The 134,549-nt window shown below is 38.7% G+C and overlaps 1 protein-coding gene across 2 annotated transcripts; it reads right to left on the minus strand.

The window, feature by feature from the left end:
* Positions 1 to 26,790: 26,790 nt before the first annotated feature.
* On the minus strand, positions 26,791 to 120,477 carry mtg (mind the gap). 2 transcript variants are annotated; one of them, XM_083124707.1, is made up of 5 exons: positions 120,277 to 120,475; positions 68,579 to 68,713; positions 42,262 to 42,377; positions 38,461 to 39,456; positions 26,791 to 27,579 (listed from the first exon to the last, which is right to left on the minus strand). In XM_083124707.1, the coding sequence occupies exons 1-5, from the start codon at positions 120,311 to 120,313 to the stop codon at positions 27,364 to 27,366; spliced, it is 1,500 nt and encodes a 499-aa protein (XP_082980833.1). In that variant the 5' UTR covers positions 120,314 to 120,475; the 3' UTR covers positions 26,791 to 27,363. The 2 variants fall into 2 exon arrangements, with proteins under 2 accessions (XP_082980833.1, XP_082980834.1); XM_083124708.1 differs by lacking the exon at positions 68,579 to 68,713 and having other exon boundaries at positions 120,277 to 120,477.
* Positions 120,478 to 134,549: the final 14,072 nt, after the last annotated feature.

A 134,549-nucleotide genomic window follows, 5' to 3' on the forward strand; every position in this document is an offset into this window, starting at 1 on the left:
CTGGTAAGATTATAGCTAGATTGGCAATCGACGCCAAGTACGCCAGGAGAGAGGGTGATATGTGTGACTGGCAAGAGGAGGCTGGAGGACCTCGTACCTCAGTGTCCCTATCCTGTATGTATATAACTACATGAATGCATTATCATAACACAACATTTTGAATAGTTCTTACATAGGCGCGTGCAGAAGAAAATCCAAGAAGAGTCAAAATCCTGTTTAGATGGGGATAATAAGAAAGAAGTGTGTTGATGGAGATAGAGAAATAAGAGAGACAAGAGATAGTTAAAGAGAAAGAGAGAGATAGGGGGAGAAATAGGAAAGCGAGAGAGAAAGAAAGAATCAGAAAAGAAAGAGACAATGATATAGAAAAGCGAAAGAGATCAAGAAATAGAGAATGAAGAAGCTAGATCTAGAAATAAATAGAGAAGGAAGAACGAGATAGATAAATAAATAGAGAAGGAAGAGCGAGATAGAGAAATAAATAGGGAAGGAAAAGCCAGATAGAGAAATAAATAGAGAAGGAAGACCGAGACAGAGAAAGCGATAGAGAAGCCAGAAAGATAGATAGAAAGAGAAAAATAAAAAAGTGTGTGCATGTGTGTGATTGTGAGAGAAAGAAAGACAAAAAATAAGTAAAAGCGAGAGAGATAAAGAAAAAAGAGAAGAATAGAGAAATACAAAAACCAAAAAAGAGAGAAAAAAGAAGCAGGAGAGAGAAAGAGGAAGAAAGGAAATATAAAAATGAGAGAGAAAGAAAAGAGAAATACAAAAGAAAAGGACACAAAGATAGAGAGGGAGAAGGGAGAAGAGAAAGACGAAAATGACAGAGAAAGGGAGTGAACAGCGTAGAAAAATAAATGGTCAAGAAGAGAGGAAGTAAACTCCAACGAAGCAGCACTAAAACAGAGAAAAGGTCGAAAGCTAGAAAGAAAATAAAAGAAAACAAAGAGACAAAGCAGATACAAGTAAAAATAGGGGAGGGAGGAGAAGTAGGCAATTTTCCTTATTCCAGGGAGGGTCAATCGACTCACCTTTACCCTCCCTGCGGACGCCTGTAAGTTCTTATGATGAACACAATAAGAAACCAAGGATAGGAGTACTGATACTTTACATTCCCATAAAAAAAACTGGATATATCTATGTATTGGAAACAATTTTGTATAACTACAATTCACCCAGTTTTTCTCGAATGAACGTATTAATCCCTTTTAAGAATTATTACAAAAAGGAGTCTTTAAGAATCTTACCTCTTTGCCAACTGATTCGGCAGCATTTGCTTTCAGTGAAAGAAGAATTACAATAAAACATGAAACTGCTAAAACATACCATGCTCCGACATTTATCCCAATAAGGGTGATTCCAAAATATATCAAGAATATAAGTGAGCCCAACTCTATGAGATTACTATGAATGAACCTAAACAAGTAAACGCTGTCTGCAGTGTGTATGATATAGTTTAGTTTTAGGATTAGGAAACGAATATTCTGAAGATATTGGGATGATAGTGATATTCTGCTTGTAGAGGTGCACTGCATGAGATCGTCAGTCAATTGGTTTATTGTTTTCTGCAACGATAAACATATCAAGCGAAATATGGAATCCGTAAAGAAATCATTGCATAATGTCAGAAGATCAATAGTAAAAGAAATTATTCTCGATGCAAAAATTCCGTAAAGAAAGAACTAAATTGAGAAACAAAAGAACAAATATAATGTAAGAATTGCCGCTACAGACACACTTTGTCTCCTAATGTTTAACTTGAAAGGAACATTCAATGTTCTTTGATACATAAGTTGAAATGCCAACCAATCAGCAGCGAAAGCTGTAAACGTTTTGCAGCCATGCCACCATCCAGGTATTCCAGCAATCTGAAGCACGGCGTAACTAAATTTAAAATACTTGTCTAATCCTATTTTGTTGTACACCCGTGCAACAAGTAAGAAACCAATTAGGAGAGCCATAGAACAGCTGTGAAGCATCGCAGGGGATAACCAATCGTAAGTAAGTGCACCATCAGTGATGGTTGAGAAAGGACAATACCCAAGAAAACGACCAACTTTTAGAAGAGGTTTTATGCTTTGAAGAAACAGATTTTCCGTCCCATTACCGTCCTTGTCACCCACTGGTGAAACAGTCAAATGGTGAATATTAATATTAGCATTGTTTCGACGCTGATGTTTTCTGCTGTAACGATACATTGATACTACTAATTTTCAGTAGAGGATTTATGCCATGAAGAAACAGATTCTTTGTTTCGCTGTCATCCTGGTCACCGCTGGTAAAATAGCCTGGTTGCGCACATGAATCTTAGCATTGGAATGCATTGTCCAAGCGTCCCTGTTTTCACATACACCGATACATTGATAGTAAGTAATGAATTTGACTTGTAATGATCAATATGCATTTCATCTAATTGTTCCGAAGATTGCTAAATGAATGTTTCCCTTCCTTCAGAATAAGAAATTAAAAATCTAAGAGTGGAATTTTTGAATGCATTCAAAAGATGGAAGAAACAATTGTTAGACAGCTATTTTCTCTTTTACACAGCATTAAAATATATATATTTGGCTGGCTTGTAGATCTTAATTTATATTATCTGTGCTTTCTTGTTCTACCGCTACCTCTAAAGATATTACCTCTTTTATACCTTTCTGATATGTTTATGTATAGCCATGGAAGTTTAAAAGATGTTGTGAGGTTAGGCTTGGGTCTAGCTGGGGAATGCTCCTGTGGTAAAAATGAAACAGCTGTGGCGGGGGTGTTTTGCGAAAATGTTGTTAGTTGAAGGATACCATTCCCTCTGCAGTCCCCCCTAACTTTGAGCATTGGTAATCCTGAATGGAATCAGTACATTAGCAAGTACAGAGGAAGGTATAGCAACAAGGTGGAGTTTTACTAATTTGTAAACGTAATTGCCTATTATATTCTTTGATGAGGTGTTTTCTGCAGCAATACATTTTCTATTGCATTTGAAATTTTAAGGATAAAGAAATATTTTTTTAAAAAAAATTCCTCTCGTTCGACATATTTGATTCCAGTTTCAACTATTCCAAAAATGTTGAAGCAAAAACATATAACAAATAATGCACGTAATATATGTACTAAGTATATAAAACATACATCTTCTAAAAGAAAACAAGGAAAGAATTGAATTGTTGTTTTAAGTACACTTTATGCGCAGATAGGCTAATCATGACTTGACCTGCAGTTTAAAGTGGGATCCGAACCACTGTCCACCGGGTATCGAACCCAGGACCGAAGAAGAAAGTATATACATATGAATAATAAAGTAGGAAAAGTAATGGACTTGTCACCTTTCCACACCAAACGAATGGATTACCAATGTAATTTCTTGAATAAGCAAAACGTGAAAACTGGCGAACACCAGTTTCCTTTAAAAAAAAGAAAATTAAAGAAGAAAAGTTGACTCACAACTTTGTCTTTTTATCAACATTCAAACTCTCAATACAATTACAAACAAGCACTAATCAAACGCTAAAGTTTAGAATATAGAACATAGTGTACAGCGTGGCAGTAATTGCAAGAAATCAAGAATCTAAGTTTTAAACTTTCAATAGGAATAACTTTTAATAACAACTAACCAGCGAAAGCAAACTGATATTATTAAGTAATTGTACCTAATCCTTGATTGTATTTTAAAATCAAGTATGGCGTTACTGAAACTTATTCCATGTTATTACTATGTAATAACTTGATTGATTGATTGATTTAGTTTATTTTACTTCGCGTTTTGTGCCTCTTGGCTAATTTGCAAAGATGGGGATGAGTGATGAAATTGATGAATGGACATTCACAAACAACCAAGCCCGAGCGGGATTCGAACCCGGGACCCTTAGCATCGCACTATGTAATAACTATGTGACGTCATACAGTATCGTGCAATCAGCTGTATCAAGTTTATAACTAAAGGTCGAAAACTCTTAACGTTAACTAAAATCTGATTACAGATTTTGCCAGGTTGTGTCGATTTAAGTGTTCTATCTTTAATACCGGATGGCCATAAAGTTTCTCCCTCATTACAAAAATGTATTTAAAACAAACTATTACTGATATTTATTAAGTAATTGTACCTAATCCTTGATTGTATTTTAATATCAAGTATAGTTTGCTGCAAACGAAAGAGAAGCTCATTAAGTTTTATTGAAAATGTCAAAACACTTTCACATGAGCACCGTTTGTTGCCCGCAGAACATCTAATCGATATTCGATTTCTCGCCATGTATTCTCCAACTATTGTTGGGGGAAACCTCTTTACTTTCTCGGACACGTGGAAAGTAGCCTCGTCTGAGAAACACACACGCTGCAGGTAAATATTGTCGTCATCGATCCTTTGCAAAATCCCGCTCGCAAAATCAGCTCGACGGGGACGGTCATCCGGCTGCAAAGCGTTCACTAACCGGACATAACCGCACAAAACGCCACTGGATTTTATTATGTAGGGTTATGTGAAGGACAGAGGGTATACAAAACCTGTACATGATCTGTCTGAACACACTCAGAGGAAGGATAACTGAGTTGGCTGGTGTCACCCAAGAAATGTTGGACAATACATGGCGACAATACATCACCAAATATCAATTAGATGTTCTGCGGGCAACAAACGGTGCGGTGCACATGTGGAAGTGTTTTGACAATGTCAAAAAAAATTCAGTGAGTATTGTAAACCGGTCATAAAAATCTCTTATATAGGCTGAGGGTTCGGCATGCTGACCCCACGTCACCCCACTACCGGTTCAAGAACTCCACACCTCTAGGTAGGGGGACTGGCAGTCGGGAGATCAGCCTAGGCCCTTACAGGGCTGTCCCGCGACAAGTTTAAACATGTGTTTATATATCGCACCACTTATATGTCTTACCTTATTTATTAGCGTCTAAAATTGTTTACTTTGGTGTTTTAAGTACACTTTATGAAGAGTAAGGCTAATCGGGACTGAACCTACCTTTTAAAGTGAGATCCGAACCACTATATGCCTCCACCGGGTATCGAACCCGGGACTCCTTGATTACAGGGCGACGACGCTACCACTGCCCATCGGGGAGGCCTAAAAATGTTGCCACTTCGAATAATGTAGACCATTTACTCTTGTGTACCTCTAGTAAATAGACATTAATTGCGTCAAAACTAATTAGCTATTTTAATATTAACCGCTTATTGGGCCCCATTACAGAATGCAAATAATAGTGGGATCGGATTGTCGGAAAATATTTCACTTCCGGCGAAGAACGTGTCCTCTGGGGGTCAAAAGGGCACGTTCTTCGCAGGAAGTGAAATATACTTCCACTTTTTCTTGCATTCCAAACGCACTAATACATCGTCATACAGAACAAACTATTTAAAATTAGCTTCTTTCATATGCACGTTTCACACTAGCAGAAACAATAACATTTCTCTTTGACAAATTACAACAAATAACACAGGAGTTTAGTAACTTACCTCTTTGCCAACTGATTCAGCAACATTTGTTTTCAGAAACAGAACAATTGCAATGAAACAAGACATTATTAGAGCATATGATCCTCCGAAAACTATCTTAATAATAAAAGTAATACCGAAATACAACATAAATACAAACGAACTCAACTCCATTAGATTGCTTTGAAGAAATCTGAATAAAAAAATGCTGCCAGCATTCTGTGCAATGTAGTTTAGTTTTATGATAAGTAAACGAATTTCCTGAAGATCGTGGGATAGCAATGGTATTTTATGTTTGCGGGTGTATTGCATGAGATCTTCACCTAACTCCTTTATTCCTTTCTGCAACGATAAGCATATCAAGCAAAATATAGAATCAGTAAACAAATCATTGAACAAAGTCAGAAGGACAAGCATGAAGGACAACACTCTCTTCGCAAGAACTCCATTACAAAGGAATAAAAGTACGATAGGAAAAGTCAAATACAGTATGAGAAGAGCCACCACAAAGATGCTTTGTCTCTTGATGTTTAGCTTGAAAGGAACATTCAAGGTTTTTTGATACATACGCTGAAACGCCAACCAATCAGTAACGAATGCTGTAAACGTCTTGCAACCAAGCCACCAGCCAGGTATTCCTGTAATTTGAAGCACTGTGTAACAAACTTTGAAATACTCTTTGATACTCATTTCATAGTACACTCGGACAACAAGCAAGGAACCCACTAGAACTGCCATGAAACAACTGTAAATCATCGCAGGAGAAAACCAATCGAAAGTAAGTGCACGATCAGTGATGGTTGAGAAAGGACAATAGCCAAGAAGACGGCCAATTTTTAGAAGAGGTTTCATGCCTTGAAGAAACCGGTTTTCCGTCTGATTGGCATCTTGCTCACTCACTGATGAAACAGTGAAATGGTGGATTTTGATGTTAGCATTGTTACGACGCTGATGTTTTCTGCTATAACGATACATTGTTACTGAGCAAAATTATCAATAAAATGATTCTTAATTGCAGCAATGATTGTCGTGGGCGTATCCAATTAAGAAGAGTGTTTGCACTGAATATTGGACACGACCTTAATATGTATAGTTTATATGCATTACGTGATGAATTCTGGTTCATAAATCTAAAGAGAATAATTCATATCTACTCCTTTCATTTTCAAGTACATAATATCCTGTCAAATAAGTTATTTTAACATAAAATTATGATTCTTGGTAAGTTCAACTTCCGAAATTATTCAAAGAACGATGAAAAATTATATATCTTCGTTACAGCAGGCACATTATAGGCATGGGGGAGGCCAGGCAAAACCGAATAAGGTAACGGAAAACAATAGACACAAGTTATATTTTGGTGGCTCCAAAAATAAATACATGGAATTAGTAGAGTCAACTCTTGTCCGCATAAAAAAAATAAGTTTCCCGTAACTCCTGGCAGCGTTATGGTTTAATAAAGAAAAATATGCTATTTACCTGCTTTGCACAAGTACCTGAGCAAAGCGAATAGCGTTACACAACTTTCACAATTCTATTTACTTTTTATTTTTAATTGTAATGAACATAAAACATCAAGCAAATTATATTAATGGTCAATGTGAGAAGGTAATTAGTGAAATTATGGTAACTTTAAGCACGTTAGATCAGTACAGATCCATTATATTTTAAGCCACTTAATTTATAGGTACTGGAAGATTTTCTTTCTCCCATGCTCTTTTCAAGGCTTCTTCAGACTATTTTGCTTGTGCACACTCTCTCTCTCTCTCTCTCTCTCTCTCTCTCTCTCTCTCTCTTTTGCCTTCTATTCAAAACGTCCCGAGTTCGATACACGGTGGAGACACATAGTGGCTCGGATCCCACTTTAAACTGTAGGGCCAGTCCCTTAGGCTTCCTGGCATAAAGTGGACTTAATACACCAACTCAATCAATCAATCTCATAAAAATAGCACCCAGGATTAGTTCCTATTTATCTGGTACATTTGCAAAATCATAAAATTACCCATTATTTCTTTGCTCCTCAGGTCCCTCCAAGTTACACCAATTCGAGTATACAACAGTCAATAGGTGCAGATTATGATAATCGACAATCAAAGTATCTGTTAGAGTTGCGTTGATTCTTGTAAGAAAACACAATCACAAATGCACACGCTGATTCTTTTGAGACATCTATTTTCTACCTGTAATGCACTAACTACCATGAAGTATCACTGAAAGGCAATTCTAATCACTTTAGACGACGTATGTGCTTAGTAATGTCCAGCTGTGGTTATCGCGATTCGCGCCATGTTGCTTCTCTCACACTAACCGTTTTCTTTGCTTGGCGCCCACGCAAACAGCTGATACATGGACTCCATACGCCATCTCTTGAGAACAAAAGTAATTTAACCCACATCATCAAAACCAAATAATGAAAACAAGAACACATTCCTATACATATTCCCCCCTCTTGATTGGATAACTTCCAATCAACAGATTTGCTAATTCAATTGTCATTAGGTAAGGGAATCAATTTGTTCACTGGTCTTTTAGTAAAACCAGTTGTTGATCTAATTTTTGCCACACGCACTACACCGTCTTTACCAGGAAACGTCTCTTCCACTACTGCTATTTTCCATGTAAGTGGAGGTGCGTTGTCTTCTTTGACCAGAACCACCATGCCTGGTTGAAGATTTTCTGTTGAAGCCGTCCATTTACGACGCTGTTGTAGTTCGTGGAGATAATCCTTCAACCATCTTTTCCAAAAATGTTGTTGTAATTGCTGAATGTGTTGCCATCTAGAAAGACTGTTTTGGGGCAAGTTAGTTAAATCAGGCTCAGGTATGGACATGAGAGGTGACCCTATAAGAAAGTGACCAGGTGTTAAGTAAAAGGTGTCACTGGGAATATCAGATATTGAGGTCAGGGGTCGGGAATTGAGGCATGCTTCAATTTGCGATAATAATGTTGCAAGCTCTTCGTATGTCAAAGTAGCATTTCCCACTATCCTCTTAAAGTGATATTTCATAGACTTTACAGCGGCTTCGCACAATCCTGCAAAGTGGGGCGCGTTAGCTGGAATGAAGTGCCAGTTGATTCCATTTTTATTGCAAAATCTTCAAGTCCACCTTTTAGCTGTTCTGCTTTGAAGAGTTGACTGAGTTCTCTCAGTTCTCTATTAGCTCCAACAAAATTAGTCCCGTTGTCACTGTATATGTTTTGACATTTTCCTCTTCTAGAAACAAATCTGCGTAGAGCAGCGATAAATGCGTCTGACGTTAAGGAAATAACTGCTTCAATATGCACTGCTTTAGTAGCCATGCACACAAATATAGCTACATATCCCTTGGTAGTGATTCTGCTTCTTCTGTTTGTTCTTATGATGCAAGGACCAGCATAATCTACTGCTGTATTTAAAAATGGACGTGATGGTGTGACTCTTGGGCTTGGTAATTGTCCCATGAGTTGATGTGACGCCTTGGCTTGCAACTTAAAACATATTAAGCATTTATGCAAGACAGATATTACTGTTTGTCTGATATGTGGAATCCAGTATTCCTGTCTTAAAGAGCTTATCAACAATTGAGGCCCTGCATGTAATAAACGACGATGTTCTGATTCAATTATGAGTTGCGTCAGATGATGTTTGGTAGGCAAAATTAATTGATATTTGCTCTCATATGGCAATTCTGAATTTTCGAGTCTTCCACAAACTCGTAACAGCTGTCTGTCATCAATAAATGGATGAAGATCCTTGATAGGACTATTTTTTGATACTTGTTGTCCTTCTTCTAAGTCATGAATTTCTTGTGGAAATGAAATGCGTTGCACAATTAAGATACATTTCATCAGTACTGCACGTAATTCAACATAAGAAAAGTTTCCTGTTCTCTTCGAAACAGGATTCTTAACATTGTAAATGAATCTGTAGCATGTTGCTACTACACGAAGCAATCTCTGTAATGTGGAAAATCTCAGCATGAAATCTGCTTCTGTTCCATGTATCTTGCTAAACATTGATGTAACTATCTTCCTTTGTTCTGTTATGCATTCTTCAAGTTCGCTATTTTCCATAACATGTAATGGCCAAGTATCTTCTTTTAACCACGTAGGTCCATTCCACCAAATTTCCGAATCCTTGAGGGCTCTTGGTTCTACTCCCCTTGTTATCAAATCTGCTGGATTACACTTAGATGTGACATGATGCCATTGTTTAATAACAGAAAGTTCCTGGATCTGTGCAACACGGTTACCTACGAAGGTTTTCCATCGAGTGGGAGACGCTGCTAGCCACCCAAGTACGATTTTTGAATCTGTCCAAAAATATGTACTGTCAATTGGAATTCTCAAAATTGGTGTTGTTTTCTTAACTAGTTTAGCTAATAGAAGAGCACCGCACAATTCTAGTCGTGGCAAAGTAACTTTTTTTATTGGCGCTACTCTTGACTTTGCGCACAGTAATTTAACATTGATTCTTCCTAACTCATCTCTTGATCTAATATAAATGCAACAACCATAAACTCCTTCTGCTGCGTCGCAGAATCCATGTATCTGAATGTCATTTGTCTTTTCTGTTGTCAGTACAAATCTCTCTATTTGGATGTGAACTATATCTGGCAGTTGTTGATACAAATTCGTCCATTGGTTTCTTAAATCTGAATCTAATTGTTCATCCCACTCCAATTTACAACTCCAAAGTTTCTGCAAAAACATCTTGTATAAAATGACAGTTGGACTGATAAGTCCCAGTGGATCAAATATGGAGCTAACAATTGACACAACTTGTCGTTTGGTTATGTTCGTTAATGGTGAACAAAAGTCTCCATCTTTCGCTACTTTGCACGAAATTAAAAATTTGTCTGTTGATGGTTGCCAGATGAGGCCTAATGTGTTTATTTCTGCTTCATTATTGAACTGAAATGGTAAATGAACTTCTCTGTGTTCTTCTGGTACTGCTTGCACCAATTCCTCACAATTGGAGCACCATTTGCGTAAAATGAATCCACCTCGTTTCAAGAGTTCATTCAGTTCAGACTGTAAGTTGAGCATAGTTTCAATGTTATCACCTCCTGATGCTACATTGTCACAATAAAAATCCCTTAATAATATGCTGGATGCATTGGGAAAGTTTTCGTTTTCCTGTCTTGCAAGCATTTGTAATGCTGCAACAGCTTGGTACGGCGATGAGGTTAAGCCATAAGTTACAGTTAATAATTCATAAGTTTGTATTTCTTCGTTTGGTGATTTTCTCCACACTATTCTTTGATATTTAGTGTCATAAGGATGGACTCTAATGTTGCGAAACATCTGGGCTATATCTGCTGTAAAAACTATCTTGTGCGTTCTGAACCTCAGTACAATAGAGTATAGATCTTCTTGGACTGTAGGCCCTGTCATTAGAACATCGTTAAGGGATAGTCCACTGTCTGTTTTCGATGATCCATCAAATACAACTCTCACAGGTGTTGTAGTACTTTCTCTAATAATAGCATGATGCGGTAGGTAATATGACTCCTTGTTCTCTTCATCAGTAGTTTTAATTTGCTTCATGTGGCCTAATGATTCATAATTGTCCATGAATTCACAATAGTTCTGCCTGAGTGTTGGCTGTGTTGTTAATCTTCTTTCCAACTGATGAAATCTTTTGTCTGCTTGTTGAAACGAATTCCCTAATTCAGTATGATTTGGTTTGAATGGTAGCCTAACCATAAATCTACCATCCTTCTGCCTGATGGTTGTTTCTTGAAAATGCCTTTCACAATCCATTTCTTCTTTGCTCTTGGTCTTTGTGAATACTTCCTCTAACTCAAAAAACCTCTGTAATTGTAATTGAAGGCTATCTTCAGTACGTACAAAACATGAAGTAACTGTTGTAGGTGCTTCACATTGTTGAGGCATAGCTCCTGCTAAAATGTATCCTAACTCTGTATCTTGAAGTACAGGTTAATTTCCTATTCTTGTTCTTCTATCTGAACGTAGTAGCAAGAAAAATAGTTCAGATCCAATCAACAAATCTATGCTGCCTGGCTGATGAAATGAAGGATCAGCAAACTGAATATCCTTTGGGAGATTCCAAGTACTGCAATCGATTACCTGTGTGGGCAAGTCGCCTGTGATTTTTGGTAACACAAGACACTTCACTGTTGTTGTATAATTAGACGTTCTAGACTGGATTACAACATCTACACAATGTTTAGTTTCAAGACACGAATTGTTTATTCCCTGAACTGGAACAACATAGTTTTCTTTCGTCAGTCGTAGTTTTTGCACTAATGATGTGGTTACAAAATTAGACTGACTCCCACTGTCTAAGAGAACTCTGCAATAATGAAATTGTCCATTGTTGCCCTTTACCTTCACTAAGGCAGTTGATAATAAAACTTGTGAAGTGTGTCTTTCTTTGACTGTACAATATGAAGATTGAGGTGCTTCATCTCTTGCCACATTGTTGCTTTCTTGAGGAGACACCCTGGAATTCAATAGTTGTCTATTGCTTGTATTGTTACTGACACTCGCCGATCTTGGTCTTTCAGGTGTATCCCTGTGGAAGAGAGTATTATGTTTCAAATTACAAATTTTACAATTTCCAGATTTACAAAATTTCACTGAATGTTTTGAAGATAAACAATTAAAACAAAGACCTTTCTTCTTCACAAATTCTTGTTTCTGTTTATAACTTGCCTGTAAGAAAGTCTCACATTGGTACAAAGTATGATTTGCGGAACAGTACATGCACTGCATGTTAGTGGATGTTGCTAAATACGTGTTGCTTTGTTTCATGAATTTACCTTGTTTATCATGTGATTGAAACTGCTTAGCATTGGTGTCACTATGTGTCGGTTTCATGTTTTCTAAAGCTTGACACCTGCGCTCTACAAATGCAAATAATTCTGACAAGGTAGGAAAGTAATCATGCTCTTGTGATAATTCAAATTCCTTACGAGTATTGTGATCCAAATGAGATACAAAATGTTGTGATAAAATGACTTCATCCAAAGGCACCTCAAGTTTAAGAGCCTTTAAAGCATTCAGATTTGAGGTTGCTGTATTTACAAACTGTCTCAATTCATTTGCATCTTCTTTACGCACCGACTCTATGTGTAATAGTTCACTAACGTAATGTGATGCAATAAGCCTGCTATTATCATATCTTTCAGTGAGCAAGTTCCATGCTACTGTATAATTTGCCTCACTAACTTGCAAGTTTGAAATGAGCTTACTGGCTTGTCCCTTTAAAGAGGACCGCAAATAATGAAATTTTTGTATTGCTGGTAATGTATTGTTATCATGGACCAACACTTTAAAATTGTCCTTGAATGGAAGCCAGTTTTCATAATTTCCATCAAAAGAGGGTATGGAAATCTTTGGAAGTCTAAGTTGAGACTGAACTGACGTAACAGAACTAGTACTAACACTGGGCTGATTCATTTGATCATGCCGCATCACTATTGTCTCCATTTGAGACCTAATGCTGTAGTACTTTTCTTCAAATTCTATTCTGTGAACTTCCTCTTCGGTTGCTTCCGATTGAAGTTCCAAACTGGTTTGAACGTCATTGAATTTGTCCCACATCTCTGTCAAGTGACTTAATCTCAGTTTAATTTCCTGAACACTCTGTATATTAATGTCAAATGCATCGACGAATGCTTTCATACGTGTCAATTGCCCTTTGTAGCTTCCTCGCACAACTTTTAAACGTTTAATCTCTGCCTCTGTCATGGTGAAAGGATAACTGATAAGGTTTCACAATAATGCAATTAATGAACGTAATGTAATGTAAAGAAAGGAAAAGGAAATGGTACTAAATGAGCCTGATTACCTGCAAACTTCAGCGCTGCCGATGTTGGACACACAATCGTCTCGCCGGTTGGAAACACTGCTGCACTGCTCGCACGAAGAATCAGCTGATTTCCTTCCCCGCCTTCTGAATATGCTTGCTACGCAATAAATTTAGTATCGAGATTCCGGAATGTCCCTTCTGCCACCCGCACGAAACGTTCAGTTCTTGAGACACGAATCCACACAACTGGACCACGCTATGTCAATGCAAAACTAGAACACACCGTTCACCACAAAGTTTACAGTTCACAGTCAGGTAGAGGTAAGACATCCAAGGCTTGGAGGACCATAAAAATGTTAGAGTTGCGTTGATTCTTGTAAGAAAACACAATCACAAATGCACACGCTGATTCTTTTGAGACATCTATTTTCTACCTGTAATGCACTAACTACCATGAAGTATCACTGAAAGGCAATTCTAATCACTTTAGACGACGTATGTGCTTAGTAATGTCCAGCTGTGGTTATCGCGATTCGCGCCATGTTGCTTCTCTCTCACTAACCGTTTTCTTTGCTTGGCGCCCACGCAAACAGCTGATACATGGACTCCATACGCCATCTCTTGAGAACAAAAGTAATTTAACCCACATCATCAAAACCAAATAATGAAAACAAGAACACATTCCTATACAGTATCTAATCATTCAAATAATTGCTAATAACCGAAAAATCTGATTATCAGAATCTTACATACGTAAATTATTCATATTTCTCAAATGAAGTAGGGGAATGTGTCAGCTGGATATACGTAACTATCTGTTTTAAATATAATATTTACTCTTGTTTAAATTATGAAAATGTTTGCGCTCTTATACGTTAAAAAAGGTTGCATAACATAAGTGGAAAGATGAAAGCTGGTGGTTCGTTCTGTCGCCTTACATAACGATAATACGCAAGATAAGATGATTCCTTCGTTTCAATGAAGGGAAAGTAAAGAAAAATAAAGATTTCATCTTCGGCCTTTACAATCGGTCTTTCGTCATGCTGTGTCCTAACTTTCAACTCTGAAAGGTCGTTAGTCTGTGGTCTGGTATGAGGGGTATAAGACGAAAAGGAGATGGCGCATTGATAAACTGTGTGCCACATGAATCAAATAGGTGTCAAATAGGTTATTTCGGCCGTGTCAATCCCGATGCGTCGTCTTATCGGTTCAAACCCAACGTGATATATGCCAGGGTTTACTTCACTGGTGTCCTGATTGAAACTGAAATGTTACCTCCAAACCAGAGTGTCAAACCGGGGCCTCCGAGATACTTATACAGGCCACACACCAGCTTCCGTGACGTCACAGGACTAGTCAACTATAGTCAATTCATAGCATTTAACAAAGTGCATTATAAGAGTATAATATTTATTTTTCTGACTGAATCGTCCTTTCTTATTCATTCAGAACGTTGCTTTCACATCAAGAACATTTCAAATGTTATACGGCATTACAAAATACGTGAATAATGTTGACAAAAGTAAAATCCAATCTTTACCGTTCTGCATAATGTACCTTCATTTTTCAAATTACCAAGGGCAAAAAATTCGATAGAGATAAAATTTGATCCTACATTGATACCTACTCTAAATTCGTAAAGAATTATCGTCGTTAATATATAATTGCTATTGAATTGCTGTGGAATAAATTCAACTTATGAATGCAAGATAATTTTGTAAAAGTTAGGTTGAGAAAGTAGCTTGTAAGATTGGAATTTGGTATTAAATAAGCTTTCCAACTTTGGAAACCGAATTCCCGTGTGTAACTTGAATACATTTTTAATTTTCTAGAAATGCAGTAAATATTTGGCTGCACAAGTTTGACTGGTTTGGTTGACGGTTAAGCTTACATTTTTTTTAAAATCATGTTTCGTATTAAAAATTTTACATCAAGCAAAAAGAGAAAGTGTACACATGCAGCAAACGTACTATCCTAACCTATTCGAAATACCTGGATGCTAAGAACACTAACCTTAAATGATCTAACAGTAATTAAAGCCTATGAAAATGGACTTACGATCACTCGTAAATACTTCGTTTTTAATTTCATAAAAAGCGTAAGTTTCGTAGCACGTAGATCTAAAAAATTACTTTCCGCGCTATTTAGAAACATCGTTTATTATGAAGAACTAATTTTTGTAACGAGAATATTTGAAATGTGCGAAAAATCGAGGGTGTAGAAAAGGGTACCGGAGCCTGTAATTTGTGTGATATATTGGCGGATTGGACATTTCGGACATTCGATTTCATTTATGCGACTTCAGAAATTGGAAATAATATTTTTTTTTGTCAACTGCATGCCGAAAAGGGGAGGGTTGTTTTTTCTAAATGACTTGTGGGATGGGATAATTTGCGACTTCTAATTTTTATAATGGGAAGGGAGTGGAGGTTGGTATTCTGTGGAAAAGAACAACAAGGACTTTCAACGCAGGAGTTACTTCATTTTTGGACTTACAAATTGAACTTCGACCCACAATTTAATACCTGGCCTTGGTAAAAAGAGGTAAGTTACCTTCTTTGGTTTAATTTTAGCCTTCATTTTTTGTATCTTCATGTGTCAATGCGGAAAACAGTGAGAAATAGTGTTGTGGGCAGGTGACTTCGGCCAATTGCTAGCATGCCTTTAAAAGGGACTCTATAGATGAAGGCGGATAGCCGGAGCGTAGCGTAGCGGAGCGGAGGCGGGGCCGCGGTAGCGGTAGGGGGCGGTAAGTGAATTACCCCAGGGGCGGAGCCGGGAACCGGTGGGAAATTTTGACTCAACAATTGCAAACGACAAAATCGCAACTTTAAACGGCTGTACAGTCGTAAATACTTCGTTCCGCGCTCAAATGTTTTTTTTTTATTCACAAATAGGATCACGTAACCTTCATAATGAAAGGAAAAAAAAATCAAAATTCGAGGGTGTAGAATAGGGTACCCGACCCATTATCTCTCATGAGAATATTGTTAGAAGAAATTCGTATTCCAAAATCCTTATAATTATATCTCTTTTCGGTAGACAAGCTAGATATGGGAAACATCAAGAGACAAGTTGTTTTTTAGGATACAGCGTTAAGTTTTAGGAATATCAGCGTGTATTTCATTCATCCCTAAAAAGGACAATTTACTTGTAACTGTACCTGGACATGTATTGAAATCGTATCATGCTGACATATAAGTTCATATTTATATTGCCCCTTGTACTTGGGATAATTAGAACAGGTTGATATAAAATCTCGCTCTCCTACTTTTATAAATTTTATAAATTTAAATAAAGCAAAGAGGTTACATGAAATCACAATGACTGACTGTGCAAGTGTACGAAATAAATCGTTATTCAGATTCTTTATAAACTAGTAAATTTTCACTTTAGCAACTTGTCTAGATTTTCGTTCTACATTTCCAATTACCTTAAATGATGGTGACGCAAATACATATTTTTTAATAGTTCACAAACTACATCGCAATAATCATAAAGATTTATTCTTGCCTTGGACAGAAATAACCGACGAAGAGAAAATATATCATCCATTACTGAGTACAAAGGTATAAAATTATCCACAAGGTATTTGTGAAATAGGTTATTAGAATTGAACGAAGTCGTAAAATTCCATCGATGTACGTACATTATATTTCTTTCACGTGATGTATATAATCAAGATCATAATTCTTGTAAACCGGAACATAGCTTGGGTAAATTTCTTATATCCGCAAGATGGATTTCTTCAAATTTACAGGAGAAATTACTTACCGAATGCAGTTGCTTTATAGTTGTGGAAGTTCGAGGAAGTGTTTTCTCGCATCGTTCATTGAATTTTGCCGGTAAATCATCTATTTTTCGATATAAATGTGTGACCGATGCACGAAAGCTGTTGCATCTATTTCCTTCCAGCCGGATGTTGTCTGTGTGTGATGACGTAATCACGGTCAATGCCGGTCACGTTGGCTGCTGTTTTAAGTCCACTTTATGCACAGTAAGGCTAATCGGGACTGGACCTACAGTTTAAAGTGGAATCCGAACCACTTGTGCCTCCACCGGGTATCGAACCCGGGACCCCTTGATTACAAGGCAATGACGCTACCACTGCGCCATGGTGGAGGCCCATTTCCAAACACGTGTTTTTGTAACTGAAGAAGGTACGTTTCCGCACATGGTTTGTGGGGCTGTGTGTCAATGGTTTGTGGGGCTATGTGTCAATAGTTTGTGGGGCTATGTGTCAATGGTTCGTGGGGCTATGTATCAATTGTTCGTGGGGCTATGCGAGAATGGTTTGTTGGGCTACGCATTTTTTTTCTAAATAAATTTTTATCTATTCTAACCTAAACGTGACCCAACCTAACCTTACCGGAAATGGTTCGTGGGGCTATGTATGAATGGTTCGTGGGGCTACGTAGGTATTTTTGGCTGGAGTGGGATGGAAACACTGCATACTGAGTACGGTAGTGAAAAAGAAACGAAGAAAACTTACTCGATATGTCGCAAATAGAGCTTATTTCCGTGAAATAAGCGAAATGCCACCTTCAACAATGTTTCTCAATGCAGAATACGTAAGTACGAATATTCAAATTAAATGAACTAGCAAATTTCAGCAGTCTTGCGGATATAAGAAATTTACCAATTAGGTGTTAAGACGTGACTTTTGAACTTTGAACTACACAATTTTGGACAACTTATGAGCAATAATACGGACATATGAATAACTATCAACATTTTTTCATGTTAATTAAAATAATATAATTAGTAGTTACAAGTTTGGCATCTGTGTAATTAATATTACATACACAAATTCTTAAATGTATTTCGCGCTGGTTGAACACACTTTTTTTACTAACGTGTAATTAAATGTTGTATTACATATTAACGCATACATTTACTTGTAACTGATCAGGACATAACTATGTTTAATTTTCGATAATAATTATTATTCTTACTGTGAAATAAATACATTTACAGGAACTCTTTTTAGAACAACTAGTTCATTCAAATACATGTATTTCGCCCAAACACACGACTAATCTTTTGACGTCATCAGTCCTTTGATCAATTACAAGCACAGGATTACATGTATCAATTTTAATTCTTCAGAAAAACAAAGTTCAATACGTTTATACACTACATAAAATCGTTAAAAGTACAGTGTTATTAAAGCCATGCAAACTTTCTGTAAGTACTAAACATCTATACAAATCCGGAAGGGAAAGGGGGGCAAGGGGGGCCTGGAAAATGAATGTCACCTAAAAAGTATATACACTGGCTGACAAAGAAAGTGAAGCACCCAGAAGGAGTGGTCGAAGGTTACCCCATTTCGGTATACATGCATACCATTGATGTGTGAGTAAATGATTAGATGTACAAGGATCTGTAATGTGTAGAACGCCCACCAGAGTGCATTTGTGACGTCACCTCCTGTTGCTGATAAGGTGGGACCAGTCACCTGCTGTGAGTCAGACAGTGCAGCACGAAGTTCAGACAGGAAAACTAAGCACCGGCGATGCCTCGCAGACGCGTTAGACAGCCGATCCAGCAATTGACAGCATTTGACAGAGGCCGCATTGTGGGACTGCATGAGGCGGGTTGTTCGTATCGGGCAATTGCCAGGCATGTGGGCCATTCAGATGTCACAGTGGCCCGATGTTGGAATCAATGGGTACATGAGGGCAGCCATGCACGTCGTGTAGGTTCAGGTCGACCAAGAAACACCACTCCGAGGGAGGATCGTCGTATGGCGCTCCAAGCAGTGCGGGATCCCACAACTTCGGCACCCGTCATCCGAGAACATGTACTGGACACTCTACAACATCCTGTGAGTTCCGGCACAGTATCTCGACGACTCGCATCCGCCGGATTCGGGTCCTACCGCCCCATGCGCCGGTTGCCGTTGACACCACAACACCGACGCCTACGGTTGGTGTGGTGCCGTGCTGGGGAGGCATGGACATAGGACGAATGGCGTCGCATTATGTTCAGTGATGAGTCCCACTTCTCCATGACCTCCGATGACCATCGTGTGCGGGTGTGGCGGCGTCGAGGGCAGAGGGCACATCCTGCGTACATTGTGGAGAGACACACAGGTGTGACCCCTGCCATCATGGTGTGGGGAGCCATTGGATATGCGTTCAGGTCACCTCTAATAGTGCTTCGGCAGACTTTGATGGCACAGCGATACGTCACAGACATTCTGCGTCCACACGTCCTACCCCTTATGGCACAGCACCCTGGGACAGTGTTCCAACAAGATAATGCACGCCCACACACAGCTCATGTGTCTATGGACTGCGTAGAGCATGTTGAGGTCCTCCCGTGGCCAGCACGATCCCCGGACCTCTCCATCATTGAACATGTGTGGGATGACATTGGACGGGGACTACGTCCTAGTGCCAACCTGCGGGATCTGGAGGGACAGCTGCAACACCTGTGGACGAACGTGCCTCAGGAGAGGATCCAAAGGCTGTTTGACACTATTCCGATCCGCATAAGGACATGTTTTGAGGCCAGAGGGGGTGCGACACCCTACTGACCTGGCGCCACCATTCCACCTGTAACTGCCAACGGCCTTGACTCTTGCATCCTATATTGTAATCAGTTCAATAAAGGTACATGGACATTCAGCATATGTAGTTTCATTCACGTCCAACCACTCCTTCTGGGTGCTTAACTTTTTTTGTCAGCCAGTGTATTTCACACATAATTTCATTTGTCAGAGTAATTTATTTTAATTATTATAAGTGCGTTGAAGGAAAATTATAATTTCAGACTGAAACAGTGTTTTTTTCAGGGGACATTCTGACTAGGACCAAACGAACGAGTGGTTTGTACACATTATGTTAAGCAGTAGCGTAACACGCTCTGCGCCCCCCCTCCCCCCCGCAACTTTCAGTTGTGCGCCCCTACTCGCTTTTTTTATATATGCGCTCCTTTCTAAAATAATAATTCACACATACATTTATATTAGGTAGTTCTTACAAATATGAAAATACATACATGTAATTTGAATCAATGCAGAAACTTGTAAGAAAGGTTAAGACAACAGACAAACTGTAAATAATTATATATGAAAATACATGAGTTTTAAGAAATGAGTCATACCTCGCTAACAAGTCTATGAATTCGATGTCCCTTGAGAGCCAAACTACAGGTGGATTATGTTATTATTACATCTAAAATTATCTTAATGATTTCGCTCCACTTATCCAGACCTTGTTGAATATCTTTATGATTCCGGCACTATATGCCACACATACTACATGTATTCAAGTGAATTTAGCATATTTCGTGTTCTTTGATATTTTTTTTTACTTAATAAACCTATCCAATCTTTAATTTTCCATTTACACCATGCGTCATTAAAGTGTTTATCGAACCTATCGGCAAATAACCAGCACGATTCACAATAAACAGAGTCTAAAATAGATGAGTAGCATATCCAAAATCTCTCTATTTTCTGTCCGATTTTAGTGCTAACGTATCTGAGTTTGAAACATCAGCTAATGAACGTTTTCTTCTAATCTGGTAATTCACTTTCTACTTTTCTAGTGGTTAACATTTTATGTTTGTAGTTGTAGGGGCATATTGGTTGAACATATATTTTGACGCCGAAAATAAACTTTGCGAATTATCGGTCTTTCTTAATCTATCATTCTTAATGAGCCTCCGAATCTCGTTCGCACCCCCTCCCCCCTGCACGGTGGGGGTTGCGGGGGTGTTATTTACGCTACTGTTGTTAAGTAAACGAATAACTGTTCCTTAGCCAGGGGTCCCGTGTTCGAATCCAGGCCTGAGCATGGATGTTTGTGAATGTCCATTCATCACTTTCATCATGTTATCAATCATCCCCATCTTCGCAAATTAGCCAAAAGTGGCACAAAAAGCGAAGTAAAATAAAGCAAATCAATCAATGAAACTGTTGCTTAATATGATGACTCTTATATCCTACATTACGATCACTCATTACTGCATGGCTTTAAGAATGTTAGACGCTATGTAATGAAATATTGGCATTGAAATAATTTTAGTTTTATTCTACTCCTACCTTTCTACGAGAGAAATCAATATGTATAAGCAGACACACAAGGTTGCAAATGTCCACCCGAAAACAAAAGAAAACTTGAATAAAAAAAATAAAATGTAACGATCGCTATGGAGCCAGTGCCCAATGGATCATTTCCTTCTTTCTTTTGCTCTTATAACTTATTACGTTTCAGTGGCAGCAACAGTTGCGCTCCCCCCCCCCCCCCCCCGCAGTTTTTGCACCCTATCGCCGCTACTGTTCCGAATAATTTGCACGGACTTACGGACACTTCAGTCCCATAAAGGTACTTTTTTTCAGAATTTGTTCATTAGTGCCCTAAAATAAGTTGAAAGGCAAGGGAGGTTACAGGTGCATTTTCTATGGTTTTGTCACATCTGATATACAGTCACATCCGGATGAGAAATAAAGCGGCAAACTCACGAACTAAAGTAGACAGTCATTAGCACCCTTAAGTGGGTGTTTCGATTTTATAAATTGAGTTACAAGCGGATTACCCGAGCTGTGTTCGGGGTTGTAATGTGTAACGTTAAGCGGGTTGCCCGAGCTAGGTTCGGGCAGGAAAGTACATTCCAACTTCAGATCGGGTAACGCGAATTGTTCTTGGGTTTTGTTGTGTACACTATGCGAAATCCGATGCGCAGTTGTTTTTGAGATAGAGAGAGAGTGAGAGTGTGTGTGTGTGTGTCTTTAACCTAAATGGGAATTGAAACTACTGCACACATAATTTAAAGTAAACCGTCTCACTAAATTGTCAAGGAGAGAGATAGAGAGAGAGATAGGGAAAGATAGAGAGAGAGAGATAGGGAGAGAGTAAGAGAGAGTGAGAGTGTGTGTGTAACTCAAACCTAAATTTGTATTGAAACTACTGCACACATAATTTAAAGTAAATCGTATGTTGAATCTTATTACCCCAGTTCAGCGAGTCCCCAGTCCGCCCCTGTCCCAGATGGCATATGGCTCTGGACAACATTATAACATTACATGTCTTGTAAATGAGAGAAAGGTGAATGAACATACAAACATTCAAGCAAACTACAAAACTGTACAAAACGAAATGTATCTATGTATGTATCTATCTATGTATATCCATTCAAATAAAATAATTCCCCGCAACGGGAACATTGACTGGATCTGAAATGCACAAAAAGCCGCCAAATTCAAATGCCCGAGCACAACTGGGGCTCCCCGCTTAAGGGGTTAAGATTTGGTGCACATAGGAGATGCACTACGTAGAAATATCAGCGAAAAATACAAGCTCGAACAGGACTCGGATTCGGTTGTCTGGCACACCGTATTTTTGCTCTACCATTTTATTTTATTTTTTAAAAGAAAGGAAAACCCCTAAATGCACGTCAATGAAATTACGCGAGTGGCAGAAATTCGGGAGCGAATTTACAATACCGGACCCCTCCCCCATTTTTGTAATATTTCGCATACTCACTAATTGAAGCCTCCTAATCACGAATTTCAAGTTAAAATTTGGGGGTCACGTGTAGAAATTGCAAAATAAGCGAAATTGAGTGGTCCGCGATCGGAACAGAAACCCGGTATTTATCCACGAAAACAATGGTTATTGCAATATTTTACGTTTTACAACGAAATTTATATATTCCTGATATTACTACGACCCCAAGTTTTAACTATGCTTCCCTAACCTAACCTTATCGTGAATGGTTTGGGGCTATCCGTGAATGGTTTGTGGGGCTACCCGTGCATAGTTCTATCACCCCAAATTTTAACTATGTTTGCCTAACCTAACCTTACGGAGAATGGTTCTTGGGGCTATCCGTGAATAGTTTGTGGGCCAATTGCGGTCACGGACCGATAGTCTCATTGAGGACAAACGCAAACATCCAGGATTCGAACTCGGAACCCCTGGCGTAGACTCGCCACGGAGGATGCGCCAAAGGAGGATGCTTTCTCTTCTTGATAGAAAATACAGAAATAGATGTTTGAGCTCGTTACTACATCCAGTTGGTGATAGTGTTAAACTAGGTACTTACGTATAGCTGGAGAATATATAGATGAATGTCAGTCGAAGTACAGGAGTCCCATGAAACTCAGGCCGGTGGGTTAAAGAGGTCTTGAGCACATATCTGTTTCACCTCACACAACATACACACACGCGCGTAGGCCCACTTGACACAAGGCGAATCGCAAACATAGGATACTGAATGTCTTCCTTAGATTAATTGGACCTCACAGCCTTAATTATTGGCAGTTTTTGACCATAGATCCTAATTGAATAACTTCGGTAATTACAAGTACAAAGCCGTCGCACGGTTAAACAGGTTTCTATCACAAGATCAGATTCAGCTCGCAACACATACCCCCACCCTCTACCACGGCACAAGGGGAACTTCGTGCTGCTGAATGCACAAGAGATAGTGTCTCACTCATCGCACACCAAATTGAGCTCCTAATCCTACGTCTGTCTGACGTAAGCGTGATTGCTTTCGTTGTTGGTCAGGCGTGTTAGTTTTATGGCTCTTAGCATACATACACGATAAATGCCCTGCAATATTTCTGGGCTTGGTCAGAAATGTATTATTTATGCTAAAAGCCCTAAACCTAGCATTTATCCTGATGTCATACAGACGAAAGGCAGGGCGGGCTCAATTCGGTGTGCAATAAGTGAGACCTGCACAGGATATCCACGCACAACCATACGATTGTTTTCGTCACCGTCTTTAGATAAAGCAATTGCCAATCTTTAGGTCAATTAAGATTACAGAACTGCATAACCATCAGATTACATGTGTTTATGGAAATGTACTTAACTTTTTATTACTAGCACAGGAAGCATGCATCAATAGATGTTCTTAGGTAGCATGTTCTAGCATGAGTCAGACTACCCAGCAGCTTCATCAGTAACGTTTTGGTGTTCATGATTCGCAAACTCCCTCACCCAACCGCTAACTCATAGCAGTCGTTAACATGGCCATGAACGGCGTTGTGTTGTTTACTAGTAACTATTCTATGTCGTCTTTAGAAGTTTTTTTTTAGTCTTAAGTTTATTTTTAATTTAATAATTATTATTAATTATAGAGTAACGTGCCCAGTAACGGGGAGGGAGTCGAGGGGCTGATTTGTGTTATGACCCCTTCCTTTGACCTAAGAAAGAAACAGAAGATCGGTGGATAAATTATTCTCGCATTCGCTAGTGAAACAGAAGTTTAAGAAAAAACTCTTAAAATTCCTGGCCGCGCCATCACCTTTATATTAATTAATTAATTAATTGTATTTGATGAAGCACTAGATAGTTCTATAACGAGCCGCCAGGGTTCAGAGTAACCAGTGGACAGCCCATGGAGTGGGTGTTACCTGGTGAGTGTCATATTCCTTTTAGCACATGATCATCATCATCATCCTTTGCCGTTTCCTGCCTCTGGCTGGGTCGGCATAGAAGCCAAGCTTCTACATTTTTTTCTGGTCTTCCACCACTCCTCTCTTTCCACGGTGTTCCAATCTTGTCCTCTTCTCCAAACACTCTCCACTATCTGCTCTTTCCACCGACATCTTGCTCTCTCCTTGGCCTTATTCCCACTCCTTGTCCATGGTAAGTTCTTACTGGTAGTCTTTCTGCATCCATCCTCTTCAGGTGTCCGAACCACCTCATCTGTGCCTGATCTATCCTGTCCTGAAGCTTCACCACACCCACTGTCTGTCGGATCTCCTCATTCCTTATTCTATCCCTTCTAGTCTTCCCCAATATACTCCTTGGGCCTCCCAGATGGCGCAGTGGTAGCGTCGTCGCCTTGTAATCAAGGGGTCCCGGGTTCAATACCCGGTGGAGGCACAAGTGGTTCGGATCCCACTTTAAACTGTAGGTCCAGTCCCGATTAGCCTTACTGTGCATAAAGTGGACTTAAAACACCAACTCAACTCAACTCAACCCAATATACTCCTTAAAAATTTCATCTCCACTGCCTGGCACATGATGTGAACAATAAATATCTTAAAATGCCAAAGAAATACTCAAAATAATGCACGTGCTGATGACCAAAAATATTTCTCCACATTAAATTTCACGTTGGCGCTACTGTAAGTCTTTACAAGTCGTTAATTTTTTAAGATTAAAATATAATAACTCTTGAAAAGTAACTCAACCGTATCTGGTTTCTTCAAGTAGCCTATAACTACAAATACGTTTCAAATTACAACATGCAAGAGAACAATAACAATGTAATATTATGTTGATTGATTTTGTGTTTTAAGTCCACTTTATGCACAGTAAGGCTAATCGGGACTGGACCTACATTTTGAAGTGGGATCCGAATCACTATGTGCCTCCACCGGGAATCGAACCTGGGACCCCACAAGGCGACGACGCTACCATATATTATTATGTAATAATAATGTAATAAATTCCACGCTCGTTTAAGGATGATGATGTTCGTGAAGTGGTGGGTACAGGGGAAGGTAAAAAGAACCCATTTTGCCACATATTTTTCTTTTTTAATGACTAAAATCTTGGTCCTCTCATGAATGAGTGTAGATAAAAAAAACAAGATAACAGCATTAGTCATCTCCAGCAGCACACGTGCATGGATGAATGCAGGCCAAATCAAAGAGTTGTTTACCTTTGACATATGGGTTTTGTTCATTTTCAGTAATGGGTGTATATCCTATTTCTGTGGAACTCCCGTCGTTTTCCATAAAAATACAATTTTCCGATTTTTTCAGGGATTTTTAAAAAATACTCATTTACAAAACATGGTTCTTCTTTTTCAAATAGATATATTTTGGGAAGGAATCAAGAGAAGAAAATGAAATTAGTCCCATTTTTAATATAAAGAGTAAACATTATATATTATCTGATTAAATGATTATTTAGAACGTTTGTTCGACGTGTTTTATTTTCAAAGTTGAGTAAAAAAAATCCTTAATCGATCTTCCTCATTTTCAATGATTTGAGCATCCACGTGTCTTGTACGGTACAGTGACATCGTGCTTCAACGCCCGGGTTCGAATCCTGGCCTGGGCATGGATGTTCTTCGTGACTGTCCTCTCATCAATTTCATCATATCATCACTTATCCTCATCATCGCGATTAGCCAGAAGTAGAAGAAAAGCGACGCCAATCAAAAGAAATCAAAACTAATCGAATGAAATCAAAATTTGGTAATGTTTTTTTTTCATGTAAGGGAGAAAACATATTTTGAAAATTACATGTGCATTTACTTGCTGAACGGTTTGGAATTTTTTTCTCGTGTTATATGCAGCCATTCATTCTGAAATGCGATTATGTGTTGCATAAATATTTACAAATAACTTCTTGAGTGAATGGTCACAATCCAGGATAGTTTAATATGACGTGGAATCACCCACACGTACTTCATATTTGCATATTAAGATATAATACAACGGCATTATTCATATTTAGAATACTCGGGTTGGAATGAGTAAATCACGGCGCTGAAAATTACTGTCTCACGTATCAACTTAAACCCACAAGTATATTCCGATAAGTAATTATTAATTAATTAAACTTATATTATATACAAATCTATATTCCTAAACAAAAATTACATCAATTAAATTTACTAAGTTTATTTAATAAATAAGAAGTACCGTATTATACATTGTCTTTTTTTACTGTATTTACAACAAATTCATCAGTCCAGTAGTTGCTCTTGCAGAAAAGATCATTTTCGCTAATAAAATGCTCCTTCTAAAGAAATCATTATATTGTTTGTTGTATTCCGTTAAGAATTATAAATATTTATGTTTACAAACAAAATGTTATATCTTTTCTTATAACTGCTGGCATGTATGCGAGAATAAACTGTATTAAACCCAAGAAAAGAATCTAAACATAGAATTGTTTTCATAGCATCAATAAGTTAAAATTTAATAGCAACAATGGATTTCTATCCAGACATCATTGTCCTTTTCTAAAAGCATTGACTTCCATAATGCAGTTTGCTTCACCTGACCACTCACTCACCAGCCAAATCCTTGAAGAAATACGGACCAATCAATGACTATCATGTCACCCTTGCCCTACTGGACAGCTCTTCAACAACACCAACTACTGCCCTGAGTCGCCTTTACATTTAACGTTCCGTTAAACAATTACACCTTGTTTCAAGTTCATTGGATCCTAGACGATCACTAGCTCTTGTAAGCCGAGAAGAAAGCCAGTGCTTTCATGAGCTGGTAGCTCTTGGAAATCGGAATATTGCTATCGTAGAGCTTCGTGGAGGCCTTGCAGTCGACATAGAACCACCAGTTGCATTTCAGGATAGTCTGGTCGAACAGCGTAGACTCGGGACAGAGGAAACTTTTCATGATAAGACCTTCGTCGGTGAAGGCACAGACGTGGAACACCTGGAACAAAAAAAAAAGTTGAAAGAAATCAGAGCGGTGACTCGCTCTAAGTTATTTTACAAGTCTCAATTAGTCAGTTTTTGCTCGTTTATAAACTTGGCTGCAAAAACTGCATATCCATTAGAGCATATCAGAGGATAAATGTACAAGAACTAGATGTAATGACAGGATGACAATTTCGTAGAAGGTCGACATGAACACTCATCGGGTGAAAGGTATAAAGCAGAAAATGTAACGAAATGTCTACTTAATGTTGCTAATCATGGGCGGCCGCAGAACATTTAGGGTCCGAAACTAGATCATGAACTAAAACTACATATAAGTTTGCGTGTCACCTTGTTAATGAATGATAATGAGTTCTGGGTATGATACATGTACGGATTGAGGGAAACAATGAAAACCACAAGTTTTTCTTTACTTTTCTTATCTTTACAAATTCCTTCAGAGAGTTCTGGTAAATCAAGCAGGAACAATGACATCAAATTCATCTTAGGAAGGTTTCACTCTGAAGTGACAAGCTACAAACCACGAGTGAGACGGAACACGAGCTTAAGATTATTACCCCAAGGGGCCTTGCAAGATTACATATATTTCAAAATGTCTTCTCTTAGTTATTTGGTCAAAGAGCATGCGTGAATGCAAATGTGTTACAGTAAACACCGGTTTTCGAAGGAAAACTGCCGAGGCTCTCTCCGCACAAGAACACCCACATTTTGTTGGCCTAGTTTAGAAGATCAACCCAGTTTCCTTTTCCTAAAAGCAACTCCGATGGGAAGTTGTCTTACTGGTCCGTGCATTAGGGTAACGTATAGGAACGTGTAGGATGGTCGGTTCAGAAAAGAATCAAGAGTGAATTGAATTTTAATTATTTAATTTACGTCGCTTTTCTGTCACTCTTGGCTAATCGCGACGATGAAGATGCATGGTTACAACATGAAATGGATGATTGAGTTTAGTTTAGTTTAGTCCACTTTTATGCACACATAGGCTAATCGGGACTGAACATACAGTTTAAATTGGGATTCGTTCCACTATGTACCTTCGCCGGAATGAAATGGATAAAGGGACTAATATGGACGACATAACACCAAACCCCCACAGAGGATTATACTGACTCTGCAGAATGCAGAGTCTGCAGTTACAGGGGTGTATTACGTTTGTATGATTTACTATCGGATTATAAACAATAGATACTCGAGTTTAGACTCCAATTAAAAATTAAACAGTAGACCTACAAACAAACGAGTTATATCAAAATTTACCTTATTCAATTCTGCGTTAATGTATGGTAACAGTTTGCTTCATACTTTTTATCGTCGTGAGAACAAAAAAGAGCCGGTTTTTTGGAGTTTTTCAAACGATCGCTCTCTTTGAAATTCTATAAATAGGAAGCGGTTGTTTGATCGTGATGAAATTTTAGTATGGTTCAGGCAGAAAGGTTTTAAACACAATTCATAATTTTGATATTTCAAAAATTTGTCAAAAAACCGTTCTCGTCTATTTTGTGAGACAACGTTTTCTTAGTAAGTCAACGGAGTAAAGATTTTACGTGGAACGTGGCAACACCGCAATCATGGACTCGCAGTCACATCTCACAGTTTCGCTGTGTGCCGTGTTGCCACGTTTCGCGTGCAGCTTTACTCCGTTGAAAAAAAAAATCTGTATAAAATCGGTTCCCCAATGTGAATTGACAATGACAATGGATTTTAAAAGCAGATGCAATGAGCTTCAAAACAAGACCAATATTGTACTTGTAGGACTACCCAATACTAAGGAAACTTTGTTTTGCAAAATTGACGAGAACAGTTGTTTGACAAATTTCTAAAATCCGAAAATTAAGAATTGTGTTTAAAACCTTTCTGCCTGCACCATACTAAAATTTCATCACGATCAAACAACCGTTTCCTATTTATAGAATTTCAAAGACAGCGAAAAAAGCTCTTTTTTGTTCTCACAACGATAAAAAATATGAAGGAAACCCGAAAAAGAAATTGGTTAGCATAGATTAACGCAGAATTAAACAAGCTAAATTTTGATGTAACTCATGTTTATGTAGGTTTACTGGTTATTTTTTAATTGCAGTCTAAACTCGAGTATCTATAATATTTTAATCCGACAGTGTTTATTTTACTTCGCTTGTCTGCCACTTTTGGCTAATTGTGAAGATGAGGATGAATTGTGAGAATATGAGATGGATGAAGGGATAATCACAAATGACACAATACGAACTTCACAGAGGATTATACTGACTGAGTCTAGACGCCAGAGCCTCGCTAGTCTGCAAAATGCAGTTCAGGGTGTACTACGTGAAAGGGAGACTGGTATTTGGGTGTCTTTGGAAAAGGATTACCCCTTACACCCCAATAGTAATTTCATCAAAAGAATATGCATTTTAACATGGTTCACTCTCAAAATACCTTCACCATATGATGCTAAATTATATTTAATATTACGATTTAGTTAATTAATTTAATAATAATTAAATTCAATACATCTTATTCTGACTGAGGTTTTTCACACTTTTCAGAAGTCCCGTCAACCGAATCAGTGGGGGTACTTACTGTTATTGAACGTAACATGCTGACAATATATATTTAATTACTAAAGTTGCATCTCGATTCTTTATTCTTAGTCCGAATTTTCAAACAAGCCTTTATTCTTTTTCAAAGAATGGGAGGAAATAAGTGATTCATTTAAATAAAATAGATATGAGGTGAGATACGATAAATTCCTAGTCGTTCTGAAGTTGAAGCCAATCACGAATTCGTTCTCGGCCACTAGTGACTGTAAGACTAGGCTAGACCTCCCCCTGGAGGGGAGGAGACAGTAGAAGGGACAAGTGACAAGAATATACATGTACAGTCATGGAAAGTAGTTCTTGGGCCACGAGACCTACGATATCGTAACATCTTAAAGCCTGTTGTCTATGCAACCCAAATAAAAAAATTGTCGCTTGGATTTGCCTGGCGAACCTGGATTATCGGGAATGATTGAGTATTGACAGCAGCGTGAGTCATACCCCCAAGCCCAGCCATAACAAACAACAGCTGGGTGCCGTGTGAATGTAAAAAAATGTTCTCTTTACTGATATTAGAGTCATTGTCAAGAAAGTTCACTGAAATGTTGGTTTTCGTCGAATCATCATCGCGCAACACACATGCTGTCAACCCAGAACTCCTTGAAAAAGATTCGAGTTAAAAACAACTACTTGACAAATGATAAGACGAATCGATATTCTTTAGTCCCAACTTAGAATTTTGTGTAAGACATGGATCATCATGACAAATCATCCATTTCATAGCTTCATTAATCATCCTCATCGCCTTTGTTGACGGAAGTGCTAGAAAAGCAATATAAAATAAGCAAAATTAAGAAATTAATAAATGACATTTTCAGCGATTTCACGCAGCGACTCAGTTGCATGTTAATCGGGAACCAAGGGCCCCCTCGTTGTGCTTCATTGTCATTTTCCCTCCACTTTGCCTGCCGCGATTAACCTGATGTTGATTAATGCACAATCCACAAAGTGCACCAAAGCGGCGCATATTATGAATAGGTAAACTATGTGATATTATGCTAATTTAGAATTTAGAAATAAAATGTGAATTTTGGGGGGTTCAGTTAAGTGGCTGCACATCCATTACGTAATCGCGATATCATCAAATTGTACGAAGCGTGTCTACACCTACGTAAAGTGTCAGTCCCCGTCATAGGCGTGCGCAGACCCTCTGATTAGGGGGGGGATAGCCTTGATGATAGTTCAGGCCGGAAAGAATAACGTAATTTCATCTCACTTGTTTAAATTTTATTGCATTGATGGGTGTGTTTATATATACATCCCTCCCCCCGCCCCACACACACATATAAATACATACATACATACATACATACATACATATATATATATATATATATATATATATATATATATATATATACAACACACACACACACACACACACACACATATATATATATATATATATATATACATATATACCAACAGTAAAAATCATATAAATTGTCTCTCAAATCTGCGCGTTCCTTTTCCTCCAAACAATTGTTCATGCACTTAAGAGAAAACCTTTTAGCAGCAGTACTTCTCTCCTCGGTAATTTAAAATGCATTACAGAAAACAAATTGCGAGCGAAACGACCAATAAATTTTCAGATCCAAATTTTTGCAAAATGAAAACAATGTCGATTTAATATGGGGGGAAAAAATCATGGAGCGCCATATTATTCTCTTTTACAATTTTTTTCATTTAGATCGTTTGGCGTCCAGGGTTAACTCCCGTCGACCCCTAGCTACTGCTCTGAACTTGACTAGACTGCAAGAAAAGCAGACATTGCGAGCGAAGCGAGCAAGAACATTTTACAAAAGGTATTTATATTTGTATAAAATTTGAAATCAAGGGGGCAATTTCAGCTCTGTCCCCCCCCCCCCCCCCGCAGGTGGTCTTGGCAGTCTGACAGAAATAATGCAAGAAAGACGTGAAAACAAAATCCATCTTGAGTATCCTTTTGTCCTGCTACTCTTAGATTCTGCTACTCTTGCTTTCCTTTACTTCCATGTTTTCCCCCTAAAATTGATTTCCGTTCAAGGTTGTGGGGGGCTGTGTTTTCGCCACTGCACCCCCTTCTCCCGTAGTTGCTTTGAACTTTCATCGGCTTGAAAATACTTAATTTTCTTTAAGAGTATAATATAGTTTAATAACGGCGATAGGATTCATCTATCCTAAATTTCTAAGTGAAAATATAATAATATAGGGGCATATATGTCTGGAAAGGGGGCAAGGATTGCCACATCTTCCCCTTAGAAAACGAATGTCAACCAAAAAGTACGGTTTCACATGTATAATTTGATTTCAGTCATAATAATTTACATTAATTATTATAATGAGGATGCAGGATGCAGGAATGCGATAATGCAACACTATTATCGGGGTAATATGCCCCATGGAAAAATACCTTGCTTGTCTCTTCGTGGAAAAATCTGCAGACGTCCATGATTAGGGGGGCATTTGCTCTCCCCCTAGCCCCCTGGGCGCACGCCTATGATCCCCGTGATGGAATATGTAGCGCAAAGCCAGGGCTTTAAGATCAAATTTGTTTTGTTATTGTTTTTATTAGTAATTACCTCAGTTTTCTTCCTCTGAAGTTAAATTATTCATGACGACGATTTATGATTACATTTAAGACATGAATGAACATACACAATGAACCCATTTTGGTCGGAACTCGAACTCGAACTCGGAACCTTGTTCGGCAAGAAATACAAATATCCATAAGGCATGAGTGTCCCATTGGAGATGTTCCTCTACTTCCGTCATTTTATCACTAATATATTTCTTTAATATACAATAATAAATCACAACTACCTAAAAATAAATATTATTTTGCATTTTCACATGCATATGTTTTTTACGGTTAGAGTGTGAACTGGCACCTGTTTATTTAGATTGTTCTTTATGTTTCGTGTGTAGTTAAAGATAGGAAAAATGCTTGAGGAACGATTAGGGCTATAAGAATTCCGTCCGTGACAGAGTGGTTAGCACAGTGCGCTACGATGTCTGATGTCCTGGGTTCGAATCCCGCCGTGCGTATGGGTGTTCTTTGTGAGTGCCCCTTCATCAATTTTATCATATCACTCATCCTCGTCGTCGCGATTAGCAAGAGGTGAAAGAAAAACCACGCTAAATAAGAAAATAAAAAGACTTATAAGAATCATTCTTATTTCCGGACGTGTCCTACATTTTATAGTTGTGTCTGGCCTCCGGAAGGAATTTGAAAGAAATCGCAAAGGTCTTATACGTATTTTGAGTATCACGTAACTTCAAATTAGATGGAGAAACAGAAAATTGAGGGGAGTCTGAGATAACGTGGTTCCTTGGAGAAGTATGCTTAAATCAAAGAGTGTGCATGGTTGCTACTGGATGTTCGGAATAGCAATTACAATCCCAGCTCAGAAATTAATTCACGATTTTCTAGATCCGGAAAAGTCCGGATATATGTATAAAAATTCTTACTTTGTGAAGTTTTATCGATATAAGTGTCGGAAATTTGTTCGAAGTAACAAGTAATTATTCTCCTTATTGGAGAAATAAGGCACACAATTCTGTTTTTTCCCAGTGTATAGTAGTTTTTTACATATTAATAAACAAAAACTTCCAGACTTTGTTTACGAAATTGTGATTTTTTTCCATCCCGAATTCATGGATTGTTTTCACTTCCTGGCCCCACATCGACGAAAACCTTTCTGTCTTACATACACAAGTTGAAATCACATACAGCAGTGCTATTAATTAGCAGTTGAGGAATTTTGAACTCAACCGTTCACTTCAACATTAATTTTTCAGCTGAAGATGTGTCATATTCTCGTTATATGCTAAAATGTCTTATAGTAACCTATTATATTTACTGCAAATGTGTTCGTGTCTAACATTTTAAGACAATTCGTCCTACTTTCGGCTGAAGAGTGACCTGATAGCCCTATGTGTCATGAGAACTGGTTTTACTCAATTTCTGATATAATTTATTGCAGCATTTCCTTCAACTTCTATACCTTGTTATTACCTTCAATGTTTACAAAACTTTCCCTTCGTACTCGACCTTTGAGTTCAGAAATGTTTACAATACCCCCATCTCCTGCGTGTAAATAGCAGGCAACAACACTCTGGAAGACCATAATGTATAATACACCTTGCTTACTACATATTTTACGAAAATATTAGAATGTTAGCTTAATATAACTGTGGATTGGAACGAACGAAATAAAATACCTGTTTTACACGCACACTGGAACGAGGGAAGGCCTGCTGTGAGTCACTCTGGCAGTGAAGGTCACTGATCGAAGCAGTTGGTGCTTTCTTACTACAAGCAGGCGTCTTATCTTTCCTCAAGGAAACACGGAAATCTTCGTTACTTTTTTCGTCAGACTAATGGTGAACATTTACAGGAACGTAAGGAGTGGTATCGTATTCTATTGGAATTAGATTTCGTGCTGTTTAAAAGATATCATAACAATATGTAAATTTCTTTTGTGACCTACACTGAACATATTTTAAAGTTTCATTGACATTTGAAAGCGGAAATTTGGAGATCCTTCTTCCTTACGATTTCTAAACAACCGAAGAGTGTGGTGAACGTGAAACTACTTATTGTTCGCATCAACGATATGTATTATACAAATGGTCTCTAATCAAAAACCCTATTACATCACAGGAAGTGATATTTAAAACAATTCTACCCCGTATCCAACGTAACCAATATTCAGATTGATTCCAAGCTTCTGTTTGGGTTATTTTGTGTCGCATTTTCACCTTTTGCGATAATCGCGACGATGAAGATGATGGGTAATGATACGAATGCAATGCTACATCTAAGCCTCAACAGGTTTCAAAAATGGATCCTCTGGCTTAGTAGAGAGTTACGGTGATTTAGATTCTTCATTTGGTAATTTGAAGTCCACTTTATGCACACAAAGGCTAATCGCGACTGCATCTACAGTTTAAAGTGGGATCCTAACCACTGTGTCTCCACCGGGTATCGAACCGGGGACTCCTTGATTACAAGGCGACTCCTCTACTACAGCGCCATCGGGAAGGATGAGAGAGAGATAGAGAAAGAGAGAGAGAGAGAGAGAGAGAGAGAGAGAGAGAGAATTACGGTGACTACGATAATGAAGAATTGAAAGTAGCAGAACGACTAAGCTATTCTTTTGTCAATATTGGGATTGTTAATGAATGTCATGAATGTCAGTTCAAATTGAAAAAAATAAACTAAAAAAATTCCAGAGTGCCGTTACAAATCGTTAATTTTTCTCTTTCCACACATTACCTTGCTACTATATAGATATTTGCATGCTAAGATGTAGAAAGTTCTGCATTTTCAGTGTGTGGAATTGCGATTTATTTCTGAGAATGGAGTGAGTAGTGGGAAAAGGATCACCTCACATGTTTGGATTATAATTGTGTCAAGAAATATTGGAGCCTATTCACATCCCTACGGAACTTGAAAGAAAGCCCACGTAGAGATTGGGAAGTTTTGTTCCGACAAAATTGGGATGTAGAGTAAATAAAAAAGCAAAGTCCTACCTTGTGCTTTGCACCAAGCCATGAAGGCGTGTAGGGGGTGTGGAGTTAGTGGATTTAGGGCCCCACGCTTTCTTCATCAGGCCGAAGGTGGGAATGATGTGATCAGCACCACGCCCCTGGCCGCCTTACCCTCCTTCCCCAGAGTTTACTCCAGGTACCCACTTTATACGACGCTGGGTGGGCACCGAAGCAGCTTGAACAGGTGGACAAAATCCCGATTTTCCCCCGTCGGGGTTCGAACCCAGATCTCTCTCATGGTAATAAAACGCCCTAACGACTGTGCTACTGCGGCACATACAGTAATTAAGGCAAGAATTGTTTTAGCGTTTCGTTCAACGTTTTTAGGGGAATCATTTTCGGAGATATAACGTGTAGCTCTTGTCGGTTCTGCGACCTGGCTTGAGAAAAGGCGATTTTCTGACGAACAACATTCCACCTGACAAGTCACGTGACTTTCCTACATTTCCTGTGCCTGTTAGCTTTTGCATGAAAGACGAGTTGCTCTTGAGACAGACAGAATCACCCGATCACCTAATGGTGCAATGTGTGTTGCCTACCCTTCCGGCATTATTTACTGCCATTAAAGTCTTATGGGGAAGAACTTTTTTCCACCACTGTACTCCAGTGCATACTCGCCAACTGGGGGCGAAACGAATGAGTTGGCTATATTGCACTTGGTAGCATATTGTTTGATGTCCACTGTGACTCGAAGAAAGAAAAATGTGTGCAATCAATATTGTCTTATATTCTGTGAGTATATTACTCTTAATTAACATTAGTAACAGTGTTATATTGTTAAAAATAATATGATTTTCTGCCTAGCTTGCAGTGATCAAATTATAAATACTATAAAATAAATGCTTAATGAAGAGCGTTTCAAGTAATAAAATGGGGTATAAATTCGCTCCTTGCAAGCAGATTTTAGTTTACGACATAAAAATTATATTAGATTGCACCACGTAACTAATCTGTGACGTAACGGTTGTGTTTGGAAGGAAAATCCGGTGATTCCATACAAGGTGGTGCTTTAGGTTATGTAAAAGTAGGCCATTGGTTTGGAATTCCCGTCCATAAACATGGGTGAGCTGTTCGAAGATTTGTGACACATGCTTCCTACAAAGGTAAGTATGTGAAAGAAAACTTTCTGAGAAATTCCCACTGTGACAAAGCATTGTTATGTAAACATGTGGTGTTGTGTGATATTTAACATTGTTTATTATCTGGTCGAGACTCCAAACTACAATTTTCGGTAACGAAAATGTAAAGCGATCTGTCATGAAAGTGGCTACAAAAATAGTTTAAAGTTTAAAGAGAAGATTGTTAAAATATATTTATTTTCTTTCTATACTGCTGGACAATGAAAACCGGACACTTTAATATTTGACATCTGAATTGCAATAACAGCTCGCAGGTATATTACAGAATGTTCGGCAGATCATGTAGTACCATATGCACCATTCATAGGCTCGGACTTTGTTTATGCATTCGTACTTAATTCAGTTTCTGCAACATTTAGTTAGCCCTTGTACCAGAGCTTTTAACGACCCATTGCGTTATCACAAAAAATGCAAGTGTCCGGTTTTTCAGTTATATCAGTTTGATATCCGGTGGTTCGGATCCCACTTCAAACTGTAGGTCCAGTCCCGATTAGCCTCACTGTGCATAAAGTAGACTTAAAACTCCAAATCAATCAATCTTTCTATATCAGTAGAAATGTAACGTTTCTCGAGAGAATGTTCGTGAGTTTGGGGAGATCGTGAGCATGCAAGTGCAATATTCACAGTACCGACTTCTACTATATTTAAATGTTGGGGTTAGATTTCACAAGTTATTCAAAATAACTGTACACGTACTATACAGTTTTGTTAGATTCCTACCTGATATCATTACTTAACATATGAGCAAAACAGTGCAAATTAAACTTGAGTTACTATGAGAGGCTAGAGGCTATAGCGTGAGCTACAGAGGAGGTATAAGAATAAAAGAGAGATGTAATGTACGTGAGCAATCAATTCAAAAATTAAGCACTGGTTTATATACTGAATAATGAAACAAGTCTTGCAGCAGTTGCTAGATTTTATATAATGTTTGTAATGTATTTGCGCAATAAAACTTATCTGAATACAGACAGATCACTAGAGCTTTAATCATTGTACTGCACTGGCATCACTGCAAAGATAGAGGAAATAGGGAGAGAAGCTAGGGTGGAGAGCCGAAAGCGTGATCTTGAACCACAAATTCTGGCGTAAAAGACTCTAGAGGACATTGACTATAAAAATGCTGTAAGGTAAAGACTGCGAGATAATCATAAAGAATTCTGAATCTTATTCCTTGGACAAGTTCTCTTTGACGTTTAATTCTTTACAAAAGTAGACCTAATCTTAAATGATTTTTAAAATGTTGTTACAGTCACTGTATAGCATTGTATAGTAGGAATAACTGCCCATCGACTTTCCATAACAAACCTGTCAATACAGTTGAAGGGAAAAGAAGGCTGCTTCATGTATGGATCTGGTAAGGAGATTGATGTTCTCGGATAAATATAAGATTTTATGTTTTGTGTTAACAATTTCCTTATATCTGTAGATATATACTCGTATTTCATTCATGCGTATTATTGAGCATTGTACAAGATATTTCACTGAAAAAATAGGGGAGTTATATAATTAGTTGATGTCTAATTAACCACATCTCTCAATGGAGACTTGTGCTGTCAAACTTGAGATGAATTTTTAATTGTGATCAAGCTATTGTGTAGACAGAAAGTTACCATGTACGTGACTCACCATGCAACCAAGATCCTCATCAGCGTAGAGACCTGGAAAGTGCTTCTGTTGTCCACACGTGAAGGAGGTATCCGGAAGCTCAACTCTGGATGCGAAGTTGTCGTCGAAATTCTTGTCGTATCCCACCGGGTAGTACTCCTTCGGTGCGTTCATAACCTTGGAAAGACTCGCCAGGGCATATTTCCTTGGAGGAACGACGGGGGAAGGAGTGGTGGTAGTTGCAGTTGTAGTGGTAGACGGGGTGGTAGTGGTAGTAGCGGCGGTAGGAGCTTGAACTACCATCGGTAGAGACGCTGCAGCTACTTTGCCTGACGTCAGCGCTGCACTGATAGCTTCCACGCTCAGGTTAGAGGCCTTAGCCATGGCTTTGATGGTGTGTCCCAAGATGGCGCTTGCAAGAGGCACATCCTCGGGACTGATTGCGATGTTCTCCAGCGTTGGTGCTGCACCCTGGGAGATCTTCTGGATGTGCGATCCCGAAGGAAGAGTCCTGAGGGAGAGGGTGTTGCTGGACAATGTCGGCTGCTTGTAAACCGGTGACACCTGAGTCGCTTTGATGAAGTGAGCCATGGAGTTCTGAAGAGCGTTCCTGAAAGCTAGTGGTGCCTGCACCGGTTGCGCCTGCGAGGTCGGCAAGGGCTTGAAGTTCGCAGAGGCCATCCTGGATATTGGCGACGGTAGCCCTTGGTACGCAGGCACCGCCATCGAAGCCATCGCATGCTGAGGCTTCATGAAGATGACTTGAGGATTGACGGGGTTCATGGCTTGCATTGCGGCCTGGTGAGCGACCAAGTGGCTGGCGTTGCGAATGGGACCGACCGCTACGTACTGAGGATTGGATACGGTTTCCGACCGGCGTACTTGAGTAGGGTACTGGCTGTCTTGAGGGATTGGCCTGAAGGGCGGGAGCTGGGTCACCGGCCTCATGAGTGATCCTACCGGGTTTCGAACAGCGATCGCATGGTTATTGGCTCTACCTTGAGCTGCCGTAGCGACCTGTAAAACAAGAGGAAAGGAAACTGTCAAACATATATATTCAGCAATGAGGTTCAACTAATTTAAACAAAATATCGTATTTGTCAACAACCCTGACATAATCGAACGAATACTCTATATGATTATGCCATAATTTATTTATCAATATTAAATTTCAAGGATACCGTCCCTACCGAGACAAAGAGGCGTATCTCAGTTTTCTTGATTTTTCAGGAGAGCATTGTAAAGTTTGATTTCATACATTATGATTGATTGTACTTTTGTTTTCAGGGGTATTGAAATGTGTCGAAGCATACAGATAGCTAAAAGGCCTTGCTTTTTTGTTAGTGTGTTTGCATTTTTGCAAATCAGTAATAATGGCTTTGTTGGCCGTTGGATTTTTCTTTTTAGATACGCCCCTTTGTCTCGGTAGGGACGATACATATGAATTAATGTGTAAAGTTTAAAAATTAGAAACCTATTTACAAGTGAACCTTCAGAAAACAAATTTACCTTACCGTAGGCTCACGAAGGTTGAGAACCACTGTTCTAGAGAGAGCAGTGTTATTGAGAAGGGCACCACGTAGGCGATATCAGTTCGGATAGTTTTCAATATTCGACTTGGCGCAAACGGATAGAAAAACATTTGAAAGGCTTCTGGACATAAAATCTAGAATTCTCGCACGGAAACAGGACGTTACGGAAACGATAGTCTTTGTTATGAGGCTAACATGAAAAAAATGGTAAAACCAGGTATAGCCTACCTTTATAAACAAACAAAAATATTGCAAGACATCAAGCAATAAATAAATTCAAAAGTATGCAGTAAAGAAAAGATTATGTTTCGGTACTGTATTGGAGGACAGAGAAAAAATTCAGAGTCACAACATAGGAAGTTGCGTGCCGCAGGTTCAAAACCACTAACCAGAACTACAAGGAACCTGTAAGCCCATGACTGAGGATATAAGTTAATATTATGTAACTAACATGACCAGTGCTATAGTCCCAAAATTTCCACAGGGTATAAGCTAAGAGCTTTCGATTGTGTTTTCATAAATATGGATGAAATTATTTAAAGGGCTCGGGTGTAAAACATGGTAAGTGATATTTTGGTCATTTTTTAATTACAAAGTAAAATGTGCCATCCTTCAGTTTTCAAGTGAAATTGCCATGTTATACAATTTGCATTGGACTCAGTGAAGCCTTCTGAAATTCTTAAACACAATACGAAAACAATTTATCTACAGTATAGCTTCTAATAACCTTTTTTTCTTAATGAACTCAGAAATGACCAAAATGTCACTTACTATGTTATAGACCCAAACCCTTCATTGCTTCCTACAAAAAAGTCATTATAAATGATGATGATGATGATGATGAGAAGATATACCCATTATTGACATAAAAGGTCTTAATAGTCCGTCGCAAATTGTTGAGGAAAAAGAAAAACAAGAAGATTGTTGAGACATTCACATGCGGTTGATTGGATATATTGAAATCTCAAGTCACGTTAAGTCAAACTTCTACGTTGGTTCTGATATTAAAAAGGCAGATTTCATATTATTCAAGATGTGCACAAAGAGACAGACCAACCGTGAAAAAGTTGTGTACACATTGTGCGCATTTGTACAAAATTATTAATAAATTGTTGACGGGCATCTCTCCCTTTCTCAACATGATGTTTATTATCACGTGAAGCAAGAAGTATTTGACCGTAATGAGCATTGGAGTAGTGGCCAAATTACATAAATAAATATAAACAAAACGAAACTAGAAGGTATGGCATTGTAACAGAAATTATACGCTATCGAGTAAGGTTAACCAGAGGTGTACACGCTCGAGAACATCCATTAATATGACCTTCTTAGACACCTTTCTGAGCCAGGGACTTCATGTCCTATAAAACTGTAAAATATGTATGTAATTGTGTCATAAAAATGGAAAAATATGTCATGAAAAATTAACAATATATCCGAAAAAGGCAGAAATATTCCCAGTAAAGCCAAAAATTTGCACAAAAGTACTTTCGGATTTCTCATCATATATTCCAGGGAAGATACACTAGGGTGAAGAGGGGGGGTGAGGTTTTAAATTAAGTCAGAATCCCTTTAACCGAAGAATGTAGTGGGGAAAATACTGAAAATATCGTGAGGTTCACTGCAATTATCTCAGCTTTGCACCTTTGTGGAAACTAAATCATAATTGGCAGCTTGCTACAGCCTTGGTAAATCTACATAATCAATTCAAAAACACAACTTTTTTAGGCAGATTTTGATGTTTCGCCGTGTCTAAATACTGCAATACTGAAGATCTCTTCGAATATCCTTCCCCGGTTTCACACAACTTGCAAAAAAGGTAAAGAAATGAGAACAACTGAAACTTATTTACTTCCTGCCAATTTTCCCTCAATAATGTTTGCACGGCTATCAATTGTCGGCAGGATAAAAAAGGAGGTATTATTGTTCTGTAGTAGTTGGTAAAAAGAAACACCATCTGCTTTTAATTTCTTCGTTCGTAATTTCCTTATCCTGCCATCGATATTATTAACTATAACTTGCGTTATACGAAGAATAAATTATAAAATTACCGATTATATGCAAGACAATTACAAAATTATACAGAAATATGACTTATTACGAGAAACCTGAAGACATATGCTGTAAAAACGTAAAATTGATAAAATATGTGTTATCAAGTTCTTCTATTTCGGTTGATTTTCATCATATATGTAAAGGTCTCACCCCAGTATTCGATCTGATGCCAAATAAAAAATATGTTATAACATAAAGTACCGGTCCCTTATCAGATAGAGAATTGGTAGCCTACCTGAGTTGCTTCCTTCTGTGCTATTTGCTGCGTGGGAACGCCAACCACTGAGCGTCTTCTTCCTTCCACTTGAGACAGAGCTTCTTTGAAGCCCAGGGAATCTCCAACGCTGAATCCTAAGTAACAAAAGAAATTATTTTTTAGAATAAATCTCTACGTAGTCCATTCGTTTAAAGTCATTTTGACAACTTAAATTTTACAGGAATGTGCACGGGTAAAAATTGAACTGCACAGAGAGAAAAAAAAAAACAATAATCGAAAAATGGTAGCCAAACATTTCTTTAAATGGGCGGCAAAGAAATGATTGTTCACCACAATCAAATTATTTGAGTAATTCTTTACCAGCACCGAATACCTACTTTTGGTAATTGTTCACCAAAACTTCGGTCGAATAATCTGTCACTCTTATATAAAATAGTTTAAATATCACTGTCCCCCCTCAGAAAATATTTCCGCCTCACCAAATAGTAATCGTTCATATTTGTTTACAGTTGCCAAAATTGTTGGCCAAAATTACCAAATATAGTTAATGCTACTATTTTCTTTTTTTTGTTTATCTCGTAGTTACCAAAAATCTGAATCAAAAGTGTTTTGTTAATTTAAAGAAATCAGTTACTTTGATTGATTGAATTGAATTAGGTTATTCTACGTTGCTTTTCTGCGACATTTGGCTAATCGCCACGATGAGGATGACTGATGATATGCTGTAATTCATGAAGGTACACTCACAAAGAACAGCCTTGCCTAGGCTGGGACTTGAACCCGAGAACCCTGGTGTCGTAGCGGGCGGTGATCACCACTCCGTCAGCTGAGTAACTTTGATCCGTGCGCTTTTGGAAACTGCAAGTTGTAATCGGAGAGGGGGGAAATATAATTTCGTTCCTTTTCAATAGTGACGCCAGAAAATTTTGTAATATGGTTTCATTTTTTTTAAAGGGTATATCAAACTGGAATAGCTATATGTATTGGAAACATTGTCACTTCATGTTTATGGGTCATCGTAAATTATAAATAGTTTAAAAGGGAGACAGGGGGAGCAACAGAGGAAATATGAATAGGAGAGAGAGAGAGCGAAGAACAGAAAAAGTAAGTTTGTGACTGGAAAGACAGAGAGAAAAATAAAGAAAACGCAATAGAAATGGAGAATAGGAAACAATGTCGGCGCTTGAAAAGAATGTTTGTTGAGGCGGAAATATTTTACGGGGGAAAGTGGCATTTAATATGAGAGAGACAGATTAGTAAACCAAAGGGGGCGTGAACCTTCTTCCTCTCTCATCTGTCGCTCTCACTGATAGTGGAGGAGTAAGTGAATAAGAGAAGGTAGCAGGAGAAATAATCAACAAGAGAGACAATAGGATTAGGATTACCAGACGTCCGGATTTTCCCGGACATGTCCTACATTTTAGCCTTATGTACGGCGTCCTGGAGGAATTTGAAAAATATCATAAATGTCCTACATTTTGAGCGTCACATAATATTAATTAGGAAAATAAGTAACAGAAAAAAATCATACTAGTTTCAAGTCTATGGACTGCGCTTCCAAACTCAATAGTGAAATTTATTTTGATTCAGTCATTGCCCAAAAAGATAGAAAAAGTTTGTCCTGCTATTAAACAAAAGGAAAACGGAAGCAATTAATGAACAAAGTTTTGGGACCACTTTCTGATAACATCACTGTTCAATGCCTGAGCAGAATTTCTTGCATTAGGGTTTATACTGATGGAACAAGGTCTTGCCCATTCTGATTCAATATTCAATACAATTTGATTGTAAAGCAGGGGTATAGATAACAAAATTATTCATGGTGTCTGCCAGTCAAGAAAGTCATGGTAGTCAAGCAAAAGTAAATATATTAACAAGTAGGTCAAGAAGTCAATAAAAAGGCAATAAATTATTCTTGTGGTCAAGAATTTTTGCTATTCATTGTTTGCTTTAGTTTATTTTACTTCACTTTCTTCTGTCCCATTGTCTAATCGCGAAGATGAGGATGAATGATGGTAAGATAAGATGGATGAATGGTTTGATTGATTCATTGATTCGTTTTATTTTACTTCGCGTTTTGTGCCTCTTGGCTAAGTTGCGAATATGGGCATGAGGGATGAAATGATTAAATTGATGAATGGACATTTACGAACAACCATGCCCGAGCGGAATTCGAACCCGGGACCCCTAGCGTCGCAGCGCGATGTGCTAACTACTCGGCCACGGGGTCCGGCAGATGGATGAATGGATAGTCATAAACATATAGGGACAACCGACACAAACCCCACATAAGATTATACTGGCTGTGAATCAGGACGCCAAAGCCTCGCTTGTCTGCCAAACACAGTTCAGGATGCATTAATACGAAATAGCAGATCTAATTCTCTTCTTAAATTCAGCTTCAGTTTTCATCTTAACCAGTGGCGGCTCGTGACTTTTCAAAGATGCGTGCTACAACTGATGCTGTTTTTCATGTACTTATAATGACCCCTACCCCCCCCCCACCCCCACCCACACACGTGGCTCTGCGGCCACGAACGTTAAGTGGTCGACTTTCAATCTCGACATCGAAGTTCCGGGTTGGAGTCTCGGCCCGGGTATGGGTATTCTTTGTGAATGCCCCTTCATTAATTTCATTATTACAAAGTATTACAAAGAATACCCATACCCGGGCCGAGACTCCAACCCGGAACTTGGATGGCAAGATCGAGTGCCTTTAAATACAGTGCTGTTGTCAAGATGTTCTTTAACAGCATTGTCTAAACTGCTGACAAAATCAAGGAGCCCTAAAAATACCCCAGGGTTTGCGGAGGAATCTGCTTCATCGTGGCCGGCCAGGCAGGGCCAACGCAAAAGCTCCACAGAACTTGATGCAGTCTATGATTTTTGACAAGACGTGGCGATTTTTTTCAACTTGCTCGTTATGCGATTCTAGATAAGGGTGGCTTAACTGCGTTGCTATGTTGACAGTTCCGAGAGAGAGAAAATTTAACTCATTATTCATGTGCTTTTTGCTTTCACTATGCTTTCTCATATATTTACATAAATTTCCTAGATCTTTTACCCCTCCTTTAGACCACGAATCGTTACTTCCAAAAAGTATGCAAGGAAAACAGAATAATGCATTTCGAATTTGACACCCACAAAGCCATGGTTCACTATCGTACAGTTTTCTATTAAATCGCCTTTTATACATAGCGTTCTTACCTCCCTTTGCATTTTGCGATAGATCCAAATCTGGCAACGGCCGTCTTAGCGCTTTTATTTCCAACTTTTCTTCAAGTGTTCTTCAAGAGAAAGGTCGCTGCAACAAATAATCCACCGAATTCATCGTACACTAACAAACAATCACTTTCACTTCTAACAACAACAAAAAGCTAATCCTTCACAACAATGACCACCACTTCACGCGCCACGCGATTTTAACAAAAGAACCGCGCGGAAAATTTTCGGGTCTGGAAGGCGGGGAAAAAACGGTACTCTGTAAGCTCTGTAAGTTTGTTTCTCGACTATTGAAGTGCTACATAAACACAAGGAAATATATTTCTAGCATTTAAAAACAGGTAATTTAGATAAAATATAAAATTAAAATTTCCTAAACATAAATTACATAGCAGAATCCACTTTCGGAATCAAAAAGGAACGGACTATAGTTTCAGAGTTGCAATCTTTACAACTTACCATCGAAATAGATAAAAGGCTAAGGGGTAGTGTCAATTCGTGTTCCAACTTTTTGCAGGTGCTGCTATTGTATACGACATGTTACAAACATTACATAAATCTACACTGATAACGTACAGAACATTTGAAAATGACATTAAAAAACGTTGTTCTGACAGAGGCAATATAGGTTGTCGTAGACTTTCTTCTTATCCTGAGATGGCACACTTACCGTGCTGAGTCTTCCTGTAGCACGCTAGCAGACGATTTTTCTCGAGCCGAGACCCTATCCCCCGTACAAATTGAGGAGTGGGGGTGTACAGTATTCATGCGCGGAGTGATGAAAAAGGGGCGAAAACGTGCTGTTGAGATTTTAGCACGGTACGCTATTCCTTATAGCCCCAACAGCGTGAGGGAAATACGTAGCCCCGCTGGTAAATGTTGAGGTTCTTAACATGAGAAGTTTCATTTCACTTTGGGGCTTCATTAAACTTCTTGCATCTGTGAGATTTGCTTTTTTCTTCTTTTCATTTTAACAAATTTAGCAACGTGCTATAGCACGGTAGCACGTATTAAGCATCCGCCACTCATCCTAACTAGCCCCTTTGTAGGGATTTTCATTAAATAAATATTTATTTTCTTAATTACTAATTTCCAACTTTACCTAAGTAGGATCTAGAAAAGTCCAGAAAAAGTCAAGATTTCTGGATGTATTATTTTGGTAGACACCCTGTTATTGAACTAAAAACTACCCATGATGAAACCATTTTAAATTACAGTAATTGCTGAATATTTGTTTGCCATTACAGGTCATAATTCAAATGTTGAGAGTACTTTCATTACCATCAGCACAAAAAACTCACGAGAGAATTATTTTTTCATAAAGTCTGTAAAATATCCCTATAATTTCAACGAGTTTGACTGTCCATTCTAACATCAATACATAGTTTGACTGAACCTGAAATTTTGATAAAAATTGTCTCCTCTGAGATGTACCACTTAAATCAAGTAGTAAAAGGTGCATTGATTAGTATGATTGCAAGTTTTGAAATTTTGCATTTAAACATTCGTTGGGAAATAATTTTCAAAAACTGAAAAGCGTCATTTTTCAACTACTTCCTAACATGTTCTATAGAAATATGTATTATTCATTGAGAATGTGTTGCGTCCTACATTTTGACTTAATGTCCTACATTTTGGGACAGCATGTCCTACATTTCCCTTACAGCGATCTGGTAATCCTAAATAGGATAAAATAAGAAATAAGACTCAGGAAGGAAGACAAAATCTAGAAAGAAAAAATCAGGAATGGGGACAAGGAATACAAATAAAAAATAGAATAGGCATTACATAATTCTACATAGTAGAGTGAGTATTAATTATACAATGTAAATAATTATTTTGAAGGTAGGTAAATACTGTTGTTTCAATCAATAATTATCATCTTGTCGTACTTTCAATTATTCAACATATTAGCCTGTAATAAAATCTGTAACTTCTGTTTGCTAAGAAACCAAGCAATTTATAAGTAACTTTAACGAAAGATTTTTACGTATCAATCGTAATATTCTACGGTTCTCTGACGTAGTGCGAAGTCCAGCTTCTGAGAACTTGGAGGAATTTGCCATTGTCTCCAAGTGTGCCTCTACACCTGGCGGACAAGAAATGACGTCCATACTAATCCAATTTTACATAACATCGGCCAACAAGATCCATTTTGCTAAGTTCATTGTCTACTTCGACTAGCAGATTAATTTCACATCAGAAAACCGACCATTGAAACCATTATAAAAATAATAAACAGTTTAACTTCACATCGGCTGAGCTTGACATCTGCTCTTGCTCACGGCTACCAGCTGACTTGCTCCATTCATCACACTCGGACATCTTGATTCGCCTCTTCTTCTGTTCTACATGCCAACAATGGTTGCCAACTCTCTAATATACTTTACACCTTTCTTTGTCCTTCTCGCAAGAGCAGTTAGTAGGAGCAACCACCTATATTATCAAGTTCCGCTGCATCAATACAACAACTAACAATCTTAGGATGCAAGACACTCCTCACCAGATGACTCAAGGGTAGAGAGCAGTTATTCAGCTACTTTTGCCAAATCGCGACGATGAGGGTGAATGATGAATTGATGATACTGTAGAGATAACCACCACAAACACACGCGCCGCCATAGCCTTGTTATCCCACAATAATGCAGTCTGTAGGACAGTCGTCTTCAACCAGTGACGACGCCAGAGGGAGGCAGGGGAGGCGGGCGCCTCCTGGTCAGACACTTCGCCCCCCGTCCCCCCCCCAACTGAAGTTAATAAAATATCGAATAATAAGAGAGTTCATTTCTAAGAGAGTGACGATTTTCACTATTTCTAAGTGGTGTATTCTGCATGATATCACTTTTCCTGCTTATTATACCAACTTGAGTAAGAAATATTAATATATTAATATATATATATATATATATATATATATATATATATATATATATATGTGTGTGTGTGTGTGTGTGTGTGTGTGTGTGTGTGTGTGTGTGTGTGTGATTCGAGCGCCGACCTGGCCACAGACCATTTCTCATTCATTTATGTCCTGTAATCGTCACGATTAACCTAAGTTTTAACCAGTTTTAAGAACTGGAAAAAAAGCATTGAATGTGGATGGTTTTAAAACATCACGAACATTCTGAGGTCCACAAAAAATCATCTGTAGTACGGGCAAATTATTCTAATCGTGGGTCGTTGGTGACAACGCTATTTAGTAAAATACATTCAAAGGTGATTCAAGATTTGGTTGGTTGGTTGATTTGGTGTTTTTAGTCCACTTTATGCACATTGAGGCAAATCGAGACTGGACATACATATTGAAGTGCCTCCACTGGGTATCGAACCAGGGACCAAAAGTAATCCAAGAAAACGACACTACATGTCAGTTGTGAATGCATCGCGGTTTCTTACTATTCAGCAACTTTCATTTTCGAGATGATGACTCTGAGGTAAACCTTACCAAAGGGAATTTCTTCGATACTCTTGAAGTTAATTTCAAAATAAGGGGATATTATTCGGAAAGGTATTGAACTGGAACCTTAAAATGCAATGTACACTCAAAATTATATTCAAAACAAATTAATCTGCGTAATGTAGTGCACACTTATTCTCAGCAAAATAAGCCAGGAAGTGGAAGAGGCGAAAGTATTCGCACTCATGTCAGATGGAACAAAATACATTGCGAGATAAGAACAAGAAAGATATTTGTATCGCGGGCAGGTAAAATAACGTATTTTAGGATTTGCCACTCTTCAATCATTAGAAGCAGGTTCGCTTTTCCTCGTACATATCAAAATCGAAGAACTTCTTCCCAAGAACTCCATAGGTGCCTGCAATTGTGTAGCACAAACATACGTTGGAGTGGTAGAGTGAGAGATGCACCAGGGTCAGAGTATTTCTTGAATTATGAGATAACTGCAAACTTTTTCAGATTTTTATTCCTGTGATAACATTTCGCTGAAATGTCTAACGTAGATTTTGCCCAAAACGAAGATGGAACGAAAGTACTCCACTTAATGGATTTAGATATCTTCGAAATCCTAGGAAAGTATAAATTGACATTTCACAAGGCTCACACTCTAGTTGTATTCTCTTCAATGCAGCATGTGAAAGAACCTTTTCGTTTTCGGAACATTTGAAATGTTTTGCTCGAAACAGGAAAATGAAACTCTTCGAAGTATTTTTTTCCGTCATTTATATTATTATTTTATAACTTGAATATTTATATCAGTAGTTTCATCTCAAGAAAGACGATGAATTTTAAAATTATAAATGTCTTCCAATGCTGAAATCACTACAAACATCGCAACTTGCGGCAGTTCCCACGAATAAAAAAAGAATTAATCATACCGAGATAAACAAGTAGTAATCAAGAAGTAAATTTAGGCAGTAAACGTCCACTCTGAATAAAGGACACTCACAAAACACCATAATGAATATAGCTAATGATGATAATAATAATAATAATTATTATTATTATTATTATAAGTAATATATATAAATATATAGTGTTTTCGGTCGTTTCAATGTGACTGCCCCCAACAATATTTGTCGCCCCCTCCCCCCCCCCCAGTCACTGGCGCCGTCACTGTCTTCAACCCGCGGTCCGCTGGATTTATTTTAGCGGCCCGTTAAGACCTCACTTGAAAACAATGTGATCCAGTGACTGGAACTGTTTAGATGTGGGTAGATACTGCAAGCGGTGGTTCAAAAAAGTTACAAGTATGCTGAAACTGTCTCGGCATTGAGATCTGAATTCGCCACAAGATTTCAATACCTCAGGTCGCATAACATATTTAAGATATTCTCCAACCTTTTCAGTGTGATGGAATTTTACTCCAAATATGTGAGAGCGTTACAATTCTCTTTTCTGTAGAATCATGCCCTGTTCATTGCATCTCTATACGGTACCACCTATGTCTGCCAACATATCTTTGCCAAAATGAAAAAATGCGAAATCGTAGTTGAAGAAACGACTGACCGACACACACATTGAAAACTGTCTGCGAGTAGCATCATCCAACTTCAAGGTGAATATTGACATGCTAGTGAAGAAAAAAACCAATCACAGTTCTCTCATGATGCTTATTTCTTGTGTTGAAGAGCCTACACTGAATTCAGAACTTGTCAGTGTCCTTTGCTACGAGTAATTACCCATGCTGATGTTTTGTTTTGCAAGTAAATAGTGTAGTAAAGTGGTTGTCAAACTTTTTTCTCATTGTACCCTTTAGTCGTAACTAAATGTCTAATGCCATAGGTTTTATCCGAATAGTGGGTTTGGGAATTTTTTTGGGCTCCCTGATTGGTGGGGCGTTTTTCATATGTTGGAGGCTTGTAGCTGTAATAGAGCAACATGGCATTCGGGCTGTATGTGGTAAGATGGTAAACAAATAAACATTAGAATCGTACGTTTATTATTATATTGGGTGTTCCAACGTTTACAATCTTTATGATTACTTACAAGAATAAAAATGTGAAGCACATGAAGAAGTACATAACAAACTCTAATTTTCATATATTATTTTCCAGAGTTATTGAAAAAAAGTGACAAAAATAAGTTAGTAAACAAACTATCAAGCACAATTTTGGATTCATTTTATTGCAAATCCTCAGAGTTTCTAGTGAGAAGAATGTGCTTCCACATCCTGACACAGTTTCTCGATGTCTGGTTGTGTACCTGAGACTTCCAAGCGGAAATTCGGTTCCGAATTTAGCCTATTATAGATTTAGAAAGAGTGTTTTATTTCAAAACATATGAAACAAAGATAAGAGTGTCAGTGACAAAATCAGCCTTATTTTCCTCTTGAGTGTTAAAGCTATGAAGTCTGAACTACACACCCGCAGCAAATATGTTGTGGTGGGGTATTCTCAACATTTGCCTTCCGAGCCGATCGCGTACCCCCTTCAAGTTGTTCGTGTACCCCTGGGGGTACGCGTACCACAGTTTGAGAACCACTGGTATAGTAAATGAATGTATCTTGAAGAACAGAAACCATATAATTATTTGTAAAGCTACCACTTCCTCTGTGAATTGCCTGGATCAGTGTAGACCGTCAGGTCCTCACAGAATGTTGAAATTGCCCGCTATAGGATTGTTGATTGTTGTTGTTGTTGATTTGTTGTTTTAAGTCCACTTTATGCACAGTCAGGCTAATCGGGACAAGACCTACAGTTTTAAGTGGGATCCGAACCACTATGTGCCTCCATCGGGAATCGAACCGAGGACCCATTTATTACAAGGCGACGACGCTACCACGGCGCCATCGAGGAGGCCAGCCCGCTATAGGAAAAACGTTGAAGACCACTGCCCTATGGAGTACTATGTAGAAGGGTGTTTAATTTTTGAGTGGCTTTCCTAGGGGACATTAGGGCCGCAGTGGTCCACGTCGACTTCCACGGCGGAGTGGTCAGCACTGTGATCTACTGTTCGATTACCTGGGTGGGTGATCTAAGGTCGGAATTCTCCCGGCCTTGTTCTTGCATAAAGCGGCTCTGGGGTATACCCAGCATCAAATAGATGTGTATCTGGGGAGATAAAAGTGGCTGGAGCTTAGTACTGATAACTTCACCACCAAAAATGATCGTGAATATGTGAGCCTATACCTCTTCCTTCTTCTATGTGCCTTCATGGGAAACTTTATCTTTCTTTACCTGCTCAAGGTCATTTCTTGATTTTGATTTTGAATTTAAAATTTTGGGAGCGTCAGCACTTAGGCTATTTAGCTCCCGTCATATAATATGGGGGCCAGCCCCTTATCATTACAAATAACAACTCTAACGTTGCATAACTAAAAAATTTAAAATGTTCTGACTTCTGTTAAAAGCTGAGGCTGTAAAGGGGCACTCAGCACACATAAGGACAAAAGAACAGGACAACACAAACAAAATTATACTGGCCATGGGGCCAGTCGCCAGAGCCTCGTTAGTCTGCAGTCCAGGGTGTACTGACGTGGAAGTGAGGTTGACATTTGGGTGTACTACGTGGAAGGTCACCCCTTACACCCCAAGGTCATTTCTTATAGGGGTGAAACTATATCAGCGTCACAGTTAGGCGCAAAAGCATAATTTTATACCCTGCTGACAACAGGTTAGAAATAAAATCATAACCGCATCACAACTAGAACATAAAGGCAACGAGAAGTGTCCTATCATGAAGGCGAAATCCTTTAACAGGCGCTGAGAGAAAGCGCTGACCTACTGGGAATCCGGACAGACCTTGACATTGAGCTTCTACGTCATCCAGTGACGGACTGGAATAGGCAGGAAGTAAGTCCCTGCGCCGTCGGCAAAGCCACCGAAGAAGAGGGTCAATGTGAACACACTTTTCCACCTTCGGCGAGTGACCGATCGGCTCCGCCATTGCCGACCATATTGGTTATTAGTGAAATTGGTGAAATACTCGGTGGAGGCCCATAGTGGTTTGGTTCCCACTTTAAACTTTAGGTCCAGTCCCGGTTAGCCTATCTGCGCATAAAGTGGGCTTAAATCAGAAACTCAACAGCCACGTGCAATATTCTGAATAAACATTCATTAACTGATGTCATTGGCGGATTTAGCGGGAGGGGCACGTAGAAAAGACTAAATCTCATTTAAAGTAATGATATCATTATATCGCAATGCACAATGATAGAATACTTCACTAACTTCGGTTATATCCTTTTCCAGTCAGCCAAAGAACAAAACAAAGTTTGGCACAAATAAGCTAATTGGAACTACATTTGCTGAACACTGGAATGTGAGCCGCTGTAAAACGAATCTAGGATGCCTTGATTACATAAAGATCATCTTAATACTGCTACACTTTGAAGACTGAATTGATTGATTGATTGAATTGTTGTTTTAAGCCCACTTTATGCACAGAAAGGCTAATCTGGACTGAACCTACAGTTTAAAGTGGGATCCGAACCACTGTGCCATGTGGCCTCCACCGGATGTCGAACCCGGGAGCCCTTGAAAAAAGGCGACGACGCTACCACTGAGCCATCGGGGAGGCCCATACATAGCTCATAGTGGTTCGGATACCACTTTAAACTGTAGATCCAGTTTCGATTAGCTTTACTGTGCATAAAGTGAACTTGCAACACCAACTCAATCAAGTAGCTATGTATTTTCATTCGATTGTTCTTTCTGTAGACACTTTTTTCGTACAATTTGTTTCGAAAGTTACGAAGAGGTCCTCGTACACATTTACATATTCTACAATAATTTGCGATGTGAAAAGTAATTAATAGTTGACAAAATTGGTTTCTTAAATATGTGCACATAGCTGTGCTTTTTTGAATTTATAAATTTGATACAAATTTTAATTTGAGCAACTTATGACTTTAAAATTACGTTGAATATGTCCAAATAAAATAAATAGCAGAATTCTTGAAATTGCTTGGATACTCGATTATTATTAATATTACATATTCTATGATACTACATATTTAGCTACATATCATTTTGATAATACATATTTAGGTACATATTTTATCAATTAATGTTACATATCTATGTACCTGTATTTTATACTTTGATATTACATAAAAATCCGGGCTCTACATATGTGAGTACCCGAGTACATCATATAGTAAATGTCCCGTGAAGCATATCACACCTCTTCTGCCTTGCTGCAGATCCAACGTGTTACTTGTCAGTAACATTTATGCCGTGTGTCAAGTGGCAGCAAAATTATTCTTCATTTAGCATGGAACAAAACTGGGGCAGAGCATTCACTAGCGCTAACATTTCCTAGCTGAACAACACGAAGGAAAGCTGCTGGGAAAGTTTGTCGACAGACATGATCTATAAAGAGGCTGCTTACACGCTCAGCTATGTTTATTCAAACGTCACGTTTTTGAGCAATTCTAAAGTTAGAGACTTGGCATTCCGGAAAAAAAACAAAAGAAAACTCTCATACATTGCTCCATAAATGTTACGAAGAACAGGACAGGATTATGTGTTTAATATTAACGAATTATTTTGTCTATTGGAAAAAAATGCTTATGGCATTCTGAGGATGCCATGCAGAAAATGGAATAGTAGTAGGTAAGAAATATCAAGAGTTTTGGAACTGTTTGTTAAACAGTTTGCAAAAGTCAAATATCGGGTGGCCAATAAGTTATGATGCACCTTCAATTCTTAACATATAGTTTTATATTAACTAATTGTTATTGCTTATTTTTATAACATAACACAAGCTTGAAAACCGCATTGCCTTCTTTTTTGGGCTTCACATTGATGGGTTCATTTACAACATGTTTCACGTAATTTGTGATCGTTGAAAGTCGCCAGGCTTGAAGTATGTGATACAATTATTAATTTCACATCCTTGTAAAATAAATGTTTCACCAATCGAACGGTCATTCTCAAAATAACAATTGTACAATGTTTACACTGTGTTGCATCCCCACACTTCAATTTCTCAAATGATCCTCGTTTTAGGGTACCAACCTTCCACCCCTCACCACCCCAACTACATTTTACTCACTATTCCGACATTTTGCTACACTCACTGACACTACTAATTAAGTGTTTTGCTTTGGGGGGGGGGGTATACCCACTTAGTGGCGTATTTGTAATTTCATTTTGAGAGGTAGTTTCTTTTTTGGATATGCAAATTTGTACTTGTTACCAGTCAGTAAACTAAATTATTACCTTAAGCTGTTCTAAGAACCTTAGATCATTCGTTCTAACTTAAGTCATTAAATTTTATGATAATAGTTAATCGTAATTTCGTAACACTTAGTATAGCTATTTTACATTGTAAGAAAATACAAACTCATAGAAAAAAGAGAGCTATCGAACTAGTAATACCGAAAAGTTGACCATTTTTTTATAGCCAAGTTCAACCTTAATGTCCGAACGCCTTAATACATATAAAATAGCAGCAAGTGCAAAACGGCCTATTGTTGTCTCGGCTCGGTGAGTTGTTCAGTTGCACAATGGCATTTTTCTTAATCCATAAGGCGTCATGATTTTTGACAGGGAAATCTTGGATGATTGGACCATTAGTAGTCAAAAATGATTTTTCATGTATTTGTTACATAGTTAAGAAATTGTATATACAGTAAAAGCTCGTTAATCCGGACTAATGGGGGGATAAGTTGACCGGTTTAACGAAAGTCCGGATTAACTGAAATAACCTAAAAGAACAGTAGAAAGTGCGTTAAAACTTCGTTTATGGCAACAAAACACGTTTATTATGGTGTATTTAAAGGGCATAGGCCTAAATACACTATACAGTACAGTACAAAGTCTGCGGGAAACAAAATTTCATCAGTGGTTGACTGCCTTTTCTTTGAGAAGTTCTCTTGTTGACTTCTAGCCACATTTAAAACCTGCATTCTGCTTATTTTTTCTCCTTTTGCCTGTCCGGATTAAGCGAAGTCCGGGTTATCGGGGTCCGGATCAACGAGGTTTTACTGTACTTTCAATTCCTATTTCCGCTGGGGGGGATAAAAACATCCTTGGCAGCGAAAAAAATACATTTCTTTTACCAGGAACATTTTCTTTTGTGGGGAAATCCCCGGCTTCCCCTTCGATAATTCGCACGCCGCTCACTGGTGTCTAAGGAAGAGGCATGTTGCTTGTTGTCAAGTTAGGCAGGTTAAACAGTTATGTTCCAAACTTTCCTTAAAATATCATGGGTACTTCTGCAATTTCAGGGTGTCTACCAAAATAACAAAATTCTTTACTTTTTCATGACTTTTTCTTGGCCTTTATTTCCCTTTTTCCTTTTAATTTTTCTTAACATTTATTTAATCGTTCCTTACTTAGGTATAGTTGGAAATTAAGAAAATACATATTTCTATTCAATGAAAAGCCCAAGGCCGATTAAAATGAAATTGAAGCTGTACTTTAACATTGTGAATAAGGAATGGCCACATTAATATTTTTACAAAACTTAACGCACACAAGAACGCAATCCTTAAGAAACAATGTAAGGAAATCTTAACCACAACTAAATACAATTTTAGATTTCCTAATATTATTTTTTTTCAAATCCGAGTACAGGTACATAACAATGTGCTGTAAAAAAAATAGCAAAAGTTCTTGACCACAAGCATAATTTCTTGACTTTCTTGACATGTAGACACCCTGTATACGAGGGCCACTATTTATATTTTGAGCCTTGGCAACACTGATTGAAGTTAGGCGCTATTTGACGTTTGCACGGAATCGTCTGGCATTATTGACCATAACGTACTTCAAATGTTTTGTCAATAGCTTCATTTGTGTTGTTTATGTTGCCTTGGAGATTGCGCGACAACAATAAAATGGAATTAACTCGTGAACATTTTCGACCGATGATTTTTTACGATTTTCGAAGTGGATTATCAAGACAAGAGTGCATCGATCAACTTACTTCCACATTTGGCGATGAAGACCCATCCTTTGCCACTGTGAAACGCTGGTATAACGAATTTAATCGTGGCCGCCATTCGCTCACCGACGAGATTCGCGAATGTCGTCCAAAATCAGTTGTTGTTCAAGAAAACATTGATGCTGTGCAAAACCTAATACTGCAAGATCGTCATGTGACATACTGTGAGATTGAGGCAACCATACGCATTAGTTCCACCAGCATATATAAAATATTACATGATCATTTAGCTGTGAGAAAGGTATGTTCTCGTTGGATCCCACACAATTTGACAATAACTCAAAAAGACGCTCGCGTCAATTGGGGAAAACAAATGCTCAATAAATACAATAGTGGTGCTTCAAAGGACGTCGAATCATGGATATATGCATATGAGCCGGAACATAAACAGCAGTCGACTGTATGGGTGTTTCAAGATGAACCCAATCCAACAAAAGTTGTTCGCGCTCGAAGCACATCGAAACAAATGGTCGCCTGTTTTTTCGGGAAAACTGGTCATGTGGCAACTGTGCCTTTAGAGGAACGTAGAACGGTCAACTCTGAATGGTACACAACAATTTGTTTGCCAGAGGTCTTCGGTCAAATAGGGAAAACAAACAAACGCCGTCGGATCATTCTTCATCAAGACAATGCCAGCTGTCACACATCTCGTCTAACAACCGACTTTATGAACAGTCAAAAAATCGAATTGATGGGTCATCTGCCGTACAGTCCTGATTTGGCACCCAATGACTTCTTCTTGTTCCCGAATGTCAAGAATAAATTGCGTGGACAATGATTTTCGTCGGCGGAAGACGCCGTTGATGCGTTCAAAAACCATATTATGGAGGTGTCTCAAGAAGATTGGAAAAACTGCTTTGACAAATGGTTCGAACGAATGCAAAAGTGTATTGACCATAAAGGAGAATACTTCGAAAAACAATAAAGCAGTTTTCAATGCCAAATTCCTGTTTTTTCATTGTTAGGTTCAAAATATAAATAGTGACCCTCGTATGTAAAGTGAAAGTGATTTCAGTTCATATTAAATGACAAGTGATGAACTGACGCAGAAATTACCAATTAAATATATGTCTCTGAGTTCCAAAATTTCTCATACAGTCTTGAAAGTAGTTAATTTTTGTGCGGGAAGAAAGTCTTCCGGAAATTCAAGAGGAAGGAGATGTTACATCATGCCCATGGTGGTTTCTAAACCGAAATAAAATAAAATAAAAAAGTTGACCAAATCACAATTTATTACAGTTTAAACTCCTTTGTAACTAATGCGCCATCTGTACTTATAACAAAAATTAAGCTAGTTTTTCTTGTATGTACGCATTGCTTGCATTATAGAATTATTTTCCTGTAGTTTACGGTTATTACAAGCAGAAAACATGAAGTGAATTTGTGAAAACAATGATGGATTTGAATTACCTGATGATATTTAGGATTCATAAAAAAATGTGATCAAAAATATCTGAAATCAAAATAAAACAGAGTTCTTCTTTTCACAGTTAAGTTGCTATATTACAACAATGTAAAACAATGTAATATTGACAAAGGATTTTTTTGTTTAAAAAATTACTAACCATTGTTATAACTGTATCTTTAGTCAAAATGAAAATAAATGTCTGATGAAGGGAGCGTGTTCTCCTGAAACGTCACAAGAAAACTGTTTTCTTATGCTTGTAATAACCGTAAACTACAGGAAAATAAAAATTAAGCTTCTGTCAGTTTTTAGGCAATAATAAAATTGAAAGACAAATCGGTAAGGTGGTATCTCTATCTGAGGGGGAAATGAGGGAGGGAATTCCGGTTCCTCATCCCCCTCAGGTTGCTAAATTAGTGGGGGAAACTATATGTATAATTGGTATAATGGCCCGATGCCGAAATTTCTCCCTCACTGTAATTTTCTGAAATACCACACTACCAATAAGTATGCATGATATATACGGGGCTTCATTGGTTCGGTTTATTTTATTTCGCATTTCTGCCACTTTTGGCTAATCGCGAAGATGAAGAAGAGTGACGATGCAATTAAATTGATGAAGGGACACTCACAAACATCCAAGCCCAGGCCGTGATTCGAACCCAGGACCTCTGGCGTCGTGCTTGCCACTCCGCCGGCTGTATACGGGACTTGAAACTTATCTCTTGATTTGAAGCACGAATACCATGCTCGTGCCATTATTGGATGATATAGTTCAAATAAGTTCACCATAGTTTCTTTTACCTACAGCTCGACCAAGATGAGAGAACCCTCTGTCACTATCATCGAATTTTCCACCCTAAACGAGAAAAGGGAGCTGATGCAAAATGTGCGGCGATCGTCAACACATCGATTGAGTGCCAAGCGCTTGTGACATCATGAAGGAAGAAACCGTCCTCTGCGAAAGTTGTTGATTTTTGACAACGAAGCAAAGAAGGAGAAGCAACTAATATGGTAAAACGGGGACACTTGAGCACAAGCGAAGGGGGAGCGAGAGGGGAAAATGCACGACTCTCCGCTTTAGTTTGGGAGTGTGCCTGTTTTTCTCATCTTGGTCGAGCAGTGCTTATTGCTATCATTCCGTCAACCTGTAAGTGAGCATGAGCGCACTGTTCGGATTACCATATTGAAATGAAGATTTGGACTTCCGTTATTTAGAACTCATCGAGGAACCTTCAGTTAAGACAAGATGGCGGTCCACCACAATTCAGTATACTTCAGAACTGCATATCATAATCAGTGAAAGAGAGCCTGCGAAATGTATGAACAAAAATACAAAAATATTGTATGATCTATTGACAGACAGGAGTAATAGTGGAACATTTCTATTTACCACATCCAATGAGTTATGCCGTTCTGCTTTTTATACATTTATACCATCATTTCTCTTTTGTATATTTCTCATATGATATTATATTGTTTCAAGGCTTACTTTCTTCACAGTTATATTTGTTTGACGCCTAAAGTTTCTTTCATTTCGATTCTGTAAATAAACATTTCCATGTGTGTGTGTGACACTACGAAGTCTGAGGATCTGGTTGATTGATTTATTTGGTTTATTTTACTTCGCTTTTCTTCCACTTTTGACTAATTCTGAAGATAAGGATGAGTGATGATATGATGAAAGTGATGAAGGGATAATCGCAAAGAACACCAATGCCCATGCCGGAATTCGATCCTGTGACCCACGGCGTCATACCGCGCTGTGCTAACCACTACGCCACGGTAGTCGGCCCGGAAGATCTGGTTTCCAATCTATGATTGCACACGGGCTGCACAAAAAAATAATAATAACTGAATGAAATTATGAGTAGGAAACTTTAGGGAAATAATTATATTCTCATATTTTCTACAGGATTGGAGTTGGAGAGGGAGAGGGAAGGATTCTTGTTCCAAAATTGCCCCTTTCGGCGATATATCATTTTCTCTTTCCCCCTCTCTATATGTAATTATATGTGTGTGGTATTGGGGGAGGGGGTTGTCTGTCTGCGTCTGTCTGTCTCTGTCACGTGTGCACATTCACGTTCATTCGCATTCATAATAATTCCATTTTTCATGTCCTTTACTCAACAACACTTTCCAACGATCGTATCTAAGGGCAAATGAAGAGTTGACACGGTAAAGGATGTAAGTGCCAAAAAGTAAATTTTTCAGGAGAAATATCCTTCTCCATGCCAACGACCCTGCAGTTGCATCCGATGTCATCTTACAGCATCAGTGAGTACTACATGCAAGTACTCGGCACTTCCATCTCTCTCCAGGCCATTGGCATGTTGTCCATGCAAAGTTGGATATTTGACAAGTTTGGCACTTACATCGTTTTCCATGTCAAGGCTTCAAATGTAGTTTCACCATTAACATGACACCCTGCTCACACTATTTCTGGCTCAGTGTAAATTTGAGAAAAAAAAAACACTTGCTACAAGGGAAAGCAAATATTTCGATTTCCTCAGACCATGAGTCCAGTGTTTCTCCTTCTTGGTTGTCTTCTAGAAATCTTCAAACCACACGATTCATGGCCGGAGGAAGCGGGGGTAGAGGACGAGCATGGTTCGGATCAAAAGTTCTCCGACATCTTGTGAACATCCAACCACACGCCATCCTCTGCTGTATTTTGCGGTGACCCAATAGAAATGTACGAGGACAAACCAAGCCGTGTTTGGGAAAATCTTTTTTTTATCTAGTCTGAAAGCATTTGTGCCACGCTGCAAATATCCATTCCACAACTCATAAATATTGTGCAGCATGGGCGTCTGAAGGGAGGAGGGGTCGAACCCCCCCGAAATTTGCATGGTTCATTTCAAGTCACAAAAGAACATAAAGCTTGTTTTTTTATTGTTGACAACAGAAAATAAAGTTAAATTATTTGGCATTCGAACAGAATGACAAAGTAAAATTCGTGTTAAAACGAAAATATTGAGTGAGAAATACAGGAACCAGTGTATGGCGTCATATTCTAACATTTCAAAGAATAAATGGTTTCACATTTTTTTCAAAATTCCAAAAATTAAAGTTTTATGTGAGTGATCGCACGACAAAAACACTATGAATAAAATGTCGAGCTAATTCTTAAAGCATTTTCTAGAACAAGGATGTAAAAGTTAATATCAAAATAGAATAAGTATGCATTTCAGTACACTAACTGTATGAAGTATAAAAAAATAAAAAACATAAAAAAATAAAAAAACAACAACTGTGCTGGATATTCACTTATCTGTTGGATCGAGTGGAAGAGTCTCTAGAATGATTCAACAATAATAAAAAAATAATAATAAATTTGGAATAACATTTGTCTATTTTTGCCTGTTTATAATAGTTATTATTTTATAACAATAATCATAAACATGATAATTATTAATGTTATTATTTCTACTATTCAAGTATATTAATGGCCTGACCCGTCCTAAAAAAATGTTTGTCGACGCCCATGAACTCAAGTCCTGTATTATACGTAGTTGCAACACTTTTTTCTGTCTGCAAATACCTGTTCTGTTCCTATGAAGCAAACAGTGCCTTGTGCAGCAAAGGCGTGCTGATAGGGTAGGAGTTGGTGGCCCAACCTACCCCCTCCTCGAAATGTCTTCGAAGTAGTAGTGCCAATAATATTGCATGTAAACTAGCTGTCTTTTCATACTTCTTTTATGTCTGCATTTAATGTCCACAGATGAAGCAGATGTCTTATATAAACGGCTGACAGCACTGGCATACACATGATTTTCTTTTCGGGAGGGTACTGGATTTGTAAATGTGGATGGTATATAGCTGCTTTCAAGAGGGTTAGTATAGGGTAACTTCGGTGAATAACGCCAGGCGGGAAATAACGCCATTTCAAAGTTTCAACTCTTAAAACATGGACGCATGTAAAGTTAAGGTGTGACTCACCGTTGTGCGATAAACAATGGTGCCTGGTAGCATTGCTGATAATAACGGTTGCCATTATCGAGCCTTTATTTAAGAGAAACACTTTGAACAGTGTAGACGTTTGAGTTGAGTTTCGAGGAAAAAGGGTCCACATTTTCATCGCGCCGACAAAGGTGAGTGGTTTACTATTGTAGGATTAGATTTTAAATGTTAACAATGCTATACGTACACAATACGTTTATTACGTAAGTGAATGATGTGTGTACGGTTTTCATGGTCGGTGTCGTAAGTTTAGAACAGTTGGTTAAACTACAGTCTGTTGTTTCGGGAAATAACGCCATCATCGTGTCGGGGTATAACGCCACTCAATTTAAACTCAAATTTAAGGAAATGTTGATTTCGAAAATAGGTTTATCCTTGCTCAGTTACTTTCGAGGCGTACAGATATTTATTCTCGGATAATTTCCTCTTTCAGATGGCGAGGAAATGTAGAAATATACGGGCCAAATGGTCAGTGGATGACTTGAGGCAAGCTATGGCGGCCATCAAACAAGGGATAGAAGATAGCATGTGCTGCACGTTCCTCGCAGAACTTTGAGGGACTGGGTATCGCGAAAAGACAAAAAAAGACTTTTTTTTCTAATAACTTACTACAGTAATTATTTTTCCTAGTACAGTTTAGTAAAGAAAATGTGAATGTTTTACTTGTAATTAGGATAATGTGAATGTTTTACTTGTAATTATGAACATGGCGTTATTACCCCACAGGTCTGGAAATAACGCCATTTTGCATTAACACAGAACTTAGTATTTTATTGCTTTCATTATAACAGTGCAATCAATATTTTAATATTACACAATAGAGGAAAGTTCATTCTCCTATACATGTAAGTTTCATGTTCCTAACAATAAAAATGTATGAGTTCTAGAACGAAATGACCAATTGGTGGCGTTAATCACCGAAGTTACCCTACATAAGAATATGTTTCGTATGTTAAAACTTTTCACTTTCAAGAATGGGAATCGGGGTTCATTTTAAGAGGAGTTTGCATTTACCACTTTGGTTTTTTCTTTCCGAATTAACTGCTTTTATGTTAAAATGTTGAATTTTTCAAAATTTCGGAAGGGGCTGTAGCACCATAAGTTCCCCTCTACGTACGCCAGCTGCTGTCTACACTATATTGTATGAAAACTTTCTTGAATTTCAAATTCACTCAAGTAAAATAAGTGAAAACTAATTTAATTTTGTCCTGCAAGTAATGGACAATTTGTAATCACACGCTTCAGTTTTTTATTATATAAATCATTATGTTGACCTCAACGAAGAAAAAAACGTGTGGAGGGATGGGTGTGTGGGTGTCGATGGGTGAGTGTAAGGATACTGATGAAATTACACACACGGACGTGCCATATGTGGTAATGTCCTCATATTGCAATCAAGAGGTCCCGGGTTCGATACCCAGTGAAAGCCCATAGTGGTTCGGATCCCACTTTAAACTGTAGTAGTAGTCCTGGTTAGCCTACCGATACAGGATACCCAAACGCACGATATTTTAAAAAAAATCGGCCCTGTCAAAAACAAAAACCTTCTCTCTTGTTTTTTTTTACACACCCCTATTTTAGGCGGGAGAAAATTATTGTTGTTCATCCAATCATCATCCATTGTCGCGACTAGCCAAAAGTGGAAGAAAAGCGACGAAAAATAACGAGATACAAATTTTACAACACAAACAAAAATCTCTCTTGCAACATATTTTAATGGCATTTCACTCGCCTGCCAAATAATCCGCATGTCGTTAAATATTTGTTCCAGCTTTTGAAACCACATATTGCTGAAGAAAGCTAATGAAACATTGCCACATAGTTGTGATTATTCCTGCATTGTGTTCGGAGAGTGTCTTTTGACATTGATAGTCATGGACAAAAGACAAAAAAGCCATCATTATACATATAACCTCATCAATAATGATGAGAAAGGACAGGTGATTAACCAAAATTAGATGTTCCCTAAAGAACAAAAAAGTGATGAACCACGTTCCACTTTAACGCCCATGACCTGGACAGCTGCTTCACAGTGCCATCTAGCGTGTAGAATATCCGTGCCAACATCTAGAAAGAGACGGGAATCTCAAGGATAAACCCAAAACCAGCAAGAGAATGTGCTAGTACGTATAAGCCTTGCACACACACCCACAGTTTGGGATACCGATATACGTACATCCGTGAGTCAGGGCATTGAAGTAATCGCCACGTAATGGTGCAGATAACTGAATAATTATCGGTTTAGTTCTACCTCAAGGACAACGGTACCTGGTGTAGAAATATAGCATATGTCTGTCTGGAATTGACTAACTAATAATTAGCGGTAATGATATGCTGCAGAAAATTTGTTTTCAGTAAGGCTGTGCCCGAATCTGCAGCTACTGCCACCTTAAAGCAGCATTCCCCCCTTGGAATCTCCGTACCGTTATAGTCCGAATTCGCGGCACAGGTAGAACTGGAAGGGAGAGCTGTAAGCAGCAAGAAGTGCACGATTCAACTCGCTGCAGGGCTACGCTCGGCAGCCGTATTGTAACTTCACTTTGTAGAGGCAGCGTTTATCGAATATGTAAGTAACCTATATGCGAATCAGTGAACTCAAAATATGTGAAATAGTCAGAATTTCCTGTTCTGTACAATAATGCCATGTTCATTACCCTCTCTTCCAGTGGTTCTCAACCTTTTTCAGTCCAGGACCCACCTTCAAGGACATTACACTTCAAGGGATCCATAAGCATGGGCGGCGTCAGAAGTACTTGCACCCAGTATATAATCATATTTTTCCTAACATCGAGTACTTTAAAAAGCCTCTCTTTTACGCTTGCTTAAACAAGTTACACATAACATGTTAGGTACTTCATATAGGAAAGTAAATATGTAATTTAAAAGGTTATTTTACTGTAGTCCAATATCTAACTAAACACCGGTTATGTTTTAACGAGATGCCGGTAAAACGCAATAGTAGAGTGCGAATAATATAAATTTAGAGTTTAGACTGCGTAGAACACGGGTTGAATTTAAATTATTAAAACAATATAGCTATCTTAGTAATTTAAATTTAATAGATTTTTAAGGCACAGTAAATAAATTCTCGAGCTCGACTTTGCGACCCACCAAACGCCCCCTCGGGACCCAGCAGTGGGTCGCGTCCCATAGGTTGCGAAAGGATACTCTATTCGGTATCTCTTATGCCTGCGAACAGCTTCTTTCCAAAATGAAGAATGTGGAATCAAAGTTGAAGAATGGATTGGCCGACACACGTCTTCAAAACTGTCTGCTATAGTAGCCTCGTCAAACTTCAAGACAAATATTTATTTATTTATTCACACGTTTGTGAAGAAAAACCAATCACAGTGTTCTCTTCTTATTGAAGGGGTAAATGACAATTCCTGTGTATGAATGGTTATTGTGCTTTTTCCTCAACATATATCATATAACGTTGCTTCATTATGCTGATTTGTTGCGTGACGGTGTTCTTTGCAATAGTTACCCATGCTGATAAATTCTCTCATAAGAAAAGAGTACAGTCAGTGAATGTATTTTGAACAACAGAAACCAGGTAGCTATTTGTGAAGGTAATCTATGGACGGGCCCGTCAGTTCCTTATAGAATGTAATTTTGGCTCGCTATAGGTCAAACGTTGAAGACCACTAACATAGAGGATTTGTTTATAAGAAATTTCCAGTATACGTTGATTTATTGATTTGGTTTATTTTACTTCGCTTTTCTGCCACTTTTGGCTAATCGCGAAGATGAGCATGAGTGATGGCTATGATGAAAGAACACGCATGCCCGGACTGGGATTCGAACCCGAGGTCCCTGACGTCGTACCGCGCTGTGCCAGCGACTCCAGCGCACATGACAGCAAAGAGAACAATGTACAAAGGTGCGAATTTGGCGAATTGTATGCAAAGTGAACAGCGGGCGAACCGTTGACCGTAACGTCATGATATGTGTATCAAGGACACGCAGACGCATGGGAAAGGTTCCCATTCCTTCTTGCTTCCAGTCATGGATGACTGTGTCTCTGGGCGTGATGAAGACGTTTCGAAAACCCAATTACCTGTGGTATATACTTGGATAGTTTTTCCGTCCTAAAATCGAGCAGCCACATCAGTTCAGCCACGATGGGAAACACGTGTCATAACTTTTCCAATCTCTGTGTTCCTCCAAGAAGCGACAAACAATGGAACGTCAACACCCAGGATTGGAACCTGGTTTCGTACCGGTCTACATTAACCACTCCGCTGTTGAGGGTGGCACTAGATTCAAGCAAAAATGTCCATGCTGTGTGGTGTATCGGTTAGCGTTTCGGTTGCCACGACGCCAAATATCCTGGTCGAATCCTGAGTAAGGTATGGATGTATATGTGCCTATTTCATACTGAACGACGCAATTAACCTACATGGGCAGAAAAGAGACGAGATACGTATAACCAAACAGAAAATGATGAAATTAAATCAGAAAATTGGAATAAAAAGAAGAGAGTTTAAAAGTTTGTTTTAAGCCCATTTTATATACATATAGGCTTATCGGGACTGGACAGTTTAAAGTTGAATTCACTATATGCCTCCAACCGGGGGTACATAGTCAAGATAGAAGCCGGGACCCCTTGATTACAAGGCGACGACGTTATCACTATGCCATCGAGGTGGCCCAAAAAGAGTTTGAAACAAGAATTGTAAAAGAAAAGTGTGATGAAAGCTAAAAATGTTACTATTGAAAAATACGATCAAAAGTAAAACGGAAGTGGAAAAAATGGACAGCCAATTTAAAACTGACAATTATGAGCCGCCGTAATTACTGGTGTTGTACCAGCAAGTAATACATTAAAAAAAAACTTTAAAAATATATTGTTAGAATAAGGAAGAAGCTAGTCAACAATTCACCTCTTTAAATTCAGAATAATTGCAACGTTAAAACCAGTTCTTTTGTTTTTTTTGACGGGCACGAGAATTTGTGGAGCATGACGATAGGTTCGATCAAAGCATTCGCTTCATTCTCGACCTTCGTCAGTGCATGCTGGTGAAAGGAACCTACTGAGAATGGAAAGAACCCTCAATACAGGTGAAAGTGTCTGTACATATTTTTTTAAAAAGAACATTTTTATCCTTGACAGATATTAAATTCTAATATATTGTCAATCAAATTACTTCGGGTTTCTTCAAGGAGTTTCATGATGGACATAAAACTGCAAAACCAACATTTTTCTTAAAAAGTACTGATCAGTACCTCGAAGTTAATTGTTATTCAACTATATTTGATGTTTTCTGCAAGATGAGAATACAAGCATGGAAATTCAATAGGCTTCAAGAACACACATAACAGGAAAAATGGAATGTCATAAACATACCTTATCTTGTACTATATTATTTATTCTAGTACAGATGAGGCCTTGTATTGCTAAAAAGTCCCCTGAAGAACAATGGAATGATTTTAATTGTTGCTCAAGTAAGACAAATGAAATGCTGCAATAATTAATCACTTTTTCAAGAGAGACAGAAAAACTTCTCATTAACTTATACATTGGAGGAAACGACTTGTAAATTCACTATAAAACGAAATTCATAACCTACATCATTTTGTTTAAAAAAATATACAAGTCACTTGACACTAACAGTAATTCACCTCTTCAATGATTACCATAGTAGCATTCATTTTTCCAGTATTTATTGTTTTATCAGAGGCGGAGGTGGAGAGGGAAGGCATTGGGGGCAGCGTCTTCTCCTTTTCCATGATTGTGTCAGGTTCCAAATAGAAAGTGTGTAAATGTGCTCGTCAAGTCAGGGGGAGGGGGTGCTATTGTATTTGTTACTAGGACCAGAAACTTGGTTTCGGTGGTTTCATACAACATTTCTGAAAGTTACGGGCAAACTTTAATAATTTTTAGATTTCAGTCTTGGAACTCTTCATTCTGCGCTTAACGTTTCTAAATACGCGTTTGAACATGTCCTAATACAACAATATGGGGAACACACGGATTAAATTATGAGATATGAAGAAGCCGAGTTCTGATCTAGGTTGTCTCTGTAGTTACACTCAACTTGTGGAGTTAACTCAAGTTTGCTTTGTTTTTTTGCTGTTGTTTTTTGTTTTGTTTCTTCAGAAATGGTTGCAATCATCAGCACTCCTACCTTCGCTACACCCATGTGTATCCTTAAAATTAGTTTGACATCGCATAATTCTGTTTATATCAATGTAACCAAACAGTGCAATTCTTACATCTACTCACTCATGTTGAAACTCAGATATCATTCCAAAATGTACATAAAGTAAAGTTTTCAATCCACCATTGAAACCATCACCAATGAAAATTACAGAAAAGATATGTATAGACCAGTAATAATAGATTCAGGAAAGAACTGGTGAAAAGACAGTAGTGTGAGAAGACTTACCTAACCCGAAGTATCCTTTGACTCCACCCAAATTCCTCACCCTGAAAAGCCCGGACTGTTTGAAGCCACAATTCAGGGACCACCCGAATTCAGACTTCAGAACACATGTGGAATCGGTAGGCCTGTACAGGGAACCTAGAAGAAGAGAGTTAAGATGAACCCCGCTTGTTAAACAGGCCTACTGTGCACAATGTACAAGGTGAGATATTCCGTAAGTAAGTTATTAGTATTGAATTATTCACAAAGGATGGTGCAAAAGTAATGCTGTTTTTTTTCATACCTGAGCTGAATTCCACAATTGTCAACACGTGAATGTGATACAAAGACTCTCCAAGTTTTACATGCAGATTGCAAGTGCTCGATGTGGACCCTGTTGATAGTAGTTCAGTTTTTGTCCAATCACGTTCCAGTATATCCTAGAATATCAAATTCTTATCCGTGCAGGTGCTGTAGAGTTGGGTAGCATATGGACATTTTACATGATGTATCTCCACAGGGAAAGTGGTCGAGTGCGTTGCAATCTTGTTAGATTTGGTCTGGAAATGTCTCTGCGCCGTCACAACAGGCCCTCTTGGTGCGAATTCAATCATGTAGTAATCTTACACAGAGAGCCACTAGTGGTGGTTTCGTACTCAATACATACACAGGCAAGAATTCTTCATTTCCTTTCCCGTTTGATCGGTTTCCGTTCTCACGAATCTCGCTACAGGCCTTTACTTTTGCACCTTATAGTGTTTTGTTAGGTGAACTGTACAAATTTTGTTGTGAATTGTAAGTTCAGAATAGGAAATTTCTACATTAGAATAACTCAAAACTACTGACATTGAGTGAAAATTGCTTGGTATACTTTGCTTATTCATTTGTGAATAGTTGCATTGTTGTCTTCTTTTTTAAGGTTAATTTATTAAATCTTCACAAATATTTCTGATTTACAAAAAAAAGCTTTATAACTGTCTTTCCTTATTTAAATATTAATAAATATCCATATTTATTAATATGTTAATTAATTAGGTAATTACGTGTATAAACATATATATGTGTTATTAGTGTAAATCAATTTATTATGCATTTTTAGGTTCATATTATTCCATGTATAAATACCATGTAGCTCTCTGTTCTTGCTTCGTGTTTCGAACGTTCGAGGAAAAGGCGGGCAGTTTAGCTGTTAAAGATTAAAAATTTTGAAAGAAGGGCCGTTGGCAACAGACGCCAACCAAACGTATATAAACTCCCAGATGAGAGTAGGGGAGGTCGGCTGTTGGAACTGAGACTTGGAAGGGAGAGGCTGTTTTTGCTTCGGTCAGCTAGGACCGGAGGACAGGTCTCCCGAAACGGATGCTGTAAGAGATTGGATTGCCGGGCAAGCTAGTGCCTTGGTGTCCAATTTACAGGTAAAAAGGTAGTTTGTACTGGATGTTATTTTGAAGTAATTACGGTGCGCCGGGCAGCCTAGTGCCTTGTCACCGTGGAGGTTGAGAAATGTACACGTCGGGCGGCCTAGCGCCTGTTAAGACGTTTCTTGGAGTAACGCGAGTCTACCTTGTGACAAGCGTACTTCAGATGTAATTCATGAAATGTAAAGCATCCAGGTACAAACAATAGAGATTCCAACATCAAAATTAGAGTTTTGGCCCGATAAATAATTAGAGAAAAGAACGTTCGGATACGACTTGTATATACTTGAAATTTTACGTTAATTAAACTTATAGAAAATACCAAAAATTTCCGTTTTTAATTTCACACAAGCTGGACAAGGTAATTTATCCCCCTGATCATAAAGGTTTCGCAAGAGGTTTTCCGTTGTCTCTTGTAGTTAATTATATAATTATGTTGACTTGTAGCAACCCACGTGCATTGTCGTACAAAGAAGATACCCCTAGACAAATCTGAGCCGAGTACGAAGTGCACCGAACCTCGAGTGCGGAGGTAAAGTGTGGGGGGCAGGATAGTAACATATTTATTTGGGGGCTCGGTCCGCGATTGAACTAATTTATTTGGGGGCTCTGTCCGCGATTGAACTTAGTTATTTGAGGTCTTGTCGCAGGATATTGAACAAGATTTTTGCTTTGAAAGTTAAGGAGAGAAACGGACGAGGATCGAACCGATGATCTTGCGAAACAGAAAAGGGGAAGTTACAAGAATGTCGCTTGGTAACTCGAGTAGGTCCAGCCCGACCGCGTCAGAACTTTCTGTTGTTGAGGAACAGAGGTGCGTTCCAAGAGCGACAATGGAGGAAATTCGTTTGCCGCTTCCGACATTTGAGGGAAATGTAGGGAAGGAAGATGCTTTTTCGTATCTGGATAGGATTCAAGATTACGCGAGAACGCTGAAAATTTCTGAAGATGATCTTCTGAAGCAGTTTATTCCTCTTTCGTTGCGAAATGAAGCGAGGGAGTGGTTTTTGTTCACGGAACCGTTCGGTGATTTTTCACAATTCAGGCATAAATTCTTGCAGGCTTTTCATGGATTGGATTATCAGAGAGAAGCAGAGTTATTTTTGTCGCAAAGGTTTCAACTTGCTAACGAGGGATTGGCGGAATACGTTCGCAAGGTTGACAGGCATTTTAGTAGGATAAAGAATTCGGCTTCTGCGCAGGAGAGAATTAACTTTGTGAAATCGCACTGCAATCCGCTATTTAGGGATTATTTGTACAACAAGACATTCACTTCTATGAGAGAGATGAGCGAGTACACGCTAGAACTACAAGCGGAGTTTTTGGAAAGGCAGAGATTCAAGTCTTTTGTTTCTGAAGATGAAATTCGCAGCTGGTCTTTGAGAAAGTCATTTAACCAGGAATGCGAAGAGGAGAGGGGGAGAAAGAAACCTGATATTTTCTTGGACCCTGTGAACATTGGTTTTGACCGCCCGAAAGTCGAGCGCTTGAGGGCTGAACATGTGGTTTCACGCCCTCCACCCTCGCGGCTTGCGGTGGGGGATGAAAACAAACAGAACCGCTTTTCGAAGGAAGATTGCCAGAGAAATAAATTATGCTACACTTGTGGACAGAAAGGTTGCAGAGCTTCAAATCACCGTAGGGAAAACAAGATAAATGAATGTGGGAATGAAGTAACAAAAAACTCGTAGAGTCGCCACGAATTTGTCAAGTTCGTGGCGTGGAAACTGCAAATTTTACACAAAAGGAAAATTTTTCACCTCACAATGTAAATGTAAAAGATGTTAGGGAACCTATTGTTTTATGCAACGTGGCTAACGTGGAAGTACACGCATGTATCGATACGGCGTCGTCCAATAACTTTGTGTCTTTGGAGGTTTTCGAGAAAATGAAGACAAATGGAGTAAAATTGAAGGGTTGCAAAACTAAAGTAATACTTGCGGAAGGAAATGTGGAATCTTTGGGGAGCGCTTACGTGAATATTAAGTTTCACGGACACAAGGCTCGGGATCAGATATTTGTGTTATCTAATGCTAATCATGAAATGTTAATGGGAAGGACATTAATGGCTAAGCTGGGACTTATACCCATGATTCATCGTAACGGGTGGGCAATTGAGCCTGATCTTTCGAAAATCGTGCCTTTTGATTCGCCGCCGACACGTGACAGCGTTGATGCTGTTGGTTCTAGGGGACTGGGTTCGACCACGGATGGAGTCGAAGGAGTCCAAGAGAACGTTTCTGCCTGCGGAGCGGAGACACGTAGCAGCGACATCAAAGAGGAGGGGGTTGACGAAGAGAGAAGGATTGCCATGCTGATGGAGGGTACCGATATCTCAGAGGAAAACAAGCCGAAATTGATTGCCATACTGAGACGGCATATTGATGTTTTTCAAGAAAAACCGGGATTAGCAAAGGATTACGAGGTTCGTTTGGATGTGAATAACGAGAAGCCGGACCGAGCGAAACCTAGGCCACTTTCTGAGCAAAAGAAGAAATTCGACCGGAAACAGAAAAGGAAAACGGAAGCGATGTTTACAGATGCAGCTGGCAACACTGTAAACGGAAGACAGACGGACGGACAGAAGGAAACTTCGCCGCCCGTAGATCTTAACGATAAAGAAATGTGGAAAGGAGAACAGCAGAGTGATCCTTATTTGTCGAAATTAATTGGATGTTTAAATGGAGAAGAAGTTGAAATAAAGGATGCTCGAGAGAAGAGAAAATTTGACTTTTATCTACAACATTCCTGTCTCGACGATGATGGACTGCTTTACCGTTTCGTTGACGAAAACACTGGACTTTATCCACCGTTTAGCTCCAGATTGAAGCTGTGGGTACCAGAGAAGTTGAAGTGTGAAGTACTTAAATCTTCGCATGATGATTTATTATCTGCGCACTTAGGACATGGAAAGACATTGTTTAAGGTCCTAGAGAATTATAGTTGGGACGGAGTAGTCAAAGATGTCAGTAACTATTGCAAAAGTTGTATCACTTGTCTTCAGTATAATCCTGACAACAGCAGAAAGATGGGCTTTATAAACTCGAGGAAAGCTACTGCGCCTGGATACAAAGTGTTTCTGGACATTTTTGGACCACTGCCTACAAGTACGAAGGGGAGATACAAGTACTGTTTGGTCATTCAAGATGAGTTCTCAAGGCACATTAGTTTGACACCGCTTAGAACTACAACGGCGAGGACGATCTCGCAAGCATTCTTGAGGTACTGTTTTCAGTCAGGTTTCCCGAAATACGTTGTCAGTGACAACCAGAGTGTATTTCGAAGCAAACTGTATTCACAGACGTTGCGTTCTGTGAATTGCAAGCCTGTCTATATTACGCCATATAGACCGAAGGGAAATAAATCGGAAGCAGCGATTAAGATAATCAAGCAAGCACTTGGAAAGTTCTGCAAGGAACACTCGTCGTGGGCTGAAAACTTGGACGCGATAAGTTTTGCCATTAATAATGCAACGAATTCAATGACTGGATTGAAACCGTCATTCTTATTCTTTGGACGTGATTTGTACACGCCGCATGACACTCGGAAAATGGAGCTTCAGAGGGAAGATGGAACCGGGGAGGACGTCACGGCGGAGAGACAGATGGATTACGTCATGCAGTTAAAGGAAAGAATGGGTGCGGCTTTCGAATTTGCAAAAGAAAAAGAGGAAAAGACGAGGCAAAAGGCGTCAAAGGCCTACAATAAGGGCAGAAGAAGGGTTAATCTTCGTGTAGGAGATCCAGTACTGCTTCAAGAGCATAAGATTTCGTCTGCTTTTAACAAGCAAACTGCGTGCTTTTTCCCGAAATTCAAAGGATCTACAGAATTCTGAATTTCACTACTCCAAATAATGTTGTTTTGGAAAAGGAAGGTGAAGGGAAGAGAGTTCTGGCTAACGTTGACCAGCTGAAGGTCATTCCGAGAAGAAATTTGAGAAGTGTGAGGGAAAGCACTCGTCCCTAAATTCTACCCTGAGAATCCATCTCAAGGGGAGGGGGTAGAAGGACTGTGAAAAATGACGGAAAGGAAGCCGAGTGACCGACATCTTGTTTGTACAGTAGTAATTAAGTTCCTGATTTATTGTCGCTACACATTTGAGTTCTGGTAAATTTATTTCATGTGAATATAAGATTTTAAATTACGGACTGTTGGATTTTATGTTATGTAAACCTTTTACCGATAAAAGTAGATGAATATTCTGCACATGAGGACATGAGATTTTCATCGCTAAGAGAATGCTGAAGGATGGCAGTTCGATGCCCGGAAAAGGAAGGGAAAGTTTCCTTATAGATGGAAAAATGAGAAAGCCATTTTAAAGTCGGGTCGTGTGATCGAACGATAGAACCTTGAAAGCATTTGAAGCTGAAATTCGACAGGAGTCGAACCGAGTAACGCAAAAGTCCCAGACGCAAGGACCAGGGGACTGAGGAGCCCGGGGATCTTCGAATGGACCGAGGAGGAGGCTGAGTCGACCCTAGAGCGGGAGCTGGACATGTTCTTTGGAAGGTGGAGGAGCTGAATCCGTCTGCACCTGAGAGCAGTACTGATGACCAGATGACCGAGATGTCCAGGAGATTCCAGGATTCCAGGAGGAAGAATCCGTGTGGAAGTTGGATATTTAGTGCAGTGAAATCGAGACTCTTCTTTTCAGAGAGACGGTTGTGATGTGTAGTGAAAATAACTTTTTCAGTGAACTTTTCTTTTTCAGATAAAGTGCTTAACTTTTCTAAGCAATTTTGAAAGACAATTCAGATAGACTGAAATTTAAATTTCAGATTGAATTGTAACGCTGGGGAGGGGGAATCTGTTACCCTGCCCCCGTGTCAGGGCAACAGTGTTTTTCTTTCCTTATTTAAATATTTATTAATATGTTAATTAATTAGGTAATTACGTGTATAAACATATATATGTGTTATTAGTGTAAATCAATTTATTATGCATTTTTAGGTTCATATTATTCCATGTATAAATACCATGTAGCTCTCTGTTCTTGCTTCGTGTTTCGAACGTTCGAGGAAAAGGCGGGCAGTTTAGCTGTTAAAGATTAAAAATTTTGAAAGAAGGGCCGTTGGCAACAGACGCCAACCAAACGTATATAAACTCCCAGATGAGAGTAGGGGAGGTCGGCTGTTGGAACTGAGACTTGGAAGGGAGAGGCTGTTTTTGCTTCGGTCAGCTAGGACCGGAGGACAGGTCTCCCGAAACGGATGCTGTAAGAGATTGGATTGCCGGGCAAGCTAGTGCCTTGGTGTCCAATTTACAGGTAAAAAGGTAGTTTGTACTGGATGTTATTTTGAAGTAATTACGGTGCGCCGGGCAGCCTAGTGCCTTGTCACCGTGGAGGTTGAGAAATGTACACGTCGGGCGGCCTAGCGCCTGTTAAGACGTTTCTTGGAGTAACGCGAGTCTACCTTGTGACAAGCGTACTTCAGATGTAATTCATGAAATGTAAAGCATCCAGGTACAAACAATAGAGATTCCAACATCAAAATTAGAGTTTTGGCCCGATAAATAATTAGAGAAAAGAACGTTCGGATACGACTTGTATATACTTGAAATTTTACGTTAATTAAACTTATAGAAAATACCAAAAATTTCCGTTTTTAATTTCACACAAGCTGGACAAGGTAATTTATCCCCCTGATCATAAAGGTTTCGCAAGAGGTTTTCCGTTGTCTCTTGTAGTTAATTATATAATTATGTTGACTTGTAGCAACCCACGTGCATTGTCGTACAAAGGAAGATACCCCTAGACAAATCTGAGCCGAGTACGAAGTGCACCGAACCTCGAGTGCGGAGGTAAAGTGTGGGGGGCAGGATAGTAACATAACTTTGAGGAATTCGATATGACATTGTTATATCGATGTGAAACATCTGGTCTATATGAGATTATGTCGCTGGCTCTGAGACTGAGCGAGTTAAGTGTTCCCCTTTCGAATTCGCCACAGAGGTTCCCGGGTTCAAATCGTGATCTGGGAGTGGTTGTTCCTTGTGAGTGTCCCTTCATCAACTTAGTCATTTCAACACCCATCTTCATCGTCGCGATTAGCCAAAAGTGGCAGTAAAGCGACACTAAATAGCAAATACACATGAGATATCTCACCCATGCTCAGCTTAGTACTTGAACGTGGAACCTTCATGGTGAGAGCCTGTGTGAACAGTTTATCTGTAGCTCTGGTCTATTTTGCCTATGTTGGGAGAATTTTTCCACCCTCTGGTACATTCAAAAGTAATATATAACAAAAACAATTAACCAATCTTACATTATATATAGTATATACACTGTAACCATGAGACGTGCATTATCTACAAATTAACACTTCATACTTACCTACAACTGAGGCATTCCTGTATTGCTTTGATTAATTTGGTGTTTTAAGTCCACTTTATGCACAGTAAGGCTAATCGGGACTGGACCTACAGCTTAAAGTGGGATCCGAACCACTTGTGCCTCCACCATTCCTGTATTGCATATGGACTAAAAAGTGTTTTATATTTGGATACAATGATTGTATTTTAAGTCAGAGAAACAATGAGAATATGTACAAGAATTGAGTATAGTGTCTGTAAACGTTGCTTCAGTCGAATGACGCATTGGCTCATAGGGCAAGAGGTCAATTGCCTCCTAGGGCACACACCATGATAACAAATCACACTCCGTCTAAACTCTATGCATATCAAAACCAAATAATGTATATTGAAAATATTCAGCTCTTTGAAATTTAGTAGAGAGTACAACACATAACAACTGACATGAAAGTTGCATCTAAGCTCTAAAGAAGAAAAAAAGAAGCTTTAAAATCTGGTAAAACTTAAAGATTTCTTTTTCCTTGCAAAGATCTGAAACCTTCAACAGTGCCTTACCTACTTCTCCCAACAGATGGACTTGGGGCTAGCTTAACGACGATGAACTATTTTTGTATTTCATCTGCCTCTCTTCTGAACTTTACCGACGAAAGTGAATTCATCACCGACTACCACTGTCCTTTTCACGTCCTGTCCTTACAAAAAATGACATCATCAAAGGAACATGTGATGACAACACACTTCGACAAGATTTTAAGATAGATAAGGTCCGACTTCCTTTTAGTTTGTCCGGTAACGGTAGCACCAAGCATCATGATTTGTGCGATTGATGTGATCAGCACCACGCTCCGGCCAACCCTTTATTAGAGGCTGGGTGAATTCGAGAGCCGCTCCAAAAATGTCCACCTGAAATTATCCACCCCAAAAGTCCAACCTACCAACATGATCGTCGCGACTCAAATCACAATAGCTTGCAGAGAAAAAAATAATATTATTAGACAAACAATTTGAGTGGATTCTCGAAGTTGCCTCTGGTATGTAGAACCAACCTGTTGCTCAATGTGATGTACGAAGACCACAAAATGGACAGACCAAGCGAGATTTTAACCGCAAAAAACGCCAGGTCATCAATGTCAGCCCGCCTATTCATTTCTTTAACACGTTCCCTGGGTTTTCATTCTTCTCTTGGATGATGTAAGCAGTGAAAGGTCCATTAACACCGCAACTCGATAAACAGCTTTATTGCCTCATGGTAAAAAAAAATTCACGATTGTTGTGGAACGAATCCGTTAGTCATTCCTAAATCTCTCCACGTCAAATAACCAAATGTCACTTATTCAAAACTAGGATATGTTATCCTTTATCGTATCTTTGAAGAACTTAAATTCATTTTCAGGTTAATATACAGTTGTTGTTTATTAATGCCAATCTTTTACAAAATCCGCCACACGTAAATTTGACATATAAATAGAATTCCTTATTGTGTAAGAGGATTCGTATTTCCTTAAATCCATTTCCAATGTTCTGCTGATTCTTCCTACATTTCGTGCAGAACTGCCGCTTGAGAATAGTAATGGGCCAATGAAGATGAAGCTGAAGGACACAGCCGCCATATTGTAAAATCTGCCACCTTGTTCAATCTCGTAGGTTTCTTTCTTAACTCCAGAGATATTTATTCCACAGCCCATTTCTTGCCACACATTCACCATTGCGTCGGAGGTGATGAACAGTGATGATGGGGCAAAACGTGATATCCGCCAGTGTAGCTCTCCCAAAAATTATCAAACGGCGGCCATAATCACAATTCGGTTTAGGCTTATTTTATACTTTGTGTTGATAGATGGGGAAATGTAGACGATTTGCGATTAATAACATTAGAATCTCCAAACAATAGTATGTTTGGAAATTTTAATGACAAATAAATTGGCAGGGTAACAATTTTTATTACATGTTATAGGGAGTTACAGTATCCCTTGCTACGTAAGTATTTAAGAGAAAGCCTTCCAGAAATAGGCATTATGGAAGAAGAATATATCCACGTAGGGGAATTTTTTTAAGATGCAGTTTTGGAGCAGAAGCAAATGCATAAGCCTGATTATAGAAGAAAATGCACCCAAAATGCAAACCAATTTGATGCGAATAAGGAAGCAACTGAGAAGATCAATTACGATCGTATTATAAGAGATGACAGCCAAACATCCATGCTCGAAAACAACCTGCGATGACAACTCAATGCACTTCGCTACCAGAGGTGTTGGTAGTCTGCTGGTAAGGAAAAATGAAAACATAACTACTCTAAAGTACATTGAGTTTTTTTCTTTTAGTCTGAGTTTTCTTTTAAGTCCACTTTATACCCAGATAGGCTAATCGGGACTGGACCTACGGTTTAAAGTGGGATCTGAACCACTATATGTGCCTCCAATGGGTATAGAACTCTCGACCCCTTCATTACAATGCGACGACGTTATCACTACGCCACCGGAGAGTTCTTAATAGGATTGGATTGGATTGATTTGTTGTTTTAAGTCCACTTTATGCACAGTAAAGCTAATCGGGACTGGACCTACAGTTTAAAGTGGGATCCGAACCACCATGCGCCTCCACCGGGAATCGAACCCGGGACCCATTGATTACAAGGCGACGACGCTACCACTGTGCCATCGGGGAGGCCCTCTTAATAGGAAGGTATAGCAACTGTTAATCTCTATTTTGAAACTTACTACAAAAATCGATCTAAAGAGTAACCGTGTCAATAACTCCAATAAATAATAAATAACCATTACTTCTTAGTATGGCAGACTCAAAAATTCAATGCAATTCAAGATCAGAAATTGAGCTCGGAATTATAACCTTTGAAGTATGCATTCCTGTACATTTGGGTGCAACTTTTGCCTATCTAGAAGGGTACAGATTGAGAATGTCCCATTTCTTCCGATGATCCACAACTTTTTCCGTCGACAGTACAAACAATGAAGACTGTGAGACGCATGAGAATTCCACGAAGTGCAGATAGCTCGTTTGGCTAGTGATTGCATAACTATAACGGTCAACCTGGTGGGTGTGACAAAAGCAACCGTTGTGCACCCATGGTTCTGGCAGCATTCACAATACGAAAGGTGAGTCGAAGGAGGCGAGTAATGTTTGGAGAATGGTGCCAAATGGAAGGGTTACGAGGACATTTGGGAAGGATTAAATCCGAAAATTACGAAACTACAGCATGCAAAGAGGCAGCAGGACTGAGCACATATTTGAAAGATCCGGTTCTTTTGTAAAGTGTTCCAGAGAAAGAGAACTCGGTGGCAGTGACGTCAACGGCACGAGATAGACACGTGCCCTTCCATTCTGCTATTCCGTCCACTGAAAGAACGAAGTCGTTGTAAACAAACCGACGTGACTTGGAAAAAGCAATCGCTTCCCTATTGCTTAATTGTGTACTCAGGCCGTTCGTATGTACAGTCACCGGTAATAAAAATGGGACACCAAGATCCTGAACTATTCGTTTCCCTGCAAGGCGTTGTGTGTGTTGTCTAACTCTACGGCGGTGGTATAAGTTCCCATTGGAAATTTGCTATTAAAATCCACTTATCGAGATACGAAGCACACATAGTGCCTTGCAGGGAAGCGAGTATTTCAAGATCTAGTTTTCGTCCATTTTTATTGCACGTGACTGTACATTGACCTTAGATGTATAATTCGTCAAGTAAAACCTCACAAAGGTACTATATTATATGCACTATATTCCCAGGTGTCAGTCATGCACGCGAGAGCTGTCATCGGAATTAGCCAATAAGATTTCTCACACGTCACGTGCATTTGCTTACATCGACTTCATACGAGACTCCATTCACATTCTTAGAGTGAATGGAGTATACGTATTGTACCGACGATGAGACGTTATTTAGAAAAAAATTGGAGGAAAACTAGATCAGGTACTCTGAAGCTTGTCAAGACGAGACAGAGAACGAGATAGGCCTATATAAATTGAAAGAAAAACGAGACACAGCGTCCGAAACCCTCGGTTTGTTTGATGTTTGGTAAACTATAATATGTGTGAGTTTGAAAATGTATTACCGCATAATTTATGGATAGGTCATATACTTCGTTAATCAACCTGGTGGCAACTGTAGATCTGTCCACTAACAAAATTGCAAACTGTCTTTGCAGGTATGGGAGAGGAAAGAAGAGTTTACAGTATTCTTGTTGGGAAACCTGATGGTAAGAGACCAGTAGGAAAACCAAGACGATGATGGAAGAATAACGTTAAGATGGACCTAATGGAAATTGATAGGGATGGAAAAGAGTATATATATATATATATATATCTTGCTAATGATAGGGACAGATGGAAAGCCTGTGTTACTGCAGCCATGAACCTTCGGGTTCAAGAAGGCTGAGAGTTAGTTAGTTAGTTAGTCTTTGCAGGTGGAAAGCTTTGAAATACAAAAAAATCTGGTCTCTGAATGTACAGACACCGGCAATAATAATGGAACACCTATATCCTGAAATGCTCGCTTTCCTGCAAGGCGTTGTGTGTGTTGTCTAACTGTACGGCGGTGGTAGAAGTTGCCATGGAAAATTCTCTATTAAAATCCACTTATCGCCCCAGAGTTATTTGTCCCATTTTTATTGCCGCTGACAATACCTTATATACAATGAAATGTGTACTGTGTTACGCATAAATAACAAACTAAATCCTCGACGTTTTTACTTTTTAAAATATTCATAAATTCAATATTAAAAAAAAACAAAAATCCACGAATATTACACTTGTTTTGTTACGGGTGCTATGAATGGTCTACAAATTGAAGTTCAATAGAAAATGAACATGCCAAAAACAAACATTAAACAAAAAGCTTATTGGCTCCATGCAACATGATATCTTTTAATGGTTAAACTTTTTTTAAAAAAAATCTGGTTAGTTAAGAAAAATCCCCAATATTCCCACTTTTCATGGATTTGCTCAACTGTTAAAGAGATAAGCTTGATGTCCAAGTAACCAGCAGTGCGTGTAATTAGGTCAATCTGATTTGCTCATTACGTGCTTGGTGGTCCTTCACGCTGCCCAAAACACACAGTAATCTATATTTCATCATGCGGTGAATTATAGGGTACTCAGCATTGTACAGCTTTTATCACTTAAAGTGTATATTGTGCAATCAATAGAAGTCGGAGCTATGGGCATTGTGATGGAAGGCGTTTGTTTGCGTGTTGTTAAGCCTGCTGTGAAGGTCCATGTAGAGAAACGAACCATTTCCTGTTACAAAACGTTCAGTTTTCCCTCTCGGATTCCGAGCAGTGTTGCCAACGGTCTTTACCGTACATGTACGGTAATTTCATGACCTTGGACAGTAGGTTAAAACTACGGTCCTGGGGAGAATTTCAGATGCACCGAAGAATGTGAGCAACGTTATGCTAGTACTCATAGGTGTAACTTGGCGGGGTCAAGTGACTTCCCCCCCCCCATTTTTTTTCGGGTTTATTAAAATTTACAAGTATGAGGACCTGAGGAGCAAAGAAATATAGAGTAATATTTGTAATTTCGCAAACGTCACAGTTATTTATGGGATGGAAAAATTTTCGAGTTTCTTCCCCCAAAATTAGGCCCAGCTTAATTCTTCCCTTCAAAATGAGGCATAGTTTGATTCTGCCCCCTCAAAGTTAGGTCCCAAGTTACTCCCATGCTAGTACTGAACTGCAATTTGAAAATTCTGATTCTACTATTGAGGACGAGAGTCCAAAATTCCTGTAACAGGGTGCGAAATCCTGGTGGGAACAGGGGGATTTCGCCCCTACCAACATCGAAAACACGCACAAAGTACACAAAGTATTGTGGTTGTGAGTGTGGAATGATTTCTCTCCCTTTCAATATATCATTAACAGATCTACTACACCAATAACAATATGTGTTCAATACAAGAATGCAAGTCAAATATAACTATGAAATATATTTGATTTATGTTAAAAGAAAGCAGAAACTAAACAAAACTTATACATAATAATATTATTTCAACTATTTTGTAATTTTTTGACATGTTTAACGAGTTAGTAGCTAAAGAATTAGTTTGCTATATATTACTTTATGTGTATTTAATCATAATGTATTTTAAAATATTTAGTAATTTTACTTTTATATTTACTCGTAATAACATTATAAATATGTATACCACGTAATTAATTATGTTATATATATATGTATGTATGTATGTATGTATGTATGTATGTGTGTGTGTGTGTGTGTGTGTAGATTAAGATCTTCCTGCCCTCTCCACCAATTTTCAATGATTTCTCACCCTGGTTTGGAATGACGTTCTCTGAACACATTAAATTTTAAAAAATGGAAAGGATTATTCCTAAGGCTAGTCCTCCTCCGTGACCGTGCAGTCTAATGCGCTGTGCTTTGGGCTCCGACTGCGGGACAGCATGGGTTCGAGTCCGCCTGGGTTCAGTCTCTGGGTTCTCGCCCTGTGTATAGTACCGGTGACAACCCACCATCGTTAGGAAAATGGGGAGCTACGAGTGAGTTAGCGTAATCCGGTCTCGGAAATCTCCTATAACGACTGGGGGTTCGACGTGCTAACCCCACGTCATCCCATTACCGGTTGAAGAACTTCACACCTCTAGGTAGGATTGTGGGAGGGAGACTGGCAACCGCGAGATAGGCCCAGGCCCTTTCAAGGGCTGTCGAGCCATGGGTTATTATTTGTTATTCTTGAGGCTAACAGACGATACCGTACGCACTGCCAGAATCCGAGAGGGAAAACTTTTATGTAATAATAGCATCAGAAAACATCAGCAAAGAAGTTCCTTGAACACAAAAACTTTAAGAAACTGAATTTCTATAATAATACCGTATACTATTGTCTTTCTGTTGCAGCCATCAGCATAGTATTTTGCAGACTAAAAAGGCTGTGGCGTCTTCACTCACAGCCAGCATAATCCTCTGTGTGGACTTGTGTTATGCAGTGCCCATGTGTATTTGCGACTGTCCTTTCATCAATTTCACGTTAACACAATGTATCCTCGTCTTCACGATTACCTAAGAGTGGCAGAAACGAGAAGTAACAAAATCAATCAAGTCAACACCCAGCAAAGAAATCATACTCTGTATGTAGGTCCTATTGGTTTTCTGACAGCAATTGCAAGGTTCATAACTTCATAGTAAAACGTTTTGTAGCGTTGCGAGGTTGGCAACGCTGATTCCAAGTGAACAAAAAGGAGTGAACTTCCGTTTACCTTTGAGGACAATAACAAATCTTCTCTGCTAACGAGGTCAATTAGAACACAAGAGAATCGTTCAAAGATAAACAGACAAAGAGAAATCGTGAACCAGTTCTTGCATGATTCTGGACATTTAGTTTTCGTCGACCACGTGGAATTACCTTAAGTTAGACTTTTCTTTCTGATGACATGCAAAGTCCTTGAGTTCTAATGCAGCCTTATTTATCAAATCGATCTGAGTAGTAGAGTTGGGGTGGTAGTAGTAGTAGTAGTAGTAGTAGTAGTAGAGTTTCTACATAATTTGTTGACATACGTATTTTACTGCATTGTAAGAATTGAATATCTTCCAGATTTAATTGAGGTCTATTAAAGATGTCTCTGACAGCGTAGTTGAGCAGAACTGATATATTTTTTAATGATATCGTTTGATTAGATTTATTTTATTTAGCGTCGCTTTTCTGCTACTTTTGGCTAATCAAGAAGATGAAGATGAGTAATGATATGATGAAATTGATGAAGGGAAACTCACAAAAAGTTGTTTTTTTTAGATTTTATTTTTAAGTCCACTTTGTGCACATATAGACTAACCCGCACTGGACCTACAGTTTAAATTGGAATCCGAGCACTATGTGCCTCCAACGAGTATCGAACCCGGAACCCCTTGATTACAAGCCGACGACGTAACCACTACGTCATCGGGGAGGCGTGACGCTCTCAAGGAACATGGATGCCTATGCCGCGATTCGAACTCGGGACCCCTTGTCGTCATATACTAACACTCCGCCACAAAGCAACCAGATGAAAGAGCGGATTTTTGCTGGACAGTGTACTTTTCTTACCTCACTATGTGTGAAAGCGACCCCCGCTTCCCTCCTTTCTATCCGACCCTCTGGATTATTTCCTTTCCTTAATCCTTTCAATCTCTCCTTCCACATCTCTCCCTGGGTGTCTCGCGAGCAGATTATATTATCGCCGGAATTACGAAGGGGGGGTTACACATAAAATTTACATTTTTAGTCCCTAGGTTCGTTACCCATGCACAGAGAGTGAATAATCAACTGGTAAAAAGCAGTGCTATTGCTCAGGGAGTTTAATTCAGCAAATCATAACATTATCTTGGAAGTTTACATGGGTTTATTATACGTTGCTATTATATACATATTTACATAGCGTTTCCATATGTGCATTTACAAAATCAACCAATTTCCTTAATTCAACAATGGCCTAACCATTGGTACTTTCTCCAAAACAGAGTTAGCCTAACTATCTCTGTGGCCTATCCTCGACTTAATTCATATTCCGACCAGTTTTGCGTTTCCCTACGCAGCATCCTTATTCAGCCCGCTAGGCATTATGATGCGACTCGGCAATATCTTACAGATGCAAATCTTTGCTATTTGGGAAACTTGGGGATTTCAAACAGCGGTTGGCTTTACCAAATGCTACATATATTTTCCATCATCTGTTTAGCCACCATAAGTGTACTAAACTTTCGAAGAAGGTTCCTCGTCGTTGTGAAGGTAGTAAAAAACTGTTTTTCGTTAAGCCCAACTGTCCTTTTTTATAGTCAGGGTGGGAGTCCGTGGACGTTCACCCCGTAGCACTGGAAAATTCCACAGTAACTGTCTTTTTGAAGGACATCTGCCCCAACTGGGAAGCTAAGAAAAGGGGAATCTAATGTCCAGCAAAAGCATAATCAAACAAGCACATATACTTACATGCAATAACATATAAAAGTACACACATGGAAACATATTATTTAACCCTACACCTTCTAGCTGGCCAGCAATTAATTAACATAATACCAAAATACAAGTAATGGTCAATCCAAACATTACATATGTTACGTGCTAATTAGTTAGCTACGATGCACGAAGCGAGTCTGAATGCAAACTTTCGCCAAACACACTATTCAAACACAATTTCATCAGGAAAGGATGTTGTGCAGTAAAAATGGCACTGGTTACTGGTTTACGACTGCCATGGTGTCCATTTGCAAGATTCTAACTGCAAAGAACCACATAAATCTAAAGATCTGGTCAGTAGCACCAGGCTCACATTGCATAACGGTAAGTTCGAACGTGCAGTGTTAGCAGATCGGCCATGTGGAAGATTTCTGTATTGGTTTCCACTGAAGCGAGCTGAAGGACTCTGACCATACCGCAAAACGCTAGATTGGAAGGCAAATATCCTGGTATGCAGCAACCTAGCCGTGTGAAAAGAACATGCACTAACACGTACCACATGCACGCTGACCTGTGGACGACTTGCTTACCGCTTGCAGTGCCCGCTGGGTAATTTATTAGCCGCAAATGGTACTTGCTGGCGTTAACGAATATTGCACACAGTGCCACTTCGGCTTTAGCTCTGGTGCGCTCTTCTTTGATCTTCCGAGATGTTAACCAAGATATACATTCTGCCGTTAGAAAATTCTTACGTCTTGGATCAGTAAAGGCGTTGTCAGCACTAAGGCATTACGCCAGTGTTTGGAAATAACAGTGACTTTTGAGGGATTCTAACTGTAGCTAGCTACCTTTCAAAGTAAGGAGCTGTAACTGTAACAGAGTTACTTTTTGCAATAGAAGTAACGTTTTTTCACCATAAATTGGGAATTTATACCTAGGTATGTATCAGTGTATGCCAGTGTTTAATAAAGTATTCCAGAGAGCCTCCCATTCTGGCCACAGCAGAGAGAGGTGACAAAATCTTGTGATATGATATTTTTATTTGCTTTATTTTACTTCACTTTTTGTGCCACTTTTGGCTAATTTGCGAAGATGGGATGAGTGATGATGTGATGAAAGTGATGAATGTACACTCACAATCATCCATGCCCAAGCCGGGATTCAAACCCGGGACCCCTAGCGTCGTAGCGCCATGTGCTAACCACTCCGCCACGAGGGCCGGAATGATATGATATGATATGATGTGATGTGATATGGCTCCTGAAAAAACGCTTGCGTCACGTTCTTATAAATAAACAGCCAGACATTGATTTAAACAGCAGACTGTTAAATTTTAGCCGTAGAACATTGTAAATTTTACAATAAGTTCTAAAAATGTATAATAATGTAAGTAATCCACACTTGTAGAAAAGTGGGGGGCCTCCTTACGTTGGCTTAGAATGTGGCCAAGCTAAATCCCGGGTCGGGGACCGCCTTTATGGCAGTGACCCACTGCTGCCGCTTTTACCTACGATGAAACTTGTGGAAAAACAGCCAATTAGATCTACAGCCTCCCCTATTTGGCAACAAGCGGCAACCCTAGAATCCCTCCTCAATGACGCAGCCATCAGGGAAGCATGATCTTGTCAAAATAACCGCTCTGCTCTGTGAATGGGGGGACCGGGGATAGCTTGGCCGAGGTATAGTGTTCGTCGCCAGGGGTCCCGGGTTTGAATCCCAACCTGGCATGGGTATTCTTTGTGAGTGTTACTTCATCAATTTCATCCTATCTCACTCATCACCATCTTCGCAAATTAGCCAAAAATGGCAGAATGGCGATGTAAAAAAAAACAATCAACGTTGGTCTAGCGACATTTTAAACCCGACCCTTAATAAGTGGATAATTTAAAGAACAGAAAACGTCAAGATATAGTCAAACACCTGTACGCCACTGGTTGTCCAACAACTTCGTGAGAAACATGGAAGAACTCGCATGAGAAATTAGCACATCGCAAAAAGAACACACGTGCCGTCTGGAAATCTTGCATTACCTCAACCGCACTTGATCAGATGTGCGTGTGTCTTAGTTGAGTGTGGTTATTACATAAGTCCTGTTTGTTTTATGAGGGTCGTTGTGCTGTAGGCGTGACTCAAAACCCATCTTACAGCCTTAATTGTCGCAACGGCAAGTTCATTATTCTTTTCCAAACTGGATGAATATTGCTTTTCCCCACATTTATCGCTTCCCACGTCCCACCACTGCATAATCGTCGCACCCTGTAATTTTCAATCCAAAAATTGGTGTATAACTTTCATCCTGCAATCGCGACAGATAACGAAAGCAACGAGAGGGAAGCAGAATCTTTGGACATAGAATATATACCTATTATTTTAATCCCTATTTCGCAAAACTGTAGTAAATTTCGACTATAATGCACACATCAATAGAAACTAATGTGTTAAGATTTTTTTCAAACCCGAAAAATCTTGGCTAAACTGTCACGAAGAAATTATGTGCGTCGATTTGGACTACCGTAATCAAGTTTAACGTATATTCACGAGTATTCCGTGCATTCTAATCTTGCACCAAAGTGAATTTAGTAATAAATGATTTTCGAGTACCAGCACATTGTTTTTAAAAATAAAAAAGCTTCACATAATGGTCGCACCACACTTTTTTACAAGAAAATGAAATTGGCATAAAATCTCCGAACATTTTGCGGTGACATGCGGTGCTTGGTATAATGTCGCTCCTGATAGAAAAGTCTCTCTATCTATCTATCTCCCTCTCTCCTCTCTCTCTCTCTCTCTCTCTCTCTCTCTCTCTCTCTCTATCCCTCCCTCTGCGTGTGTTTGTGTGTGTTCCTTTCACACATTTTAATCTCCTCCTGTTTCTTTCACATTATTTTTCTTTCTCACTATCTCTATCTATCTTTGTCTATCTTTTGCCGTATTCCACCATTTTACTCTTTTTCTCACTACCCTCCTTCTATTTTTAACTATCTTTCTCTCCCAATTTCTCCTCTCTTTTACACTTTCTCTCTCGAGCCCTTTTCCTCCAACTTACTCTTTCCCTCAAATCCTTTTTCTCTTTTATGCCCTTTTCTTCTTTCCCCTTTTTACTCTGTTTTAGTTTGCTTCTCTTTTTCAATTCTCTCTCTCTCTCTCTCTCTCACTCTTTCTATGAATCTCTGTTTGTTGTGGTTGCTCTCTTTTACTCCTTCTCTCAATTTCGTCTCATTATCTGTCCCTTCCTTTCTTTTCCTTCGTTTCATTCTATCCTCTTTCTTTATTCGTTCTCTCCTTGCAAGGCCCCCAGTAACCACTAGCCCAATGAAATCCATTTATGCATCTACATCAGTGACTTCATCAAAGCCAAGACAGATGTGAACAGAGCGAGCAATGATTAATTTATCTCTTTTGAACTAAAGAAGTCCAACGAAACAGCATGAATGAAACTTCCTGGTTCCAAATATCATCATCAAAAGGTAGAAGAGTTGAACTTGTTTGCCTACCCATATTGCAAGAAGGTTTTGTTGAACTCGGCTCCATTGAATAAGCATGTGTGATTCTGAATCGAAAGCTTGCTGCTCTAATTCGCAGATTCAAAATAGGTGACCATTTCTCTTGTCTGTGTATTTGACTCGGTTTCCTTTCGATGTGTCCCAAAACGGGAGATAATCGACTACAGAGCTACTTTCAAACCATTAGGTGGTTGTTACGATTAGCCAAGAAGTGAAAGAAAAGCGACGTAACTTCGTTATTCGTTACACGAAGAAGAATAACTGAGTTAGGGTTATCCATTTCCAAATATAACTAAATGTCATTGCTACTGTTACAGCGGGCGCCCTACATGCTGACAAGTGTAGCGGAGAATACGCAGCAGACAAACTAGACAACAGCGGTGGCGCCGAGAGATACGACGTGGCGGAAATAAGTACCACGTGAACCTCATTCTACAGTGTATTGGTGTTTTAAGTGCACTTTATGCACAGTAAGGCTAATTGGGACTAGCCCTACAGTTTAAAGTGGAATCCAAACCCCTATGTGCCTGCACCTGGTATCGCGAACCCTTGCCGTTTCTCGAAAAAATAAAGCGAGTTACAATTATTCGTTTCAAAAAGTAATTCGTTACAGTTTACTTTCCTCGAAAAAGTACGATTTACAGTTACTCATTTCAAAGAGCAGCTCACTCGAAAAGTAACTGAGTAACTGTTACTCGGAAAAAGTAACTGAGCAGTGAGTTGCCGTTACTCGAAAAAGTAACTGAGTTACAGAACGTTACTCAGAAAAATAACTCGTTACTTCCAAAGACTCAACCATTTCAAATAACCTCTCATCTATATATGGGAAATTATTAAAACTATCCACAAAAAAATACCTAAATTGACCCTAATTACTGTTGCAGCTGTTAATAATGGCCTTAAAAGCCTTGGTATAAAGTTTTGTAATAATTGAAAATGCAATTACTTTTTTATGACTATGCGTTGTGCAATTTCGTACCAAAAGCGGCAACGTTGTGTGTTGAATGTGAGATGGCGGTAGCATATGAAGGGTCAAGGATGGGTCTTCACTAAAATTGCCATGCCAGCACTTTCTCCGAAGAGAATTGAGAATCAAGAAGACATTAAGCTATGCTGTTTGTTTATGAGCAACATATGAATTTTTGAACTGTAGGTGCAAGTCACACAGCAGAACCTTTAGTTCCAGAACCTAACTTGACTGAAGTTAAAGATGCTATTAAAAGGCTAAAGAATAACAAAGCACCTGGCATTGATTTAATACCAGCTGAGTTAATTAAATATGGTGGAAATTCGTTAATATGTCAAATTCATAAATTAATATGGAATAAAGAAGAAATCCCTCAACAGTGGAAAGAATCCATAATTGTTCCTGTGTTTTAAAAAGGTGATAAAATTAACTGCAATAATTACCGTGGAATTTCTCTACTCTCAACAACATATAAAATATTATCTAACATTCTTTTAACAAGACTAACCCCATATGCTAATGAAATTATAGGTGATTATCAATGTGGATTTAAACGTAACAGATCAACTACAGATCAAATTTTTCACATCAGACAGACACTTGAGAAAAAGTGAGAATATAATCAAAGTGTCCATCAGCTATTCATTTATTTCAAAAAAGCATATGATTGTCAAAAGAGATAAATTATATAATATATTAGTCGAGTTTGGAATACCTAAGAAGCTTGTTAGTATGATAAAAGTATGCACCAGTGAAACAGAAAGTAAAATTCGTGTGGGTATTAATGTGTCTGACAAATTTACAATTCATGATGGGTTAAAACAAGGAGATTCATTATCTCCATTGCTCTTTAATTTTGCCTTATAATATGCTGTTAGGAAGGTAAAAGAAACTAAAGAAGGACTAAAATTAAATGGTATAACTCAGTTGTTAGCATATGCAGATGATGTAGACTTATTAGGGGATGATATAAATACAATTAAGAATAATGCTAAAATATTTTTCAAAACTGCTAAAGAGATAGGTTTGGAAGTTAACAACGAGAAAACTAAATATATGCTTACAGGCCGAAACCAAGTGTTAGGTAATTATCAAAATCTAATTATTGGTAACAACTCGTTTGAACTAGTTTCCAAATTCAAATACTTAGGTAAAAAAAGTAAAAAAAAGAAAATTATATTAAAGAGGAAATAAAAAGTGGGCTTAATTCAGGAAATGCGCGTTACTTCTCTCTTCATAAACTTTTGTCTTCTCGTTTAATATCTAAGAAATTAAAAGTTAAAATATACAAAACGGTAATTTTGCCTGTAATATTATATGGGTGTGAAACTTGGTCCCTTACATTGAAAGAGGAACATAAATTAAGAGTATTTGAAAATAAGATCCTTAGGAAAATATTTGGACCTAAAAGGGATGAGGAGACAGGTGAGTGGAGAAGGGTACATAATTTAGAACTACATAATTTGTATTCATGTCCAGATATTATTAGAATAATTAAATCAAGAAGACTTAGGTGGGCAGGCCATGTGGCACGAATGGGAGAGGAAAGAGGAGTTCACAGGATTCTTGTTGGGAAACCTGATGGTAAGAGACCTGTAGGAAAGCCAAGACGAAGATGGAGGGACAACGTTGAGATGGACCTAAAGGAAATCGGTAGGGATGAAAAAGAGTATATAGATCTTGCCCAAGATAGGAACAGATGGAAGGCATGTGTTGCTGCAGCCATGAACCTTCGGGTTTGAGAAGGCTAGAGAGTTAGTTAGTTAGTTAGTTAGGTAGGTGCAAGTCTAGAATTGCATATGTGAGAAAGTAGTCCCACGTTGAAACGTAATATACTTCTCTCCAAATCTTGACCTTTTTGTTTCTTTCTATTTCGGTTCTCTCTCTCTCTCTCTCTCTCTCTCTCTCTCTCTCTCTCTCTCTCTCTCTCTCTCTCTCTCTCTCTCTCTCTCTCTCTCTCTCTCTCTCTCTCTGTTTGGTTCTTACAATCATGACGAGGAGGATTAATGATGTACTGATAGCATGGAAGATTGGACAAGGTCTGTTGTGGCACTGAAACACCAGCAGTGTTGCCAATGCACAGTCTTAATTTCTTATTTTTTTTTCCTAGTTCCCCCTTAAAGACGCCTCATCCGATTGGCTATCGGTAGAAATGAACATTTCTTTTTTCACAGCCATAGATGCCGCGCTAATCCACCTAACCAAACTAAAAATTACCGACAGCACGTCCATTTTTCATGCTTTGTAAAAAAATTCATTTACACTTCCCGTTACATCTGGCAACACTGCGTGGACACTAATGAAATCCAATCATTGTTCCCCGGTTTAAAAATATATGCATGAACAAGGCTTCAATTTGGTATAAGGATTATATGTGTACCACTTCCGGTTCAAAAGTTGTACTATCCTCAACTCCGGGTTGCGTTGTAAATGGAACACTCTGTATTTCATTCAGTAAAATTCTCCCACAATGCCACTGAATGAACGCTTATCAATATGACGTTAAGAGCCAAATGACTACAACCACAAATTACAGGATCCAAAATGTATCGCCGCAATTACATAGTTCTCTCCCCTTCACTTTCTAACAACACAAAGTTAAGTAAGAAGTAACACACTTGCGTCGCATCGTCTGGTAAATAAGCTCCAGAAATGAACAGAAGCATGTCTCACTTTTCCACCGATTTCCGCACTGGTGAGCATCTGGACTGAAGTGTTTTGAGAAAAAGTCGGGAAGCCTACGCAGTTCAGAATATTCGGGACATGCGTCGACATGAGAGAACAAAGCTCGTCCACACATCTAGATCCATTACGCAACGAACTAGATTCCCTACTATAACTCCTATTCGCCACTACAGACTACGCTTGTTTGCACAATTATAGTTCGTGCACATGTAATTCGCTTCTTATACGGCGTATTTGCAAATCATGCAATTTTACCCGTAGTTGCAGATGTGCTTATTGTGTTTTCTACACGGTGTTGCCCCAAAAATTCCCTGGTTGTATTTGTTTATACTGTAACTTCTGGTTACAAAGAATGTGGTGAAATAATAAAAATGATATTTACGGACCTCCATGCCATGGATTCCGATTATTTTAGGCTTATGTTTACCTCGCCATGAGATAAGTAAAAGTCAACAAGTTCATTTTTTTTAACCTCCATTGATGAGTTATTTAATCTCAACCATATGGGAAAAGAAACCCAAATACGAGGAGGAATATCTAAATGTTTTCTCAGCTTATATCATTTTAAAGCTTAAATGCAACAGTCGTCGTTGTAATTCGTAGATTTTAGAAAAGTGTCATTTCAAAAATTATATTAAAAAATCCAGGCATACATACATTTTTTAATTATGTGTACAGCAATTATACAAAAATGTAATAAATTTTGCCATCATTGAGATAACATATTGACATTTTCAGCTAACTTTATAACAATTGGTTTTCTTTATATATCAGTTTGTCAAAGTGATAAAAGTACAAACTGCTGTGTTGTGGTATTGGAAAATGTGTAGGTACATTACTTACTCGTATATTAACATCGTCAGAAAATGTGAATGACTGGTTCAGGTTGGAGGATTCTCGTTCGCAGTGATGGATCTACAAGCCGCACGTGGGGTGGGGGGGCGGAGACAATTAAGCCTTTAGGGGGCCCTCAGCCATTAGCATGGTAGAGGGTTCGTATATGCGTATGTAAAGAAAAATACGTAGTTATTCAGGTAAAGGTTCCCTGTGCATATAGCACCGTGCCATGAAGGCACATTTAGGGTATGTGGGCCCCACATAATTTTGATGTCGGCCATCTTGGAGGTGATGTCATCAGCATTACGCTGCGGCCGCCTTTACTCCCCCTCTCTCCCAAGTACCATTTGATTTGAGGCAGGGTGGGCACTAGAGCCACTTTATGCGGGAACAAAGCCGGAAAAATTCTGACCTTGGATCACCCACCCACCCCGGGTTTCAAACTAGAATCAAATCAGGCTACAATTTCACGAGAAATGCAGTAGTGAAGGCAACCTATCTATAAATGTTACGACTGCATGATTGTAACAAATGTATCATTTTCCAGGTGTGAGAAAACAGTGTCATATATACACATAACCCCATTCTCATTTACAAATTTAGAGTTGAATTCAGTATAGCGGACGTCCGCTTGGAACGTGTTTCTATCATGACCAATTGTACTCAGCGTAACTCCTTTACTTTTTATAGGGAGTGTTAAGGCACTTTTGAATCACCCCGGAGGCCCTTGTATGTGACTTTGTCAACATGAGATCGATGGATTGATTTGCTTTATTTTACTTCGCTTTCTGTGCCACTTTTGACTAATTTGCGTAGATGAGGAATGATATGATGAAATTGATGAATGGACACTCACAAGCATCTATGCCCAGGCCGGGATTCGAACCCGCGACCCCTGATGTTGTAGTGCGATGAGCTAACATGAGATCAAGAATTACACACACACACACACACACGCATACATTATATACGTATGTGTATGTATGTATATATATATATGTTTGTGTGTGTGTGTGTGTGTGGGTGTGTGTGTGTGTGTAAAGGTAGGTAGGTAGAGGGGGCCCTTGGTAACATTTTTGTGGGGGGGGCAAGATTTTTAGATCCGGCACTGCTCGTTCGGTTACCTGTTTACCTGTGGGAGCACTTAGTGGTTCGGATCGATCATACTTTAAACTGTAGGTTCAGTCATGGACGTCCGCAGGATTTTTTCCAGGGAGGGCCAAGCAAGGTAATATTTTCCAGGGGGACAAAGAACACATATTTTCCTCCAAAATAGTGATGCCCCCTCAAAAAACACTATTTCAGTCTGAAATGATCATGTTTCTTCAACGAATTTATAATAATTAATATAAATTACTGTGATTAATGAAATTATGTGTGAAATATATAATTTTTAGGTACACATTCATTTTTCAGGGGGGGTCGTGGCCCCCCTTGCCCCTCCTTCCGGACGCCCATGCATGCGCGCCGACTACGTAGGTGCTCCGGGGCTCGAGCACCCACATAAATAATCTTGTGGGTGTGCCGCACCCACAAGATTTTTAGTTTGATAAAAACAAAATAAACTAAATATTTCTCACTTGCCATTATCAAAAAATAATAAGCAATTAAAAATTGAGATGGAAGTTAAAATTTCTAACCTCTAAAACATAATTGTTTCAAATGTGTTTGTGCAAAGGCAACCAACAACACATTCCCCCCTTCCTTTCCTGTCTCTGACCAAGTCAAAGGCAGTCCCCACAATAACAATGGAAGTATATTGACATTACCAAAATTGCAAACAAATTCATAAGTGCAAATGACGTAAGAAGGAATGTGTTTTATATTGAAAGTTAACATGTCATGATTATCATTATTATTATTTTGTACATAAAGTTAGTCATTTTGTAGTTTCTGTTCACAAACAAAATCCTTGCATAGTTCTTTCTGCAATACAATTAAAATTATTTGCATTTATGAATATTTTTTCATTTTAATTGTATGAATGTGGTATTTTCTTTTAGTAACGTGTTGATAATATCATTGCCTCTTGCAATCACTGTGCATGTAAGTTGTTTAAAGTATACAATACTTGATAATTACAGATCTAGCCGCCATTGATTTGCACCCACAGAAATTTTGGAAAGTCGGCGCCCTTGCGCCCATGGATTCAGTCCTGATTAATGTCTGCGTGTATTCTGTTGTAGTTGTGTCTGTTCCTATATCTCATCATAATTCTAAAAATATATATTGATAAATTGAAATAAAATTGTAAATACGACACTGTCCATATCCGCAATTCGAAGTCGATTTCGGCGTCTCGACTTTAGTGTGCCCAGAATGGAGGGGCGTTAATGGGGATTATTGTGTCCTACTTTTCCATTGAGAAAAACATCGAGTGTATGCAACAATTGTAAGATATAGCACAAGCTACTAAGAAAAGAAGTTCAAGCTCCACCTATAGATCATAAACTGCCTTGCAAAATTCCTTGACATGCCACTGCATAAATCACAACTTGGGTATAACCCCTCCTGCCCCCCTAAAAATGTCTAAGGGCAGGCGTCATGACTGTACACACAAAAAACATGATGAAATGGAAGATTAGCTCCCTCCCAAGCCTCGATTTATAGGTAAAATTAGAAGAGAGAAAAAAATGGATGACCCCAAAACCGAGTCACTTTCAGCCTGAGGTAAAGCAAGCTCTTACGCAACATCTAACCTTGAAATCCGTCATTACAAGAAGAAGAAGAGGAAGCACAGGCTACTCGAATCGACAGAACGTGCACGTTTTAAAAGAAAAAGAAAACATTGTTTGGAAGCATTCTTCAGGAAGTAGCAAAAAAGGGGATGACTTGGGAGACTGGCAACATGTTGTATTGAATGATTTAGGTTTCCAATCAACGTTTACGTTAGTTTTTCCGAAGCCACAGATATCGGATCCGCTCCGGTCGTAAGAATGATGTTACTTAACGGTTCTCTCTACCAGAAGGTCAGGAAAGACAGAAGCGTGTGTATTGTTACAATAAGACTCTCTCAGTGTGCAGGCGTGGAACAATGGAAGTTGCTCGCATTATACCATTTTTGACAGACGTTGCAAAATGATAATGGGGGGAAAAGGATGAAGAAAGTAAACATTGTTTTCGTTCTTGCTTCGAAATATTGGGTCTGCTTGTTCCGCTTCAGAACCACTTCTGCCGGAAAGAATCGTCGGCTTACGTCGTGCTGGAAGGATCTTGTTCTGGGCAGACATAACCACGAAACTTCATGTTGTAAGGACTCAACACGATTTTGATTTTATTTTATTTGATGTGTTTTACTTCGTGTTTGTGTCACTTTGGGCTAATTGCGAAGATGAGGCTGGATGGTGACATGGGCGTAACGTGGGCCTAATTTTGAGGGGCAGAATTAAAATTGGGCCTAATTTTGAGGGGGCAGAATGAACTTTGGCTTAATTTTGAAGGGGCAGAATTAAACTTGGGCTTAATTTTGACGGGGCAGAATCAGATCTGCGGCCTAATTTTGAGGGGGCAAAATCAAACTCGGCCTAATTTTGAGAAGCAGAATCAAATTGGGCCTAATTCTGAGGGGGCAGAATCAGATTTGGGGCCTAATTTTGAGGGGTTAGAATCAAACTTAGGCCTTAAGTTTGGGGGAAGAGATTCGAAAAGTTTTCCATCCAATAAAAACAGCATCCAGGATTATTTCCTAAATAACTATGACATTTTCGAAATTACAAATAGACTACTCTTTATTACTTTGCTCCTCAGGTGCCCTAACTTGTAAATTTTAATAAACCTGAAAATTTGGGGGGGGCAAGTGCCCCCTTGTCCCCGCCAAGTTACGCCTATGGATGGTGATAAGATGAAGTAGATGAAGAGACAATCACCAATATGTGATTACAGCACACAACAGAAGTCCAGAGAGGATTATACTGGCTATGGGTCCGGACGCCAGAGCCTCGTTAGTCTGCAAAATGCAGTCCAGGATGGAAGTAAGGTTGACATTTAGATGTCTAGATAAAGGGTCACCCTTACACACAGGCCCAACACCATAAAGCAAAGAAAAACAATATGAAATACGGACCAATAATTGTATGAATGCCACACATCTGATCCGATAACATGTATGTACGCAGGTAGGGGTCCATGGGGTTACATTCCCATCCCACTGCTTAAGTTTTGTTTATTTCTTAATAGTACATTGTAAAATCACTATATGATATATTTACAAAATTCCTGGGCACCCTTTGTTATACTTGTAAGTAAAAATATAAATTGATTTTTATATTTTCATTTTGTATTTTTGAACTCATCATCGCCTTTGCCATTTTTGATTAATCGCGATGATGGGAATGAGTGACGGAAGACACACTCTGTGAGTCATGTAACCAAATATTTCAGATGAATATAAAAGGCTTGAAAACATCAGAGATCTATCTATATGTCAGAAGAACTCCTATCCTATGTATTTAGTAATGGTAATTCATGAAGCTTCCTAATGCGTAGGGCCTTGGGCATCCATCTCCGTAGAGCTTACCTTCATTAGATCACTTGTAGCAGGAATCACTGGGTGAGAGAAGGAAGGGAAACTCTCAAAACGTCCTTAAATATAAACCACTCGACTATTAAAAGCGATTTGCTGCCCAAATTAAAAGTTCCCCAACGCTTGAGTTTTGTTGTAGAAGAAAGGGTCAAATATAAATTCTGATATTTGTCAAGCAAACTATTTCAAGAGAAGACAAATATGTACAGGAAACATTGACAGACATGGTCTCCAAAGAATATTATTATTACCTGCATGCGTACATTTTCGAAGTTTTAATATTAATAAATGCAAATACAAGGCTCTTACACTATCTCATGTAGATCCCCAAATTTGAAATCGAATTTGAAAGAATAAATAGAAAACAAAGTTTCTGAATTACTGGTGAGTCGCATCCCATCCCCTCCCCCCCCCCCCTTCCGATATCCGCGACGCTGGTTGAACCTGTAAGTTAAAAAGAAAAAAGAGCTTTTCTTAAATTTACTCGTTAATCGAAAATGGATTCGAACCGCTGACTCGTCAGGATCGAATCCGGAAGCTCTTGGATACACAGCCTTGTCAGAGAAGTTACCAGAATTCCCAAGTACCATATTACTACTCAGTGGCGCAGGAACGTTTTTCATTTGGGGGGGTACAAAATTCAGCCTCACACACACACACACACACACACACACACATATATATATATATAATATGTCCAATCAAGTGTAGCAATAATAATAATTAGGATAATTATATTTAATTAAATTAATATATTAATTCATTAAATGTGTACATTAATTAATATTGTATTGTTATTATTACTTGAATAGGTAAAATATAGTAAAAGAATAGAAATGTAACAGCAAGTATTCATTATCTAGCGTACGTGTAGTTAAGATCGCCAAGATTTGCATAAAAACAACTGCCCTGGCAAGGAATTTAATGTCAGATAGAAAAAGAATTGAATATTTATTCAATAACAAAAAAGGAGTTAGATTCAATTAACGAAAAGTAAAGTTCCTGATTAATATTTTATGGATATTATCATTAGTAGTGTGCATAAATCTTTGGAATCCTTCAAAGCCGTATGCGGCAAATTCCTTGCCTTCCAATAAGTTCAGCGGAGAAAACCATCGAGTATACAGGGTGCAGCAGATTTCATTCGTGAATAACAAAGCAACTATCGATGTTATGCAAAATTTTATTTCACAGTTGGAAAGAACAAGGATTACCATTTTGTTTCCCATATGTGCCGAGACAACTACATGAACGCCCCTACTTTTTTGAAGAAGACGGCACGCAGTTAATGTAACGTCTGACCGTTATGTATGGATGTTACGCAACTTCCTGCAGCCGCAATCGAACGAACGTGGCAAATTGGCTGTGTGGTTCCAACAGGATGGTGCCACAGCACGCGTATCGATGAACGTGCTACGTGAAATGTTTCCAGGGCGTCTGATCTCACTTCGAAGTAACCTTCCATGGCCAACTCGTTCCCCCGAGCTCGCACCCTGCGACTTCTTTCTGTGGGAGTACCTGAAGGCTAAAGTTTACCAAGGAAGGCCGAGGACAGCCAATGATCTGAAAGATAGTACCAGACAGGAAAGAGCGGCAATACCGACCAGACATGACTAGGAGGGTAATGCAGAACTTCAGGGCGAGACTTCAGAAATGCGTACACTGTGCAGATCGGCACACAAATGGTGACTTGTGGCAATTTTGACAAAAAATAATTGGAACATTCTGTTCTTTGCAAATGTGCAATAAAAAGTAAACCTTGTTCTTTCCAACTGTGCAATAAAGTTTTGCATAACATCTATCATTGCTTTGTTATTCACAAATTAAATCCGGGAGATATTTCTGCCGCAACCTAACTTTTAATTGTTACGCTGTTCAAGCATGGTATTGGCACTGATGGAAATTGAGTATAACAAATTCTAAACAATTATATTTTGATAAATTACTTTCACTACTTGGTAAGTCTTTCGGGGAAAAGGGGTCCAGACCCCCTGGACCCCACATAAACGTCCTTGATACATAGTTATAATGTGAAGCCATGAGACATATTTTCTTTTAGAACAACACACACGAATGTCCTGTTATTTAATGCAAGATATGCATAAATATTTTTCATTGTTTTTGTTAGAATTTAAGTTTTTTTTTTAAAAAAAAGTATAGGGGTGTGGGGGTAACGCCCCACACTTTCTTGATCCGGTCATGAGTGGGGGTGATGTGATCAGCATCACGCCCCTGACCGCCTTTACCCCCCAGGGTTTCCCCCAGGTACCCATGTTATTCGACGCTGGGTGGGCGCCGGGGACGCTTCCATCGTTAGAAAAGTTCCCGGATTTGAACCGGCCGGGGATCGTTTATTCTAATTTTCAAAATGTCTTTAAACAATTTATGGCAGATGTGTACCACATCCAATGCCTTTTAGAAGCCATGTATTTGGTATTTTCTCAGACATCTATAGGCTGTTGTATTAAAAAAGAAAAAAATGAGTTCAGATGATTCCCAATCAATTCGTAAGAAGTCTAACTTTGAAATATTTGTGAACAATTTGACAAATCATTTATTTGTAATATATAATAATCCGCTGTACCTAATGACGCTCTTCAAGTACTGAAAGTAATATCATTCGGTACATTTACAAAACCGAAATCCTTCAGCTCTCAGAAGTAGCAAGGAAAGCCGTACGCTCAAAAGTTTATTCTTTCTTTTTAATTTTTGGTGGACAATGTGAAGAGCCGGCCAAGGTTTATTTTCGTATGTAGTGGTATTAAATGCAGATACATGCGTGTGTTTTAGGATGGCATGTCAATTTATCTTTTATGTGAAAAGGTAAACTTTAATGTAAACAGAAACATGTGCACGTCACAGTTAAAGATTTTCGCATCTACAAAGAAAATCCAAAACACATTCCCACCTCGCCGGACTCCGTGGCGGAGGGGTTAGCATAGCGCGCTATGACGCCTGAGGTCCCAGGTTCGAATCCTGGCCTGCCCATGGGTGTCATTTTTGAGTGTCCATCAATTTCATCATATCATCATCACTCATCCTCATCTTCGCGATTAGCCAAAAGTGGCAGAAATGCGAAGTAAAATAAACCAAATCAATCAATCAAATATTCCCATCTTACTCCCAGAGATCTTGTAAATCCAATCCAAAATCTACCAATAGAACCTGCAGTGAGTCTCATTTATCTCGTGCATTCATCTGACTAATGTAATTTTCTTACAATTTGACTTTAGAGTTTAACATAAAATGGCGTTGTGTTTGTGTTGCATTCGATATCACAATTACATTTTAAGCAATTAATGTCCAATTATAAGTATACCTAATACATAGGTAAAAAATAGTCCCCCCTCTGATAAAATCGAAAATTGCACCCTGTTTAAATGTCTAGGAAAGATTTCATTTCACCTAGGAATGATATCGCGATGCGATGAGTCGAGAATTGTCACAGCCTCATCTCGTCTCCTGTGTGGTGAGGTCCTTCTCGTTCTTGTTTGTGCTTATTTTTCTTTCGGTTTCCACTCTGAAGTTATGAAAACTTATTCCAAATTCACCTCATTCTCAGATAGGCTAATTGGCACTCTATTTTTTAAAAAATATATATCTTAATATATAGGTTTAAGTATAGTTTTCCCAACACCCTCTTACAAATTCATGAAAAATATAGGTGAGGTACAGGAATGTATTCTACCCCCCAAGTTGGTCTGTCCTGTCTCGTCTCGTTCGTGTAAGTGTTTCGTTTCGGAAAATTCCATTATAAATATTCAAAAGAAAATGGGGTCAGTCATATACTCTTCTGATGAAGATTTGTATCATATCTTCGAATCGACGCGACCACTGCTTTGGAAATATGTACCCCCCCCCCCTCTTACGCAAAGCAACAATCGTCTGCAGCGTAATTGTCTGAGAGTCAATCTGATTCCATCGTTCCACACACATTTTAAACAATTTTCATCTCCTTAAAGAGGTTTCCAAGAACTTAGGTCAATGAACTAACTAGTAGCAAGCACAATGTATTGTAGTATAATAACTTAATAAGTTTACAATTAAATGTTTTGAATTTCTGTGGTAAGGACTATAATGCTTAAAATTTATAAACAATAATACATTTTTTTATTGGGCGAATTGATAATAGGTAATTTTAACAGTAGCACCTTCCATCTGCTGTCAAATTACCAAAGGGGGGTATAGGGGGTACAACTGGATTTACGGATTTAGGGGGGTACAGTACCCCCCTTCAAAAATTTGCGGGGGTACAATGTACCCCTGTACCCCCCCGTTCCTGCGCCACTGTTACTACTTCAGTTTATACTTCCTTTGTACACCAGTTGACGAATACTGAACTCCATCAAATAACAAAGTGTGAGTTTAATGCATAGCCGAATGATTAGGGTTCAAGTGGTAGATGCAAGTGGTCCAGGCTTCGATTCACAACCTGATCTCCAAACTGTCAGTTACCTGTCAACCTGAGGATTAGCTCTCGTGAGCTAATTCAAAGCAGTAGTGGGGTCCCGAGTTCGATACCCGGTGGAGGCACATGGCACAGTGGTTCGGACCCCTCTTTAAACTATAGGTCCAGTCCCGATTAGCCTTACTGTGCATAAAGTGGACTTAAAACACCAAATCAACAACAACAACAAATCAAAGCAGTAGTAACGCACTAAGGGGGGACTCGCGCTGACCGCTCGCAACCAATTGGGGAGCCCCTTGACAGGACTAGGATTACTCCGCCAGTTTACAGTAGAGGCGTACTGGATAAGGGTACATAAACATAAGACAGGCGATTCCACAATGATGGGCATACTGGTGCCTGAACATTTCATTTCTAGGTCCTCTAAAAGTTCAAAATTATCATCTGAGAATCTTATCATTCAATTATCATCAGGTAATTCAAAATCTCTATCTTCTCTACAAAGTTTCTTGACCTTTTCTGTTAGAGTAAACTTCAGAAGTGGTGACTTACTGCACTTGTGAAAACGATTCATTGATTTTGCTTTATTTTACTTCGTTTTTTGTGCCACTTTTGGCTAATTTGCGAAGATGGGGATGAGGGATGACATGATGAATGGACACTCACAAACATCCATGCCCAGGCCGGGATTCGAACTCAGGACCCCTGGCGTCGTAGCGCGGTGTGCTAACCACTCCACCACGGAGGCCGGCTTGTGAAAACGAGAACTCCTCAGTGAATGTAGATCAACTTCTTCATTTTAATTAAAATTAAAATTACACAGCAAGCAATTCGTACACACAAGAATCATGCATCTAATACGCTGGGTTTAAGTTTCTTCTTTTTTAATAATAATGATATTATTGCAATATGCAAGAAGACAGTCAACTTTTTTGAATATTTGGTCGACTTGTAGTTTGTTATTCAGGTAAATCTAACGTAACTCTCCAACAATTTCCAACTTTAGGACTATTCTTGCAAGATACAAACATTTGTTTCTGAGTTCATTATGAGAGCGTTCAGCTTTAACAGATTCTTAGTATATTCCAACTGCGTCACAGAGTTGAACAAATGTTGTTCGGACGACGCTGTCTCCGTAATAAAATGGTGATGCCTGTCACGACACAAGCCCTACTTTTGGAAGATGTAGAAATCACCCGTGGGTCTACCTAGAATATTTAATAGCAACAATCACGCTTCAAGTAGTCACATTTCTAACCTTATCCATCTGATACTTGTGTACGGATTCTAGGTCGAAAGAATCAAGTTTGATTGGGACCTAATTTCCATATTGGTAGGGCAGAGTATCACACCTTCAATCGACAGAAGGTTACGACCGTAACCAAAGCCTATAAGAAAGATATTACAAATGTCAACTCGTGCAGGTTAACGAGGCTTTGGAGACGAAACTTTCAGCAAGGCTTCTGGTGTCTTAATTATATATAATATCGTATATATGTTTTCAATAATCGTCATTATAGCCTATCATTCTACTTGCTTCTTCTTTCTCCTATGTTAGTAGTTCCCAAAGTGTGACGCCGCGAAATGTTCCAATATTTTCACTGAAATGACAGTTATTGTTATGAATATGATTGTTCCAAATATGTGCTTACTTATTTAGTACTTTTTACATATAAAATGTTTCGTCCTAGAGACACTAATACACAAGACAGTGATGCGGCAGAAAGAAAAAAAGGTTACTACGCCTCCCCGGAGAAAGGCAAAGGATAACACTGCAAGGACTCGACCCAGGAACCAACCAAATTTAACCCAGATTTTTCTTTTTTGTTTCTTTCTTAAACTGTAATCTTACACCCCCTTCTTTATTCTCGTTACTAAACACTCTGCAAACTTCTCTCACTGATTCTTGACAAATCTCCATATTTCCACTACCGAACGTACTAAAGTACCCGATACTTCCCTCTCTACCAATTTCCTTCCTGATGATGTCCCGGGTACCAACCGTCGTACCGATGTTCATCCCAGTCCGACCAACTCTTGCTGGTCTCCCACAAGTCTCCTTGCATCAAGCACCACTCGCTGTTGCATGTCCCTTCCTAGTATTAATACTTACATCTCAAAGTCAATAATACTCACACTATCTCAAACACAACATACTAGAACATAGACCCTGCTTAACATTCATAGAATCGTGTTAATGTCTATCCCTCATCTCATTCATCAACACTAATTCACACGACACACAATAAAACTTATCCTAACAAAACATTATCCACACACTTATGTAATTTCGTATCTGTGTTCATAAATAATATTAATGTTAAACACTAACACATATTACTTCCTACTATTACGAACCTTTATCTTAATCTTGTTACCTTGTAGAATAATGTAAAACCAACTTTGTTCAGGAAAACCGAACAAATTTGGTTCTTCACACTGGAGCATTCATGCCAATGTCACAGTGAATTATTGTAATGGAAAATAAAGGATGAATCAAAGAAAAGCGGGGGAATCCGTAAAAAATCTCGGAATTGAAGCCCAAGTTAATTTTCAGGTACCAGGGCATAAGCGCATACCTCCGAAAGTAGTTTGACTACTTTTTGATCCATCCGTAGACATAAAATAATAATCTTTCTATGTAACCATATTTTGTATATTGTTTAGGAAAATAAAATTACTTTCCGTTGAAAAAAAAATTACCGGTAAAATGTTTCTGAATTTGAAATTGTATTTATTTTTTTAACTTAAGGCAAGCAACCAAACCACACTAACTGAGCTTTGCAAGTGTTAGATTGGCCTACATTCTGACTTGGGCGCCGTGAAACGAAAAGGTTTGGGGACCCCTGTCCTATGTGATGATTATAGGCGTTGCAAGCTTTGAATTATTGGATGGGGGTGGGCACAGCAGTCCATAAGTGCGTAAGTCGTTGCGTTTCTCTTGTTGCTATACCTGTAACATTGATCAAATTACAAAAAAATGTCTAGGGCCTCCCAGATGACGTAGTGGTTACGTCGTCGCCTTCTAATCAAGGGGTTCCGGGTTCGATACCCCGGTGGAGGCACATAGTGGTTCGGATCCCACTTTAAACTGTAGGTTCAGTCCCGATTAGAATTTCTGTGTATTTGGTGGACTTAGAAACAAACTCAAAGTCAAATGAATGTCTGATGAAGTGTGTTCTCACAAAATGTTACGTCAAAACCTGTAACTTCCTTGAAACAACTGCAAATTAGATAAAAAGTTAAACAGGCGGTAGTCGAATGGCACAACGATAACAAATAACTCTGGTCTTCCGATGTCGTAGTGGTAACGCGGTGCCATGTAATCAAGGGTCTCTGGTTCGATTCCAGTAGAGGCAGAGTAGATCTGACCCGACGTCAAACTATAATTCTAGTCCCGATTATCCTATCTGGGCATAAAGTGGACTTAAAACAAACTTTGATGTCAATGAAGTTGCCTTTTCTCTTATAATTTAGATTGCTGAAGTGGAAATGTTAGATGACAAACAGATTTTTAAAAGGCGTATTATTTTTTTGACATGCAACGCTCTAACTTCGCACGATATCATAAACTATGTTATTGTTTATTTAAAGAAAAAATGTAATTCTTGTAGTTTCTAAGTTCTCTGAAAAAGTTTTCTCTCATTGTTCTGATCATATACAATAATATTCATATAATGTAAAGAAAATAATAATTTGTTCCACGCAGACATATGAGTTTTCGGTGCATTTCATAAATAGTTATGTATGTAGAAGATACAGACAAGTGTGTTCGTAGTATGGTTACGTTTAATTATTCTACGCAATTCTCTAAATACTTGTGGATATTATACTGATGTGATAGATAAATAAATATGCATTAAATACATGTAGAGAAAATATTATACAGCGAAACCAAAGCAATAAAAATGTTTTAAAATATTCGACGAGCCTTAACAGAGCCTATCTAATAAAAAATAATTCCTATATACAAGTGTACGGACATCTTCTGGTAACAATTTCGGATTTAAATTTACATTTACATGTAACAGGATATATTTACAAGCTTTGAAAGATGGATACAATAATAAAGTATACACATTATATTTTGAAGAAGTTGAAATTAAGAAAATATTAGTAAAATAATTCAAGTTTTGATTTTCCAATAAGAATTTTACGAAAAATAACAAATGCGATAAAACCATTGGGATCCTAACTACAGCTTAAAGTGGGATTCCAGTTACTGCACATGTATCTTTACCAGGGTGCAAAGCGAGATCCTTGATTGCAAGCAATGACGCCGCCAGAGAGGGGTTGTGGGCCGAACCCTACTCCAGTAGACCAGTCTGCCCCAAGAAACAAGTACATAGCCCAAATATGCATTTTGTTATGGTATGTAGCTGCATAGGACGTCATAGCCCACGTTTTTCCTCCTCAGTCATTTTTCACAGATTACACGAGAATGCTGGTCAATACACTATGGTGGAGACCCGTGTATGGAAGCATTTTCCATTTTGGTTATTAAACGTTTCTTATTATGCGTTATTACAATAATAGCGACTATCAAGATGCATGATGATGATGAAGATTACAGAAGAAACCACAAACCCAAAGCATCACCTATTTCCTTTGTCTGGACTCGAAGTCAGAACCTTAGGAACCTACCGATATGGGGTTAAATTTAAAATATAGAAATAAATATTAGACATTTCAGGATTTCTACTTAGAATACTTGAAGCTTTCACCAGTAGAACCCAATTCTAATAACTTTAGGGGATTGAAAGATTGACAGAAAGTAGAGGTATTTTGGATGGCAGAGTGTGCCCCCCCCCCCCACAAAGTAGGCGACTCTACTTTCACTGTCATCGATTTTATTAGAAAAATCTTACTCCTTAATATTTCCAGCAGATGTCTTTCATATGTGCGTACGTGATAAAATTTCACTTCTCACATCCCGTCTACTCATTTAAAGATTTTCGATCCATTTCTGCTTTTCATAAACTTGTTTTTTCTCTCTTAACATTCTATAAAATACAACGTACATAAACTAACAGTACATTGAAAAACATATGTTGTAATAAGTAAACCGCAATAACTTTTTTGATATACTTTCGGTACACATACTTCACTATAATGTTCTCATAAACAGGTTAGTGACTATAGTTTCTTGCATAAATTCTTGTCTTAGAAGTACTAGGATGGTTTAGAAAATGGATGAACTGTATTATTTTATGGAATAAATCTAAATTATGCTTCATATAACTTTGTAAAGAATCTACAAATGTTGTCAAGGACTTTTTATAATGTGTAAATCAAGATTTCTTATATTTTTTGAGGATGAAGTGCTTCTTTTTTGTCTATGCTGCGGCATTTTGCATCATTTGCATGGTGGCCTAGATAAAGTGAAGTTATTAATGTTCACCACAAGAAACGAAATGGAATTCAACACAACATCGCCACAACATGCTAACAGATGCACGCATAACGAAAATGCAAATAAAAAAGAAAACATGTGTTCCACTTTTCTCACGTAAAATGACCAAGTTAAAAGTATAACTTCGTTCACTAAAAAAAATAATGAAACCGTGTAACTTTTGTCAAAAATACTTATTTTATTCGCCTATCGATTTCGGTGCCTCACTGTCACCATTCATAGCAAGCTGTTATTGATGTTGTAGTAGTTTTAATAGTTGATAAGACTATTAGTGTGTCAATCAATAGCTTTCAGTGAATGGTGATAGTGAGTCGCCGAAATCGTTAGATGAAAAAGTTTGTCTTCGCACAAGTTACGCGTAATCATTATTATTTTTGTAAGAAGTGAATTTCAACCGTGATTGACTCGAATTTATGTGTTCGTTTCCCGCTAAAACTTTTATGTGTCAAGCAACCAATCAGCTTCAAGTTTCTTTTGCCAAGTTCCTATCTGATTGGTTCTTCCACTGGTACGCTATCTAGTGGAGGGGAGTTTTCGCGGGAATATTGGAGAAATATATTTCACGGGCTACAGACTTACTGTTAGCACCTGTATACTTCATTAGTCTGTGGTTATAGTAATTACAAGCTGTTTAAGAAATAGTAGTTTGCACTGGTTATTCAGTGTACAGTGTCTCTCAAAAGTTTTAGGACAACGACATTTTAAACTAGGCAACCCAATTTACACAAGCCGTTGGTGGGTTGCGTGCAGAGTTAGGCTCAATTTCAGGGTTGCCACGTGCACAATAGATATTTATAAAATACGCGAAAGAAATATAAACAATTATTATTGTATAAAATTATTAAAAATATCACTATTATATCGCAAATGACAAAATTCTTTCTGAAAGAAAAAAATATGTTTCTAGTATTTCATCGCTGATGAGTCTACAGTAAGGAAAAGAGGTGAGAGGAAACAAAAGGTTACAAAGGAGAGGAGAAAGAAAAAGCGAAAGGAGAAGAGGAAAGGTAGAGGAGAGAAGAAAGATAGGATAGACGAGGAGAGGAGATGTAGTGAGGAGAATGGAAAAAGATTCGAGGAGAGATGAGGAAAAATAACAAAGAAGAGAAAAGAGGAGGAAAACGACAGGAGAGGAGGAGACGAGAAGAGGGAAGTGGAGAGTAGAGTAAAGGAGAGAAAAAGAGAAGAACAAAAAAAGAGAGAATAGTGCAGTGGAGTCGGAAATCTAAGACAGGAAAGGAGATAAGAGGAGTGGAGAAGAGTGGGATGGAGATAAGATGCGAGAAAAGTAGGGAAGGCGATATGAGATAAAAGCAGAACAGAAAGAGGGAAGAGAAGAAGGAGAAGGAACTGGAGAGAAGAGGTAGTTGCAGAAAATATCGTCTGAGCGTCAAGAATGGATGCATTGGTCAAATTATCGACATGAAACATTCAATAACATTTTGAAATGTATTGGAGAATATATTAGATTGGTGCGAAATGCCTTTTGGCTTAGTTCAGAGCAAATTAAAAATCTTCCATGTAAGATCTTTGATTTTACCTGCGATTACACCACTAAACAAATGAACGTAATTTTTAATATTTATAAGAATTATTCATTTTTTCTCTACTTCTCGGTTCGTTGAAATTGAGATTTTGCAATTCAATATTTCCTCTCCCCCCATCGTTAATTCCAAACTGAATCATTCCGTTTCACACGGCGTGAACAATGAACACAATAGGATATGTCTAAAACTTACGAAACTTTTCTGCCACCGGAAGGGTTTGAACCTACGACCATCAGATTGACAATCCTGAACGGTAGCCACTACCCTACAAGCTTTCGTTCCTTAAACCAGGTAGAAGAACCGCTACACCACGCCTTTACCTTCGAATGAAACAACAATTTTTTCTAAGTATTCTGTCCCTTTAATATTGTAAATGTCGTTTGGTATACGTGTAGTTGAACTTTTACTTTAATTTTGATTTGCTTTCTTGTAGTATAACCGATATCTTCGAGAAATAATTTTCGAAGTAATTAAAAACGAGAATATTGGTAGTTGTGAAAATGCGAGTTATTTCTTCTAACTTATTATTGTGATTAGACATTACTAATGGAAAATATCTAGAGGCTTGAACATTACAGGACGATGTTCTTTTCCTGTGATACTGTAACAGACAAAATGCTTGTTTACTGATGCAAGTATTGTGTCCAGAACAGTCTTATGAAATGTATTTGCTGTTGCGTAAGGTAAAACGAAACTACCAAATCTGTGCAACGTTATACGTAAACAGGCGGAAAATTTTATTCATAAAATCATGTCACATTTGACAGTATTAGTCAAGAGAGACTCGTGGGACACTGTGTTAAGGTGCTGGACTAAATCCTTCTAATTTTTCTTACTAGAAGAACAACAATTTCTAAGGAAGAGCAACAGTGATGATCTTTCTTATTTCTTTTAAATGCTTACACTTTCCTTTAATTGGGTAAAAAATAAATAAGAATACTGCTTGTATTTCTGTCATTGACGTAGACCAGAGAGACAGACAGACAGATGTTACAAAATATTTCAAATAGTGCGAGCGCCATTAAAAAGTCATGATAATTCTATGTTGCGTACTTAGAATTATTCATACAATAAAGAACATGTCTAATTGTGAGTTAAAAAAACAATAATAAAGAGACATTTTCGCATCACGATTGCAGTTCGAAAAAGTCGGGACAGGGATTGAAAGTAACGCACTGTCCTGACTAAATCGGTAAATCGGACGTCTGCTAGCCTTGCATCAATGATTATAAAACTAAAACCACCCAATATTGCAGCTTGAAGACTTTTGCGCAAGAAACGGATTCATTTATGCAAGACCAAAATTGAATTTTTTTACACATTTCAAAAATCGACGATGTTATTTTCGTATTTATTTATTTATAGGTTCACATTTAAATATTTTAGGGTTCGAGGGGGGAGCATGGCCCACATGGACCCTCCCCTGGGTACTGACCTTACGTAGACAGTGGAAGAGAAATTTTGGAGAAACTTTCTATTAAATTTAGTATTTACATTCACCTTATGCTCAGATAGATTAAACCGTTTATTGACAAATCGTGAACTTTTCGTTTAATAGATAATATTTGGTTTTAAACGACGGGAGAATATTAGTCAAATTTCCTTTCGTGCTCTTTTGAGAGAATATATACTTCTACAATAGCAATCGCGTTCGGAAACCGTGAAAAAAAAATGACTTGGTTTTCAAAGGCAGACAAGCTTGGTAGTCTAGCTTGCTCGCGATCAAAGTGACTCACTCACGCTATTCAAGGCAGCTTCTTATCGCAAAACACTGTGGTTCGATGCACAGTGTCTGCACCCAGCACGTTACAAGTGACCAGAGTCGAATTTTAAAGAGAATCTGAAGAATGGTAGATTTCATCAGAGGCGGCTAGGTAGGCACCAGCTCAACATGCAATAGTTTAAGTGATAATTCCTGACAAACAAAAAACCGTATTGAATAATTATTGGGATAGTAATACGTGTATCCGCTCCTTTTTAACAATGTAAGCTCGAAGACAATCTGTATTCCATTTATTTATATTGGCAACTTGGTCAACCGGAGGTTATTTTATCGCCTTCGATAATCGAATTGTCTGATCGATTATTTTTTGTTTACCCAGGAACATGCCCCATAGGAGATTTCCGAGACCGGGTTACGCTACTCACTCGTAGCTCCCCAATTTCTTCACGATGGTGGGTTTCTACCGGTCCCATACACAGGCCGAGAACCTAGAGAGTGAGCATAGGCGGACTCGAATCCATGCCGTCGCGACGATGAGGATGAATTATGAATAGAAAAATAAAGAAGGTCACGCACAAAGTAGAGGACGATCTTCAACCTCTTGGGATGACGAGTTCAAGCCCTTAATATGAGGATTTCAACCTTAGACGACCTTAATTTCAAAATTATAAACAAAATTCCTACTTACACTAAACTTCTCATCAAGGCCAAAATAGTTTGTAACTGTGAAACTACCCCTGAATACAAATTGACATTTTTTTCCTATGTGAGTAAGAATTCAATGTGTGGCATACAGACATAGATGATACCTTTGGAGAAACAATTAACTGTACCCTGTCCCAGGATCTCTGGAGCAAAGCCGCACATAGCGGAAGAGAAGTGGGGAGAGAGGATCGAGTGGACAGAGCGAATCAGTGCACGCTGCTGGGAAGGCTGGTAACTGCAGTGGTTTTCCTCCCTCCACGCAATCCCATTCCTCTCTCACGTGTTCATCGCTGCTCAGATACTTTTTTTCGTTCACTTGCTCCAGAGATAAGTGGGACAGAGTGTAGTTCGCATACATGTAGCAAGTAACGTATCCCAGAATGAAAATTCCACGTAGTTTTAAAACGTTTGTTTAAGCAATGAATGACTGGAAACGGATCACACATAATTCCCTTGCCAAAATCTAGTGGTCGAAAATTAATTTCAAGACATTTCATATCTATTCACCATATTCCAAGTTATAAGGAAGTATTTCGTAGATGTTCATGAAACCGTTATAAAATTACAAATAAGATATATTCACAAGCTTAGATATACCAATACGAAGAAAGAAATTCAGAGTTAAATTTCAAATGCATGTGTATAAAGTAATTCTAGAAGTACAGAGCTATATCTGAGTATTTAACTTCTTTTTTGCAGATAACGTTTACAATATTGAGGCGACAGAATAATTAGGAACTGTAGCTCCAAGAAAACAAAGGGCGTAGTGTATTGGTTAGAGTTCTTGAAAGCATTGCGGTCCCACGTTCGATCCTCCATACTAGATGTTCCTTAAAAAAGAATCCCTTCCTTTAAACAAGAGCATGGTAACATTATTTGTAAGAGCAGTATATAGTGGCTGCATTGTTCTGCATATTAAAGTTATAAAAAAAATAATAAACAAATAAATGAATTGACACACGTTCAACGGGATATTTTTATATATAAGATCGTGAATTATGATACTCTAACGATAATTGTGTTCTGCTTCAAAGACATTGACAAATATTAATGAAATAACTATTTATATGTGTGGCAATTCAGGACATGCTAATTTTACCCCTTTTCCCACTTGAGTTCAATACAAGGATACCTCCGCAAATATCGAATGAAAAGTTCTCATCATGTGCAATTCTCCATTAAATGTTTTCGCCGAGTCGCACTACCTTCGTTTTCTTTGTTACAAACGAGTATTGTTTGCACATTACATGTAGGAGAGTTGCATCTACATTTCACATTGGTCAGCTCCTTCTACTTACTTTCAGGAGCGAAAGCTTGTAAGGTAGTGTTTACCATTCAGGACTGTCGATCTAATGGTCGTAGGTTCAAACCCTTCCGGTGGCAGAAAAGTTTCGTAAGTTTTAGACCTATCCCATTGTGTTCATTGTCCACGTCATGTGAAATGGAATGATTCAGTTTGGAATTAACGATGGGGGGAGGGGAAATATGAAATTACAAAATCTCCATTTCAACGAACCGAGAAGTGGACAAAAATGGGATAATTCTTATAAATATTAAAATTACATTCATGTTTTTAATGGTATAATCGTAGGTAAAATCAAATATCTTACATGGAAGATATTGAACTAAGCCAAAAGGCATTTCGCACCGATCTAATACATTCTCCAATACATTTCAAAATGTTGTTGAATGTTTCATGTCGATAATTTGACCAATGCATCAATTCTTGACGCTGAGACGATATTTTCTGCAACTACCTTTTCTCTTCAGTCACTTCTGTTCTTCTCCTTCTCCTTCTTCTCTCCCCTCCTTCTGCTCTGCTTTTATCTCATATCGCCTTCCCTACTTTTCTCGCATCTTATCTCCATCCCACTCATCTCCTTTCCTGTCTTAGATTTCCGACTCCACTGCACGCTTCTCCTCTTCTTTTCGTTCATCTCTTTTCTCTCCTTTACTCTACTCTCCACTCCCCTCTTCTCTCATCTCATTTTTCTTTTCTTTTCTCTTCTTTGCTCCATTTTCCTCATCTCTCCTCGAATCTTTTTCCATTCTCCTCACTACATCTCCTCTCCTCGTCTATCCTCCCTTTCTTCTCTCGTCTACATTTCCTCTTCTCCTCTCCTTTTCCACCTTTCGTTTTCTCTCACCTCTTTTCCTTTCTGTAGACTCATTAGCGATGAAATACTAGAAAACCTTTTTTTTCCTTTGAGAAAGAATTTTGTCACTTGCGATATAATAGTGATATTTTGTACAATAATAATTGTTTTTATTTCTTTCGCGTATTTTATAAATATCTATTGTGCATGTGGCAACCCTGAAATTGAGCCTAACTCTACACGCAACCCACCAACGCCTTGTGTAAATTCGGTTGCCTAGTTTAAAATGTCGTTGTCCTAAAACTTTTGAGAGACACTGTACAATGTTGTTTCGCGAAAGGGATTACGTGCAGGTACATAACATGGAAATGAAGAACACAAGTAGCAGTTGACCTAAACAGTTGCTGTTTAACAACATTAACCAGCCATAAAACCATACCAAGCTTCATCCAGCGTGGGAAAACTTTAATATGTGGCTACAGAATGAAAGTGGTTCATGTCATGTTGACTACACCCTGCTATTTCATATTTGCCTTACCTGTAACCTTCGAAAGCTTAAATTACAATGTGCGATCCAGTGCAGCTTAGAAACCTACATTGTCTTAAACTGTGGTCAATATGGTGTTTGAAAATATGCTGCAGTGTGGAAAAGGGAGGAGAATTCCAGTGTCTTCTTGCTCATGTGTGTGTGTGTCGGTCTTTGCACACACTCACATTAAGATGTCTACTTGACATGCGAACCCATACTTCTAGGGAGTTATTTTATTAAAGAACGCATTCTTTAGAATAAAGAAGGTATAATTTGAATATAATTTGAATTTGAAGTTACAATATTAATTGTAGCATATTTATATTAATGGACAATCCTGTGTTCATGGTAATGAACAAATTATAATGCTGCAAGATATTTAAAAGCCCTAGCTACATAGGTAATATAATAGTTCAAATTTAAATTCTTTAATTTCTCTACAACGGAACTTTACATTTTCCGACTTTGAAACAAGTCTCCATAAAATACGCATACACTTTAACTTTATATCATGAAAGAAATGTCCAATAAATAGTTCATCTGCAGAATAAATTATGTTAAATAATCACAAAACATATTGTGATATCAACAACATGCACTGTTGGTGTTAGAATGATATAGTATTACGTAATATAGTTTATATACTGAGTAAGTGGGAAATAAGTATCCCGGGTTGAGATGTCATTCGTAACCAGAAAGTGGAATAATTCAAGACTAAGGGGGTCTCCCCTACAAATCGCACCCTGGCCTTGTGTTGTATTCTGCATCAAGACATAATTTGAACGTCTCTCCTTAAGTATTGTTACTGTCATACCACAACAGTAAAACATGAAATTGTTAATCCTTCAGATGTAAAGTTTCATTATGAATTTCCTAATTTTGTGGGCAGTTTCTCGTTCTTTTCATATATTTTGTGCATATGTCGCATGCGTTTGAAGAGGGCTAATGTCTGGGTCTGGGGGGGGGGCTTAGCCGCCCTAGCCCCTACCTAACTACGCCCATGCTAGCGGTAGTTGCACTTTGTTATCAACTGGACACGTGAGTGCTAAGAGAGTAAAACATACAGAGAACTAGAGTACTAGACGAAGCTATTGGCAATACTCTGGTATTCAAAATACGGTGCGCTTTGTGCTAACCGGATGCCGATGCGACGGTTCTAAGAAAACGACAGGGAAAAAATGAAGAAACGTGTTTCGAAGGAAACTTCGATCAAGAAGGAAACGATCATTGCTGCTGGCTCACAAAAGTGTTACGTAGAAGGGAATGTCAAGGAGCTGAGTTACAAATTGGCGAATAAGATGAAGAGTTTCCTTTAAATTTGCCAAAGTACAATGACAAGAATCAGAGCAAAGTGAAGAATAAATGTTAGCACGAGTGCAGCAAAACAATCGCCACAATATTCAAGTGTAAGAGTCGTTCTTTTATTTCATGCATCGTGCTCAAAAGGATCCGAATACCTATCATTCATTTATAAGGTAGGTGAGCCAAATGTAGCCCGTGTTTCAAAGAAGGGCTCACGTTACGAAAACCATATTAGTATTTAACACAGCTAACACAGTGGCGCGCCCAGGATTTTCGAAAGGGAGGGGTAATGCACACTTTTTTTAGTAGTCCTTACTCATTTTGCCATCTTTATCTGCCTTTGACGTTCTTTTTTTTTAGGAATACTTGGCCAAAGGGGGGGGGGGGGTTATGACCCACACCAACCTCCCTTGGGTACGCCACTGAGCTAACAAATGGCGCTACATTAATATGCCCAGTCACCCCTCAAGTACACCATGCAGAAAACGAATTGTCTCGGGCTGCCAGCAGCCATTTGATTTAAATTATTGTGGAACCCCTGGTGCCGTAGGGACTGTGCAGACCACTCCTCCACGAAGGTCGGCTATTCGTTGTTACTGTATATAATGCGTCAACAATCAAAAGTTTGACAATAACAATTTTCTCTAATAAGTTGTAGAAATGTGGTTAAACATAAATAAATATGGTTTCTTGAGCACAAATTTCATTTCTAAGCCAACTATTAGCCGTGGGCTAAAAAAAATCAATGTTACAAACTATCAATTTGGTACACGTTGTTAATTAGTGATAGGAGTTATTTCTTTCAATTTCAGAAATTTATCTCTCATTAGAGATTTGTAAATTGCTCTAGAAGCTTAACTAGGGCCACCTTTGGTTTCCCTACCTTATAGATAATATGTTCATTAATTGACGTCTTCAAATTAACTGAACGAAACCCAATATGTTGGTTAAAACTTTATATTTTAAAGCACGCTCCAGGCACAAGGTTAGTCAGATTGAACTTACAATTTTAACTTCCACCTTACGAGATCATCTACAACTAACCAAGATAAATAGTGCAATACAAATGGTTTTCAGGATTGTGTTATTTCATAAATGGCCAAGAACTAGATGTTTTGTATTGTAGTGATTGTGGACTAATATCTCTATAAATTAATAAAATTAATTCAATTTGAAAGCAATAGAATTGCGAATGAACAGAGAAACACTTTCCAACGAACGAACCTTCAAGATTTGAAATTAAACTCCAAGTAAGTGCCCACAAACTCTGCACCACTATATGCAGCCGCGTCCATATAGCACATTCTCGGTCATTCTGGAGGTGATGTGATCAGCACCACGATCCGGCCGCCTTTAGGATTCACCCCGGTACCCATTGATTTGAAGCTGGGTGAACCCCAGAGCCGCTTTCTGCGTGGACAAAGCCGGAAAATTTCCAACCTTAGATCATCCACCCCGGGAATCGAACCCGGGTCTCCCGCGTGGCAGTCAGACGCCCTACGCCCTACCAGCTCATAGACAGGACTTGGCGGAAGGGAGGCGAACCGTACCGCAGCTCAGCCAGGGCGGTCAAATTGGAAGAGAAGAAAAAATAAGGGAAAAAAACTAAAACTTGGAAGTTATAATATTACTGTATAAAACTTGTTCGAAATATGCGCAGTTTTACTCAACAAAAATGTACTGAACAAATATCTATAAATATCAATGTAATAGATGCTGTTAGATTCCTTGCAAATATATCAGACCACTTTGAAAAAAGCAGGAGTGATGAAAAGTTTCAGTTACTTAGTTGATGCGAATGACTTGGCACCAAATTTAGATATCGACGATTCAAAGATAAGTAATACTGTACAGTTCCGAAATTGAAAGAAGAAGTACTAGTTTCAGTATGAAGCAGAGGACGAAACTGTTGATTTACATAACCAGATTTAGCTCTAAGAGAAAGATTTGTGCAGCCCTGGTGATTTTTTAGATTCCTTGTATGATATTACAGCGGCTAGCTTTAGTAAGCTTAGATATGGCATCTGAATCTGATCTTGTATCTGAAAAGTACAAAATTTGACTGTATATTAACAAATAAAGGCTCTAAAGATCAGTGGCGTACGCAAGGGGGGGGGGGGTTACGGGGTTTAAACCCCCCCGTTGAGCTTGTGAAATATTATGAAAAATGCTGTGAAAAAATAATTTAAATGGCCAATTTACCACAGTCAGAGATCTGGGACAATACTATTACTATTACTACATCTACTACTACTACTACTACTACTACTACTACTACTACCACTAATAATAATAATAATAATAATTTGAATTATTATTTCCATGTAGCATGGAGAAAAGCACAGCATTCCAAGCACACGCGTCTTTCAGAGTGATGCCTTGAAAATAAGCACAAGTTCTTGAAAGTGAAATATGAGGGTAACTATGATTTAAAAGAGAAATAAAATGTTTTGTATTTCAGTTGCAACAATGTTCAATACTCTGGCGTACGCAGTTTTTTTGGGGGGGAGGGGCCGGAATAGTAAATGTGGATAACACATGGTTTGTTTTGGAGGGCAGGATGCATAATAAAATATTTCGTATTTTTGGAGCTTTTCAGTCTATTAAAATTGTATTCAAAGACAAAAATGGTAATCGGGACTCACTTTAAAAGAGGTTTCGTATTTACACATTTTGATTTTTTAAAGTTCTTAACGGATTTTTATTTTAAAATTCTGATTTTCTCAAAATTTTGGTAGGGGCTGTAGCATCATCGGTAGAGGCATGCATATTTCGTTTTTGACAAAAAGAAAACGAAATTTGAAATAACACATTGCAATGTTAATTTTTAAGGTTTCTGAAAGGTGTGAGGTGCATTTTCCTACCCTGTTTTGTCACGAAATGATGCGAAATGAACTGCAAAATGCGAAATAGACTCTTAAACACGAAATTTACCGTTTATATACCGACGCGACACTTTCTGAAGTCTGAAGTATCCTGTGTGTTATGCAATTAACGGAAAATTGATTAATTTTGCTGTAAATAATTGAAAAACAAAAATGGACTCCTCTATACAGGAATAAACTTAATATTCTGGTAATGATTTAATGTGCTATTAGAAGGGATGTGTTTATTTTGTGTAATAGTGCAGTTTTTAAATCAAATTTGGGATTATTTTCACATTTTTAAAACCAAAATGTTATTTTATATACCGCTTTTTCACCGCTATAACAGCGAAATTTCATTTTATTTACAGCTTTTGAACCCGAAATTGACTCTGTTTTTATACTGAAATTTTGCTTTTTTATATACCAAAAGTATGTGCCTCTAACCATCGGCCATGCCTCTACGTACGCCAGTGTTCAACGAACATGTATTTTTTTTGTGTGAACAATGAGAATTAACTAAAGAAAGTTCTTGGTTCGTTGTTAGAGGCTAATGTATAGACAAAGGCTAGGCGGAGAAGAATACAGTCACCAGTCTGCCTTCCCATTGTATTATTTACCGCAGCACGTTTGAATGTCTCTCTTTAAAATGTCTCACCTTGTTGACTAGACAATTATTCAAATGACAAGAAGCTTAACTATTGTAAAATGTTTTGTTGGTAAGAACAGCGAGACAATCCAGATGTGAATTATCGGGGACATTTATGCGGGGAAGAAGCCGGAAAAATTTCAACCAATTTCGGGAATCTAATCCGGATCTCCCGCGTGATTGTCAGACGCTCTACCGACCAGACCACCGCAGCTCCTTGGATGAGTTCCATACTTTCATTATTTCAATTTATTTTAATATATTTTCTTGTTTTATGGATTTTTTTCACCCTTAAAATGTCTCACCTCGTTGACCAGACAAAAAACAAAAAAACAAAAATGCTCCCAGGATTTGATAAAAATTGAATGATTAGAAAGTAATTTCTTTCTATTGTTTTCATAAATGGTATATTTATGTAGATCTCTACTACATAATAGTAGTAGTGGTATTAGTAGTGTTATTAGTAGTAATTCAGCTAATTAATTAATTATAAGTATTATTAATTAATTGTGATTATTATTATTTCATTAATGTATAATAAATCAAAGGTAATGTGAATTTGGAGAAAGTTTTAGAAATAACCCCCCCTTGACGAAATCCTGCGTACGCTACTGCTAAAGATATTAGCCCTTCTGATTTAAAAAGTGAACGAAGTGCTTTCGGCTAAAATAAAACACAAAAGTGCACCAAAGGAGGCTTTAAAACCGGTCATGATTTTGCACCTAATGTGAGTGTTACACTTCGAATTTTATTAACTTTGCCGGTAAGTGGGAAGTGGCGAACGAAGTTTTTCGAAACTATAACTAATAAAAAAAACTATCTTCAATAACCCGTCTGAAACACGCTTGAGTGTATAGCGATGATATTCATTATCCATAGAGCACCAGCTGATTTTTCATTTTCCTGTTGCTGGGTGGTGATGAGGGGGGGGGGAGGAGGTGGCCTTCTAAAGAGAGCGGCATCTGCCGCGACCGTCCAGGGCGGCAAAATTAATAGCGCCGGCCCTGCTCATAGGATGCATGCAAGAGAAAACAATGAAATGTCATAAATAATTTGCCAAGCAACACTTGTGCATCCCACTGTACGGTGCGATGCATAAGTATTACTAAGTAAATTAGCCATCACCATGTTTATTCAGTTTGTTTTACGCATCAAGAGGTGCAAGAATTGAAACAAAACGCCAAATAAGATATTGACAACATCTGGACAAGTGTACGTAAAAATATATTGCTTAAAAACACGAAGTGCAAGGAATAATGAATACAGAATTTACCAAGCAATACTTGTGCACACCACTGTACAAACGAAGGACATTCAAGCGTGAGAGAGCAAAGACCCTTACCTAGAAACAGCCAAAAGACGGCCGCTCTCCACATCATGGTCCCCGGTAAAAGAGTAGCACAGTACCTCAGTAACACACTTCCCGCGCACACAACACACACAGAACTAAGAGCCAGCAGGGAAGTCTTGCACGTAACCAGGTTTCAATGACCCACTCTCTGGAGATGTCGAGAGGAAGCAGGGGCGAGGCGGGCTGTCGTCCAATGAACTAACGGTATACGGCCGAGTTAAAAAACTTGTATATCCCGAGGGGGAGATTCGTAGAGTGTGCACCTACCTACGTTCAGACGTAGCGACCACCTGATCGTGTGGTTTGGATGTTCTCTTTTCGACCTTGACAATCAATGTCCGGGTCAGTAGTGCTTCGGGTGTCTCGTGTGGGAATCGTGCGAGATGAGGAATTCAGCGAAAGTTTGCCAATATCGATTGCGCTCTTCTTGCACGCATAATTATGTGCATCAGGAGGGGGGAGGGTTAACTGGTCCGTCGACCCTCCCTGGAATTTGGCTTCATTCACGGAAAGTTATACAAAAAGCAGAAAGTTTGTTAGTTTTATTGCAAATAACATAAATAAAATCCATTAAGTTAGTATTCGCACAGAATATCCGAAGTGAAAAAGTCGTTAAATCAAAAAATTGAGCGTAAAATGCAGAAACCAGGTTTTGCTTTTTCATATTCTACCACTTAATCGAAAAAAATTAATGGTTTCACATTCGCAGATTCCAAAATTTAGAGTTTTGTGTGACACCAACATGCACTTTATGAATAATATTTCCTCCATGCATTTCCTTGAGAAAGGTGTGTAAAAGTTAATAACAAAATAGAATAACAATGCATTTCAATGCACAAACTGCATGAATGTAAAAATATAATGAAACAAAAAGAGTTGCGTTGGATATTCACTCGTCTGGTGGATCAAGTGTAAAAGTCTCCCCAAGGATATAATAATGATAATAATATTGAACAAACTTGGTTCATTTATATTAGTCTTTAATAATAGTTATTATTGTATAATAATCAAAACCACGATAACAATTACTATTATTGTTATTATTTCTGCTATTTCCTGTCTACGTCGTTTACTAAACTTTGTAGGCTAATTCAAATGCAAAATGCTTCTAAACAACTGAATGTAATGTAATGAAACACTGGGCCACATTGAGGGCACGTTTAGGGTTAAATTCAATGTTGTAACTTGTTCAAAAAGAAAAGTGGAGGACTGTGGGATAGGTTGGGAAAAACTATCACCAGCTTTTCGACGTCTACTATTGCCGATAGGGAATGGAAAGTAAGGAAATAGGAACGTCGCCTACCACTGAGACAATAGGCAGCACCTAATTGCCTGTATGAGGAGAAACACACGCGCATAGGGAAACAAAGAAATACAGAGGGAAAGAAAGAAAAGCAAAGGGGGAAACAAGACGAAGAATGAACGGAAAGGAAGGCTTCTAAGAAATTCTAATGGTTGTATGAGTGGCAAATGTGCATGAATCTTGCGCGGAGGAATACAGTGCACGTGATAGGCATAGCCTCTCCAGTGTTTCTCAACAGCCAGGCGGAGTTGGCGACTTCAGCCTGAGCTGGCTACCACCTGGAAAGATAGCTTCTCGTTCAGGTTTCGACCGCGATAATAGGAAATGGTTTTATGGCAGTCAGTGGCGGATTAAGCTTCCTCGCCGCCCCTAGGCACAAACTTAATGTGCGCCCTTCTCAAAAGAAAAGTAGTAACTTATTTGCACTGACCCAGTACGTAAGTTCCGTCTGAATATGTGATTGAAAATGGTTCCCCAAGGTCCCAACAGATTTCTGCCTTGTTAAGAGTGCCAACTCGCAGTTTTTGTGTTCTTCAGAATTTTCGTGTGATGCTAAAATATTTTAAATGTTTTTCCAGTCTGAAATGCCGTGAGTTGCGATGTTTGTCTTGCCCTTGAACAACCTGCATGATGCCCAATAAACGGCACCAGTGCTGCACGAATATACCAAATAATTCAGCAAAATTGATTCTCCATTTACGAGTTTACGAAAAAAAACACTATTATTTAAAAATCTTGTCTTACCTGCTATGAGTCTTTGCGATTTAGAAAAATCGTTTTCAGCATTCTGATTAATTCCACGTCTTAGAAGAATGTCAATTGTAGACTCATTCAGACATCACTCGGCAGGATCGTCACTAACGAAATTTGCACTCTCGCTGTCACAATCAGGAACTCCTACGAACTGAGGGGACACTACCTCAGGTGCACTTTCTTCCTCCAGTAAACCCACAGTATTTTCGACATTTTGCGTTTCACAGAGTTCACTCGATGTAGCCGCTTCCACTTCAATTTTTGGACTTCTTTCGGAAATCACTTGTTCCTTTCACCTAAAAAACGTGTCCACTGTACCAAGCTTTTTCTGTAAGGTTGCTTCTCTTTCACGCTTTTCGTTTGCAAGTTTACGATAAGTCGCCCCACTTAACTTTGTTCGCTTCATGCTGCATAAAAAAAAAAAAACACCAAATCGCAAACGCACTATAGCTCTTTTCAGTTGTTACGGCGTGCGCTCTAGAAGCTGGCAGGGGAAGTGGAGAGCGGGGAAACGACCTATCCAGCGCAACGAGACAGGCCGGTTAGAGAGAGAGACTGCAGCGTTGCCATGTCAGAGTTAGGGGGAAATGTGAGTTGAAATCGAAAGAACCATGAAATACAGACGCCCCATTGTTCGCGTATGGCCTGAGAATGCATATTATCATCATCTTGTGGTCAGTAGAATACCGATAAGTGTACGATATCAAGTGTATACGTTGTAGGAATTCTTTCCAACTGTATCGAATGGTATCTATAGCATTGTCCATTACAATCACTGCGTCTTTGATGTTCCTTTCGTCAAGCGTATCTAAAAACTGCAAAAACCACTGAAAACTAATTTACATTACTGTAGAAAACCAGTGTGACTGGAACCTACGTGACAAACAATAATGCGCCCACCTTTACCACGGGCACTTTTAAACCCCATGTACCCTCTTTATTTTGCCAGTTTTTCGTTGGAGCGTAATTCTGATGTATGTACGTTTCTATTAAATGAAATACCTATATAGGGCAAAGGTTCCTTATTTTTTAGAAGATCCATTTTTCGCAAAAACGTTACTCTGGCTGTAACTATATCGGCTCTCTCCATCAGAAATCGTCTACCGTCATTGCTCTTTTTGTACTTTAACCCCATATACTTCAGTATCCTTCACAACGACGAAACTCCCCACTGAAAGCTTATTTGTGTATTCAAATCAACGAAAACTTGTTCAGTGTTGGATATTCGCCCTTTACATAATACCCGAGGATAATTCTTCTTGTTATATCTTCATCGCAACCGGCGATTGTCTTTGTGATACTGTTCCTTTTGATTAGTTTGCGCGGTGATTCAAATGACGTGGAACCCGACGCCTCAAGACTGTCTTTGCCTTCCCTAACAATACGCTGCACAGTTCGCGTACTCACTCCAAAAGCTTCCAACACACTGTTGCACTTTGTGCACACTTACCAAGGGACCACTGTTTTCTGCTTCCTTTTGATAATATCCATGAACCCTACTGATTATTTTCCTGCCTTGGCTATAAACTACCCTCTTTCCTGTTCGCCATCGTACGATACTTACTGCCAGGGGCGCCGACTTGTCAAAATTATTAGGGGGGGGGCTCTGATCACTGAAATAAATTAATCAATGACTCACTCCCTCCCTTTTTTAAGTTTTGGCCTCTGTGTTCGGAATCTCATAAAAGCCCATGATTTCCTCAAAAATATCAAAATTTTTATTCACAGTTCGAATGCAGAATATTGATTGTCAACGGATGGATATGTCACAAGTTTCGTCAACCATAATAGCAAAATATTCTCGACTTTTAATATCTGCTACCAAGGAGCGCAAAACAGATCTTCCTAATATATCAATGATCTCGTTCTGAATGTCATGTAGCCCGAACGTCCCATCCACTACCCTAGTTCATGCACATCGTCTTTTGAAACTCTTTTTTTAGTAAAAATGTTAACAATACTCATAATTATATACTTAGTATATAGTAATAAGTCATGTGTTTTGTTTTCTCTGGTCACAGCCCGCCCTAAGTTGATGGTTTAGCGGTCTCAGCCCCCCAAAGGTGATGGTCTAGTCTAGAACATTTCAAATGTGTATTTAAAGTTAGGTTCATGTGGCACAATTCAGAGTAAACTTGACAAGAGAAGCAAAATAATACATTAGAACTCGTAAGCAAAATTATTTGGGGAGCTCTGCCCCCCATCATTAACATTGGGGGGGGGGGTTTCGAGCCCCCCAAGCCCCATGGAGTCGGCGCCTATGCTTACTGCGTTAATAAGCACGGAACAACGAGAGTACAAATAAACGTCACATCACATGCCACATACACGTTTATCGAAGAAACAATGCAGTTAGGTAATACACGACGCGACAACAATTACTCCCACGTATGTTATTCCTACATCCTGCTCATAACAAACAGGAATCAACACTGGGACAAAATACCATCAGCAACGCGGTGAATTGGCAACACAGCAACGTGCAGAACGAAGTTAGCGCCTGCAGCTTCCTCCCGCAACTGCGTAACTCTCGGCTCCACCGCTAGGTGGTCTGTTCTCTGGTTGGTCAGCGGCACGTTCCCCGCTCCCCACTCCCCTGCCAGCTTCTAGAGCGGACGACGTAAGAACTGAAAAGAGCTATAGCAACAAACTGAATGCACCAGCCAGAGAATCCAGTAAGACAAAAACTAGTTGCGGTCCACGCGAAAGCTGCACTCACTCACTCACTTATCAGCAGTGTTTATGTGTTTATTTTTTTTTTTTAAGACTGGCATTGTTACAGATGCGAGTTTCAAACAACAGTCTTCTTTCCTGCCTGGCCATTAACAAGCGCTTAGTGGAAGATCGAGGGGTATGTATTTACAAAAACAAATCAACAAAGGCTGGGCGGCTTGCATTGTCATTGTAAGCGATAAAAGGCACAGCACGGGTTAAAAACAAATTGATTGGCGCCTGAAGGAGGCAGAGCAACGAAACATTTCTTGATAACACATAAATCCGATACATCAAGGTTTCTTTCGTATGAAGCGAAAGTGTTGCAAACCGTTGATTTGAAACCTTATTTTCATAGGTCTAAATTGTCACTATGTACGTAAGACAATTTTTATTATTCTCGATATTCTGGAAAAATGATTTGCCGCCCCCAAGAGTTGCCGCCCCTAGGCACGTGCCTAGTGGGCCTAGTTGGTAATCCGCCACTGATGGCAGTGGCGTGGCGATGAGGGATGAAACAATCTAACCGGGGCGCGCGTTGCAGGGGCGGCGCCAGAAATTTTCGACCGGGTGGGCAGAAGCTCCATATTGATAAATTAGGGTGGGCAGTATAAATGTAAGACCATATATAGCATATACGTATGTGTATGTAAGACGTATGTATCCCCCCTCTCTTACACTCCCGATTTTCCTCTTACTTCTTTTTCCTTTCCATTTCTTGTTTTCCTCTTTATTATTTTCTAATCTATTCTCGCATCTTGTTCCATTTCCTTTCGCTTTGTCTCTGATGGACACAATTATTTCAAGGAAATGTTTATCCATGCGCAGCCATACATTCTAATCACATTCCTTCATGCATGTTAATACAGTGAAATAAATGTGAATTAGGTTTAAACTTGTGTTGCAAATACAAGGCACATACTTGATTTTATCTATTCGGCGACAATGATAGAAAGTGCGATGGTAGACAATCGTGAAAATGGTAAAGTGTTCCCCTGTGCTTAGCACCACGCCATGAAGGCGTATAGGGGGTGTGTTTCTTGATCCGGTCATGAGTGGGGGTGATGTGATCAGCATCACGCCCCTGACCGCCTTTATCCCCCCCAGGGTTTCCCCCAGGTACCCATGTTATTCGACGCTGGGTGAGCGCCGGGGCCGCTTCCAACGTTAGAAAAGTTCCCGGATTTGAACCGGCCGGGGATCGAACCCGGGACCTTGAGCATGGTAGTCAGACGCGTTACCGACTGAGCCACCGCGGCCACGTTTTTCGTAATTTAAATGCATGTTTCTGAGCATAGTATTTTCATGGTGTGAGTTTTTGACTGAAGGAGTTTTCTTACTCCTTGGGGATCACTTTTCTTAGCTTACAAGGTTTGTACAACTGACAAATCTATCTGAATGTTTGTAGTAACGGCGATTGGGTGCCAATATTTGAGGGGCAAGGACAATATACTTTTTCTTGGTAGAAAAGGCTTAGCATAAAGAGGCCATAGTGCGGGGGCAAAATGTGGCGGGGGAACTGCATCCCCACTTCCCGCTCCTCCTAATTGCCGCCACTGAATGTTTGGATTAAAATGAACGTATTATTAGGAATGATTTAAAACACACATGGAAAACCAATTCTTTGTTCATTGTCCATGAAGTATTCCTAGGCTAATGAAAGGTCATTTTGACAAAATATCAAAACAAGTAAGATTGAAAAATCTGTTCAGAATTGAAGAGATTATTAGCTAAGTTGCTATTCGTTTTCTGAACTGTCACGTTACTCATGCGGGACAAGCAATACACGTATGGTTACATGAACATATTTTTTGAGGTAACAAAATGATTTAGGACACAAGGAATTCATCGAAGTTGATCACCGTGCCAGTAATAATTCATCTATTTTTCATAGATGTCTTGGGTTGTATGGCATGACCATTTCGAACACACTAGAATGTCAACCTCTATCCTATGCAGCATACCCTGGAAACTTTATTCTTTCAGGGCAAGTTGTCCCTGGCGCCTGGAACCACTGTCAAAGTAACAATTTATGAGGATTTGTATTTTGAGTGGCAGCATGTGTTTGTTTTCGCCCCTTCGTTACTTTAATCTAATCACCATTGAATCTTACAGTCGTCATTATCAAAATTAGCAGAAAAATGACAAAATAAAACAAATCAACCAGAACTTACTCTTCCAAAAATGGAGTTTCATTAGTTCATACCTCTTAGAAAGTTGAGGTGGTAGTTTCAATTGCACAGCGTTTCATTAGTGGATCAAGGCAGCTAATTCCTTGAACAATGACGTTGTTTTCCGAAAGTCTATTTGTCTCAGGCAATCACCCTCTTAAATTGGACGCATCTTCTGTGGTGATAAAATGACACGTTTCGTGAGAGTTCTTTCTGTATATTTATTCCCCAATGGTATAACGCTGTCTCATTAAAAATGAAGAGGTTATGTGTTCGACTCCCCTCCTTTGGTGGAAGCACAATGCACACTGGTTCGGACTTCACGTTAAACTGTAGGCTTAGTTCCGATTAGTGTATCTCAGCATAAAAGTGGGCTTAAAAACAAACTAACTAAATCGTCTTCTGGATACTTCGTGACATAACTTTTTTTTTCTTTACTTCAGCTGCATCTACAGATTCTGTTGACATTTTCGGCTGATTCATATGGAAAAATTTATGTGTGGAATAGGATGAGCCACTCATTAGCATTTTAATAATTCTGTAGCTTTTCCATACATAACTGGTTTTTTAAAATTTATTTAGTTCGGTATTGTAGTGATTAATGTGATTCCTACTTATTAGTAGAACGAATATAAAGTTGATATTTCGCACACCATATTGATATTTGAAGATGATAGGTATATAAAAATTGTAATGAATTTAAAAAAAGGGACACTTCTGGAATTTCAATGCAGAGCTAATTAAAACTATATTATACTCTGATCACATCACCTCCAGATTCTGCCGAGATCAAGAAAGTATGGGGCCCTAACTCCACACCCCCTATACGCCTTCATGGCGTGGTACAAAGCACAGGGAAGCACTTTACTTTTTTATTATCATTATGCTCTTATGGCTGAAGCAACACAAGCCTTCCATCTGTCCCTATCCGGGGAAAGATTACTCTAATGTTTCCCATCCTTACCGATTACTTTTAGGTCCATCTCAACGTTATCCCTCCATCCTCGTATTGGTCTTCCTACTGGTCTCTTACCATCAGGTTTCCCAACAAGAATCCTGTAAACTATTCTTTCCTCTGACATTCACGTCACATGGCCTGCCCATCTAAGTCTTCTTGATTAAATTATTCTAATAATAATTGAAGAGTCGAAATAATTTATTGTGTTGCTGGAGGAAGTAACGCTAAGATGATGTTTATATTTGTTTATTTGGAGATTTATTAACCATACCCAGGCCGGGAATTATATACGTATGTGGAGGCCCGGAGCTGCAGTCCTCAAGTTCACCCTAAATTCTGATCATACCCTGCATAATTTTGAGCCTCCTAAGCCTACTAGCTGCTTTTAATCATGAAAGTATTCATTTGATCACAGTTTTTCTTTCAATAGCTCTAGTAATTACTTTCACTTTCTAATGACAAAATTGGCTTTTTATGGGTTGATAATATGTGAACATTTGTAGCATAGATAATATTCACAAGTAAGATATACATGTTATGAACACCAGAATACACTCATTTATTGAATCATTCATATATCCCCAAGTATACGTACGTACTTATTGAATTTAATTGGGTGGGCAATCGGGTGGGCACAGGAATTTTTGGGTGGGCGCTTGCCCACCCGTGCCCACCCCTGTCGCCGTCCCTGGCGCGTTGCCAGTCGCCTCCAAATTTGGAGGTTGACGGACGGGCACCACGGCAAATTTAGTTTGCGCAGCAAAATTCAATAACAAATATACTGAAGTAGAAATATTCTGATTATTTGTATTTTTTCGGTTGTCGAAATGGAATATGCAAATGAAACAAAATTAATTTAATGATATTGCCCAGAAGAAACCAAAAGATTCTATTAGATCGAGTCGTTGTCAACTAGTTTAAACCAACTGTTATATTTGTCAACAAAACTAGACATAATCGAACTGATACTCTCTATGATTGTGCCATAATTTATTTATTAATTTACATTTCAAGGGTACGTATTAATTAAACAAATAAAGTTTAAAAAATTAGAAAGCCATATACGAGAAAAATTGATGCAATCGGGGAAACGACTTTAAAAAAAAAAGTTACCGGACCGCGAACTCACGAAGGTTGAGAACCACTGTCTGTACCAAGGGGCTCTGCGTAAGAGAACTTTAGTTCTAACCACCCGGAATTAAAGTAAATTAATTGGTTTAGATAAATTTCTCTAGGTTTTGGATCTCTCTCTCTCTCTCTCTCTTTCTCTCTCTCTCTCTCTCTCTCTCTCTCTCTCTCTCTCTCTTTCTCATCACGATTTTAAAAATACTATTTCGGTCTCGGTACCATCCCATTCCTAGGGGTAGGGGGAATTTGCCACTAGGCAATCCTAGGCTATAGCCTAGGTGCTCCAAGTCCAGGGGATCACAAAAATAGGACGCTGAAGGGGAAGAAGTGACAAAGACAATTGATTATTAAAATTCCTTAATATGTGATAATAGCAAAAGAAAACATGTCAAGTAATTTTACATGCTTATTTCAAGAAAGACGGTAGAAGGAAAGAATTTCTAGCGTTTAAATAACTTCTATATCATAACCCTATTTTCAGGGGTCGCGTAACAGTGCTCGAATAGAAACCATTGATTCTCGAAAAAATGACTGTAAACATTTTGGATGCCAACAATTGAAAGTCAAGTGGAGGGATATTCGCGGTTGAAATCAACATCCTTGTTTGTCAGTTCGTGATCAGTGTGGCTACCGTAATGTAGTGTCTGTTTCTTTTCCTTTGGTGCGTGTGCGGTATTAAGATGTGGCGAAATGCATGGTGCAAGTGGCGATTATAAACGAAAACGAAATTGAATTAAAAAATTCTAATCAGTTGTGTCTATATTTTAAAGTTTACATGTGTTATTAATACAGAGCATGTAATTAGTGGAAGTACAGTGGGATCCATGAGTATTACCTTGCAAATCGTCCACGACTATTTTCATTAATTTTTCTCTTACATCCTGTACGTTTTTAAGCGAGGGATTTTTATGTATGCTGGTGCAGAAGTTGTCAGCTTGTTTTGAGTTTTATTTTAATCCATGAAGCTCTTATTGAGTCAAATAAAGTGCACAAACACGGTGACGGACAATTTGCACGGGAATACTAATGGATCCCACTGGACCATAATAAAACTGTTATTAATAATAATAACAATAAGAAATTAAGACTGAAATTGGTAAACGCTGTAAGTGCCACAATAATTCAAACACAGTTTTCCACGTTAAACTGTGAAATGTGCCAAGCTTTATAATGTGGTAAACGTGAAATGTGACTGGTAGCCCTCTAAGTAGTTCAAAGGGCGTGTAAAGAGGTCACTAGTGTGCACGTTCTCACGGGCTGATGTGCGGAGCGATGCGATTTCCCAACACTTTCGCTATTGGCACTTACAACGTTTACCACTTTCAATCCTCAAATTTCGGAAGGACTCAAAACAAAGGATATCCTAGTGGCCCAAATTTTATAAATCCACTTGCCCCTGGTTAAGAGAGATGACCAACTGTTGCGAAATTCAAAATCTGCCAACTACCGTTTGCCCCACTTTGGAGTTGAGCAGAAGCCATACTTGCGGCACATATATGCACACAACACTCGAGAAGAACAAACAAATTGCCCTCGGCTTGTCACCTTTGTAAGAAAAAAGTACGAGAGTGGAAACTCTATTCTTGAACTTACAACCTGCTTAACTCCGCGATCTGAGAAGCGTCGACTATTCAAGGAGAAAGGACGAAGTCAGGAAGGCCATCGACTGTGCTTCACACCATTATCAAACTCAACAATGAAACAGGGTTCCGTGGATTTAATGAGCATCTGATGCATTGCACAATACGCCCAAACGATTATTGTTTAGCTTCTCGCCAGCGGTAGTTCACGAACTTAACTTCTTACGAAATTACACCATAAAAAACCTTGATTCTTTTCACTGCGATTAGCTATCATGACTGATGTACGACTGACAGTTTGATAATTAAATAATCGTAATTTTGTGGATTTCCTTTTTGTGGGGTAAACGGTTGAACCTTCATATATACAGGCAGTGACGTGCGGTACTAGGGGTACAGCCTGACAAGTTAAGTCCCGATATGCGCAGATCGCTGAGGAGCAGTTCCTATTACGTCATCCTCCCCACCACTCTTCTACGTACTGGTCTGCCCTTGAGACTTCGAGTGGTGCCAACTCAGCAAAATTAAATAAACAAACATGACAAACTATTTTTACTGTGTAGATTGTCTGTGCCGGCTAATATCAGTTTATCAGTGGTTCATTTGATTTAATCCGGTCTTTGAAAATGCGTGCGGTAGGGGACCGTAAACTGTAGTATTACGCACGCGCGTTAACGTTTATAACGAAGAGAAACTACTGGGCGAATGACTTCATTTTCTGAATGCGACATCGAGCAGTGGCCTGGTTTTTTTTTAAGCCGAGTGGGGTGGGGGTTATTTTGTTTATCGTACAACAATCACTATGAGAAGTTGCCTGTGTTCTTTTTTAAAGCACTAAAATGTTCTTGCTCTTTACTCTTAGCTGCATATTTTTGAAATGCAAAAATCAAATCATGCCGGGTCCAACGAAATCCACAATCTGCTCTGGAAAGCCCCTTAGAGGACAGGCCAGAGAAATTGTTTACAATGTCGCAACATATTTGCGAAATCAGGAGGAGTTACATAAACTTAAGTATAATGTTGTCGAGTCCACAAGCGCCGCCACGGGAGTATCTAAATGGATGGTTTCTCAAGTTTTGAAAGGATTGGATTGATTTGTTTAAAGTCCTCTTTATGCACAGTAAGGCTAATCGGGACTGGACGTACAATTTAAAGTGGGATCCGAACCACTATGTGCCTCCACCGGGAATCGAACCCAGGATCCCTTGATTACAAGGCGACGACACAACCACTGCGCCATCGGGGAGTTCAAGTTTCAAAAGAAGGAAAAGAGTCGTTGGCGAAAGGTGAGCTGAAGTTCTCTACTCAGACAGGTAGAAAACAGCCCAGGAAAAAGCGAATACAAATTTCATTGAAAATCCTCAGACCATTCCGCTCCCTCCAGATTGCAACACTGCGAACCAACGTCGCTGCGGAGGATGAAGTGGGAAAATGTGGTGTGACCTGCGCAACAGCTATTTGCAGCGTCTTGTTTTTAAACTTGTCAAGTTATAGCAATCACTGGTGTGTGCAAGGGGGGTGGGTCATACCCCCCTTCTTTTAGGGCCAAGTATTCCTAAAAAAATAGAACGTCAATAACAGGAAAAGATTGCAAATGATGAACGAGTACTAAAAAAAAGTACACGTAACCAACACCCCCATTCGAAAATAAAAGACGATTTGATTTGACCACTAAGCCAGAGATCCCGGGTTCGAATCTCGCCTTGGCCATGGGTGTTCTTTGTGTGTGTCCTTTCATCAATTTTATCGTATCATCTTTGCGATTAGCCAAAAGTGGCGGAAAAGCTAAGTAAAATAAACCAAATCAAGCAATCAATCAATGATTTAATTTGATTTTTGTTACTTATCGTCGCTTTTTTGTCACATTTGGTTAATTGCGAAGATCAATGAAGGGACAAACACAAAGAACACCCATGGCCAGGTCTGGGTTCGAATTCGGAACTCCTGGTGTCAGCCCGCACGGTTGGCTGATTTGGTGTTTCAAGTTCACTTTATGCACCGAAACAAAACAGGTAACAAAACACACTTTTTGTAGTTTCTTCTATAATATTTATTTAGCTTGTCGAGTTCTGAGATACATTTTTCATTCCAAATTATTTCATTATTCACTGCAGAGTACAACACATAGGAACAAGAATGCGCGCTCATCACGGGTTCGAATCCCGGCCTGGAGTGTTCATACGAGGTCCCTTCATCAATTTCATCATATCATAACTCATCCTCATTTTCGCGATAACCAAATGTGACAGAAAAGCGAAGTAAAATAAACCAAACCAACAACAATATGAACGCGCGTTCTCTTGCCAAAATAAATACATCCGTTACAGACCAAGAGATTAGTATATTTAAAAAAAACACTACTAAAACGAGAGAGAGCCTGAGCAAATATTTGTAATTTAATCATTATATATTCTATATTTGAAAAAATAAATGAAAGAAAGAATAACATTATTGTTTGCACATAACACGTTCCCATTTCATAAATAATAAAACTACATCCCATATTATACATACACATTGTACAGGGTGTAAAAAGTTGTGGTGTAAATACAGAGAACATAAGTACTGCAGAAAATTTCCCCGTAAGTTCTTTAGAGGATTTACAAAGAAATCGAAGGGAAACCAATCCCCTATCTGTCCTATAGGACAGTGTTCCGCAACAGGTGTTCCGCGGCACACTAGTGTGCTGTCACAAGGTGAAAGGTGTGACGCGAACTTTTACCTACTATTGTAATATTGTAAGAAATTAATTGTCGATTTTAAGTAAGAAGGTGCTTTATTATTCTTGCTGATAACTGTTATATTTTCATAGACATTAAATGTAATTTATTTACTCAATATTGTTATAGTTTGCTCATCTTATATGTATTCTCGCCTGTAATATTGGGCCGGTTTGACGGGTTACAGGTGGCAAGCTTTGTGTTCACCGCAAAGAAAGCCGCGTAAGACTTTTAGCGGCCCGCACCAATCATACAATAGAGCTATTCAAGCGAGTTCTTTGTTTGTAACACTGCATCTTTTGTGTAAGGCTGGCTGTTTTGTGCTTGTTTGTCGGCGCTTCTTAAACTTTATTGCTCTTTTCGAAGGACCCACACATTGTCAGACAACAATTACAATATTTCAGTTCAGTTCTATCACAGAATGCTGTTATGGTTCCCAGTAAATTAAAACGACATTTGTCGACAAAACATTCCTCTCTCTTAAGTAAAGATGTGAATTACTTTCGTCGGTTGTTGGAACAAAATAAAAAAAACAAGTGACGTTCATGACTACGTCGGTACGTGTTTCGCAAAATGTACAGGAAGCTATGCTATAAGGTAGCCGAACTTATCGTAAAGGCCAAAAACCATACACACAATAGCAGAAACGTTGTTAATGCCCGCCTGTAAATAAATGGTAAAAATAGTCCTGGGTTCAGAAGCTGCTACTGAAATTTCAAAAATTCCTCTCTCTGCTGACACAATCAGTCGCCGAGTTAGTGACATGTCCAGTGACATAGAAGACATTATGAAGGAGAAAATAAAGAGCAGTCGAAAGTTCTCACTTCAGATCGACGAGTCCACCAATATTGGCGGTCACGCACAACTTCTTTCCTACATAAGGTATGTTGATGGGGATGTAATTGCAAGTAATTTCTTTTTTTCCAAAGAACTACCCGA

Source organism: Lepisma saccharinum, chromosome 6 (assembly GCF_977018435.1).
Source record: "Lepisma saccharinum chromosome 6, izLepSacc3.1, whole genome shotgun sequence".
Classification (NCBI taxonomy): Eukaryota; Metazoa; Arthropoda; class Insecta; order Zygentoma; family Lepismatidae; genus Lepisma; species Lepisma saccharinum.

What these genes read in the sequence shown, in the direction of transcription:
- mtg (XM_083124707.1), bottom strand. Translation starts at nt 120,313, where the DNA reads ATGATGTGGAGAGCGGCCGTCTTTTGGCTGTTTCTAG. An exon ending in CGTCTTTTGGCTGTTTCTAG is followed by an intron (nt 68,714 to 120,276) that starts GTAAGGGTCTTT and finishes CTCTTCTTCTAG; the next exon opens with GTTCCCTGTACAGGCCTACC. An exon ending in ATGAGGATCTTGGTTGCATG is followed by an intron (nt 27,580 to 38,460) that starts GTGAGTCACGTA and finishes TTTTTGTTCCAG; the next exon opens with GTGTTCCACGTCTGTGCCTT.